This window comes from Sebastes umbrosus, chromosome 18 (assembly GCF_015220745.1).
Source record: "Sebastes umbrosus isolate fSebUmb1 chromosome 18, fSebUmb1.pri, whole genome shotgun sequence".
Classification (NCBI taxonomy): Eukaryota; Metazoa; Chordata; class Actinopteri; order Perciformes; family Sebastidae; genus Sebastes; species Sebastes umbrosus.
The window spans coordinates 3,837,057-3,980,645 of NC_051286.1; the positions used below are offsets into that span (position 1 = coordinate 3,837,057).

The 143,589-nt window shown below is 39.1% G+C and overlaps 8 protein-coding genes across 15 annotated transcripts in view; 4 read left to right on the forward strand and 4 right to left on the reverse strand.

Annotated features, from left to right (window-relative positions):
* Positions 1–7,756: 7,756 nt before the first annotated feature.
* On the reverse strand, positions 7,757–25,097 carry mideasa (mitotic deacetylase associated SANT domain protein a). 2 transcript variants are annotated; one of them, XM_037751184.1, is made up of 13 exons: positions 24,390–25,097; positions 21,238–22,999; positions 17,952–18,164; positions 15,045–15,387; positions 14,874–14,940; positions 13,523–13,665; positions 13,304–13,407; positions 12,389–12,464; positions 12,217–12,305; positions 10,628–10,771; positions 10,241–10,357; positions 9,974–10,137; positions 7,757–8,713 (listed from the first exon to the last, which is right to left on the reverse strand). In XM_037751184.1, the coding sequence occupies exons 2-13, from the start codon at positions 22,762–22,764 to the stop codon at positions 8,446–8,448; spliced, it is 3,255 nt and encodes a 1,084-aa protein (XP_037607112.1). In that variant the 5' UTR covers positions 22,765–22,999; positions 24,390–25,097; the 3' UTR covers positions 7,757–8,445. The 2 variants fall into 2 exon arrangements, with proteins under 2 accessions (XP_037607112.1, XP_037607111.1); XM_037751183.1 differs by having other exon boundaries at positions 17,952–18,167; positions 24,390–25,096.
* A 4,290-nt stretch (positions 25,098–29,387) lies between these two features.
* ttbk2b (tau tubulin kinase 2b) lies at positions 29,388–39,659 on the forward strand. Its single transcript, XM_037751432.1, has 15 exons — positions 29,388–29,584; positions 31,335–31,457; positions 31,541–31,688; positions 32,243–32,316; positions 32,402–32,542; positions 32,647–32,751; positions 34,201–34,266; positions 34,375–34,467; positions 34,556–34,681; positions 34,777–34,934; positions 35,167–35,356; positions 36,333–36,547; positions 36,761–37,217; positions 37,520–38,220; positions 38,470–39,659. Exons 2-15 carry the CDS (start codon positions 31,389–31,391, stop codon positions 38,819–38,821), a joined length of 2,895 nt encoding a protein of 964 aa, XP_037607360.1. The 5' UTR covers positions 29,388–29,584; positions 31,335–31,388; the 3' UTR covers positions 38,822–39,659.
* Positions 39,660–41,254: 1,595 nt separating this feature from the next.
* churc1 (churchill domain containing 1) lies at positions 41,255–44,006 on the reverse strand. 2 transcript variants are annotated; one of them, XM_037751435.1, is made up of 5 exons: positions 43,962–44,006; positions 43,664–43,776; positions 43,395–43,530; positions 41,738–41,808; positions 41,255–41,631 (listed from the first exon to the last, which is right to left on the reverse strand). In XM_037751435.1, exons 2-5 carry the CDS (start codon positions 43,700–43,702, stop codon positions 41,539–41,541), a joined length of 339 nt encoding a protein of 112 aa, XP_037607363.1. In that variant the 5' UTR covers positions 43,703–43,776; positions 43,962–44,006; the 3' UTR covers positions 41,255–41,538. The 2 variants fall into 2 exon arrangements, with proteins under 2 accessions (XP_037607363.1, XP_037607364.1); XM_037751436.1 differs by having other exon boundaries at positions 43,664–43,761; positions 43,955–43,973.
* A 950-nt stretch (positions 44,007–44,956) lies between these two features.
* znf106b (zinc finger protein 106b) lies at positions 44,957–57,087 on the forward strand. Of its 5 annotated transcripts, none has more exons than XM_037751427.1 (22): positions 45,055–45,101; positions 45,386–45,445; positions 46,700–46,833; positions 46,925–46,986; positions 47,586–47,789; positions 47,877–49,142; positions 49,657–50,041; positions 50,150–50,210; positions 50,678–50,832; positions 50,921–50,981; positions 51,054–51,846; positions 51,940–51,983; positions 52,076–52,224; positions 52,552–52,686; positions 52,938–53,054; positions 53,340–53,531; positions 53,832–53,894; positions 54,370–54,489; positions 55,125–55,196; positions 55,316–55,387; positions 55,609–55,755; positions 56,520–56,661. In XM_037751427.1, the coding sequence occupies exons 2-22, from the start codon at positions 45,430–45,432 to the stop codon at positions 56,574–56,576; spliced, it is 4,305 nt and encodes a 1,434-aa protein (XP_037607355.1). In that variant the 5' UTR covers positions 45,055–45,101; positions 45,386–45,429; the 3' UTR covers positions 56,577–56,661. The 5 variants fall into 5 exon arrangements, with proteins under 5 accessions (XP_037607356.1, XP_037607355.1, XP_037607354.1 ...); XM_037751426.1 differs by having other exon boundaries at positions 45,056–45,101; positions 51,937–51,983; positions 56,520–57,087; XM_037751428.1 differs by lacking the exon at positions 45,386–45,445 and having other exon boundaries at positions 44,957–45,101; positions 51,937–51,983.
* A 2,625-nt stretch (positions 57,088–59,712) lies between these two features.
* On the reverse strand, positions 59,713–76,709 carry capn3b (calpain 3b). Of its 2 annotated transcripts, XM_037751433.1 has the most exons (23): positions 76,179–76,709; positions 72,175–72,244; positions 71,100–71,218; positions 70,680–70,813; positions 69,113–69,281; positions 68,014–68,097; positions 67,836–67,927; positions 67,621–67,698; positions 66,748–66,908; positions 66,465–66,634; positions 66,364–66,375; positions 66,009–66,217; positions 65,834–65,867; positions 64,595–64,618; positions 64,337–64,423; positions 63,355–63,432; positions 63,219–63,276; positions 63,078–63,142; positions 62,140–62,208; positions 61,974–62,052; positions 61,441–61,557; positions 61,192–61,250; positions 59,713–60,290 (listed from the first exon to the last, which is right to left on the reverse strand). In XM_037751433.1, the coding sequence occupies exons 1-23, from the start codon at positions 76,491–76,493 to the stop codon at positions 60,264–60,266; spliced, it is 2,310 nt and encodes a 769-aa protein (XP_037607361.1). In that variant the 5' UTR covers positions 76,494–76,709; the 3' UTR covers positions 59,713–60,263. The 2 variants fall into 2 exon arrangements, with proteins under 2 accessions (XP_037607361.1, XP_037607362.1); XM_037751434.1 differs by lacking the exon at positions 64,595–64,618.
* Positions 76,710–79,286: 2,577 nt separating this feature from the next.
* On the forward strand, positions 79,287–88,242 carry nrbp1 (nuclear receptor binding protein 1). The gene is made up of 18 exons (XM_037750925.1): positions 79,287–79,847; positions 80,997–81,241; positions 81,544–81,666; positions 82,427–82,528; positions 82,625–82,714; positions 82,857–82,897; positions 83,159–83,253; positions 83,827–83,910; positions 84,110–84,168; positions 84,431–84,529; positions 84,620–84,752; positions 85,043–85,136; positions 85,512–85,562; positions 86,373–86,508; positions 86,685–86,738; positions 86,857–86,920; positions 87,510–87,565; positions 87,685–88,242. The coding sequence occupies exons 2-18, from the start codon at positions 81,026–81,028 to the stop codon at positions 87,778–87,780; spliced, it is 1,593 nt and encodes a 530-aa protein (XP_037606853.1). The 5' UTR covers positions 79,287–79,847; positions 80,997–81,025; the 3' UTR covers positions 87,781–88,242.
* A 13,314-nt stretch (positions 88,243–101,556) lies between these two features.
* The window catches only part of si:dkey-12h9.6 (macoilin-1), a 42,804-nt gene continuing 771 nt past the window's right edge, over positions 101,557–143,589 (reverse strand). Inside the window, exons 2-12 of the mRNA XM_037750684.1 lie at positions 116,154–116,285; positions 113,028–113,169; positions 112,788–112,914; positions 111,550–111,673; positions 111,091–111,269; positions 109,821–110,286; positions 109,579–109,737; positions 107,771–107,941; positions 106,326–106,452; positions 105,462–105,636; positions 101,557–104,302 (exon numbers count right to left, since the gene is read on the reverse strand). Coding sequence (XP_037606612.1) covers positions 104,112–104,302; positions 105,462–105,636; positions 106,326–106,452; positions 107,771–107,941; positions 109,579–109,737; positions 109,821–110,286; positions 111,091–111,269; positions 111,550–111,673; positions 112,788–112,914; positions 113,028–113,169; positions 116,154–116,230 — 1,938 coding nt within the window. The 5' untranslated portion in view covers positions 116,231–116,285 and the 3' untranslated portion in view covers positions 101,557–104,111. The remainder of the gene's footprint in view (positions 104,303–105,461; positions 105,637–106,325; positions 106,453–107,770; positions 107,942–109,578; positions 109,738–109,820; positions 110,287–111,090; positions 111,270–111,549; positions 111,674–112,787; positions 112,915–113,027; positions 113,170–116,153; positions 116,286–143,589) is intronic.
* The window catches only part of rhag (Rh associated glycoprotein), a 13,761-nt gene continuing 12,625 nt past the window's right edge, over positions 142,454–143,589 (forward strand). The window contains exon 1 of the mRNA XM_037750685.1: positions 142,454–142,661. Coding sequence (XP_037606613.1) covers positions 142,454–142,661 — 208 coding nt within the window. The remainder of the gene's footprint in view (positions 142,662–143,589) is intronic.

Genomic DNA, 143,589 nt, shown 5'->3' on the forward strand with positions numbered 1-143,589 from the left:
TTCTACTGCAAGTATACTTGTAAGTTTTCTTAAGTGAACTTATAGTACTTAGGCAAATATACTTGTACTTTTCAGTGTAAGCCAAGTATACTTGGACTTTTCTGTATACTTGCCAAGTACACTTAAACTTTTCTGAATACTTGTCGGTATAAGCCAAGTATACTTACGGACTTTTCTGTATACTTGCCAAGTACACCTAGACCTTTCTGTATACTTGTCAGTATAAGCCAAATATACTTAGACTCTTCTATATACTTGTTGGTATAAGCCAAGTACACTTAGACTTTTCTGTATACTTGTCAGTATAAGCCAAGTATACTTAGACTTTTCTGTATACTTGTTGGTATAAGCCAAGTATACTTAGACTTTTCTGTATACTTTTCAGTTTTTAGCCAAATATACTTATACTTTTCTGTATACTTGCCAAGTACACTTAGACTTCTTTGTTTACTTGTCAGTATAAGCCAAGTACACTTATACTTTTCTGTATACTCGTCGGTATAAGCCAAGTATGCTGAAGTATAGTTTTGTTAAATTTAACTCTGATAGGTAGGAAGTTTTAAAGAAGTAAACTAATAGTTCACTTGAATAAACTTCTTTTTTGTACAGGCTGGCAGCTTATTGCTCGATGATGATCCTCAAATGGAGACAGAGTGTCGAGGTAATTTATTTTTATAGCACATTTCATATATCCAGTATACTTCCCTGTGACACTGTGACACCATCTGAGGCGTCCTGATGTGGTAAATATTTAAAAGTGTACCACAAGGTCACTACTACAATGCAAATGTGATTTAGTGATGTTCTTTCCCCCAAGTTTCAAGTGAAGCAAACCAGTTTTATTGCAGCGTAAGCACTAAATAATGTCCTCCACGCTCTATAGATTGTCTTTGTGACTTACTGAGAGGCCAAAAGCTCTTGTTCTCTCATGGGAAGATTGGCAGGAGTCAGGAAATGAGGACGGGATTGAGAGCACTTACAGTGAGTGAGTGAGTGCATTTGGCAGGACTCACAGCCACCACCTCTTTCACTGCCGGATAATTTCAGATTCCAGCAAGGTGGCCACCCGAGCTGCTTATTTTGCAGAGTTATAACAAAGGAAGAGTCTCCTGTAATAAACAAAATGGACTTTATTAGGGAAGAGGACGGCCGAGTGAGCACAGCCTCCCTGATGTTGTCGCTGCAGCGGTGATTTAAAACCTTCTGTTTAAAATGTGTCTCCGTTAGATTAAGCTCTCACTCCCTCGTCCTCCACACCTGCTGGTTGCATTATGTTAAACTATAAACTATAAGGGATCTCTATATGTATATGTGTATAGTCTTTTGTATATCTCAACAACCACTCCCACGAGCTACTTCACACTTGGCGGGTGTGTTGCTGAGGACCCAAGGACGTGCATTGTTGAATTTGGTGCAGTTTGGACATAAGACATGTTCAGTAGTAATAAACAATTCATTAATAAACAACTACTCCGACATCACAGCGCTGCATTTCAAAATAACGTTGTCTTATTCATTTTTCACTTGTACACGCCATGGATGTAATAAAGAGAACGGTACACACAGTACGGTTTGCTGTACCGCCGTTTTTATCTGTTGTCATTTAAACTGGTGCATGCGTAGACGTCTGGGTCTGCGGGTCTGCAGGGCTCTTCGACTCGGCGTTTCTCCGGTGTGACCGCGAGTAAATCACAACTTGTTTTCCCCGTTAGTAAGACTATACAGTATTTCCCCGGTGTAAGACTTGATAGGCTTCTAAATTACAATGCTTATTCAGCAAAATACCTCCGCTAAGTACAGTTGTTCTCAATTGTTTACACACTAACACTGGTACTTGAGACACAATGACTACAACCTGTAACTCATGTACCAACCCACTGAACCAATTCTGCTAAAAAAAAAAACAAGCACTCATACTGCACTCCGACTGCAGGTTTAAACCACACTTTGCTTTTCAAAACACGACACAGTTCTCTATATTTGGCCCAATCTTCATGTAAACAATCTTGTGTGTTCATAAGGAACACCCTGCCATTAAAAAATGACACATGAAGCACAATTAGAGAGCAAACCCTCAGCTCAAGTCTCCAAAACACTAAACACATTTTCTGCTTTGCACCCGATTTGCGATTCAACACGGCACTTTTTGCAACACACTGCACGCGGTTCTCTACATAAGACACAGGAATCTGACATAAAGTCACTTGTTTATCATTTGCAAACACTGACATTCAAAATGACTCACCCATGAACCATTTGACCCGATACACGCACCACCTGGCCGAACACCTGATTGCCCGATTGTCGACTCATCAATCAGGATGTAAGCACTGCATAAAGACCACAGGTTGTTTACAACAACAATGGAAGCCAACATTCAGCAGCAGCGAGGGGCCTGGTTTTCAAAAACATGTATGAAGAAAACTGTAATTCAGGTTTCTTTTTTGTCTCCCTAAATGTTTTTTGCTGTGTTCATGCACTTTATCCTGTTTAGAATACGTTCTGTTCTGCTTTTCAGTGCAAAATGCAACCTTTGAAAATGCATGGATGTATTGACATAGATTTTTTGCTGTGTTGTGTTTGGTCAATATTTTCAATTACTTCAGCTGCTCTACCAATATCTGTGAAACAATCAAACCCAGACTATTGGATCATTGGAAAAGTACAAGTGTTAAAAGTGGTATAGATTGAGCACAGCAGTGTGTAACTGGCTCAAACACAATCACATCCTATGAACCATGAGTGTGTACAAAATTGTGTTTCTATAAATGTTTGTATAGTTTTGAATGAAGTGTTTCATTTTGCAAAAGATTTGAGGTGTTTTGCTACTTGTGTGTGTGTGTGGTTGTTTCAGTTTTGTATAGTGTTTTAAACGAGTGTTTTCAAAATCGAGCTTAAGCAATCGTAAAGAAACTATAAATGTCCTTTTATACAGGCGGAGGAGGAAGAGGAGGAGGAAGAGGAAGACCAAGGAAAGCCTTCATCTCTGAGGAGGTTCAGGCCATGTGGATGTCCGTTGTCTAACAATGAGTGAGACTTGGCAGAGAGTACCACCAGTAGTAGGTACGGTAAGAAACCTACTCTCATTACAGTATTGTAGTACTGCATACCAACACAGTACTCAATGATTACTGTAGTAATCAATACGGTATCCTTTGCAATGGATTTATACATTTTATTCACCTGAGACTTTCAGAGAATTCAGATAGTTTTGACTTTTTTTTCTTAGATATTGACTCAAACCCATAAATCCATTATCAAAATAGTTGGCCCTGCTCAGTTGGGGGCCTCAGGCAGTCGCCTACCTCTGCTGATGGTGAAGTCAGCCCGTGAACCAGACTGTATTTCACCAGTGTTTCTGACCACGAGTAGGGTTTATGTGACGCAACTATGTCATGGCAGGTGTATTGCTCAGGACCCGAGGAAGTGCAGTGTGTGTGTGAAGTTGTTTGTATGAGCGGTTCTCGGTTTGAACGGGCACTGCACTGGTGAAGCCCTCACTTCACATCACATTACACCACAGTGACAAATTTAAAGGGACTGTTTGTAAGAATCAGAAATTGCTTGTTAACAGCGACACCTGTGGCCGCTAAGTCAACGACAGTCAGCGTCCTGTTGCTCGTGCTTGTGCTCGCTCTACATAGACATGAACGAGCATCGGTCAACACAGTGAGGCGACACACGTCAGCTAAAACCACAATATCACTCTATATTTCAGCTGCTTGGCAGTAATGTTAGCTGAACAGACGAAGGTCTCTCCATGAATCAATGCTGATCCTAGTGTTGGCTTTTCCTGCCTCAGCCTCCCGACCGAGGAAACAGGGGAGACACCGAAGTTTTGGTCGGAGACGATAACGTTTCTCTCTGCGGAGCCCCGTCACTTCACAAGACACGGGAAACCTCTGTTGGTCTGGAGGAGCTGCAGCAGTTATTTCTGCACAAACGTCCACTGTACATTCACTAGATATTCTCAGAGCTAAACTAACTCTTCTGCAGTGTGGAGTGAGCAGCATGCACGTGAGAGTCAAGCGAAAGAGCGAGAATGAGCGCGGTGTGTGAGTGAAGGCAGGCAGAGGAGCAGAGGAGCAGAGTACAGCAGAGACTCCGGCCCTGGAGACCAAAGCTACGGTCTCCCCTGCGTCCTCTGACCGCGGCCAACACTGTTTAACAGACGGGCTTCACTAGATACAACTTTGTGGTTTTGGTGCTTCCGTGTAGTTTGTGTTGGAGTCTGAGTCTGGACAGTGCAGCCACACGTGAACGCGCATAAGACACCGACCTGCAATGATTTATACGTGTAAGAAGTTACAAACAGTCCCTTTAAAAGAACAGTTTGACATTTTAGGAAATATGCTTCTTCCCTTTCTTGCCGAGGGTTAGATGATAAGATTGATACCGCTCTGGACTCATGGGGGAGGTAATAAATATCTTTCTGCTGTCGGGTACGGAGCCTCTTCACCTTAAAGCAGGCAGTAGGTTTGTAGATTGAGGCCGTGATCTATATGTTGCATTAAAATGAGCCGCAATACAGATCTCACTAAACATGCCAGTGTCAGTCACCAGCACCTCGTATATATCTGAGGCATCACAGCCTCCTTTCACCGGAGATGAATGGACTGTGGTCCAGGGTCATTTGCATAGCAGCAGTGATAGAGTAACGCTGCTGACTCCAGCTGAATCACTGACAGATGGCTTTAATCCCATTATGTGAGCTACTGTGTAAGGATGGAGTAGCAGCTGACCCGCAGCAGAGCGCCGGTGCTCTTTTTACGTCCACTGAACCGGTAAAACGCTGGAGAGCTGTATAGGTAAAGACGGCAGAGGGATAACCAATCGAAGCGAGAGGTGTCAGGGAGGTTGAGAGGTCAGCCCGGCAGATTACATCCCTCAAGGCCGTTGACCGAACATTGAAATTGAGCTGAGTGGTTTGTCAGTTTAATGGCCGCTATACGTCGTTACGCGAGGCGGTTTCGGTTCGGCGTCAAGGACGGCTCGATTTAAGCAATGCTGGAGAGATCATACGTGTTACATACAGAGACGCAGCTTCTCTTCTATACTCTGGTGAACGAGAAGGTTTTCATGTTTAAATGCAGTAAATGTGATATTTACAAAAGGATTTTTGTAAATATTAGAAGTGGAGCAGCTCGATGACGGCAAAGATTATAATCACGATTATTTAACAAATTAAAAATAACAATAATAACAATTAATAAATGAATCAATGACTTTGGAAACGTCATGCATTTATTAAACCTTTTTTTAAATTGTCTTTTTAACAGTGGATTCTCTTTTTTGTCACTTTAGTCTTTATTGTATTTATACGTACACAAATAAAACACAAATATAACAACTTACAACTGCAGAGAGGAGGTTTAAGATTAATGATGCCGTACACAGTACTATTTGCTTATTAAAACTTTTATACAATAATTTACATTATAAAATTATACAGTACCTTTGTTTTTAGTTTTATACCTAATCCATTTTCCCATCACAAAACAGTGTATTTTCTTGACATTTGAATATAATTCAACTGAAAAACAAATAAAAAAATAAATGTATGAAAATACAGTAATATATATATTTAAATAAATAATGTATAGAAATAAATTAGATCAAAATAAATTAGATCAATGTGACGCATTTCCACAACCTATTAAAAATAAAGCTAAATATTCAATATATAAAGTAATAATAATATATAAAGACTTAGACTATACTATAAAGAATTATAAAACTAAAAAACAATTCCATCTTAACACTTACTGGAGGTTTTTTTCACAGTTTTGGTGATTGATTTACTTAATTTTTAACCCCATAAATAAAGAAAGAGCCCATATATGGTGGCTGGAGATGTGTTGTATCTATGTTCAGTCTCTTTATGAACACGCTGTATACTGCGTGGCCTCGTGTTTCTTTCTGTGTAGCCTTCGTACTGTAAGAATGACATTGACCTGCAGCTTCTCGGGGTCACTCTCGGAAAATAATCAAAGTTTTATCGCTTTTTGGCTGAACGTAAATCTTAATGTACATTTGTGCTCTGCATCAGATTTAACCTGGAGGAGAAACATTGATCTCATCATTTGTCTTCAGGACATTTAGTGACATTGATCCAGAGAGTCTTCCTCATAATGTCTTCGTCTTCTCCTCTATCCCTTAACCTGTTTTACTGTATCCATGTAGCCCGGTTTCTAATGGGGCTTTATTAGCAGGCCCACCGCTCAGGGACGACATCTGATCCTCACTCTAAACCTACAGTAAACCAACGCTTTGTCACACAAGCCCCGAGCTAAAAAGGAGGACATTGAATACACAACAGTGTTGTTATCGGTCTTCAATCATTTGACTCTTACACTCCAGCGTATAAACGTAAACTGAGACAGGAAGTAGTGCTTTCCTTTGATTTAATGCATATAGAGTTCTTTATACTATAACAGTTTTCCTAAAAATGTATATTAAAAATCCCAATATATCTCCTTGCTTACAGGATCGCAGTATATTGAATCGTAAACCCCTGTATGATGATACGGATGACAACAGATTTTTGCCAATACACAGCCCGAGTCCGCAGGATTAAAAAGATAAAAGTCCCCTGAAATTGATCTCAGTCTTTCCCAAAAACATTTCAGGGACTGTGCTAAAATTATTAGGGGATCAGAAAAGAGGGAGGGTTGTGTAATTATTCTTTTTGCAGAAGGAAAATATTATATTATCATAATAATAGTAGGGGATGGTCTTGCCATATGTAGAGGACAACAATCCTGTCTTGGATCAACTAGTAACTCATAGTAACAACATGCCAGTTGTTATGTATTTGGAAAAAGAATTAGGGCTGTCAATTGATTAAAATATTTAACCGTGATTGATTGCAAATTAATTATACATTTCTTATCTGTTCAAAATTAGCCTTAATTCGGAGCGTTATTTAGCCTCCTTCACGACGCAAGTTGCATTAATGCATTAAATAAATTAGCATTTGCGTTAACATGTTATTATCACGTTAACTTTGACAGCCCTAGTCTTTACCGATACCGTGTGAAGGGTGTTACTGTCTTTGTCTGAGTCAAGGGGAGCTGGTCTAATTACCCCACCTTCCCACGATACGCAATCATTTGTGTACAGTCCCTAAAATGTGGCCACGTTTTCCTCTTGCTCGTCTTGGCTCAGGAAGCTGTGATATAAATGAGTGTGAACTTTCTTCTCCAGCTGATTTCTGCAGTAAAAATGTTAAATGAGAGCTGACGAGGTCCAACAGGATGTGGCAGATGGGGCCATTTCGTCCTAAATGATCTCAGAGCAATATGCCTTAAAGCTCATCTCCTGAGGGGCGACGGGCTACACTTCCCTTTACTGTACTGAGAGCACGCTCTTTAAACGGCTGAGTTATGTCACCGCTGATCACTGCCAAATTTCCAGCCTTTAATCTGAAAATAATTATGTTGCCTTCATAGAATACAGTATTTGGGGTTTTATTTTATTGTGGTAAATCTTTCTTACTCAGTAGAGAGTTGTTGGTGTAAGGGCAGTGTTTTAAGCAAAATGTAAGATGCTAAGATTTAAGGAAAAAATGGTTAAATGACAAATGGATCCACAAAGAATTACAGCCAAGTTTATCTTAATTTATACTAAATGACTATTCATCTACAACCAACCATGTGTGCGAAGGAAATCCTGAACCGCTGCCTCCACCTGCTGGATCAACAAAGTCTTGCAACTATAAACTGAGCATTTAGTGAGTGAAATAAAGACACACGTCTACAGTAGAGATTTTAATAAACTTTTCAATTCACATAAGTCTTATTGCAGCTGATTAGTTTTTATATTACTAAAAAAATCATTGCAAAAAATGCAGTATCATAAATATATGGCCATCTCATATATACTTTTTTTGTACATATTAATTTCAAAAAAGGTCCCTTACGTTGTAAAAATAAGTGTGCAACCGACCTAAAAAATCTGATGGAAATCTGCAAAAGTTCAGCATTCAGTTTTTTCTTAAGAAAACGATAAATACAAGCTCTTGCTCTCTTTTATTTAAAAGGGCTGCTACTGTTAAGTGATTTGATCGTGATGTTTTATTGCTAAACAGGCATCCTGATTATCTCATGAAATATCGTGTAAGTCCACGCGATGAAAATGTGTAATATTTTGACGTATATTCAATTAAATAAAGGATATAAAAAAGGCAATATTGGCAAAAGCAGAAGCGTAAGTGCATTTACAAAAAAAATAAACTTCCTCTGAATATTTAAAAAGTACAAAATGTGTGTGACTGATGATGATGACGGTCACAAGGAAGGAGTGTGAAGATTAACAGGAAGCTCTGATTGTCTGTATTCTGCTCTCCGTGAGGCAGGACGTCTTGTTTTCATCCCGCCATCTTTTGATTTGACCTCCATCTCGACCCTCTTTTCACCCATCAGTCCATCTTCTCTCTGGTTTCTCTCAGTGCCAGTCTTCATCTTTCTCATCCTCTCCCTCAGATGACTCTTCCTGGCTGCTTCCCTCCGCGTCCTCTGTCACTCCGTTCCCATTTCCTCCCTGATTAACAGTCGCCGCCACTGCCGCCGCCGCCACTACTGCCGCCTTCCTGGCCCGAGCTTCCGCCGCCGCCTGCTCTTCCTCCTCTTTCTGACGCAGCGCTGCGGCCTTCTTCTCCTGCTCCGCGTGACTCTTCATGTGGGCGCTCCGACTCTTCACTTTATAAAACACCCTGTAGGGTACGGGAAGAAAATGATTCAACATTACACACCGGTGTTGTCACGACACTGGAATATCAAAACTTCGATACAATACCTTGAAAACCATTGAAATTTTATACCATCCTCGATACCACGATAACATTGAGGGCATAAATGTTTTGATTTTTATTGAAAGTGTAGCTGGTACCCGTCTATTGTCGCTATTTTGGACAACACTATCACACACAATAGCAGCGGTTTAGTCTACTAAACTAAACTCTACTGCAGGGAGCTACACTGCATTTGAAAAAATTCTATTTCAAAATGTCTTTTTTAATTTCACAATGCCATTTCCCCATTTTATTCATCTGTCCATCAAAACAAACGGCAGATTATTTCACAATTTCAAGTCCACGTTATAGATTTGATCTGTATTTCTTCATAATTTATTGTTTCAAAATGTCCTATTTTATCTATTATTGAAAAATTTGAGCCACATGAGGATCAACATGGTGAACCACATGAGCTACTGTAACTTAAATCTGCATCACTGGATTAGAAAAACTATGAGAAAGTACCATTAATGCAAAATGAAGACAACGTATCTCAGTCTAAAGCCTCATTTCCACTGCAGGAACTTCCCTTCAGAACTAGGAACCTTTTGAGGTACTCATTGCGTTTCGATCACAGGCACCAGAGTCTAAATTATGTTTTACCCCCAAAAAAAGCCCTGGTCGGGGGGTAGTACCTTTCTGAAAGTACAGGAACTTTTAGGGCTGGGGTTTGCAGGGATGACCGTCGCTGCTTCAACCGTACCGCTTCATTCATAAACAAGGAAGTGCTCGAGTGTCGATTTAGGACCATTTCAGGACGGGGGCAGAGCATTTCTCTTTGTTTGTTAACACTAAAAGTAAAGTTAGGTATTTCTTCCTCTGCATTTCATTACATCCAACGTGCATCAGTAAATACTATTCAGCAGAAAATGCCGTTGCAGTGAGACAAAACCTCTGAACACACTGACCTGCAGGCTGCAGAGTGTGTTTACCGCTGTGACTACCAGCAGCCCTCATCTCACGTCAATGTTGCTTTTTCATACGTCGAAGGACTAATTTGCCTGATCTTCGTAGCTCATCAGACCGCGGCGGAAACTCAAACAACAGTGAGCTTTTCAAGGAACCTTTTAGTTCCTTAATAAAGTAGTTCCTGGACTGACATTTCTAGGACTTTCTTGGTGGAAACCTGGCTTGAGTTATAAACGAAGATAAAGTAAATCTCTCATGATTCTGACGTACCTGCCACATTTCTTGCACGGAAATATTGCGTCAGGATCCGGCGGGGGCTTCGCTGGCGCTCTGCTCTTCCTCGCTGCAGGCTCGGCCGGAGGCCTGTGAGGTGCTGACGGGTGGTGAGCCTCCTTATTCACAGCCTCCTCTTTGATCACCAGCACTGTCCCGGCCTGCAGCACCAGAAAGAAGTAGATGTTAGTTTAGCTGTTGAAGGAAGGATCAACCTTCTTGACTCATATCCTTTTTTATGAAACCTGATTGTGTTATACTGACGTAGTCATGAGCCTGTAGTGACCGAGCGATCCTCGCCTGGTTGCTGTTCTCGTAAGAAACATCCCTCCTGTCGTCTCCAACCGTCTCTCCTTGATTGAATTTTGCCTGCTGTGAACTCTGTAACGAATCACACCAGAAAAATACAACTTTATGGCACAACATATTAGAACTACCTTTAAAATGTTCATTTAAACACCTTTTAAAAAGGATTATTCAGTGTCCCTTTTAAAAGATGAAATTCACACAGTTATCAAATCTTTCTCGTTACCTCACTCAATCTTTAAAACATTCTGTTTAGCAAACACACCCTGTAACATTACTGATTAACGGAGTAATGTTAATGCTTTACCGCACATCATCACTATGGTACATTTGACTGCTCTCTACCTTAACGTCCACCACGGACTCCGTGTGCTTCTCCATCGGGGAATCTGGAGGGCCGTAGGTTAAAATCCCGTTGCGGCCGATCTTGACCTGTTTCTTGAACGTGTAGTAAAACTCCACACACTGAGCCACCGTCTTCGTCTGCACCTTTAATAAAAAATATATACACATTCAGAATTTAATATCATTAATAAACCTTTTCCACTGTGATGCTGCTGTGCAGGATGCAACTTACTATTAAATGAATCATTTATGTCAGGGCTGTCAGAGTTAACACGATAATAACGCGTGTCGTAATCATGTCATACTAGCTTGTAGTGAAGGAGGTTAAATAACGCTCCAAACTTACGCTAAATCTTGGCGAGGAAAAACTGTCATGTCCATTTTCAAAGGGGTCCCTTGACCTCTGACCTTCAGATATGTGAATGTAAATGGGTTCTATTGGTACCCACGAGTCTCCCCTTTACAGACATGACCACTTTATGATAATCACATGCAGTTTGGGGCAAGTCATAGTCAAGTCAGCACACTGACACACTGACAGCTGTTGTTGCCTGTTGGGCTGCAGTTTGCCATGCTATGATTTGAGCATATTTTTTATGCTAAATGCAGTACCTGTGAGGGTTTCTGGACAATATCTGTCATTGTTTTGTGTTGTTTATTGATTTCCAGTAATAAATATATACATATATTTGCATGAAGCAGCATATTTGCCCACTCCCATGTTGATAAGAGAATTAAATACTTGACAAATCTCCCTTTAAGGTACATTTTGAACAGATAAAAATGTGCGATTAATCACGATTAACTATTTTAATCAATTGACAGCCCTAATTTATGTGCATATTAATACACAATGTGAATGAGAGCAAGCTTCAGATGAGTGGCAGCCTCATGCTAGTGGTGTTTGTTGCTGTTAATGACATGAAGACCACATTTCCGTCCTGTCACATAGGAAGACATTGTGGCGTGTTTAGTCAAATATTTCTAAAAATGTTTGGAACTCATTAACTCTGCTTGTGATGAAAGTAAAGCTGCAACTAACGATTATTTTTATCATAAATGAATCTGCTGACTATTGTTTTGATTAATCGATTCCTCTTTTGGTCTATAAAATGTCAGAAAATAGTGAAAATGTACCTCAAAGCCCAAAGTGACGTCTTTAAATGTCTTGTTTTGTCAGTCCGAAACCCAAAAGATATTCAGTAATAGGATATAAAACACAGGAAAGCAGCATCTTCTGCCATTTTTGCACGAAAAATAACTTTAATTAATTAGTTGATGATCAAAATAGTTGCTGTCGATCGACTAATCGATTAGTCTACTAATCGTTACAGCTTTAGATGAAAGAAAAGGAAACTTTACATCAGAATCTGGCCTCATATTGTAAAACGCAGACACACATAGGAGAGTAACTGCTGTACTTTGATTGTCTTGTTTGTTTAAAGCAGTTACACTAATGCCTCCTAGTGAATGTGTTAATGATTTATTGGTGTTTAAATGCTACACAGAGCACAAATTTAAATGTATTTCAGATTACTTTACAGTGATTGATAATCGTTAACGCTGTGGGGTCAAACTACGCAGCGTACCAGTTTCTGCACCATGAAGAAGTCCTTCCTGTAGGCAGAGATGCCCTTGTTGAAGTAGCGCTTCTCTTCTGCAGTCCAGCAGTCGGAGCCTGAGAGAGGATGACGGTTAGATAATCAGAGACAGGAGATTTACATTAAACAGATGTTATTCTCTCTCTCTGTAATGTCGTACCTGAGTAGTGATAACCTGCCAGGTGGTGACCTTGAGGTAAAACCGGGTCCTGAAACATCAACCGTCCCAGCGTTTCCTTAAAAGCAACAGGATTCATCACAGTGAATAATCCATTCTTTACTCAGTGTTCCTCATTTCAGTGCTTCAGCAGTACAATAACAATTCTAACAGTAACAAGTAGGAAGGTTCAGTGAAAATAAAAACATATTCAAATCATTTATTAAGATGATTATGACAAATTCTGCTGCTGTAATTTGTTTTAGGAATTTGAGGAATTCGTTTTAACGCCACTAATTTCTTTAACGCATTAACGCAATCGTTCTTCTGGAGATTGTAGCGGGCTCAATCTTGAAGCTAGAGTGAAGATACTGGCATCATATGAAACTAGAAAACCTGATGAATCCATTGGTACCAATCATGTCATACTAGCTTATAGCAAAGGAGGATAAATAACGCTCCAAACTTACGCTAAATTCTGGCGAGGAAAAACTGGCATGGCCATTTTCAAAGGGGTCCCTTGACCTCTGACCTCAAGATATGTGAATGTAGATGGGTTCTATGGGTACCCACGAGTCTCCTCTTTACAGACATGCCCACTTTATGATAATCACATGCAGTTTGGGGCAAGTCATAGTCAAGTCAGCACACTGACACACTGACAGCTGTTGTTGCCTGTTGGGCTGCAGTTTGCATGTTATGATTTGAGTATATTGTTTTATGCAAAATGCAGTACCTGTGAGGGTTTCTGGACAATATGTGTCATTGTTTTATGTTGGTAATTGATTTTTAATAACACATATATACATACATTTGCATAAAGCAGCATATTCGTCTACTCCCATGTTGATAAGAGTATTAAATACTTAACAAAACTAACTGAACTGCAGTAAGTTGATAATGAGTCACTTTACTCACCAGGAGATCACCTCCACATTCATGTAAACAGTGTAAAACCAGCTCCTGGTTGGTTCCTCCGCCCCTGAGCACACTGCAACAAGCCATGTTCATCAGATCCTCCACTACACAAAAGGAGAGTGAAAACGACGACGGTTAGAAAGAATGAGCGAGGATGATATGATGATAAAAAGCTCACACAAAGAACAGATTAGTGTTTGACTGATGCGAGATACTAACTGCTCTCTTGGTCGCCGTGTTTGAGGTGGGAGACCTCCACAGGGAGCCAGACCAGGTTCGCCTTGTGCACGTCAAACTGGGAGGAAGGTTGATCCTGTAACTCTGGGATTTCCGCCTGGTACCGTAGTCCGATGTTGATACGTCTGAACAAGTTAAGAAAAAAGGTACATTTCTGATAAAAGAAGATATTTTTTGGGTTCGACATTGAAAACCTCAGAGGCCTTTATATTCTGTTTTATTCACTCTTTTGTAAATGTGCCTTAAACACATAGTATGTAGTCTAATGGTGGGACCACAGGGATATAAGTAGGTGCTGGGAATCTGGTGTGTGAATTTATTTTATTAATTTATTTGTATTTATTTATTATTATTTATTTATTTAATTTAAATTCTGTTTTATTTTTGTTATAATTCTCATTTATTTATTTTTATTTTATTATCATTATTATAATTTAATGTATTTATATTATCATTATTACCATTTTTCTCTTCCCTTGTTTTTGAATACTTTGCTTTTCAATTTATAGTTACTATTAGGGCTGTGTATTGGCAAGAATCCAGCGATAAAATACGTATCGTGATACAGGGGTTATGATTCAATATATTGCAATATATTCTGATACTGTAAGCAACGCGATAGATTGGAATTTTTTAATCTAAATTTTGGAAAAATAGTATAAAGAACACACCACCATATGCATAAAATCTGAGTTAAAAAAGGTTTACGGGATCTACATTTGCATTCATCACAGTCCCTGTAACATCCAGCATCATAGCACGACTTTGAGAGGAGACATAAACTGAGAGGGTGCATCTCTTTACAAATGAAATCAAGTTTAAACTGAGTCAATCTTTGCATGTAAAATATTAATTAAAAATCGATACAGTATCACAAAACATAATATCGCGATATTTGATTTTTTTGATATTTTCTTACACCACTAGTTACTATCTGTTATCATATGCACATACTACTTTATTTGTTATGGTTTAGGTTGTTGTAGTTATTTTTCTTAAGGAAACAATAAGATGCATTATTCAAAAATAAAGAAAAACCTCAGAGGCCTTTATATTAGTTTTTTTTTTTTACTCTTTTGTCAACGTGCCGTAAACCCATATTATGTCGTCTATATCTGTCTTGTGTGGGTGAATCAACGTGAGAGTGGGATCATGGGGATATAAGTAGGTGCTGATAATCTGGTGTTTGAATTAATTTTATTATTTTTAAAATGTGTATTTCTTTATTATTATTATTATTATTATTATTATTATTATTTTGTATTATTTTGTATTATGTAAGATAAAAAGAAAAAAGAAAACCTCAGAAGCGTGTTTAGGCGATGGTACTTACGGTTCAAGGCTCGCAGGAGTAGCATCAGTCATTAACGGTAGAACAGGAGGTGTGATATCTGAACTCGCTGAAAACACAAAAATAAATCTCCTCTTTAGACATTATCTGAGAACGCCTCTTTACTAGAATTAGTCTGAGATCAAACTCATAGAAGCAACAACTAAGACTTACTGGAGCGCAACAGACTGCGTGATGCAGATTTGGGCGTAGGCGGGGGTGGCAGGATTTGGTTGCTCACGGCCATGTTGGTGAGGAAGGCGGAGAAGTAGAGCCCCGAGCCCTCGCGTACGGGAGACAGGATGGGTGGAGGCGTGTACGGCGGCAGGTTGAGGGGGTGTTCCGGCAGGCGGATCGGAGAGCGCAGGTTGCTCTGGTAGGAGGTGATGCTGGAGTAGAGGGATGGAGGGATGAAGGTGGAGGGTTTGTGAGGAGGGATGATGAGCGGCTCGGGACGAGGTCGGCGCTTAAATTTGGATTTTCCATCGTCGTCCGGCCCGGGATCGTCTTCCCCGTCCTAGACAGAAGAGTGAAGGTTTTATCACACATTTACTCTGGTTTCTTTGACATCAGTCTAATTTAAAAAGTAAAATTATGTACTTATAGGTGCATTTGCTGTAATTTACTTTCCCATAATCTTTTTATATCAGTTATGGAGTTCTTTGTGCTCGTTCAATGGTCATTTTTCTGCAATTTTTGACAGCAAATCTGTTGTAAATATTGCGCGGAGTAATGAAACACCGGTTCAGCTACACGTGATGCTCTGTAAGATTACTTTACTTTTCCCATTGTTGTGTGGAAAATGACTCGCTCCATGCAGAGCAAATAATCAGATGTCGAATACTATTGACTGAATTCTTTATCAAAACAAGTTGGGCTTGTTAAAGCTGTGAACTGATGGCGCGGTCGCTCTTCTGGGGAATTTCAGGGAAGTGTTTGCTGTCGCTAAGTAAACCGGGAATTTTACTAGACGGAAGATAAACATGCACTGTTCTTTGCACCATGATTATAATTATATTTTTCAGTTTTCAATTTCATTTTAGTTCAGTTTTGATGAGTTTTCAGAGTGCGTTTAAACTTAAGAGAGTGCGGTTAAACTAGAAATAGAAAGGTTTAGTTTTCGTTTTTATATATTTAGTAGGGCTGTCAATCGATTAAAATATTTAATCTTGATTAACTGCACATTTTTTATCTGTTCAAAATGTACCTTAAAGGGAGATTTGTCAAGTATTTAATCCTCTTATCAACATGGGAGTGGACAAATATGCTGCTTTATGCAAATGTATGTATATATTTATTATTGGAAATCAATTAACAACACAAAACAATGACAGATATTGTCCAGAAACCCTCACAGGTACTGCATTTAGCATAAAACAATATGCTCCTGTCAGTGTGTCAGTGTGCTGACTTGACTATGACTTGCCCCAAACTGCATGTGATTATCATAAAGTTTCAGATTCAGATTCATTAGGTTTTCTAGTTTTATATGATACCAGTAGCTTCACTCTATCTTTAAAACTGAGCCCACTATAACCTAAAAACTGCAAGTTGCGTTAATGTGTTAAAGAAATTAGTGCCGTTAACGCTTTATTATCGCGTTATCGTTAACCTAGTATTTAGTTTTAGTTTGTTTTTTGTTAGGGCCAGCTATAATGTCTCAGAAGTATGTAGCTACATGTACATACAAAATCCCTGAGACCTGAGCTGAACAGTTTGGATAAATGGCATTTGATCGACTACAAAATTTAAATTGTGTTCTTGTTATTTAATTCTACAACACTACACTGCAAGTGAGGGAGTAACTGTGAAGCGATTGCAGCGTAGCGCCGTCTCCTGGAATGTCAAATCAGTTCTATGTCTGTGGTTCAAATGTCATGAGAAGCGACGGAAATTCGTGTCGTAATAGTAGTAGTGTAGTGTGGTGTAGTAGTGATATATTACAGCTAAAAAAATAAAAATGAAATTAATTTACGTTAATTTTTATTAGTTTTTGACCAGGCCATATCGTTTCAGTTTAGTTTTTCTTAAAGAATATCGAAAATATTTTTCACTGTTTATTTTCGTTTTAGTTTCAGTTTTAGTTTTCTATAATAACCACATTATTATGCACATGGACCTTTCCCACATCTGACTGCACCAAAGCACCACTTGTTGGTCCCATTATCTTAGTTTCCAAACGGACGTACTCCAACGTTTCCTCCTAAACGACTTTCTTAATAATAACTGTGACACAGTAGTACATTGTGTTCTTGCTCAATCAGGCTTCATTGTGAACCTACACACCTGGTTTAAAAGAGCCGTTTTGGAGAGTATTTAATGAGTCACACTATAATCTGAACCACGCCACAAAAACACATGGCAGATTGGTTCCAGTGGAGGTTTGCCGGGCTGAAATCTTAAAGGCGACTCCGCTCATGAGAACTTGAACTCTGACGTTGTTTAATTCACCACAGATCTGCATCTCTACGGGGGTCTCGAGGTAGTTATGTAATGTGAGTCTGATAAACATCTATGACCACAACTTGCATAAACACTTCACTGTGGAATCTAACTGGCATCTGTCTGTAGTTTCATATTGACTATTAACTTTTCATCTGACTCAACAAGAAAACAAATTTTCAAACTATTCCTTTAAGATTTAACGTACAAACGCTACGATCAGTTTAGAAAATATGAATCCTTTTCATAGATTATTGAAAAGTACATAAAATGAGCTCCCTTTTGCACAACTACAACAATAAATTCTGCTCACACGTTAATGAATCACTAATAATATCAATAAAAATACACTCATGGGGCCATTCTGTTGCATAATAAGTATTTCTTTTGACACTTTTGCTGATAATACTTTTACTTAAAATTTTGAATGCAGGACTTTTACGTGGAACGGAGTATTTTTAAATTGTAGTATTGCAACAGATCTGATTACTTACTAATGTTGACATCTTAAAAGGCTGTTAATGTGATGACAGGTCACCCTAAATCTACCGTTTCAACACTACTACCACTGACAGAAAGGATATCAGTAATAAACCAACAATCAAAGCGATGCTAACGTCATCTCCTCTTAATACTAACCTGGCCAGAGCTCTCACTCATGTTGTTTCTGAGCGATCGCCGACGAGCCACGATGACAGACGGTTTACGATCGGAGTGTCCTGCAGGCCGCTCGCCCAGGCCATGTCGTCCGAGAATCCAGTTACCCTGAGCATCCGTATGACTCCTGTGTACGGGCACCGATACTGGGATAACCAGAGGCACCATGGTGGCCTGTCTGACGGAACCGTCTTCCTGCTGAGGCACCAAGAGGCAGAGAGATGGAAAAGAGAAAGTAACGGGGAGATTAAAAGAGGGAGATGGTGTGAGAATCAGATTCATTTTCAAACCACCTACAACTTTAAATATTTAATTAATTTAATTAATTATTTTTTTCTCCCTGAATTAAAAATATGTATGATGTATTTTATAATAAATTATATTAGGGCTGCAATTTAAAATATATTTTTTTAAATTATAGATTAATATATAATTAGAGCTGCAATGATTAATCGTCAATTCGAATTAATTCTCAACTATTAAATTAATCGTCGACAATTTTGATAACCAATTAATCGGTTTGAGTATTTTTTTAAGTAAATAAAGGTCTCTAAGTAGGAGGTCTTTAAGTAAATAAATGCTCTGATTCCAGCTTCTTAAATGTGAATATTTTCTGGTTTCTTTCCTCCTCTATGACAGTGAACTGAATATCTTTGAGTTGTGAACAAAACAAGACATTTGAGGACGTCATCTGGGGCTTTGAGAAACACTGATAAACATTTTTCATCATTTTATAGACCAAACAACTAATCAATTAATCAAGAAAATAATCGACAGATTAATCGAATGAAAATGATCGTTAGCTGCAGCCCTAAAATCAACTACAACTTTAATTTTCTTCCTGAATGAAAATATATATGTTGTATTTTATAATAAATTGGCTGCAATTTAAAATTAATTTATTATAGATTAATATATAAATATAATTTTTTTTTATTAATCGTTTAGTCTGTGAAAAGTTAAAAAAGGGAAAATTTGCCATCAAATGAATAACAATACATCTTCTACTGCCTTGTTACCCAAATATTATACATTTATAATTATATAAATTGGAGAAAAGCAGCAAATCCTAACATTTAAGACATTTGAACCAGTGAAAATGTGGCATTTTTGGTTGATTAAATGTCTGAAACAATAAATCAATTATTAAAATTGTTGCTCTTTAACTTTCTGTAATCACATAATTGATAACCAATAGCTAATTAGTGGCCTCTTTACCTTAAAAGTTGCATCTACGGAGCAAAAAAAGTTGATCTATTTTAACTACTACGGTTAAAATCTGACAATCTGCAGCGCTGCTTCTTTTTCTAAATAAATAAACAGTTGTTTTATTATTACATATTTCTGTAGTATTCGGAGCCGTGCACACACATCCCTGGTATGTCTGGTCAAGCTGATACAATTTCAGCAATCTTAAATACTTCTACTTGCAGCAGCGAAAAATATAACCCAGTTTTATGATTTATACTTCAGGCAAAGAACAAACAAACAAAGTACCAGACATTTGAATCTCCTGACCCACAAAAGTGCTGCCTGTTAACCACAAAACAGCAGCTGGGTTGAGAAGAGCAATATTAAACCTGTTTGGTGTGTGTTAGGAGTGTTGCAGGTTGACAGCCCGGCCGCTCCCTAGCTCTGCTGAATGACTGGGAAGGAGGCTGAGGAATGTGGAGGTGTGCAGACATGCAGCCGCTCCAACTGTACATCCAGCATGCATAAAAAACCTACTACAGGCCTGATAACACCCCCGAGGGGATGAGCACTAAAACGTCACCGTGCTGAGAAAAAACTCACAAAAACTGAAGTTTAACAAGGTTTAGTGCTTCGTGCGTGTTTACCGAAGATGCCTTAGAGAAAATAAAGAAGCCGGATCCACAGGGTGTGCACTTTAAACATTATAAATCCTCAATAACAACACTAAGTGTATCATCTTTCTGAGAAATGAGAGCAATCTTTCAAATGCAAAATCTTCAATAATAGCCGCTTTTCAGGTTGCACCAGTGTCTGGTGTCTGGTATAGCGTCACCGTGTTAAACAGCCTGCTGTAGCTGAGGCCCGACAGCTGTGGGAATCAAGTTTACACACCTAAGAAAAGGATTTTGTAAACCATGGGGAAGTTCTGCATAGAAACAGAGTTCTTCCTCTTTGTGCAGCTGCTCGCCAACTTTGCCAGATGAGAAAATGTGCCCTTACGTGCACCGATTAGCTGCCCTCGCCGTTCTTCCTCAACTGAACTGGGCCTAAAGCGAGTATTTAAAGCTTCAGTAGGCAGTATAGTTTTGGCATCATTGGGCGAACATTCCATAATAACCTTTCAGCATATTGCAATTCAAGTGTCCTGTGAGAAAACTACACTTCTGCACCTCCTCATGGCTCTGTTTTCAGGCTTTAGAAGATTTAGCCCATGACGGGAGACTTTGACAAATCACAGGTCATTTCAGAGAGAGAGCGTTCCTATTGGCTGTGCTCCGGCTGGTGGGCGGTGTTTAGTATTTCCTCAACTGATCTCAACATGGCTGCCGGGTCACAAACTTTCTCATTTTACAGCTAAACAGTACACTACAAGGTGTTTTGAGGAGAGAAATAGATATTACAATAACAGAATATTGATTCATATTTGATCAGCGCTTATATCGAAGTGAAAACTTGATATATTTAGGAAATTAGTTCAGTTTGAAATGCTTTTAGGTGCGCTTGTACGGAGCCCGGGAGGGAGGTGTCATGGAGGGAAATCTAATGTGTATGCTCCATTTACTGATTTAATTTCATGTTTATATATGCGCCCATAGCAACGGTCTGCTATAAAGAAATAATAGGCCGCAGAACGCCGTGATTAACCAATCAGAATCGAGTATTCAACACAGCCGTGTGATAAAAATAGAATAATGCTACGTTCCATTTACCTCGGAAGTCGGAGCTGGGAACGATGGGGTTTCCAGCCTGGGTTAGCCATTTTTAGTTTTTGTTAACAACCAACCAGTTGATAACAACACAATACTCCGGTATTTTGCGCAGACAAACACCGTAGCAACAATGTCCACAGATAGAAGTTGGACAATACTGTGTGTACGACCGTTTTTATAAAAATAATCATATTTGCTCCGTTTCTACCCAATGCTGCTTTAAAAGAAAAATTATAAAAAGAATTTACAAATGAAATATGAATCCATCAATAAATAGTTCAAATTAAAAACAAAAAAATAGCTATTTTGCTGTAAAATTGTCATAAATAAATAACTACAGCGGCGGCGTAATGAGTGATTTTAACCTTGATCATTTTAGCCGGCAGGGACTCCATTTCTGACGCCTTCTGGGCCAGAGTCTCCAGGTTGATCTCCTTAGACGCCCTCCGTCTCCTACGGATTACGCCTCCTGTTGTCACCTCCCCTCCTTTCACAGCCTGAGCGCCCGCTACTCCGTTCTGGGATGGCGGAGGATCTTTGGACGCTTGAGACCAGATGTTTGTCGAAGGGGGTCCCAGCGGGGACTGCCCGTCTCTGGAAAGGCGTCGTGAACGCCGGGGGGCAGCCAGCGTCGCATCTGAAGGCTCTGCGGGATTTGTGGCGACCTTTTCGGGGCACGGATCAGGTACGGGTGATGCATCGTGGGTTTGAGCCTCTGCCTGCTGCGGCGCCACTGACTGGACATCCTCCTTTTTAGGCGCGGCGTCCGGAGGACCCGGCTGAGGAGGACCCGGCTGAGGAGGACCCGGCTGAGGAGGCTGAAAAGCCACAATGTTTTGGGTTTGTTGCTGTTTCGGTTGCACCGGTGGTGGCGTTGCATCTTGTTGCGGCACCTTCTGTTGCTGCACTTGCTGCTGCTGTTGTTGCTGTTGTTGCATTTGCTGAATTTGTTGCTGTCGCTCCTGGATGTGCTGCTGGTGATACTGCTGCTGCATCTGCTGCATTTGCTGCTGTTGTATTTGACGCTGTTGTATTTGTTGCTGCTGCTGTTGCTGCAAATGTTGCCGCTGTTGCAGCTGGAGTTGATGCTGTTGCTGCTGCTGCTGCTGCTGCTGCAACTGCTGCTGCTGTTGCTGTTGTTGTTGCTGCTGCTGGTGATGATGATGCATCTGTTGCTGCTGCATCTGTTGAAGCATCTGTTGTTGCATTTTAGGTTGCTCGGCGTACGCCACACTTGGCATTCCCTTGTTGCCTGGAAAAACAGAGTAATAACCTGATGAAAACTGCTGCTTGCTGGGCCTAAATGTGGTCTGGAAGGGCTGCAGCATGGACCCCTGCAGAGTGTGAGGAGGCACGTGGGGCTGACCCTGGAGCTCCACGCCTTTGTGGGCGTGTTGATACGCCTGCAACTGAGCCTGGTGCATCGCGGCCGCGGCGGCGTGCTCCCACTCGAGCCCCCTTCCCTGAGCTTGAGCCTGGGTGGCATCTCTGTAAACCTCCACAGGTTGGGTTTCTCCCGCCATTGGCAGCGCGACACCCTCGTGGACCCCTTTGTGGAAGGCCATCTGACCTCTGGCGTTCACGCCACTCACATAGGGGCCAAAGTTCTGACCCCAGGCTGGAACGGGAGCTTCCTGAGACCAGCCGGGGGCCTGCACGGAGTCCTGGTGCATCCACTTTACTGGAGGCGCCTGTTGGTAGTGCAGTAGACTTTGGGGCCCTTTCTCGGGGTTGTAAACGCCAGAGCTGCTAGCAGAGTCGCTGTGGCTCGGCTCTAACACCGGAGGTCCCATACCATAATAAACGTCCCCTGAATGCTGCACAGGCTCTTTCATGGCTGCAGCCCGAAGCTTGCCGCTCTTGTCAGCATTCGCTTGAGGAGGAAGACTCATAGTAATGTTATAAAATGTAATGTTAGAGTCTCAATCTTGATCTCTGAGCGTGCAAATGCCTCTGTAGTGTGCTTTCACTGCCTGTGGTTGAGGAGTTCTGTGTGTATACACGAGGTATTTGGGAGGAAATATAAATCCCAAAGGAAAGTGCAGGGTGGGGAGCATGCAACCCTCCTTCCACAATCAAATCTGACGTTTGTTGTCCTTTCTTCTCATCCTCTTTATGGTGCCGGACCTTGAGAGAGAAAGGAGGAGTTAGACACTTTCTTTTTCCTCTGAAGACAAACAGTCACCTTCCACTCCTAAGCAGCAAAGAGGAAATTGAGGCCTACATGAGCAAATAGCCCAGTCAGTCAGTTCGATGTAAAGCCCTGGAGTATGGAGGACCATAGGAGTCACGGAAATAGTAATAAAGCATGTCATTAATTAATAACTAATTGTGCAATAAAAAAAGGCATTAATACATTTATTTACAAATTAACCTAAAAATATATATATATAAAGAATTTACAAATGAAAAATTCAAGACTGTTTAGGGACGCCAGTATGCAGAAATATTCAAATACACCATTTTAGAATAGGAAAAAAATAACACATTTATACTGCATGCAAAAAAACCTGCATGTTTTTTGCCCCAAACTGCATGTGATTATCATAAAGTGGGCATGTCTGTAAAGGGGAGACTCGTGGGTACCCATAGAATCATATGAAAATAAAAAACCTAATGAATCCATCGGTACCAACCATGTCATACTAGCTTGTTGTTAATGAGGATAAATAACGCTACGAATTTCCGCTAAACTTTGGTGAGGAAAAACCGGCATGGCCATTTTTAAAAGGGGTCCCTTGACCTCTGACCTCCAGATACCACTCCAGATATCACATACAGTTTGGGGTTAGTTGAAAATGTCCATGCCAGTTTTTCTTCGCCAAAATTTAGCCCAAATTTAGCCCAAATTTAGAGCGTTATTTAACCTCCTTCCCGACATGGTAGCATGTCATGGTTGGTACCAATGGATTCCTTAAATCTTCTAGTTTTTTTTCTAATTTTTCATATGATATCTGTAGTTTCACTCTAGTCCTAAAACTGAACCTACTAGAGCCTCTGAAAGACAGTAAAGTCAGTCGGGATCACAGGCCTCAGAGGGTTAATTGCCCATTAAAATGTCAAATGACTTTGCAATTTAGTCCATTTATTCATAGATTAATAAATGAGTTTGCATATGCATATGCATATTTTACAATTAGTTATTAATTAATTACATGCTTTATTACAATTTGCATGACTCATGTGGTCCTCCATACTGGAGATGCAAAATGTCTATGTCTATATATATATATATATATATATATATATATATGTCCATGTGCGTGCAGACAGGACGCTGGAACCTGGAGAAGTTTTGAAGGCAACAACAAGAAGGAGGCGCTGACTGTGCAGCTGCCATTTGGCATAACAAGAAATACAGGAAACGGTTGCAATCAGCCGAGCAACCGATAGATAGCCACTGATGTTATGTGAAAAATCAGCAATAAGGAAGCGACTGTTAGAGCTGTTAGGCAACACAGCAAGAACAGAACAGAACAGTAAGCATGGGTGTGTATAGATATATCTATATAACTACCTGATCAATGGCGCACGGATCTCTCCATGGCCAGCTCCATGGAGCCACTCTGGTTCCGATCAAAGTCATGCAGCTCCATGACGGGATCGTGCGCAGCAAATGTCATAACTCTGTTTGACAACTTTCCTCAACTCGAGTTTCACTGCGCACAATATGGCGAACAGGCGACTTTACAATCCCAGCAACACATAATGTATCCAAAGTCCGGAGCGGCTGGAGAGGCGCATTAAGAACGCTGCTAGATACAATGTTGCAATGTTGCAGAGTTGTGTCCATATGAAAAAAAGAATGTTACAATGTTACAATGTTGCAGAGTTGTTTCCGCAACAAAAAAAACCCAACCGTGCACTTCAGAGGAAAAAATGTCCACAACTTTCTCTCTGCAGTGAGCCACACAGAGAGAGAGAGAGAGAGAGAGAGAGAGAGAGAGAGAGAGAGAGAGAGAGAGAGAGAGAGAGAGAGAGAGGTTGGGTGTCTGTGCAGCGGCCTGCTCCGGTGGTATTTCCGCTGATGTGAGCGCGTCTCTGCGCTGCTCCTGCTCCTGCAGGTTTACCTCGCTGCGCTTTGGTTCATCCAGATTGAGTGAAAGGCTGCGAAAACTGCGCAAACACGCAGAAAAAGTTGTGCACCCCCTGAACGCACCGCCTCACCCCAAAACAGATCAACTCAACATCCTGTTATCCAATCCGATTGTCTGGCCACTCCCAGACATGTATCCGTGTGCGTTTGTTTTGCTGTCAGGGGGCCGCCCGGAGTGCGGAGTCTGAACTCATCACAGATTAGTGTGATGGACACGTTGAACAGGGCTGCAGCCAGAAATACAGAGGTCAAAAGGTCCAAGGTCCAAGCAGCCCCCTGATAGTTAGAAGACACCTTCAAATACGATAATTGTCCTTTTAATATTAAAAAAAATTCTTGTTCAATTCATTCAACTTGTCCATTATATTTTTCGGTAAAATATTTTACACACTTTAAACATTTTTTTTTAAAGTTATTCCACATTAAAAGATGAGTGATCTGTACTTTGCCAATAATAAATTCTGATAGGAATAATATTAATTATTAATAATTACGGCTGTCAATCGATTAAAATAGTTAATCGTGATTGATCAAAGATTAATCACAGATTTTTTACCTGTTCAAAATGTACCTTAAAGGGACTGTTTGTAACTTCTTACACGTATAAATCAATCCGGGTCGGTGTCCTATGCGCGCTCGCATGTGGCTACGCTGTTTAGACAAGACTCCAACACAAACTACTTAAATTACTTTGCCAATAATTAATTCTGATAATAATAATAATCAGAATCAGAATCAGAAATACATTATTGATCCCTGGGGTGAAATTGGGACTTTACAGTTGCTCTTATGTTAAAGCATGAAGAAATGTAAGAAAAAGAAATAAAGGAGTATGTAACATGTACATTTAATGTTACAATATGTAACACAATATATGTAGAGGAATATAGATAAATTAATAAAAATAAGAAATATGTACAAATATGTTTCTCAAACTCATACAATATACTGTATAACCACAGTGTAAATAAGTAAATACAAAATGCTGAGAAGTGGGATCTATGAAAGCTGCAGAGATTTCACAGACTGGAGGAAAACAACCAGTCAGAGCTGATCTGGAGTCTGTCGTCTCTGAGCAGCTGTCAATCACTCGTGCAGCTCCGATCAAACGGTCAAACTAGGCAGCGCTGATCAAATATGAATCAATATTCAGAAGTCTAGTTTTCTCTCAGAACATTTGAATTACAATATGCTGAAAGGTTATTGTGGATTTTTTGCCCAATGATGCCAAAGAATATACTGCCTACTGCAGCTTTAACACACTATACCAGGGGTCTGCAACCTAAAGCTCCGGAGCCACATGCGGCTCTTTAGCTCCTCTCCAGGGGCTCCCTGTGGATTTTTTAAAAAATGAGTGGAAATGAATAACTGTTTTTTGTTTACATTTTCATTTTTATTTATCATTGTTGTAGGTACGACAATACGACGGAGTATTAGGGCCACCTTGAGGGAAAACAAATTAATCTGAGATTTCGAGAAAAAAAAGTCGTAGTATTATGAGAATAAAGTCATAATATTATAAAGTAGAAATTTGACGTGTTATTTTTGTAAAGTTATGACTTAATTCTCGTAATATTACGACTTTTTATCTCGTAAAGTTATTACTTTATTCTCGCAACACTACGATTTTTTTTTCTCATAAAGTTATGACTTTATTCTCATAATGTTACGACTTTTTTCTCATAAAGTTCTGACTTTATTCTCGTTATATTACGACTTTTTTCTCATAAAGTTCTGACTTTATTCTCGTTATATTACGACTTTTTTCTCATAAAGTTCTGACTTTATTCTCGTAATTTTACGACTTTTTTTCACGTAAAGTCCTGACTTTATTCTCGTAATATTACGTATTTTTTTCTTGTAAAGTTATGACTTTATTTTCGTAATAGTACAGTTTTTTTTCTCGTAAAGTTATGACTATTCTCGTTATATTACGACTTTTTTCTCGTAAAGTTCTGACTTTATTCTCGTAAAGTCATGACTTTATTCTCGTAATTTTACGACTTTTTTTCACGTAAAGTCCTGACTTTATTCTCGTAATATTACGTATTTTTTTCTTGTAAAGTTATGACTTTATTTTCGTAATAGTACAGTTTTTTTTCTCGTAAAGTTATGACTATTCTCGTTATATTACGACTTTTTTCTCGTAAAGTTCTGACTTTATTCTCGTAAAGTCATGACTTTATTCTCGTAATTTTACGACTTTTTTTCACGTAAAATCCTGACTTTATTCTCGTAATATTACATATTTTTTTCTTGTAAAGTTATGACTTTATTTTCGTAATAGTAGTTTTTTTTCTCGTAAAGTTATGACTATTCTCGTAATATTACGACTTTTTTCTCGTAAAGTTATGATTTTATTCTCGTAACACTACATCTTTTTTCTCGTATAGTTATTACTTTATTCTAGTAATATTACGACTTTTTTTCTCGTACTATGACTTTATTCTGTAAATCTCAGATGTTTTTTCCCTCAATGTGGCCCTAATACTCCGCAGTACATTTGCCCTCATCGCATTAGACTTATATACTATATACTTAAACTATAAACTGTGTTACCTTCATCACAATGCTCAAATTATTCTGCGGCTCCAGACAGATTTTTTTTTTTTTTGCGATCTAAAATGTCTCTTCTGATAGTAAAGGTTGCTGACCCCTGCATTAAAGGAAAGGGGGAAAGCATAGCAGCTCCTCTTTAAAAGGTCTGAGTACTTCCTCTTGCGGTGGTGGAGGGAGCTGCGGGGGGGTGAAGGGTTATCAATATTTCATCAGGTGCACCAGAATTCCCGGCAACACCCCTTCTACTCTGATGGGTTATTTTACAACAGTAATAACAACTGATCAGTCTGAATGATGACGATCCATCTAAGTTAGTGATGCAGAGTTCAATCTCTTGTCCAGCGGACCACATGGAGTTAGTGTGAGCTTTGTATTAAATGCATGATTAAATGCAGTGTTATTGCTCCTCACAGTGTGTCTCTGGGTGTCTCAGTGTGTCTCAGGGTGTCTCAGTGTGTCTCAGGGATGCAGGACAGTGTGTCTCAGGGATGCAGGACAGCGTGTCTCAGGGATGCAGGACAGTGTGTTTCAGGGATGCAGGACAGTGTGTCTCAGGGATGCAAGATAGTGTGTCTCAGTGTGTCTCAGTGTGTCTCAGGGTGTCTCAGTGTGTCTGCAGGACAGTGTGTCTCTGGGTGTCTCAGTGTGTCTCAGGGTGTCTCAGTGTGTCTCAGAGTGTCTCAGTGTGTCTCAGGGTGTCTCAGTGTGTCTCAGTGTGTCTCAGAGTGTCTCAGTGTGTCTGCAGGACAGTGTGTCTCAGGGTGTCTCAGAGTGTCTCAGTGTGTCTGCGGGACAGAGTGTCTCAGTGTGTCTCAGTGTGTCTTAAGAGTGTCTCAGTGTGTCTGCAGGACAGAGTGTCTCAGTGTGTCTCAGAGTGTCTCAGTGTGTCTGCGGGACAGAGTGTCTCAGTGTGTCTCAGTGTGTCTTAAGAGTGTCTCAGTGTGTCTCAGGGTGTCTCAGTGTGTCTGCAGGACAGTGTGTCTCAGAGTGTCTCAGTGTGTCTGCAGGACAGAGTGTCTCAGTGTGTCTCAGTGTGTCTCAGTGTGTCTGCAGGACAGAGTGTCTCAGTGTGTCTGCAGGACAGTGTGTCTCAGTGTCTCAGAGTGTCTCAGTGTGTCTGCAGGACAGTGTGTCTCAGAGTGTCTCAGTGTCTCAGTGTGTCTCAGTGTGTCTGCAGGACAGAGTGTCTCAGTGTGTCTCAGTGTGTCTGCAGGACAGTGTGTCTCAGGGTGTCTCAGTGTGTCTCAGTGTGTCTCAGAGTGTCTCAGTGTGTCTGCAGGACAGTGTGTCTCAGGGTGTCTCAGAGTGTCTCAGTGTGTCTGCGGGACAGAGTGTCTCAGTGTGTCTCAGTGTGTCTTAAGAGTGTCTCAGTGTGTCTGCAGGACAGAGTGTCTCAGTGTGTCTCAGAGTGTCTCAGTGTGTCTGCGGGACAGAGTGTCTCAGTGTGTCTTAAGAGTGTCTCAGTGTGTCTCAGGGTGTCTCAGTGTGTCTGCAGGACAGTGTGTCTCAGAGTGTCTCAGTGTGTCTGCAGGACAGAGTGTCTCAGTGTGTCTGCAGGACAGTGTGTCTCAGTGTCTCAGAGTGTCTCAGTGTGTCTGCAGGACAGAGTGTCTCAGTGTGTCTGCAGGACAGTGTGTCTCAGTGTCTCAGAGTGTCTCAGTGTGTCTGCAGGACAGTGTGTCTCAGAGTGTCTCAGTGTCTCAGTGTGTCTCAGTGTCTCTGCAGGACAGTGTGTCTCAGTGTGTCTGCAGGACAGTGTGTCTCAGTGTCTCTGCAGGAGTCTGCGGATCAATCAGGAGGAGTCTAGCGCTGTGACGTCACACCGCGGGGGCTTCTTCATCACTCCTCTTCATCATCATCATCATCACTAGCAGGCTACATGTAGCTTAGCAGGCTAGCTGAGCTAACTGAGCCATGGTGCATCACCACTCTCATCATCAGCACCTCGTTTCTAACGTAAACACTCTGTGGATGACGGAATGAGCTGGCTACACAGCAACAGCAGACTGGGGACTGTTTGGATTTCAACTGGGATCACAATGGTGCAGCACAGCGAGGTAGGAGAGGTCATTTGTTATCCTTTTAGTAAACAGTTAGCTAGTTAGCTTGTTTACAGCCGCAGTGAACACAATCAGCAGCTAGATTATCCTCCTCTCAGATAATCTGCTCTGGTTTACGTCTCATTTATGACCCACTGAAGCTGCTGCGCTTTTCTCCTGCTTGTGTTTTGGCACAGAGTCAAACACTGGCTGCTATCTCTCCTAGCATTGGTTAGCATCTTCTATAATGAGCCTTTTAAGACGTGCTGTGCATCTTTAGCTCACATTTAAATGTGATTCTGCACATGTTTCTGTCAACAGTAACATGTGGCATGTGATATGCTTCCTCTTTCTGTGTTTTTGCACGCCCAGTAGCATGCAGTGTGTGCAGTGATTTACTGCTAAATACCCACAATAAATCAAGAATAGCTGCACAACTACCAGGTTTATATGCATTATCATGGTGTCTATGGATAGATAAGACCTCAGAGAGTTCATCAACATTGTGACTGTTACTATGCCTGAGTAAGTGCAGGACAGTGTGTCTCAGGGTGTCTCAGGGTTGCAGGACATGAGGTTAGCATCTTCTATAATGAGCCTTTGGGTGTGAGCTGCATCTGTAGCTGTTTAAATGTCATTCTCCACATGTTTCTGTCAACAATAACATGTGGCATGTAATGCTTCCTCTTTCTGTGTATTTGCATGCCCAGTTAGCATGCAGTGTGTGCAGTGATTTAAAATCAAGAATAGCTGCACAACTACCAGGTCTATATGCATGATCCTGTTCTCTATGGATAGGGATGACCTCACATTGTGACTGTTATTATGCCTGAGTAAACTGTGATGAAACAAAGGAAATATTTACATGTTTATCCTCTAGATTAGACAGTGGATAACACCATTATAGCAATGATGCCATGCACAGAGATGACACCGAATTCATTTAGCAACTCCTCAACTACAACTGTGCCAAAGCAGATATAAATAACACAAAGCACATAGCTTCTACAAAGGTTTAAGTCCACATGTTTCTGTCAACAATAACATGTGACATGTTATGCTTCCTCTTTCTGTGTTTTTGCACGCCCAGTTAGCATGCAGTGTGTGCAGTGATTTACTGACAGAAAATGGACCTCAATGTTAACCTCTTAAGCCCCTAGGCTGGTGGAAGGTCGCTTAGACAGACAGACCCAAAATCAAATCAAGAATAGCTCCACAACTAGCAGGTTTATCTGCATTATCATGGTCTCTATAGATAGATAAGACCTCAGAGAATCCATCAACATTGTGACTGTTACTATGCCTGATTAAACTGTGATGAACCAAAGGACAAATTTACATTTTTATCCTCTAGATAAGACAGTGGATAACACCATTATAGCAATGATGCCATGCACAGAGATGCCACTGAATTCATTCAGTAACTCCTTGACTACAACTGTGGCAAAGCAGATATGAATAACACAAAGCACATAGATTCATAGATTCATAGATACAAAAAACAACTAAATTGTATAATTTTGACTCCAAATGGAGTAGTTTTATTATAATAATGAAATATGATCAAGTATATAATAACAAATAAGATCACAACAACGTAAATAATAACAAAAAAGTCAAATATGTACATTCAATATTAAAACAGTCAAAAATATTATGAAGCAAAAATACAATTTTCACTAAACCTTTCACTTTTAAAGGCAGAGTTTTAACACACAGCTCAGCTCTTTTCGGGTAAAAGAGGTTCAAATGTGTTCCCTGTTTTCAGTGAGGGGCTTGCGTCACTGATGCCAGGTGCAGGCTGTAGCTGAGAGCACTCAGGATGAGTGCGGCTGTGGAGCACACTGACATCCTGTCAGTGGCAGACGTGGTCAGAGACAGATGGAAAGTGGTAAGAAAAATCACAAAGTCACGTTTAAGAAAATACAGCAATGATTTCTCCACAAACACAAATGAGAATTTGCTTCTTTCCAGGCGAGGAAGATCGGTGGAGGAGGGTTTGGGGAGATCTACGAGGTTCTGGATCAGCTGAGTCAGGCCACTGTTGCCTTAAAGGTGGAGTCTGCTCAACAACCCAAACAGGTGCTGAAGATGGAGGTGGCGGTGCTGAAGAAGCTCCAGGGTGAGTGATGCCATCCTCTTGTCAGTAACTGAAAATTCCCAAGAGAAATAACACAATTCCTCCCAAGAATGTGTTTAGCCAAGGTGGTAACCCCCCACATCGTGGTGCATTTTGTCAATCTAGTTGGTAGGTGATGGCTTAAGAATAACCAAACGTATGGCATTTACTGTGTGGAACCTCTCTGCTTTTTCCTCAAAGGTTCATGTTGTACATGTTTTTATGATATAAGCAGCAGTGATCTTGACTTCAGTCACCACAAAAGTAGTAGTAGGAAACCCTGGTGTATCAGAATCACACTGTAGAGCCTGTTAAACCATTCAGTGTCCCAACTAATGCTGAGATATTCCAGCAGTGATTACAATATATCACACAATCAGCGACATATGCAACATATAAATATCTGACATTTGTGTCTGGAACAGAATGAATACATATAAATGATGAGAAATTTAAACATATGTGGATACAGATTGTGTCTGTTGTGAAAAGCAAGGCCAGCAGGGATCAACCAGTTTACCTGTTTATATATATATATATTTATATTTCTTTGACAGGTAAAGACCACGTGTGTCGCTTTGTGGGCTGCGGCCGAAACGATCGTTTCAACTACGTGGTGATGGAACTGCAGGTAGGATGTTTTTTTTAGTGTTTTGTTTTGCTGCTGACACCAAATCACTGCGTCATAAATGTGACCACTGACTTCCTGTCTTCAGGGGAGGAATCTGGCCGATTTGCGCAGAACCATGGCCCGCGGCACCTTCTCCGTCTCCACCACTCTGAGACTTGGCAAGCAGATTTTAGAGTCCATCGAGAGCATCCACTCTGTGGGCTTCCTGCACCGAGACATTAAACCCGTAAGTTCACCTGAAACTCTGGATGGTTTTGTACATTTGTGTTTGAATGACAGTCAGTTTACTTTGAACTTGTTTGTGTTTTTCTGTGTTTGTTAAATTTGCAGTCTAACTTTGCGATGGGAAGACTCGCCAGTACCTGCAGATGCTGCTATATGCTTGATTTCGGTTTGGCCCGTCAGTTCACCAACTCCAGCCAGGAAGTCCGTCCAGTGAGTTCTCTGCGTCAACTTCCTTTAAGCATTGTTTGGACTTTTTCTATTCAATTTTTATTGTTTATTGTGATGTCATTTCTTGGGAGTATTTTCAAATGCTTCACATCCCTAGAATCTGTACAACATCAGCTAAAAGGTTATATAAGTCAATAAACCAGAATAATTTATACAAGTATTGAAATTGTGTCATAAATATAAAAAAAAATACAAAAATAATTTAAAGAAACAAACAGAACATATTGATCCAAAAGATTTCCAAATGTAGACTTCTTAACACTCCATAAGTTATTTGAACTATGCACATTTTTTAGTTATTGAGATAAGTTCATTTTTATGAGCAGATGGAGTGAAAAAGGCGCTTTAGCAGTTTTGTTATGTTCCGCATGTAACCTAATGTAATGACGTCATCACGAGCGTACAACGTGATGACGCAAAAGACTAAAGCCTCAGCTTTCTGCTGCAAAATATATGAATGAATGCTCTAGCTATTATGATTATTATTTTAGATTGATTTAAACGGGGTCATGCAGTCAATGAGGTCCGTTTTTAGAGAGTTAAAGCGTACTCTGTCAACTCTTTGAGGTTTGATCTAGCATGTTAACACAGATAAGTGTTGGATCCAAAAGAAATGACAGCACTAGGGTGACAGGATATCTAGAAACGCTAAGTTAAAGGAACACAAATGTGCACATTTCACACCAAATTCATGACAACTTTCACATGACCGCTGTGTGACCTTCATGTGACATCAGTGTGTGACCGCCCCAAAAAGGTTTAAATATCTGAGACTGGGAAATGTCTTTAAGATTAAAACAGTAAATCCAGTTTCCTTTAACATATAGATACCTCAGAATGTTATTTAGAACCTATAAACTTGATGTAAAGGACATTAACATTTCTTCCATTTTACTATATCTTCATTAGGAGTTGGAATCACCAGAGGCCACACGATACGATATTATCTAAAGTCACGATATGATCTTATTGCGATTTGAAACATTTTTTATTTGTATTGCGAAAAGGTATATTTTGCGGTTTATTACCTTTTTTTTTTTTCAACTGCAAATTATGCAGTTTGTCAACATCTGTTTTATCTAATAAGATACAGTTTTCACTCTTGAGTTTTCATTCACATATCTTGAGGTCAGAGGTCAAGGGACCTCCTTTGAAAACGGCCATGACAGTTTTTCCTCGCCAAAATTGATCGTAACTCCGGAGCGTTAGTTGCTCGGTACCAATGGATTCCTCAGGTTTTCTAGTTTCATACGATACCAGTATCTTCACTCTAGCTTTAAGATTCAAGATTGGGTTGTTAAGAGGTTAATAGTTTATATAATAAAAGGTCGATACTTGACGTCTGTGTATCATTACAATATCGCGATAATATGCTGTATGGATTTTCTTTCCCCCCCCCACCCCTAATCTTTATTATCTCTTCTCTTTCAGCCTCGTCCTGTGGCCGGCTTCAGAGGAACTGTGCGATATGCTTCAATCAATGCTCATAAGAATAAGGTGAGCATGGACCGAAAACATATTCTGCTATTTATTTATTTATTATTATTAGTTATATATATATTTTACCTTTTGAAATTACTCACATTTGTGTATCCTGATTTGTAGGAAATGGGTCGTCATGACGACCTGTGGTCCCTCTTCTACATGCTGGTTGAATTCATGGTTGGTCAGCTGCCCTGGAGGAAAATCAAAGACAAAGTATGTTCCTCTGTGTTTGAGTTAGTATAGATTTGTAATTCACATCATGTGGATCCATTCAAACTCTCATTTCTCTCTCTGCTCTCAGGAACAAGTAGGAAACCTAAAGGAGACGTATGACCACCGACTAATGCTGAAGCACCTTCCCTCAGAGTTCCCTGCTTTCCTGGATCACATCTTGACCTTGGACTACTTCACGAAGCCGGACTATCAGGTCGGCCGTCTCTTGTTTGGCGTATTTTGCACACACACTGTGTTTGTTCCCCTCCAGCTGTCAAAATGCTGACGCCTGTGACTTCTCTGTGACAGCTCCTGATGTCAGTGTTTGAGAGTGCTATGAAGAACCACAACGTGCTGGAGAACGACGCGTATGACTGGGAGAAATGTGACTCGGAGGATATGCTGACCATCAATGCCGCAACAACCACCGCTCAGCAGCTCACTCGCCTCACACCGGCCTACTTGGGGTATTTTACAGCTAAAGAACGCTCCGTCACTATCAGCCTTTTATTCTACTAATTTGTTCTTGCACTTTCACTGTTCAAACTTCCTTCACACTCTGTCGGATACGTACTCAAAGATGTAGCTGCAGCTTTTTTTAGACTCGTATTCTGCTCAGTCAGAGATCTCTGAGAAAACCGCTGCTCTAAGTTGTGCCGTTGAAATGAGCTGCAGGGTGACCTTCCTTCTCCTCCACAGCATGGCCAACGCTTCGGTGCTGCCAGGCGAGCTGCAGAGGGAGAACACCGAGGATGTCCTGCAAGGGGAGCGCCTCAGCGACGCTGACAACTGCCCCCCCATCCCCACGCCGACCACCCCTGGTGCAGACGTGTGGGAAGAGATGGATCGCAACCGCAACCTTAAACATGTCCAGCCGATGATCAGGAAGGTCAGGGAAATGTAGCTCACTCAAGTTCTTACCAACTGCTGAAATATTATTCTTATGTAACTGCTTCTCTTCGTGAGAAATTGAGATGCAGAGTTTATCTGCACTGCAGTGGATGTCATGCACTAAACTCTCCCCAAGACTACATTGACTTTGCCCAGACATATGATAATGGCTAAGCCCCGGGCTAAACAGGACGCATGAGCAGCATGTGACGGCTGCCTCGCTGAACTGCTGCGTCTCTCACGCGTGTGGTGTCCACACCGACAGCGTTGCAGCTGCTACTACAAGCCGTTTCTCTCTACATAGAGTTTGCCTTTCATAATGGGCATTTTTATTTCATTATAAATGTCATTTATATTTTTTTTAGACAGAAAAAGGTTAAAAAAAGTGTGTGCTCATTTGCAAATAATAATAGTAATAATCCACGATTAAAAGCCGGTGTACTATTCATTTATGGAGCCATGCAAGTCACTGCGTTTTCCACAACACTGTCCTGCAAATATTTCAGAATAAAAGCCTTGTGTTAACAAATTCTGTCCACAGAAAACAAAACTCTAGAGGGAGATTTGTCAAGTATTTAATACTCTCATCAACATGGGAGTGGGCAACTATGCTGCTTTATGCAAATATATGTATATATTTATTATTGGAAATCAATTAACAACACAAAACAATGACAGATATTGCTGTGAACCGTGCGGCACGCAGAAAAAATAGGCGAGACCTCGAATCTCTAGAAGAGACGCAACCGAGCCGCGCTGCTCTAACCTGTTAACATGGGCATCAAATTAAAAAGCAAGAGGTTCTGCGATGCACACATGCTGCTCACGCATCCTGTATCACTACATCTCCTCCTCCTGGGCTTGAATAGAAACCCACCACTGCAGGCCTGCCTCTCTATTTTAAAAAATGCATGTCTTGCTACAGCTTGTTGTTTCCAGGGTTGTTGAGCCGTCTTGTTGTTCGTTCCTCTCAGGTGGTGAGTGAGGATGAACACAGTCAGAACCAGGGGAACCAGAGCCCCAACACCGGCTCCATGCAGAGTTCTCCCAGACGGGTGCGATCGGAGACCATGTTCCTGGAGCGGGCGGCACCGCTGCTCCGGAGGATGAGACACAGTCAGAGCCTGGCGTTTGAAAAGAGACTCGCACCTGAACCCAAGCCCACCATCGAACGCTTCCTCGAGGCCTAGTTAGTTGTTTTATTTAATTTTATTATTATTGTGTCATGCATACATAATCTGCCCAAACAAGCTTACAAGACAACACCGTTATTTAGAAAATAAAGAAAAGAGCGTGCAGCTCTGTTCTGTATAGAGTCTGCTGTTTTACAATCTTATATATACAGCTTGCAAACATTTTATTTACAGAAACTCACCATAACACTTTCATTATCTCGTTTCAGTTTGGGTAAACAGCGCCCTGTCCTCTCTCAAGTTGGGGAGAAGTCCATTCCTGAGCGGGGACAGACGTCCTGCAACGAGGAACACTCCGGCGCAGCGACCCCCGACCAAGAGGAAGGCGCGGCGAGCAGCGGCTTCGTGGCCGTGAACCTCAGTCCCGTCCCCCAGGAGGGAGACTCTCAGGAGTGGGTGATGCTGGAGCTCGAGCAAGGCAGCGGGTCCGGAGCCACCAAGCCTCCGGGTGAGGCCCCGCGCGAGGACAAGTCCGGGACGCACACGCCCGCCGAGACCGAGAACCAGTCCTCCGAGCCGCAGGACGGCCAGTCCTCGGTGGTGCCCAGCAGTCCCGTTCTGTCGCAGATGTCCATGCCCGGCACGTGGTTGCTGGGCCACAGGAGGCTGCCAGGCATGCTGGGACAAATGCCCTCCGTCATCATGGGAAGACCTCAGATGGACCAGGTAGGGGAGACCAAGCATTTAGTCTGTCTGTTATGAACGTTCACATTGCATTGTGGGATATTTATGTCGGCGTAGTGTCCAGTGTTTGCATACTGTAATATTTCACCAGAAATAGTATGCAATTAGCGTACTACTGGTTTCATACTAAGGTTTCTGACGTACTAAAATATCTCACATACTAGCGTACTAAATAGCATGTTAGTGTGAAAAGGTCTGAGGATGGAATTTTTCAAATTATTTCAAATATTTGGTGTAACAACTTTCAAGGTCAAACCCTCTAACAATCATTTACCTCTTCTCAGTCCTCTAGCTGTGCGCTACCGTCCCCTGTTCAGGAGAAGAGCGATGCGATACCACTAGAGGCGCCATCTGTTAAATCTGTAACTCTCCCAGAGGAAATCCTAAAAGATGGAGGGAGGTTGGAGTTAGCTCCAGTGCCAAGCTCAGCTAAAGGCCCCGCTGCTCACCTGACCAACGACAGAGACCCGGAGAGCGATTCTGGTCTGCCCGATCGCTCCTCAGAGCCCAATCAGCAGCCTCAAGCCGACACGGCAGGAGGCGCTCTGGAGAGCACCGTCACCGTGTCCTCGTCTCCGCCGCCGGCTCTGCTCCGGAGAAGAGACTCCCCCTCGTCCCCGAGACTGAGTCGGATCCCGCGACGAGAACCGGGCAACCCCCTGGACTCTCCGATCAGGGACCTCAACCTGGAGAGGCGTCATCGCTGGAGCAGCCCAGTCCCCGGCTCCCCGACACACTCCCCCTCTCCGTCGCTGTCCTGCGACAACTTGCCTTGTGCTCTGCTGAGAGACCGGGCCTTCTCGGAGCGAGGATCCAGGTCCGACTGTGTGGGAGAAGACCCGCTCTCTCTGTCCTCCTCGTCGGGTAGTAAAAGTAAGATCCCACGTCCTGTGAGCGCCACCTTCATACCCGAACAACTCACTAGCAGGTTTCTGCCTCGACCACCTCCCGGGAAGCCACCCATCCGCCCGTGTGTGGACAACAGGTATGTTGATACTGAGAGCTGAACAAGTTCATCTCTCACTTTTTATTAGCTGGTAAATATTTAAAGCTTTAATCCGTTAGATTTCAGCTCTGATTGATGTGGCGACACCCGTGGTTACTTGTCACGTTAACTTTGACAGCCCTGATTATAACTTATTATATTATAACTTTCTCCTCCCAGGAAGATTTGAGGAGGAATCATCATCATCATCATCATCATCATCACATTGTCTTGTGTTCTTCTCTCCAGGCGACGGCGGTTGAGAGTGCGCGCCAGCAGCACCAGCGACGCAGACTTCCTTGCCAGTCTGACCCAGCTGATGCAGGACCGGAGCGGGATGCTCTTCAGCCCTCCCCCCCGCCCTCGCAGCTCCTCCTCCTCCCTGCAGCGCTCGCTAAGCTCCTCCCCCTCCCGCCAGGAGCTCCGGGATGGCGGGGTGCTGCAGGCACGCAGCCGCTCCCCGTCCAGCTTCTCCGGCTCGCCTCCCCCTCGCCACGCCCACCCGCACGACCGCTCCGGAGGGCAGCCTCTGTGGGTTCTTGGCTCCAGGGGACGGGGTCTGTTCCACGACGGCAAAGGCTCCGGCAAAGTGAGTCGATGACTGTAACCGACGCACAGAAGTGACTGATCCGGGACGGTAGCGAGAGGCTGTTTTCACATCCAGTCGCTGATAGCATGTGTAAATACGGTATTTACTCAAGGGAATGTACTGTATGAAATGTAAAATGTATAAATTGTATTTATTTATTTATTCATTTGTTGGATGTGTCTCTCAAAAATACTTGACGATGTGGCTTTGAAACCTGCAGTTGAAACAAAAAGGTTGAGAAAAACCTGAAGATTGCCAACTCTTACCTCTCATTTCACTCTTAACTCTCCATATAGGCCTGATGCGAGACCAAAAAGATCATGTTTAATACTCGAGGGATGTAAAAATGACGCTAACTGTAGATATGTACCATGAAGAAAATAATAGCAGACACTAATAGAAACCATGTATTCACGTTAAGAAGAGTAAATAACACCACGCAGCAGTATCGGCATTCATGTACAGAACCAGGGCATGCCGCCCCACGTTGACCTCACTCCTGTAAAAACAACCGCTAGATTAATTATTCTATGTGACGATGAATTCGGCATATCACGGTGTAGTAGTGTGCTTTTACTTTGCTAGAAAATATCTGTCATGCAAAACAAGGCATCCGCATAATTAGAATGTACCTGTAAGTGCACTCATACTTCAGTATTGTAAAAGTGCATGAGGATCATTGCATTTTGTTTTTTTATTTTATTCATTTGTACAATCCGCTTCAACATCTGTATTTTTATTGCTTCTAATCAAAGTGCATCATAAATGTAGACCAGCAACGATGTGCAATTTTATTTCTTACATCAAGTTGATGGGAAAAGGAAGATAAAAATGGAACCTGTTCATCATGTCTGATTGTTGTTGCATTTTATTTTTTATCATAATTTAAAGTATATATTAAAATAAGTAAATTCAATAAATGCCAGATCTAAAAAGAACAAAAAAAAAACTTTACTTCCTGGCTACACCTGCAGCAGTTTTCGTTGTTGATTAAAGGGTCAATGCACCTACATTTACTCATTCACTCCTAGTGGTATACAGAGAGTTGGAGTTGGAGTGTTAAGATGTCCGTCACCACCTCGATACGATTAAAGGACCAGTGTGCAACATTTAGGGGGATCTAGTGGCAGAAATGGAATAGGATATTAATAAGTATTTTTTCTGAACTGTTGTTTTGGTCATGAGTACTTTTAAACGGAATATTATGCAGCGACAAAACGACTTTTTCTGTTACGTATACGTATTCAATACGTACATTATATTGTAGTCTGAACCAAGATGGCAAACTTTATTACGCCAAATTCACACCAGGCAGCGGCAAAGTGCAGCTCGCCTCAATAATTATTTTTTTCTGCAGCCGGGAGGCGTGTTCATGTGTTTCAGGCGGGAAGAAATTCTTTGTAACATACGTCAACATGCCGTATGTTACAAATATGATATGTATTTTACATTTGTAACAGTAAAACAGGGTCTGTTTACTGATTGGCTGCGGGTCCTCTCCTCTCTGGCAGCACTTCGCCGTTAAAAGTTAAACTTTTCCCAACTATTGTTTTGACGCACTAAGCTGCAGAATCAAACGGCCGCAGCTCGCTGAGCTCCGGAGTGTCTGCCGCAGCTTATCGTAGCTCAGGATTTAGACTTTTTTCTTCTTAAAAAATGACTCAAACCGATTAATCGATTATCAAAGTAGTTGCCGATTGATTTAATAGTTGATAACTAATCGATTAATCAATGCAGCTCTGGACGGATTTTATTCTCTAGTTTCTACGGAAGAAACGGTCCAAATCTTAGCAGCACTGTCAGTGATCAGATAAATGGGGAAAGACACAATGAAAACTCTGAACGGAACGAAAACAGGATCTTAATAGATAAAACAGATGTTGACAAACTGCATAATTTTCAGTTGAAAAAAGGTAATAAATCGCAATATATGTCTTATTGCAATACTCAGCATATCGCAAAATGTTACATATCGTATCGTTGGGCCTTTGAGGATTCACAACCTAAAGTATACACCTACTAAAGTTGTTGACCAGTTGTCATTCTACAAGTTTAGGCAGTAGTTATTGTGAAGAATAACTTCTGGATAGTGTCATTTGGCCTAGTTTACACTCCCACTCCCAGTCAGTCTACATTGTATTGTACAGAACACAACTGTAGTCAAAATAGACCGTTAAACTTTGACTATACTTGCTCAAATGATGAAGTGTTTTTTCAAACTCGAGTCAAACTCAAGGCTCACGAGCTCAGACTGCAACATGTCCCCCGAGAACAATCCCTTGTCCGATTGTGTCGAAGCAGCTGTTTTCTTAGACAGATGTCCCCGTAAGCAAAGAGAGACTGCTGACAGGCCGGGGACTGAATGGGGGGGAGGCGGCTGCATGGTAGACTCCCTTATTCTGTCCTTCTGGCTTTACAACATCAGCAGTAAAATGCAGACGGTAATAAAAGTCTTAGTAAAACATGTTTATTTACAGTTCATATCATCAGTTCACATACAGAATATTGGTTGATATAAAAAAAGTGATATGTTCTGCTCAACTGATATCAGCATACAGTAGTTTATAAACAGCCGAGGACTTCAAATATACTTGATTGAAGATGTGCATAAAAATGTTGAATGGATGATTAAAAGGGGTTGGAACCCCTGAAGCCAGCAGCCAGCAACACGTCTGTGGTGGTGACACCGGATCTAAAAGGTGAGTCATGATGACCTGCAGGTTGGAGGTCTAGAAGAGAGGAGCAGACTGTCTGGGGTCGTCTGGTAACACACTGATGGAGTCCTCTGCCTTTCCACACAGCATGCACAGCATCGTGTACTCCTGGACAACACAAAACACACTTCACTGAAACACTACACAGCGGCAACAACTAAGAAGTATTATACGAATAGGTATGGTCAATAAAAGAAGTGTAGAGAAACCTTACCTGGTATTCATCAACAACGGAGAAGGTGTATTCGTGCCTGGCGATGACGTGGTCACAATTTTTGCAAACATCTGGAGGAAGAAATGAACGTTAGTGGATTCTTTATAAACATGCTGTGGCTGCTTTAAAGGTCCCATATTGTAAAAAGTGACATTTTCATATCTTTTATATTATAAAGCAGGTTTAAGTCCTATATAAATACTGTGAAAGTATTGAAACGCTCAATCCACAGAGAAATACACACAGCCCGTATTCAGAAACTGAGCTTTTGAAACAAGCTGTCAGGATTTCTGTCCATTTGTGATGTCACAAATATACAATATTTAGACCCTTTACACAGATTTAAACGTAAACATTCTTAATGTGTCCCAGTTTATTCCTGGTTGCAGTGGATGTGAATGTCATCAGCTGACAGGAAATACACATGGACCCAAGCTGTTGCCTAGCAACGCAATTCTGTTGCAATTTCGTCGCTATTCCGTCGAAATGCGCTAAAACGGACCGTTTAAGACAGAGGGTGAATACAGGCATATTCAGGCAGACAGTGTTAGTTTTTTTTTTTAACATTACAGCATGTAAACATGTTCTAGTAGAAACACAAAATACAAGTATGACCCTGAAAATGAGCACGGTATGGGACCTTTAAGATAAGGTTTGAATGCAGGACTTTTACTTGTAACAGAGTATTTCTACACTGTGGTATTAGTACTTTTACTGAAGTAAAAGATCTGAGTACTTCTTCCACCTCAGGGGGTGGAAGAAGTGCAGGAGGCCGGCCAAATTCTTCCACACAAAACTGAGAGAACATTTATGGACATGGGCATGTTGAAACAGGAAAAGCATCTTCCCCAAACTGTTGCCAAAATAGTTGGAAGCACCTTAGTGTCTAAAATATCACTGCATGCTGCAGAATTAAAGCTGAAGTAGGCGAGATTGAAGCAAAAGTTATTTTTATAAAACGGTCGCTATATGGTGACAGTAGTACATTAAACAGGTATCCTGAAAAAAATCATGTGCCTCTGCGTCCTCCGGTGCTCCTAACAACATCTGCAAGATTTCACAGACCGGAGGAAAGCAAGCAGTAAGAGCTGATCTGAGTCTCCTGGTCTGCTGTCCATCTGCCGTCTGTGAGAGCAGTCTGTCAATCACTCACAAACTCGGACCAAACGGTCAAACTAGGCAGCGCTGATCAAATATGAATCAATATTATGTTAATGCCTATTTCTCTCCTTAAATGTTTTCAGAATCATCTCGTAGTGCACGGTTTAGCTGTAAAATGAGAAATCTGGTGAAGGAACGCCAAGTTCTGGTCACATGACCGGAGCACAGCCAATAGGAACGCTCTCTCAGTGAAATGACCTGTGATTGGTCAAAGTCTCCCGTCACCGGCTAGATGTTTTAAAGCCTGAAAACAGAGCCATGAGGAGGTGGAAGTCTAGTTTTCTCTCAGAACACTTGAATTACAATATGCTGAAAGGTTATTATGGAATTTGTGTCAAATGATGCCAAAAATATCCTGCCTACTGCAGCTTTAAGATGTACCTCAGATTGAACTAAGGGACCTGGATCAAACCTGAAAAACAGCTCCAGAAGTGCATAAACATCATAATCATAATAACATCATGATGATCCTGAGGTTGGTATAAAGGTGACTAACGGTCATAGGTGACTATCTCCTCTCCATCCTCCTCCTCGGTGGTTTTATTGCTGATCAGCACGAAGTCTCTCTGATGGCAGCTGGCACAGCTCTGGTAGTTCATCAGGTAGGATCCGTTCTCCAGACAGGTGTTACCCTGAGAACCAAGAACCAGCACATTACAGAGTTATTAACCTTTAACTTCACATTCATGTACAGGTAAGCTAACTGTCTCTATAAATGCACTATAACGTGTCTTAGTTAACGTTAGATCTAGTTAGGTAACTCACCCTGTCCGGGTATTCTTTCTGCACACAACCGTTACACATTTTAACTCGATAAGATTCAGTCAGTTGTCGGTAAAACACCGTAAAGAGCTCAGACTGCTGCTCTGCTCTGCTCTGCTCTGCTCTGCTCTGCTCTGCTCTGCTCTGCTCTGCTCTGCTCTGCTCTGCTCTGCTCTGCTCTGCTCTGCTCTGCTCTGCTCTGCTCTGCTCTGCTCTGCTCTGCTCTGCTCTGCTCTGCTCTGCTCTGCTCTGCTCTGCTCTGCTCTGCTCTGCTCTGCTCTGCTCTGCTCTGCTCTGCTCTTGTTTTGGGGGCTGACTGAACGCTTCTCCCCGCGGCTACACAAAACATGTGACTGAGGGTTGCCAGATCTGATCGCCAGTTTCCAGCCTAATCATAACTTAAAACCTTTTCAATTAAAAACAGACCAAATCATTTTGTTTTAACAATATTTTCAAAACCCCGCTAAGTATTATAATAATAATAATAACAATAAATTTATTTATATTGTAATTCTCAAACCAGATGTTACAAAGTGCTTCACAAGACAATAAAATCAGATAAATAAAGTAAAAGATATGGAAACTGCTAAAACAGAACATCACAGAACATATTAATAATAATAAAAGTGGTAAAATGGTAGGACAAGTTGATAAAATAAATATACAGTGTATATACATATAAATGTGTATAAATGTACACATGCGTCCAGAAACGGATGTATACATATATATATTTATAAGATAAGATAAGATAAGATGAACCTTTAAGGGAAATTAAGGTGTCAAAGCAGCAACATCAGCAAACAGAGAGAAACACAGGAGAGGTAAAGGTATACAAAAATGATAAATACAATAATAGAGATGTAAAAGATATTGAATGGGTGAACATAGTGTGAACAGTCAATAAATAAATGTAGTATGTGCAATAAATAAATGTAATATGTACAGTCTATCTACTTATTGGAATGCTATCCTAAAAAAAATGTTTTCAAAGGTTTTTTAAAAGTGGATACAGAGTTAGATGATGGTATCTCTATAGGAAGTGCACTCCAGAGTTTGGGAGCCCTGACAGCAAACGCCTGATCACCTCTTGTCACAAAACTGGAGCTGGGAACAGCAAGAAGTAGCTGATCAGATGATCTCAGACCACATACAGGCGTGTAGGGTGTTAATAGATCCATTTTGTATTCTGGGGTCAGATTTGTACTGACAAAAGCAGCCTAAATTGAATCTATTAGCCCATCTCTATTTATCCCAAGCCAATTAAATCAAAAGTAGCCCAATTAGGCGGAAACCAGCGCAACCTGGCAACCCCACCAACCGCCCACTACCAAAACTTCCGGTCTCATCTCCCGCCGCTGATTGGTCAGCGTCATCATTACGTAACCAAACATGGCGGCCGAGCTGCAGTAGAGTTGTGTTTCCATGTGAAATGTTTCTGGTAATTATGATTTATTTACTATTTAAACTTCATATTTGTTCAGTATAACGCGTTAATAATGAACCTAACATGTCGTTAACTTCTCCCGACATCTCCTGAGTGTTGTAACGGTTTATATTTAGTCACATTTAGACGTTAACGAGGCGAGTTTTCACTAAACTACCACGTTTAGCTGCTGTTATGAGTTATTACACTCTGCTTGTTCTGTTATTGGTTGTTCTGTTATTGTTTGTTGTTATTGTTGCTTATTAACTGTCAAGAATCCACCTTAATGCTGATATAAGGTTACACCACCAACCAGGGATGAAATGATCACCTGCCAGGCTACATGCTGGCTGTGGCAGGTGAAAGCATCAGGTCACCTGTCACCATGGAGACAGGCTTTCTTCATATTAAGACATATCATTTTTAAAAAGCAATATAAATGAAATATATTATAACACTTCATCTTACAGGTCTGAAAATTGCATGGTAATTAGGTGAAGTATTTGACATTTCTTTGGAATTACTGCCAAATTACCCCAAATATTTACCTCATAATGTATTAATATTACTTTATTATAAACATTATTTAATAATAATACTGTTTCTCAAATAGCTGGTAATTAATTTAATACATTTCTAGGAAAAATACAAAGTTAATTGATATGCTTTATTTCCATGTCTGCTGATAAATAGATAATAATTAGCAGATAACTTCCCTATTTTAACCATTAGATGCTATTTTAGTATAGAATTATTAAATAATGTTGATAATGAAGTAAGACTTTATTTATATAGCACATTTCATACAGGAGTTGCAGTTCAAAGTGCTTTACATAAAATCAATAAAAACCAAGCAGCAAGAGCAGTGCATGGAGTCAACAATGATAAAAGTAATAAAACATTTTAGAACAGTAGAAATAGTCAAATATAAATAGTGCAGGATAAAATTCGTAGTGCAAGTTACAGAGAAAATGCTCTGGTAAAAAGATAGGTTTTAAGATGTCTTTTGAAAATGTCTAGCGTGTTTGCTTCTCTAATATTTATGGGTAGTGCGTTCCATAATTTTGGGGCATAGTTGACAAAGGCCGCATCACCAATCTTCTTACGACTGCTTCTGGTGACCTCTAATAGACCTACTAATGAAGTCATTTTCAATAAATTGAGGTAAATATTGGGGTAATTTGGCAGTAATTCCAAAGAGATTTCAAATAGGTAACTTGCTAATTATCACCTAATTAGCATGAAATTTGCAGACCTGTAAAATGAAGTGTTACATAATATAGTCATGGATTAATGTTTCATGATATATTCCATAATTCTACAGTCTGGTACCACTGACTGACTCAGTGCTACAATTTTAAAGCGTTCTACTTAGATTTCAGAAGTGGCAGACAAAAAAAATGAGTGGCCGGTAGAAATGTTGAGTGACCTGCCACAGTGGCAGGAGAAGGAAAAGGTTCATTTCACACCCTGCCACCAACAGTGTATAACCTATAGGCTGTAGGCTGTCTTCTGTGATGCTAGTGAGATGCTGCAGTTGAGCTTTATTTACCACATATTTAATGCTAATACAAAGCTAATTATTTCACATATGTGCTGTTATATGTTCTCAGAAATGGCAAAGGTTCAAACCCCGCAGGATAAGTTGGGTAAGACCCCTGTGAAGAAGAAGAACAACAACGCAAAACTCTCCCAGAAGGCCAAAAAAGTCTACTGTGATTTGTGTCGCAAGTCTTATTTAAAACATGTAAGTGACAGTTACATGAGTAGCAGTGTTTGCCAGTATGTTTTTCCCCCTAATAATCTATAATCTTGACATTATGTCTCTTAAACTACAGGAAGCTCAAGAGCATGTGCATGGTATGCTGCACCACAGAGAGCTGGAGACGGTGCTGGGCAAGTGAGTGATATCTGTCAGATATACAAATGTCTACCTGATTTCCCATATTATAAAATAAGTGAGATTTTCATGTTTCTTTTATTATAAAGCTGGCTTAAGTTCTATATAAATACTGTGAAAGTATCGAAACACTCAATCCACAGGGAAATACACACAGCCCGTATTCAGAAACTCTGCATTTGAAACAAGCTGTCAGGATTTCTGTCCATTTGTGATGTCACAAATATACAATATTTAGACCCTTTACACAGTTTTAAATGTAAACATTCTAAATGTGTCCCAGTGTATTTACTGGTTGCAGTGTATGTGAATGTCATCAGCTGACAGGAAGTAAACATGGACCCAAGCTGTTGCTTAGCGACACAATTCTGTTACATTTCGTCAAAATGCGCTAAAACGGAGCGTTTCAGACAGAGGTTAAATATAGGTATATTCAGGCCCATAGTATAAGGAACACAAAGGGTTTTTTTAACGTTACAGCATGTAAACATGTTCTAATAGAAACACAAAATACAAGTATGAACCTGAAAATGAACACAATATGGGACCTTTAATCACTTTTTATGAGTGAAATGTTGTTTATGTTCTTCCATTCACAGGGATTCATTCCATGAATGTCAGGCGTGTAAGGCCTCCTCCATGGGATTAGATGAGTATGCTCAGCACATCTCCACCGCTCAACACAAAGTCAAGCTGAAGATCCTGATGAATAGAAAGATAAAGCCCCTCGCTCTGTGTAAAACTCTGAGCACAGACACCATGGATCGGATCAGAGAGAGAAACAAGACACTGAAAAAAGAGGAGTAATATTTTCACCTGTTTATCTGATTGCATTTTATTCTCTCTGTGAGGTCACATGTTTGTATAACTTTTTTTAATTTCCATTGCAGGAAGAAAGCAGTGAGAAAGAGAAGAAAGAAACTGAAGCAGGCAGCTGGTCAGCAGCGTGGAGATATGCGACAGGGAGGCAGCAGAAACCTCCCGGTGGTGTCCACGGTGGTGAAACAAGTGAACATGAGGAGGACACTGCAACAGGAGACCTACCAGCAAGGAATAAACAATGCTGTTGTTCAAAACAAAGAGAATAAAGTGTTCAGTCTGCAGAGGCCTCTTCAATCAACCCTGCAGAATCAAAGTGGAAGATTGGCGTGTTTGCCAGGAGATCCAGCCGCTCGTTACCCTTCTGTCCGAGACCAGTTCACACAGTCTGCTCAGCAGCTGACGTACGACGTTACTGTCAAAATTGAGGGCTCCCAAACAGTTAGAAGAACGTACAGCACCCAAGGAGGCGCCGCTAACAAGCCAAAACGAACCGCACGACCTGCCGTCTGCCAAAATGACTATTACAACAAGCAGTACGACGGAGAATTCACCAGTGATCACCTTCCTCACAACGGAGCCATCATCTTCGATCAAGGCCAGAATGAGAGTGCGGAATCTTCGGGACAAGAAGGTTCAGCTCAACCCGCTCCAGCGAACGGATCCGCCGCCAACGCAGTTCCCATACGGGACGTCGACGTCAGCGCGATGCTGCGGCAAATCAGAAGAGCGCTTGGCGTGAGGGAGCCGTGTAGAGCTGACCGTGAAGCCCGGAAGCAGAGCAGCGAGGTGGGCGTCCGTAAAGCCGATCGTACCACCGCGCGACAAGCTGGAGCTGAGAAAGAGAAGCCGGCAAGTGGCTCCTTAAGAAACTACGCCAAGGAGGCTGCTGCAGCTACATCTGTGCAATCCTCGCAGGTCAACAGCTCTGCTCCTGCATCCCCCTCTGGTGTCGGTCCCTCCGGTATAGCTCCTCCTAAACCGAAGCAGAGAACATTCAAAATGACACAAGTTATGACTCTGCAATGTGAGAAGAGCTCAATGTTGGCAAGTGACTCAAATGGACCATCAAACAGCGGGGAGAGAATACCTCCCCGCGACATCCAGTCCTCCCTCAGCAGATGTTCGACCGCACCCTCCGAGCCCAATGTGAACGCCGCCCCCAAGGTTCGAATCGCCCACAAATCAGCCACAGTTCAGGGGGGGAAAGAGGCTGCGCTTAAACCAACCCTGAATAAACTGCTCAGCTTATCAGGAGCCAAGAGTCGGACCAGCTGGAGGGAGATATATGAGGAGAACAAGAGGAAGAAGCAGGGGAGGGCCAGAGGCTTGCCCAGGTAAACCTCCTCTTGTCTTTTAACCTCTTAAGCCTCTTTAGGGTGCTGGAAGGTGTGGTTCACCTAGACAGACATACCCAAAATAAATCAAGAATAGCTCCACAACTACCAGGTCTATATGCATGATCCTGGTCTCTATGGATAGGTAAGACCTCAGAGAATTCATGAGTAAACTGTGATGAACCAAAGGAAACATATACATTTTTATCCTCGCTTAAAATGTTTTCTAGATTAGACAGTGGATAACACCAATCATTCAGCAACTCGTTGACTACAACTGTGCCAAAGCAGATATAAATAACACAAAGCACATAGATTCTACAAAGGTTTTAGTCAGGATAGGACCAGGCCGACTTTGGATAAGACCACCACAGCATTTTATGAAGTTTTTAAAGGCAGTGTTTTAACACACAGCTCAGCCGAACCAGGTATCATAAAAGAGGTTAAGCTGTATCTGTTTTGTTTGCCAAACACAAGTTTTTTTATCTGTTGTTTTAATTCTGTGTGGTAACAGGTTTGGGATTGACCTGGCGAACCGTCGGTCTGACAAAGAAAGCAGCTCAGCACAAGCTTGGACAATAGACAACAGCCAGACTCTGTCAGAAGGCTTCCACTGGGAGTCGGTCCCAGAACGTCCTTCAGGTGCACATTGCACCGGACTTCCTCCTCCTCCTCCTCCGCCTCAGAACACAACACATAATGACTCTCGCACAGAAACACAGTCAAGTTCTCAGACGCAGGAGCCTTCAGAGCCGCCTTCGGAGCCGCCCGGTGCAGCGCAGGAAGGCTGCAGCAGTCAGCCGCTCGACGCCGTCTCTGTGAAGGTGGAGCCACGCTTGGAGGATGAGAACGGGGATTCAAGAGGCGACAGCAGCACCAGCAAGAGGAAACACAACGTGGTGAGTAGTATACAGTGTTGTTAAGGGACAGTGTGTAGGATTTGGCGGCATCTAGTGGTGTTGATACATTTGTTATTATTTGAATTTAATTATGGTGTGTTGTTACAGTACGACGGCGTTTCTGATCAGGAGCCAAGTGGAAAAAAGAAGAAAACAAAGTCAAACAAAGGTAATTTCTGATATTTTGAGTGCTTTATTTTTCCAAGTTCCGTAATGTGTAATTTTAACATACAGTGAAACTTTTTCAGACTTTATCATTTTTAGGGCAAGGAAATTCTTACTGTGCTAACACTAATCGATTAGTTGATTTAATCGACAGATCTGTAAAACTGAGTTTCTCCACAAAGACTCACATAAAATCTGTTTTTTACCAGAGATGAGCTCAGGAGTTTGTTGGGAAATAAGTCATTCAGCATGAAAAAATCATAAAATCGACTAAACGACTAAAGAAGTCTTAGTCGACTGAGACCAAAACAACCAATTAGTCGAGTAATTGACTAAGAGGGGGTGTAACGCTGCACTGACTCTGAACCACAGATTTATTTAGATGGATGACGTTTTGTCAGGTCGTCGGATAAAAAAAAAAAAGAAGTCAAATCTCAGTGTGTTTTCTTCTCTTGTGTTCCTCCCTAACAGACCAGGGCCCGATGGACCAGCTGCTGGCCGTGTCTCTGAGGGAGGACGAGCTCAGCCACTCACTGCAGGATTTGGACAAGTCTCTGGTCCAGGTCCGCAACGCCCTGCAGGCTGCCTACACAGAAGTCCAAAGACTGCTGCTTCTGAGACAGCAGGTACCTCCACTAATGAAGACACACACATCCTTTTATAACCGTTTCTTTAAGATGTCACATTATTAAATTGTTCTTCCTGCTGTTATAGTTCACTGCTGAGGTCAACAGTCTGAGAGCGCAGCGCATTGAAATCCTGCAAGGGATGCAAGGTACAGCAGATTTACCCTTTTCTTTAAACGGCTTCATACGCAACAAGACGTTTACCTCTTTCCTTCTTTCAGGAGGATACGTCGGAGCAGAGAGACCCTCCACCTCATCAGCTGCTGCAGTGCAGCCCAGACTCTCTCCCCTTCCTTCCTCTATTGCCTTCCCCTCCTCCTGCTCCTCCTCCTCTAGCCAGCAATCATCTCCCACTATCCCAGCATCCTCCATCAGCCCCCTTGCCCTGCCACCAACCATGCAAGTAAAGCAAGAAATCTTCCAACCACCCACAGCTGGACAGGCCGGTCAGTTTGTCAAAACGGTCTCCTGTAACTCTGATACACTTCAGCAGGTTCCCGTGAACCAGCCTGCGCCCTTGTTTCCTTCTGATTTGCTCCCTTCACTGCTGCTTCCGTCACCACACTTAGCTGCTCCTACAGCTGCTGTTACCGCCGTCAAACAACTCAAAACAGAGCACCCTACTTCACCAGATACTAATGATGTCCCTGAATCGTCGGCCAGGCAGCAGACAGTGACGTTAGCGAGAGAAGAAGCACAGTCGGTTGACAGTGATTCTGAGGAAGAGGAGGGAGGGAATCTCTGCATAGAAGAAGTTAAAGAAAAAGAGCCAGCAGCAGCAGAGAAGCCAGTCGCTGCTGCTGCTGTAGCTCCAGACGACGACGACGGAGGGAACGAGAGCGACGCCTCCGTCAAAATGATGGAGCCCTCCAACCTGGTGGTCATCGACATCGAGGAATCGGACAATGAGGAAGCGCCAGATGTTCCAGTCCACCAAGAGCCTCCTCAGAAGTCCGTCAGCGTGAAGTTTAATTCTTCGAGCACGCAGATGTTTCAGAAGAATGATGCTGAGAGGTGAGAACACGTCTGGTGTTGAATCCTGAATACGTTACTTTACTTGTGTACGTATGAAATGTGACCGACTTTTCTCTCTTGACCTCTCAGAAGAGTTCAGCCTGTTGTGCCAGTGAAAGACGCCAGTGTTGCTCCAGGTGAGTGTCGTCTCTCCTGCTGGCATTAAGTGTCACGGGACATGTTTAGATGCAAAGATAATCACCGTAATCACTGTGTGTTGTTTTTTCAGAGTGTGTTGAAGTGGTCGAGCTCGAGGACGAGGAGCCGTCCGTTGGAGATTTCGCGAATCACACGGGCCCCGTCCACGGCCTCCATATTCACGAGGGCCGGTTGTACACGTGTTCAGGGGACAACACAGCGCGGGCCTACAGTCTGACGGTATGCTGATCTCCATCTAAAATAGGGCTGTCGCAATAACCGCAATATTGACAAGCCAACCGCAGGGCATGTTCATGTTTATATTCATGTGTTCACTGTATCCTTCAGACAATAAGCAAATATAATCAAACCAAAACAATCCCTCTGCTTCACGCAGACTGTTCATTTTCTGCTTTTTACACCATGAAAAATAACTAATCAGTTTTCAACATTTATCTTGAATTTATTATACAAACATTTTATAATTATTTTGACATACCAAGAACACTGATCCATTAAATTATAATCTGTGAGATAATAAGCAGTATATTTTGTCTGTGTATCCAGACGAGGGAGTGCCAAGCGGTGTTTGAGGGTCACACAAACAAAGTCAACTGTCTGCGGGTGTCGTCCCTCCCCAACATGCCGGCGCTCCTCTACACCGGCTCCAGCGACCAGACCATCCGCTGTTACAGCATAAAGGTACTAAACATCTGGACTCCTTTTCAACCCTCATTAGACAGGGAATCGTTTCAGCTGTTGATGTTATTACACATCCAGGTTTTTGTTCAAGAAAGAGCAGCTTTACTGACGCAGGTAGAGTTTCAGTGTGATACCCAGGAGTTATAGTTTACTTGTTGAATTGCTGATGTGTTTAAATTACACTCCCCCTGCCTCCTATCTTCCAGTTTGTTTTAATTTCTTTTTACTTGGTGATTTTTTTTCTCCTCTAGACCACGAAGTGTCTGTCTCAGATCTCTGTGTCAGACAGAGTGTTGTGTTTGCACGTTGCCTGGAACATCTTGTACGCTGGACTCGCCAACGGATCAGTGGCGAGCCACGACTTAAAGGTGAGTGAGATTATTGTAACACTGGACATTAAGAATCACTCATATGCTGTAACTTGAGTAAGACAACCGTTGAAACTGGCTATTTGAATGACCAGGCTAAAGAAAATCTCCATATCTGTAAATGATTTAGCAGCGTTGTTCAGAGCATCGGTCTTATTTTTAACTTTGTCTGCCAGATTAATGTTCAGACAGATCCTTAAAACCGTCAGTATCCTCGTTAACTCTCCCTCCTGCTCTCATATTTTTCTTCATCCTCATCCTGATCTCTCTCTCTCTCTCCGTTAGACTCTGAAGAACTTGGATGTGTTCGAGTGCCACGGCCCGCGAGGCGTGAGCTGTCTGGGTACGGCGCAGGAGGGCGCCCGCCGAGTGCTGCTGGTCGGCTCCTACGACAGCAGCATCAGCGTACGAGACGCCAAGAACGGCCTGCTGCTGCGCACACTGGAGGGTCACACCAAAACTGTACTCTGCATGAAGGTGAGGACATAAACCCACTGAAAACTGATTTTTGTCCAGATAAGGAGGCAAAATAATTGTAAATTCAGATGTTGACACCTGCAGATGCTTCTCAAAAGTGACTAAACATCACATTCACATCTTCTTAAAGCTGGAAATACTTTGTTCCTTTTAAATGCTGCTATAAATTGCTGTATTTTGACTGTAGTTTGGTTTAAAAAGGTCAGTTCTCCTGTTACTTGTAGCTGACTTGTGGATCATCAAATAGATTATTACTGGTATATCAGGTGTACTGAATCATATTTCCTTTGTTGTTTCCAGGTGGTGAACGACCTGGTGTTCAGCGGCTCCAGTGACACGTCTGTTCACGCCCACAACATCCACGTAAGTGTTAAAGATTCACAGGAGTTTAAATTATCTATGAGTATCGATGGACAGGCACCGCCCACAAAATCTCATGAACCCACATGGACCGGCAGCTCTGTCCCCTCTCCCTACTTGCTTCAGCCTTCCCTTCATCCTGAGCAAGCTCTCTACTTTGTGCCGACATGATTACTTCCGCGGATATTCCGTATCATAGCAACCAGATGCAACTAAAGCGTCCTAGCTGAAAAAACGCTGCGCCTCCAAATTGCTCTCGCAGCTGAGCGTTTCTCAGAAGTGCCTCTGCGCTTGTGTCTTGAAATTTGACCACAGATTTAGTTTCTGAGGTTAGTTAGGTTTAGTTACCAACATAACAGTTAAAAGGTTGAGATTATTTGGATTCATAATCTTGTAATATGTAAATGTTAATTTATGCCGAGTGTCTGTCTGGGTTTGTTTCAACTACGTTCACTGTCACGTCCATCTTTATTTGCAGACGGGTGAGCTGGTTCGTATCTACAAGGGTCACGATCACGCCGTCACATCGATCGTCATCTTGGGGAAAGTGATGGTGACGGCCTGTCTGGATAAACTGGTCCGAGTTTATGAGCTACAGGTACAGTATTTATGATGCAATCTTACAATAATGTGTTGTTCGAGAAGGCGAGACCGGCCGGCCGTTTCACACTGATTTCTGAATGAGTGGTTCCTGTCAAATGTTGATGAAATACGAAAGAGAAGGCTTTGAATTTTCTCAATTTAAGACCTCAAATCAAAAGAAAAAGCAAATATTAGCATGTCAATCACTTTCATTCAGTTCATATTGCTTTACCAGCCATTGTAGAATACTTGAAACTAATTTATTTTCCTTTACTAATTACTAATTGACTTCTCAGTTTCCATGTGCAGCGTTAGAAGTGAGGTACAATCAGGCCACCATTTGAAAAGAGATCTTAAAGGTTCTCTATGAAGGAATGAGTCCTAAAACACAGAAATGAGTCAGCATTTTAGCACTTCCTGTTCCCTCGTCTGGAAGTCAATGTGTTTTTAGTTAGATGGCTGAAATAAGGTCTGTGGTTAACACAAGCTGAAGAGATTTTAACGTGAATTTTGAAGCCTTTATGTGTCTTAAAAAAGATATGGTATAGGGAACCTTTAAATTTGACTTCTTGAAGATATCTTGTGGAATATATTACAACAAAATCTTGTGAATCAGGTGACTCATCTTTATCCATCTTTTTGTCTTTCCAGTCCCATGACCGCCTGCAGGTGTACGGGGGTCACAGTGACATGGTGATGTGCATGGCCGTACATAAGAGTGTGGTACGTGGACTAAAACTGGCCCGGCCATCATTTTTAAATTTGCATGACAAAGATTAATTTTGGAAAAAGATGGATGGATATTGTTCAACTATGTATCTACCGTTGTTTGTCCCACTCAGGTCTATACGGGCTGTTATGATGGCAGCGTTCAAGCTGTGAAGCTCAACTTGATGAAGAACTACCGCTGCTGGGTAACGACTCAACGTCTTTATACACAGAGGGAATCATAAAGGGATATTTAAATATTTTAAGTATATTATATATATATGATTTAGATCAATATAATCAGTGCCTTCACACAGAAAACTATCCAACATTCTTCTTCTTAAAGATATTAAATGTTAACACGATTTGTCGATATTTTCTGATTCATCTCAACGTGCGTCCTCGTGACCTTCGCCCTCTTGTTCAGTGGCAGAGTTGCGCTATGATCTTCGGCATGGCGGAGCATCTTCTGCAGCACCTCGTCAGAGATCACAGCAACCCCAACCTGCAAGCGGTCAAATGTCGCTGGAGAAGCTGCAGCACTTTCTTTGGCACACAGCAGTCAGTTCAGCAGGTAATGAAGCGACGCCGTCTTCACACCGTACACAGCTTCCACTTTTCATCCCAGGTGTTTTGTTGTTAAATCATAAATCAGTTTTAAAGCTAGAGTGAAGATACTGGCATCATATGAAACTAGAAAACCTGATGAATCCTTTGGTACCAACCATGTCATACTAGCTTGTTGTGAAGGAGGTTAAATAACGCTCCAAACTTACGCTAAATTTTGACGAGGAAAAATTGGCATGGTCATTTTTAAAGGGGTCCCTTGACCTCTGACCTCCAGATCAGTGAATGTAAATGGGTTCTATGGGTACCCACGAGTCTCCCCTTTACAGACATGCCCACTTTATGATAATCACATGCAGTTTGGGGCAAGTCATAGTCAAGTCAGCACACTGACACACTGACAGCTGTTGTTGCCTGTTGGGCTGCAGTTTGCCATGTTATGATTGGAGCTTATTGTTTTATGCTAAATGCAGTACCTGTGAGGGTTTCTGGATCAATATCTGTCATTGTTTTGTGTTGTTAATTGATTTACAATAATAAATATATACATACATTTGCATAAAGCAGCATATTTGTCCACTCCCATGTTGATAAGAGTATTAAATACTTGACTAATCTCCCTTTAAGGTACATTTTGAACAGATAAAAAATGTGTGATTAATTGCGATTAACTATTTTAATTGATTGACGGCACTAATATATATAATAATATGTGCAGCTTTCAGGATGAGAACAGTTCCTCAGTCTTGTCTTTGTGTATTTTTCCTGCAGACGCTGCCTGAACACATGCAGAGCCACGTGGAGAACGACAGTAAAGTGCAGCCTTGACGGCGGCGGTGTTGGTGGCGGCGGCGGCGGTGAAGCGATGCAGCAGATAAGGTTGTTCTTTTCAGGATTTTTGGTTTTATTTTCCATTAATTTCCAGTGGGAGGTAATTCTTTTTTCCTGTTATTTTCTAGCTTCTGATGTGTTGATCACGTCTCTTTGGTCTTGTGCACAGTTGTATGTTAGACGGAACCCTTGTTATTGATCCCTGAAGCCGTTGTGTGACCGTATTATTGAGACGTTCACTCTCTAACAATCAACCCTGCTGTTAAAATAACTATTGTCAGGTATTTACTTCATCACTTATCTGGAGTTATCAGTAATTACTCTATTTTTTTGGAAGTTTTTTGTTGTCACTGTGAACTCATGACGTGGATTTGTTCACCGTAAATATATATCGTACAGTGAGCCTCTTCAGATATGTGTCATTAGTATATGTGAAGCAATTATTCAGAACATTTCTACAGCTATGCAGCACTGGCATAAAACACCTCCGAGGAGCTTTTGCAAAGCAGCTTTGTAGTTGTGAACTTTTAATATTGTCTGAATCTGTTGATGAACAGCGAAGCAGAAACTGTCTGAACCTGAACAGAATACATCACATATCAACACCCGGTTTGTGACTCCGTCTGTCTGCACGCTCACAGGAGTTATCTTAAAGGAGTATTCCACCAAAAAAAGGATGAAAATCGATGCAGCAGAACCAGAGATGATTATCTTTATTCCATTCTTGTCTTCCTCGTTAAAAACCTGGAGCCTAAAATACCCACAATGCACCTCGAACCGAGTGATTCGGGTGTGTTTGCTAGTGCTGGCTAATGTAGCCTCGAGCAGAGATGAAGAGCGAGCTACAGATCTGTCTGGTAAGCTCACTTCTTTCTAACTCCACACCTCCACAGCTGACATCACTTGAGGCACTTTATCGGATTCCATGCAGCTCTCTGGAGCCACTAAACAACTTTATTCACATATACAGTCGCACTCCCCAAGACCTGAAACAGACTGTTATTTAAAGAGGATTTACTACTTACTACTAAGATCATTTATTAAGTGTCTGTGATGCCTTTTTTTCCCCACAACCTCAGACCTTAAAGGGTTAGGGTTGACGATGTTCTCGTCAATTAGATATTTTCATTTTCACTCATAAGTTAGATCACAATTCTGACTGTATACAACAGGTCTTACTCACCCAAAGTCTGTTCAAATGATGCATTTTCTCAGATGGATATCATCCACAAAATGCACATGTATTTGAAGGATTTCAATATGCAACATTTTGGGAAATTTCTGCCACAATTACACTTCAGTTATGCAAGAACCCATAACTGAGCTGCTGTGATGCAACCGACCTGACAGCCGTGGCATCAGTTAAGCTGAAGTTAAAGAGCGTCGTGCTCCACACACTTTGATGTCACAACCTCACACCTCGTTCTTGTAGTTTTAGGAAGGGTCAGGGCTCTGAGTATTGTCACGAGGATTTTCAAATCCTTTCCTAAAGTTTTTCAAAACTTAAGTCCTGAGATTGTCGTCACTCCGGTGTGGAGGGGACCAGCGTACATAGACGATAAACAGGCTTAACATGCTGTTATATTGTATTATTTATAGAAGGTGCAGTTTGGGAAATAACTCCGGAGTTTAAAATCCAATATTTAGCCTGCTGTACTTTCTGTATAAAGAATAAAACCAGCCTGCTTTGAAGTCAGATTTTGAATCAGAAAGTTGTTATTGTTCCTGACATTCAAGACAATGAATCCTTAATTAATCCTTTCACACTTGATATCTTTAAAATGACTGAGAGGTTTGATCATACATCATGACATATATAAACCATCTATTCATTTCCCAAAGAGTTATTCCAGGCAATGTGCTCGTCCCCTACAGTGTATCACTTTATATGACACACATTTGTGTTTTGGGCAAATGGAAGGAGTCGTATTGAAAGTTGTCAGACCGAACGGTCCAGAGAGGAAATGCTGTTTTAAAGTCACGCCTTCGTTTTTGTATGTTATACTGTACAGTGTGTATTTGATTTGTGTTTAATACCTACTGTATGTGTACAGCAATAAAAGTACAAATATCATCTACAGTGTCCACCTCTCCATCCTTTCCACGCTTCCCATTCATTTATGGAAGCAGCCGTGCAATGCAATCTGGTTGCGTGGCGGCGCAATTCAAGAGACGGGGCGTCACGTTGTCCGCTCTTCATTTGCATAAAGTTGAGGTCTTTATGCAAATCAGGAAACTCTAGAGAATCTTTTAAACTAAGCGGTGTCGATCCAAAATAAAGACAGAGTCAGCAACTTATTTGCAATTTATTTCTCGCATAAAATGTTTTCAAAAATACATTTCGTGAACTATTTTTATGATACAAGAGAAGAAAGTTTCTAAACAAGCCGCCATGTTGTTTGCAGTTTTAAAGCTGGGAGCAGCATCCCACAAGGGAAAGCGTTCGTCCAATCAGGTGCCGAGTGCCTTTAGTGTCTAGTGCCAGCCCATCAAGCGTCCAATGCTGGGAAGCGATGCGATCCCTCGCCATAAAAAACGCCCCTGTGGACACGACATGATACTTCTAGCTTTGCATTACTAACCAAATATTCTTCACAACTTAGGAACTTTAGCAGCAACCAGGACCCTATTTCTCATGTTTGTGTGTCCAACTGACTAATAAGGACAACACAGGCTGCAATACGGTGCTATTGGGGCAAGCTGGAACCATTTACGTCCACTAAAAATGCTTTTAAATATGTTTGATGACAGGCTCTGATTGTTATTATTAAGTGTCTGACATTATGGAAAGAGTCCCGAATTGCAAGATGTACTGTAGGTCCCAGAGAGAAAACAGCAATGCACTAAACCGTCCCTAGTCTGCAGGAAAAAAAAGAAGAAGAAGAAGGAGATGTCTCGTTCTGAGATCTCATGTGTTGCCGGAAGTCAACGGTGAAATAGAGGAATACATCCATGGAGGAAACGTGAGTGCCAGCCGGGCAGAGTTTGTTGTGTTGGAGAACAGAGAGAGTAGCTTAGTCATGGCTGAATATTTAGATGATTTCCACCATGTGGACGAGGTGTTTTCTTCTTCACAACCAGACTTGTCCTTGATGAGCAGGACTTGGTCACAATAACAAACAGAAGGACCAAGCCAAAGGTAAGAAAAAGGTTTTATTTCTCTGCAGGGTTGATCAGAAAGACGTGCAAGTGGTTATTGTACTGACTCTTTGCACATGTGCCAAAACATGTGCAATTTGCTTGAATGAATGAGAAATTAAAATCTGTTGTGAACAACAAACTAACTGTTTAGAGGTTTGAATTTATTGTTTTGAAAAAAAAAAAAATGTAATTCAAGAATTGAGCCAAAGCGATAGAGAAAAACTGTAAAAAGTTGTTGACACTTAGACACAAAAACATGGGGAAATAGAGTCCAGGTTAAAAATACCAAAGATACCCTTTATGTCAGTCACATAAAAATAAGATAAAATAGAATTGATCTAAACCATCACAGTCTGAGTGATGAAATCTAAATTTGACATAAAAACTAGAGAAGTCTTCAAACGTCTGATTTGTGAACACAAGACTTTGTTGTAATCCCAAAATCTGTGCAAAAATAAAAACATTTAGAGGCCGTCCAGGAGAGCTGAGTGATGAACATGATCTCCAACCGTCTGCGGCTACATCAGCGGTCAAGATGTTGATTTATGAATACATGGTGAGCTGAAGCCACTGCAGAGAGACAAAGAAACACTTTATGAGCATAAACGGTTTCATTCTGAAAGTATACCAACAGTACACACTGAGTGACCAGAAAACTACAACACACACTACGTAGTAATATAATGCAGGGACATTTTTGAGGTCATAGTTTCTGATATTTGATTAGATTTTGGTCATGTATACTGTTTATGAATATTAAGTTGAAAAAAATAAGAAACACCTATTAGTGTAACGTAATCCAACAAGGCAGTACCTCAAAGTGCAATCACAAAAAAGGAAAATGGAAAATAATTAAGTAAGGTAGTATTTACTGAAAGGCAACATGTGTTTATCTTTTTCTGGTTACTCAGCATGTTTGAAGCTCTGGAAAAACTAAGTAAGTTGACCTTAAATTGGGAGCATTTAGCCAAAATACAACTTTTATACTCTCATACTTTCTAATTTTAAGAATGAACTTTGATGATCTTCATCACAAGCCTGTCTTAATTAGAGCTATAAAATAATAATTTTATTTTCATTGTTGATTAATCTGTTGATTGTTTTCTTGATTAATTGATTAGTTGTTTGGTTTATAAAATGGTGAAAAATAATGATCAGTGTTTCTAAAAGCCCAAGATGACGTCCTCAAATGTCTTGTTTTGTCCACAACTCAAAGATATTCAGTTTACTGTCATAGAGGAGGAAAGAAACCAGAGAATATTCACATTTAAGAAGCTGGAACCAGAGGATTTAGACTTGGGTTTTTTTCTGATTAATCGATTATATAAAATGTTAGGGATTAATTGAATAGTTGACAATTAATCGATTAATCGTTGCAGCTCTAGTCTCAATAGTCTTATCACAAAGAAAATAACATATAAATGTGAAAAGGTTCAGATTTAGAATATAATGTTGTGAATAACAGGTGTACCTCCAGGACGTTGAGCTTGATTATTCCGTCTCCGTCTTTATCAAAAGCATTAAAAGCTCCTGCAAGAAACACAACAAATCAGTCTTCATTCATCTATCTATAAATCTTAAACTGAAGCAGGACGAGGCTGCAATTATTGGGTCCTATAAGTTAGATTTGGCCGTGCAAAGATTCATAAAAAGTGTAAAATATTCTGTATTTTAAGACCTCAGATAAAGGATAAAAAGCTCAGGTGTGGTTTATACTTACTGAACATTCCCTCTAGTCTCACAAAGCAGCAGATGTAACTGTCAAAGTCGATGTTGAGGTGTTCGTCTGCGTAGCGCATCGCTATGATGTCGTAAAGCTGCTTGTTGAGGTGAAACCCTTCATGTGGAGAAGACACAGATCAGGTTTATATCATGTTACAGGTTTCTAATGAGAGGCTGTGACTTCTGAGAAAAGTTAGGACAAAACTGTGAGGTTAACCCTTAAACAGTTGTATTATAATATTATATTGTTAACTTATAATTCAAGTTTCATTTATGCTTTATTCCAATTTAAATGTAGATTATCAGCTCTGGAAATGCATGGAATCCAAAATTGGAAATATACAGTATGTTAGGGCTGAGCAATATATCGATATTATATCGATATCGTGATATGAGACCAGATATCGTCTTAGGTTTTGGATATTGTAATATGGCGTCAGTGTTGTCTTTTCCTGGTTTTAAAGGCTGCGTTACAGTAAAGTGATGTGATTTTCTGAACTCACCGTATGCATAAAGAAACGTGCTGCTCACCTGCATCATTAACAGCGTTCCTCATCTCAAAACTGCTGATGGAGCCAGATTTGTCGTTATCGTATCGTTTGAAGATCAGCTGGAGACACATCAGGAGGAGATGGACGGTCAGTCAGATGTTAGTTAAACATGAGCAGCAGCTTTAGATCGGTTACGACGGTCCTACCTGCCACTCCTTGATCTTTTTCCACAAGTGTTTGAACTCCTGCAGGTTCAGTTTCCCTGTCCCGTCAGTCTGAGAGAGAGTCACTTATAGGAAAACCAATATGGAGCCAATTTTAAAGGTGCATTTGATTCTTTTTTTTGTAGTACTGGTACTTTCCTTTTGTGCTTTTGTCATCAACAATAAATTATTAAAGATTAGGGCTGTCAAAGTTACTGTGTTAACCGTGTCATACTAGCTTGTCACGAAGGAGGTTAAATAACGCTCCAAACTTGCGCTAAACTGTCATGGCCTTTTTCAAAGGGGTCCCTTGACCTCTGACCTCCAGATCAGTGAGTGTAAATGGGTTCTATGGGTACCCACGAGTCTCCCCTTTACAGACATGCCCACTTTATGATAATCACATGCAGTTTTGTGGCAAATCATAGTCAAGTCAGCACACTGACACACTGACAGCTGTTGTTGCCTGTTGGGCTGCAGTTTGCCATGTTATGATTTGAGCATATTGTTTTATGCTAAATGCAGTACCTGTGAGGGTTTCTAGACAATATCTGTCATTGTTTTGTGTTGTTAATTGACTTCCAATGATAAATATATACATACATTTGCATAAAGCAGCATATTTGTCCACTCCCATGTTGATAAGAGGATTAAATACTTGACTAATCTCCCTTTAAGGTACATTTTGAGCAGATAAAAAATGTGTGATTAATTTACGATTAATCGTGATTAAATATTTGAAACAACTGACAGCCCTGCTGATAAGTAAAAGATGTGTTACCCCTTAAACTTTGGCTGTGCTTTGAGTATTTAGGAAAAGTAGTTTGCCTGTTGGGGTCTCCACTGAGTAACTGAGGATGTACAGTTCTGCCCATTCACTAGCCTCAGTCAGTAGAGGGATTCAAACCAACAACCTGCTGAAGCCACAACTGAAAGGATACATCCATCAAGGCGATCATACTGCGACACGTCTCCAGGCTGAAACCGTCTGTCTTTACGTCATTATCTGTGGAAGAGGACAGCTCAGTAGATTGATCATAACAACTATATAATCATGATCTTAACGTTTCCAGTGAACTCACGTTTGGAGAGTACGTTCTTCATGATCATCTTGAGTTCGTTGGCACAGATCTGCATGTCCTGAATGAGGGAGGAATAATGTGTTATAGTATATCACCTCTCCTCTCTCCTCTCTCCTCTCTGAGTAACGTTACTCACCTCACCAGCTATCTGCTGGTAAATTGCTCTGAACTGTTTTTCCTCTTCGGTCTCCTCCTCAGGTTCCTGTTGTTTTCGCTGATAAGGGACAAATAAGAGAGAAATAATTTATAAAGGAAGTTATTGGTAGCAAAAATAAAAACTGTGTGATCGCTTTATAAGTTGTAAAACCTTGATTTGATGTCTTTTAGGAGGATTATCGTATGTTTGGATGTAAGTTAAATGGACTCTAAACTTGGCTAGATTTTTTTCTGTTTATTTTTTTCTCCATTATTATATTATATTGTTATAATAATCTGATGATAGCATAATGTATAATCATAGTTATAAGCACTCATAAAGATCCTTAATGCTTTAAAGCATTTTTATAATGATTAATAAGGTCAAGTATCATAATATTTCATAATTGCTGGACACTCATTGACATTTTTTTTGCAATGATCATAGTTTATTATAGTTCCCATAATTGTAATTCATTATAAACACTGTTATAATGCAGTATAATGTGATTATACGTTACTCTAAGTGGTCTTTGTTTACTTTAAGATAAGTACAAATATATTTGACAACGTTTTGTGATGTTCTTGCATAGATTTAATTATATTTTTTCACTTTACTTAAAGCAAAAGTACTCAAACTAACTTATAAACACATTATAATGCATTATAATAATAACAGTAAATAATGTAGTGATTGATGTGTTTCCTCTGTCGGCTTTAGGAGAGCAGCACATCAGAGAGACGTAAACATCTCAGCCTGTATACTCGGAGGTCTTACAGGGAAACAGGTGCAGCTGAGCCACTGGAGATCAGTTGGCCTCAATTGTTTTATTCCCAGCGGTGATATTTGACCTGGTCAAGATTACATTTCAGAGCCGTCAGTCTCTATAAGTTACGACAGGTCAAAGGTCACTGTGTGAGCTATGTGCTGCGTGGCTGCAGGGTCAAAGTTTTGGCTCCCGCAGCGAGGAGGGAGGTTATACCTTCGGTTTCTTCTTCTTCTCCCCACGAATGCCGTCGTGCTCGATTTCTTTGTTGGCTCGCGCTCTGTCTGACACAAATACAATAGGCTGGTGACGGTGGCGGTTAGTCGGAGGAGAGACGGGTTATAGAAGACAAACAGAAACAGAAGAGAGAGGTTTAATTTATAGATATAATATAATCTACAACAGCTGATGTATGATGGAGAAGCAGCAGCAGCAGCGGAGGAAGCAGAGTTTAACAGCCACATGCATCTTTACCTTTTCTTTCTTTATCTGGTCTTGCTGAAGGCCAATAAGACAAAGAAGGACAGAAGGATGAAATGAGATGAAAAAGGAGGAAAACACTTTTTAAGTCTGTTAGTTAAAGTTGTTGGAAAAACACAATGAGTAAATCAGAATGAATAAGGACGAGACAAAGAGACTTCAAGAACAAGGTTGATGAAATATGTATGTGACACAATAGGGGTTTAGAAAATATCAAATTCAAACTGATACTGCAGTGTGGAAGTGTGTAGCAAACAGTAGGCATCTGCACAATTTTGGTATTCATCTCAATATATTCAGCCTCTTTTAGAGGAAGCAGGAAGCTTAATGTCAAGGATAATTGTATTAATGTCTCATTTCTCTCTGTATTTTGGAGATGTGCCAATGTGCAAAACCGAGTATATATCTGGATCGTGTACTGTCTGTGAATTTGTGGCTAAATTGTTCCACAAATAGTCAGTGGTCATGATGGTCATGGTCACCTATAATGTTGAATCCAGCGGGACATGTCTACCAGGTCTGGCAAAGATACTAGAGGACGTGCTGCTCCACTCGACTGGCCGTTCAAGCTGTGACGTATCCTATCTTATTACACAGCTTTGTTGATTACTCGATTCTGATTGGTCAATCACACCGTTGCTATGGGCGCAGTTGTGATGTCGGACTCTGGAGGACCGTATTTGTGTCAAATTATTGATTTCTTTAGTAAGTAGTCGTGTAATAAGCGGGATAATGTACAGCTAGCGGATCATTGTTGTGAAATAAACCCCTTCAGGGCGACGTCAAATCCCAGCTTTAGAGAAACAGCCCCACTATGGACTCTTTCATAGACATTTTCAACTATTTCTCTTAGCATTCTGCTTAATTATTTTCAATATTAGCGGGTAACAGCACCTTAATCTTGCTTCTGAAAGCTTGTGAAAAATGAATTAATAAATTGAAAACCCTATTTCTGTCCTAAAGTTTTTTGTTCTGCATCCCAGTCTCTCTGTTTAATTCAAAATATGTATTAAAGTTTTAAAAAAAAAAGTGTTTTGCAACAGAAAGCAGCCTTTTAAATATACTGGACAACGTCTTATACTCAGCTGGCCGCTGAAAGTGATTCAAACCATGTTAGAAATAACTGAATAGACATAAAAAGTAAGCCTACTCTTCTGTTTTAGTCATTTCACCACTGAAGTATCAGTCAGAGTTATCTAAACATATTTCAACCCCTTCAATCACGTTGCAAACCTGCAGGTCAGAGTTGATCGTGTTCTCCGCCTCCCTGCAAGTAAAAAAAACAGACACATTAGATTCCTGTTACTCAATGATACAGGTCTTCATTTGTTATATTTTTGCTGTCAACAATCCCCAAAATAGCTTCAGCTGCACCACCAAATACGTCCCCTCAGTGATCCTCACTTACTCGGACGTGTTCTTCTTCTCAGAGAAGACCCTGAGAATGAACTCTCCCTCTTGATGGGGTTGAAAGGTCGTGGGGATGATGACATACTCCCCGGGGGGCAGATGGATCCGCTCCGTCACCTCCCGCAGGTTAATGTACGTCTTACATTTAGCTTTGGAGGCCGTGTAGAGGAAGAAGTCCTTCTGCAGGTGTTGGTTCTGTCCACACATCTACGGATGGAAAGAAATCAGCTGGAAAGTAGTCCATACAGAAGAAGTACTGAAAATTATTCAAAATAACAGTTTAAAATTGGGACTTTCTTGCTGAGATTTAGACGGAAAGATTGATACCACTCTCCTCAGAGTAAGGTACATACCTCCTTCGACACCTGCAGAGACAAAGAAGAAGTTAAAGCAGAAGTTCAACTGAATGTACATCATCTTATCCAGTGATTTAAGGGTTCATGTGATCAACGACCTCGTAGAGGGAGAATCCAATAGTGAGGAATTTGGCCCCTTGATGGCGCTGCATCCTTCGACCTTTCTGCATCAGAGCCACGACGACGGTGCATTCCATCTTCCCGTCCTCCGGGTCGTCGTCCTCCTCGTACAGCTGCAGCCGGTACTGAGGGTTCGTCCAGAACGTTTCTGTCAAACACAAAAAGGTTAATCTGCAACAACACGATAGCAGCGTAGAGTAAAGACACTTAAAGGCTTCTAGAGGAATAAAAGCTGATATTAATAACATAAGCAGGTCCTACGTGGGAAGTTCCTGCAGCCGCCAGCAGAGCTGCCTCTGACCCAGCGACCCTCGTTGACCGACACCGTCCAGCTGTGCCTTTCGTCACCCTGCAGGGTGTCGGGGGTCAAGTTACACATCTCCAGCTTTGTGAAGTTCTTCTTGAAGTCATCGAAAGACATCCTGGAGGAGAACATGAAAGAGGAAGTTAATTCTTTATAGTTCAATTTGGTGAAAAATGGGAAAAACTTTGCTATGGCTGACCCAAATGCTTCCAAGCTTCCAAGCTTTGACCGTTGCCATGGTAATCAACCTCCAAATCAGTATTCCAATGTAGTAATTAACATTTACTGTATGAGTACAGCTATGATGCCACCTAGAGCTGCAACGATTAATCGATTAGTTGTCAACTATTAAATTAATCGCCAACTATTTTTCGATAATCGATTAATCGGTTTGAGTAATTTCTTATGAAAAAAAGGTCAAATTTCTCTGATTCCAGCTTCTTAAATGTGAATATTTTCTGGTTTCTTTACTCCTCTATGACAGTAAACTGAATTATCCTTGAGTTGTGCACAAGACAAGACATTTGAGGACGTCATCTTGGGCTTTTTCTGACATTTTATAGACCAAACAACTAATCGATTAAATCGAGAAAATAATCAACAGATTAATCGTCAATGAAAATAATTGATAGTTGCGACCTTTTGCTTGAATCAAGTCACGTTTTGTGCAGCACCACAATTTTGTGCCAGTGTACTCTCAAGTTCACCGTCATAATAAACTAAACAAAAGCAAAAACAGCTATAAAACTGGTGAAAATATTAAATTAATATTTTATTTTATGAATGATCCAAAACTAAAGATGTGATGAAGTCACGGTGGTTTTACTCACCAGAACTCACTCGTCTCCACCGTCTGTTTTTTTAGGTTGTCCTTGTCTGCGGTGGAAATGGTCGACCACTCCTTTGAGCTATGGAAATCATATTAATACACATTAGTAAGAAAGAATTAGCCGTAGTACAGCACCTGGGTCATATAAGCAGAATTATATCTTATAATAATATAAAAGGCCAAATTAAAGTTTCTATGTCTCAGATCAGATCTTACTTTGGACTCCACGGTCCCTTCCACAGCACAAAGCCCCAGGGGTTACGCAAGCGAATCAGGCGAATCCTGGTATCCTTTGCAACCTCGTCACACTGGAAACAACAACATCACTTTAACAGGCCTTCTTCTCTTATAAAGAATACACCAAATCTGCATTTGTAGAAACATTTTACTGCACCTCCGCCAGCCCGATGATGGAGTAGGCGTGACCTCTGACCAGCCCCTGGTCAGTCCGACTCTCCAGTTCAGCCGCTGAAAAAATCTGACAGATGCAACACGAGTCAGAGCAAAACACAAACAAATACATCATTTTAATTCAGCCATTTATTCTGGATTTACTGGCTAAAATCTAGTTTTCCTAAAAATAAAGTTAAAGATGCAAAAGGAGGGATAATAAAATCAAACTTTACACTTCAATTCAGCTTCCTATATTGTGACAAAATTGTTGAAATTGTTGGATTTGCATGAGGAAAAGAAATGTATCTGCTGTTTATTGATGGTATTTATTACCGTGTCCCTAATATCCACCTCCTCCTTACAGTTGAATTTAAATTTGACTTTCATATTTCAGTCAGTTGTGTTGCTGCTAGGGCTGTCAATCAATTCAAATATTTAATTGTTTTTCATCTGTTCAAAATGTACCCTAAAAGGAGATTTATCAAGTATTTAATACTCTTATCAACATTGGAATGGGTAAATATGCTTAATTTATGCAAATGTATGTATATATTTATTATTCTAAATCAATTAACAACACAAAACAATGACAAATATTGTCCAGAAACCCTCACAGGTACTGCATTTAGCATAAAATATATGCTCAAACTGCAGCCCAACAGGCAACAACAGCTGTCAGTGTGTCAGTGTGCTGACTTGACTATGACTTGCCCCAAACTGCATGTGATTATCATAAAGTGGGCATGTCTGTAAAGGGGAGACTCGTGGGTACCCATAGAACCCATTTACATTCACATATCTTGAGGTCAGAGGTCAAGAGACCCCTTTGAAAAAGGCCATGACAGTTTTTCCTCGCCAAGATTTAGTGTAAGTTTGGAGCTTTAAAACTGAGCCCACTACAACCTCCGAAAGTTGTGTTAATGCGTTAAAGAAATTAGTGGCGTTAAAACTAATTTGCGTTCACACGTTATTATCGCGTTAAACTTTGACAGCCTTAGTTGCTGCATGTCTTATCTAATGATGTCTTGCTTTTTGTCCCTGTAAAGTGACTTTTCTCTGTTTTCTGTGCACTTCAATTCAAATCTTTCATCACCGCTCACATCTATGGAGCAGCCCATCAGCGAGCCTCGCTCCAGCGCCTTCCTCATGATGCTGTAGAGCTCTTTGGGCGCCTCGGCCAACTCGAAGAACTCGGTAACTCCTCCCGTGAAATCCTCCATGGCCTCCAGAGTGTTGCCCCCTTTAAGTGCCTCATAAGAGCCGTGCAACCTGAGAGAGAGAGAGAGGTCAATCATCCTGCTCAATGCGCTGACATGTCTGTTCTCTCCGAGGCTTGGGTTTTTCACAGCGTCTGCAGTCAGTTTGGGAAACATGAGGACGGAGGAGTGGCGTGTCTCGTTAGTGTCGCTACACAGCAGCAAATATACACAGCTTAATACGACATTTACACGTGTTGTTTCACTTTAAATAAGTTTAACTATGCCAGCGAGGTGGGCGGTCGGTGGTTTCAGGTGTCAATCGTCTTTTTTGACATCCATCCATCCATCCATCCATTATTATCTGTACCCACTTATCCTATTCAGGGTGGCGGGAGAGCTGGAGCCGTTCTCAGCTGACAGAAGGGATACATCCTGGACAGGTCGCCAGACTATCACAGGGCTGACACATAGAGACAGACAACCATTCACGCCCACATTCACACCTATGGGACATTTAGAGTCAACAATTAACCTGCACGTCTTTGGACTGTGGGAGGAAACCTGAGAACCCGGAGTAAACCCACGCGAACACGGGGAGAACCTGCAAACTCCACACAGAAGGACCCAAAGTCGTGTTTGAACCTGCGACCCTCTTGCTGTGAGGCGACAGTGATAACTTCTCACATACTGACTCTTTGTCAGACCCCTTGGCGTCAGTTTCGGTCGCAGTAAAGACGTTCTTAATGTTGTGAATTAAATAAAAACACTTGCTGAGGTTTTGGCAACAAAACCACTCAGTTAGGTTTAGGAAAAAGTACATGGTTGGCCTTCAGATTGCTATGTTTGTAAAGTGAAAATGAGACTTAAAGTTGCGAACGCGGAACACAAACAAACAGCTGATTGTAACGTGAAAGTGAAACTTAACGCACCGGACACAAACGGCGGTCTCCTGGATGAAAGCCTTGTGTTTGTTGGACCCATCCACTGCGCCTGCCCCCATCCTATGTGTGTTTTCTCACGCTTTAAACTATGTCACCACACTCCCCAACCACTTTCTCTGAGTGTTTACTGTTGCAGCAGATGGGTTTACATTATAGTTATTGGAAAGCCTGGTGTGTCTCATACCGGCGCTAAGGGGTGCTTTGTGCGGAGGCATCACACGCCGATGGGCGTGACAAAGCGTCGGTATTTTACGCCCTGGGAATGAGGACTGAACAGGCTGCATTATGTTGATGCCATTTGAGTAATTTTCACTTTTTCTCAATACTGTCACTGATACTGATTAAACATTAAAAATAAAAAATAAACTTTATCAAAATTGCATTTAAAACTTAACTTTTCTTCAGCAAGGAAACAAGAACTGAAAACTAAATGATGAACTTTTTCAGTGGACAGACAGTCAATCTGAACTCTACTGAATGAATTATCATCCTGGAGGTGACAGTGAACATTAATAGACTGAGCTCACTTGGCGTAAGCTTTTTCCAGAAGAGCGCTCCAGTACTCGTTCTTCCTGAACGATTTGGTGAAAACCAGCTTGTTGTTGCAGGTCGGGATGCGATCGTCCACGACCACGTCGATCCATTCGCCATAACGCCAGAACTGAGGGTGAGAAGACAGTACATATTTAAAACAGGAAGTCGGCGATGAGACAGAGAAGAATCATTTATCACCGTGCAAAGAAAATAATCTTTTAGATTATTATTTGATTCATATGTTTAGGGCTGACTGAGTGAGTGATTATACACAAAAGAAAACATACTTATTAATGTTATATTCCAAATGTTCCACACTGTTCCTTTAAGAGTCACTACAACAAAGTGTATTTCTCAGAACATTAAAGTTCAGTAGTTTACTGCACAAAGTGCCAAACATCCATTCAATGAACCTGGAAGTGGAAGATGCCGGCGTAGTTGTCCGTGAAACTCTGATCCGGAGGAATCACTCTGTACAGCAGCTTCTCGTTCACCGTCAGACAGGCGATGGCGGCGAGCAGCCAGCAGTCACCTGCCAACAGCAGATTTATGAGCCATGAAAGCACTTGATCTAAACATCCCACTCCATAAAGCCGTTGTCACAGATTAAAGCCGCATCGCTGCAGGTGTCAGTCGTCGACATCAGTTAGGTAACTAAGTTAGGGCCGATTCTCACACGGTCATTTCAGCTGCCTGGCGTGTTCCCGGCTCTGGTTTCCACCCCACATGTCCTGGCTGTGCTCTACGTTGTTACAGGTATTTAATTTTCTTGCCATGTCTCGGTTAGCACAGAAGGTACAAGCTGTCTTCAGCTGAGACACATTAGACTTTTTGCACCATTAAAACTTTAAAGAGGACCTATTATGTTTTTGTGCTTACCCCTTTTCGTTTAGTGTGTTATATAGTTTTTTGTGCATGTAAACGTTCTGCAAAGTTACAAAGTCCAAAGTCCAGGCCAAAGGGAGTTACTCTCCCCTACAGAAACACGGCTCGCTTGAAGTCTCGCCTTTTCTTCCGTAACGTGGTGATGTCACCAAGTAACACATTTTGCCTCAAACAGAGCGTTTCAGACAGAGGGTGAAAAGAGGTGCTACAGCACAGCCGGTATGAGAAAAATAAAGCGTTTTTTGAACATTAAAGCATGTAAAAATGTTCTATAGAATCCCAAAATACAAGTATGAAGCTGAAAATTAGCACAATAGGTCCTCTTTAACTGCACAACTTTTTGTTTAACATCCATCTGGCACCAAAAGCAGCTGAATATGTTATTTATTTCTACACTTTTCCATGCTCTTGCTATTATACTCTTCTTTTTAAATTCTAATATTATGAACATGCAGGCTTTAGTAAGACAAAAAATGGTTATGTCTTGACAACAAAGGGATCTTTTGTGTGTACCATAAGACACCAAATCCTACTCTACGTTCCCCGGCAGCATGGTGGACTTTTGAACCACTTATTTGAAAGCAGAAACAGTTTATTTGTTACCCAATTCTCCTTGACAGATGTCTGTCCTGTTGGCTCCGTCTATGATGAACTTGGGGTTTTCACAAATTTCCTGTCATTGAAAAAAAAGAAAAAGATTTCTGAGCATGTTGTGAAATATCAGCGCCAAAAAAAAAAATCTTAAGGTGAAATGGTACATGCATTAGCTGTAAAAACACAATTTTAAATATATTTATTATGACTGTCAAAGTTAACGCAATAATAACCCTTTAATGCAAATTTGTTGTTGCCTGTTGGGCTGCAGTTTGCCATGTTATGATTTGAGCATATTGTTTTATGCTAAATGCAGTACCTGTGAGGGTTTCTGGACAATATCTGTCATTGTTTTGTGTTGTTAATTGATTTCTAATAATAAATATATACATACATTTGCATAAAGCAGCATATTTGTCCACTCCCATGAAGATAAGAGGATTAAATACTTGACTAATCTCCCTTTAAGGTACAATTTGAACAGATAAAAAATGCATAATTAATTTGCGATTAATCGTGATTAAATATTTTAATTGATTGACAGACCTAAAAACAACATATTTATAATAAAAATAATTATATTATAATAATAATAAAATAATATAATTAAAGTAAGATATTATGAAAGTAGCATTTTTATATTATTGGTCCATATTTCAACACCACAACAATTTAAAATCTTGCATTTTACAACTCTACGCCTGACATGATTGACAATATGAGGATTTGACCCTGAAACTGAAAGCGAGTTGGAGAAATGTCTCCGGCTGCATTCGCTGCATATTTACGAGAAAGCAGCTGTTGGGGGTCCTGCAGGTCGCGACCTTTTAGTGCTCTGAACAAGAGATAACGCTGCGCTGAATGCAGAGAAGCCCTCACCTCATAACTATCTTGTATCTTGTGGTGAGTCAGAGTGATTGACTGTCTGTGGTCTTACGGGAAATAACCAACTGATCATCCATTTATATTTTATTATATATTCAGACACTTATTAAAGGGATTTTATAGTTCATTCCTCTCAACATTTGAATCAGAATCAGAAATACTTTATTGAACCCAGAGGGGAAATTGGGGCGTTGCAGTTGCTCTTAAAGAAATGTAAGAAAATAGAATTAAAATAGTATGTAACATGTATATTATGTACATTATGCTACAATATATAACACAGTATATGTAAAGAAATATAATTAAATACTAAAAATAAGAATAAGAAATGAGAATATAAGAACAAATATTTGCATTAAACATGCAATATATAACCACAGAGCAAATAAGTAATTAGTAAGTAGTGTGTTAAATATAAATAAAAAAATGAAATAGAAATGTACAGCATAAAGTATTAATGCATATGTTTATGCTCATATTGTGGAACATTTTGGAGCACTGAGGAGGTCATAAAATGATTGAATGAATAAGAATAAAAACACATTTTCTGTTCCATAAATTCTTTTCTGACTTTTCTCTAATTTTTTGTGCCTTTCTTCTTCTGAAGTATTGGATACTTTCACCTTTTTAGGCCTCTACGAATTCTTCAAATGAAGCAATCAGAGATAAAAACAGTCATGCACACAACATGTGATTACCATAAAGTGGGCATGTCTGTAAAGGGAAGACTCGTGGGTACCCATAGAACCCATTTACATTCACATATCTGGAGGTCAGAGGTCAAGGGACCCCTTTGAAAATGGCCATGACAGTTTTTCCTCGCCAAAATTCAGCGCGAGTGTGGAGCGTTATTTAACCTCCTCTTCCGACAAGCTAGTATGACATGGTTGGTACCGATGGGTTCATTAGGTTTTCTAGTGTCATAGCCCGCCACAACCTCCGAAAGATCGATAGCTTTAACATTGACAGCCCTATCAATGCATATATCTCATATTGTGGAACATTATTTTGGAGCAAATATTGCATGGTCTTCTATAAAAGTGGTTTCCTGCGTGTGGAGTTGGACCCCTCAAAGGGCCACAAGATAAATCTGCTTATTTCTTCTGAATTTTTTTTGCCTTTTTCTTGTGAAATATTGGATAAAATTTCACCTCTTCAGCCCTCTACAAATACTTCAAATGAAGCAATCAGAGAAGAATAAAAACAATCATTCACGCAAAAAACAACACAGCATTTTCTAATTCCTGAAATATCCAGAACGTAGAGTTTTCAGGGGTTAGAAAAGAGGATAACGAAAGGATAAAGATGAGGGGGGGATTCACAGCAGTGACTCTGTTACCCTCATCACATGACTGACCATAACTAAGGCTGTTAAAATGCAGTCTCATGTTCTGAATTTAGAGCGAGCTCCACCGCTGACCCCCCGGATGGAATTCACGTATCACTAAACTCAGCTGGCATTCATCATCAGCTATTAAGCAGCGATCAAGCTGCAGAGTCATGTTACGCTGGATGTTGTTAACGAAGCTGACATAAAATCATTAAATGGAAAAATAGATTTAATGTTGTGGGAATGCATTGTCTTTTCTTTAAGTATAAGGGATAATGTACAGCGAGCAGGTCGTTGTTGTGAAAGAAACCCAGACAGGGCGATGCTACACTCTCATCACCCTGAAGGTGTTATATAATGATCATAAAGTGGGCATGTCTGTAAAGGGGAGACTCGTGGGTACCCATAGAGGCCATTTACATTCACATATCTGGAGGTCAGAGGTCAAGGGACCCCTTTGAAAATGGCCATGACAGTTTTTCCTCGCCAAAATTCTGTATAAGTTTGGAGCGTTATTTAACAACACCGTCTCACGGCAGTTCGTCAAATAGTCACAAAATGTATTGTATTTGATTCGTGTACTTAGACACAAATTTCCGTTTTTTTTTCGTGACGCTCAGCGCGACATTTGACAGCGTATTTTTTTTTCTGCTCCAGTTTTTTCAAAATAAAATTACTTGGTTAGGTTTAAGAGTAGATTGACTTAGTTAGGTTTAGGCAACAAAACTACTTGGTTAGGTTTAAGAAGAGATCGTGGTTTGGGTTAAAATAACTACGAAAGTGGCGTAACTTAAGTACGGAAGTTATGTGACAAATAAATCAATAGATTGACTGGTTTCACACAGGACACGAACACCAGTCTCCTGGGTGACAGTCCAGTGTTTTTTGAGCCACCTATCCAGCCCGACCTCCTACCTAGGTGGCAGTCACCGCTATTTATATTTCCCGGTTCACAATTATGTGGATTACATATGAATTGATTTTATGCTGACCATCACGAAAGAAATTTTAAAATTTGTGTCTATGTACACGAATCAATTCATTAATTTTAAAATTAAAGTGCTGTGCGACTGGGCTGATATTTAACCTCCTTCACTACAAGCTAGTATGACATGGTTGGTACCAATGGATTCATTTGGTTTTCTAGTTTTATATGATACCAGTATCAAAAAATTGCAAGTTGCACTAATGTGTTAAAGAAATTAGTGGTGTTAAAACAAATTTACGTTATTATCTTGTTAACTTTGACAGCCCTAGTTATTCTGCATTAAAAGAACTCTTATTTTTGATATTTACATTTTGCTGATAACACTTCTGTACTTAAATTGGAAAGATTTTGAATGCAGGACTTTAAACTGTAACAGAGTATTTTTACATGGTAGTATGGCTATATAAGTGTTGGGTCTGAGGTAAACATGTGTGTCATCAGTGTTAAGATCTCTGCCGGTGTGTTGGCAGGTACTGAGAGTCAAGGACATGTTTACTTTTGGCAAAAGATATCAAGCTTAACTATTGTTGGAAGACTATCAAACCCTCTTGCATATCAGAAAGATATAAAGCCAACACTGAGTCGCCACCATGCGTCCCAGCGTGTCAGATGGCGTCCTCCGGTGCGAGAGTCAGCTGTCTGTGATTGTAGAAGGCGATAACTCCGAGTGATGCATCCACAACCACGCAGCCACTTGACACCCAGGCCATGTGTTGTGGTGTAAGTAATGAGATTCACAGGAGCTTTTAGAGGAGAGCTTCTCTAACATGTTAGAGTGCACTTTTACATTTAGAGTAACTGAAGACTCACCGATGGACGTTTCCACTCAAACTTCATGGGCGGTTTGTGACTGTAGAAGAGCGAGGAGTCGTCAGCAGGGAACAGGGGGTCTTCGAACACGACCTTCTTCTTCACGTACTTGTCTCGCAGCTCCAAGAAAGTCTTGAGACGCTTTGCATCCTTGATGGCCTCGTTTCGGCTTAGAATGGCAGAGTAGATGGAGTTGGTTCCAGCTGGAGGGTAATTTGCTTTGTCGTCGGGCCCGTTTGATGCTTCAGTTTCATAAAGAACTCTCACCTTTGTGTTTTCAACAACATGAGCAACTTTATGTTTCTTGTCCCCCATCTTTTATCAGTGAACGCCTCAGGCTTTCGTGTTCCTGTTTCAGAGTCAGTTTCTTATTTGCAGAAACGGCATGAACTTGCAAAACAGCCCAAAGAAACTTCCCGTGTCCTCCCTTACGCTGATGATCACTTCTAGTTCCTCTATTTTGCTGCTCTTAGACCGTCTTCCAGCCAACAGCCTCTCACACCAGCGCCCACTGTTGTGTCCCTGCTGCTGCATGGCTGCACCTAAATATAGGCCTCTTCAGAGGAGGGGAGGAGACTCCGCCGAGAGAAATCCTGACCCTGATGCAACATTTACAGGTCACAGTGAGTTGATCAGAATCTGCACATCTGACTGAGGATATGGCGGATTATTACCGGAGGGAATACATCTAGGTCAGGTCATGTACCCGGTGGCATGAGCCCTCTGCACTGTGATACCCCCTTTAAATGTATGTGAAGTCCTGCACTAAAAGCCCTATGGAATATAAAGCCTATAGTTGGCAGTGATGGAATAAATACTCCGAGTAGTAATTACCACAGTGTAAAAATATTCCGTTGCAAGTAAAAGTCCTGCATTCAAAATGTTACTTAACTTAAGCCCTATAGGGTGCTGGAAGGTGTGGTTCGTTCACTATTTTTTTTGGGCTTCGAAGCTTCGGAGAGAATTATTCGAAGGTATTCGATTTATACTTTATTATTACATACTTATATTTAAAAGAAAAAACAAAAATAAAGCATTGGAATACAATTTTTTTCTATTAACTTTCTTATTTAATTTATTATTATTACTTTATTTTCTTTGTATTAATATTATTATTTTTTTATTATTTTTTTATTATTCTATTCTTTTTACTATTATTATTATTATTATTATTATTATTATTATTATTATTATTATTATTATTATTATAACTATTATAATTTTTTTCTTTTCTTAATTTTATTTCAATTTTGAATGCTGAAGTTGTTTTTCCTAGTGTACTTATTGTGTTCGTCTCTAAGATCAACTACTTAAAAAAATTGGTTTATAAACTATTTTAATTACAAACTGTAAATTGCATATATGAAAACAACCTCGAAAAAAGTGAAAAAATAAAGTATGAAATACTCATTCGGAGGTCTATTACCATGGCAACGGTCGAAGCTTCGAAGCTAGTAACTAATATTGTCAAATAAGTCTAGTAGAGTAAAAAGTAAAATATTTCCCTCTGAGATGTAGTGGAGTAGAAGTATTAAGTTACATAAAATGGAAATACTCAAGAAAGTACAAGCAGCTACCTCCAAATTCTGCTTTAGTTCTTTATTTATTTATGCATATAATAAAATAAAACAAAAGAGTGGAGATTTACAATAACATCAATAAATGCACAGGTGGTTGAAAAAGATCTCGTAAAAGGAACATTGAAATTAAAAATGGCTGTATTACAATTTACAAACAGACATAATATACGTCTTATATTTATATTATATAATAATATTTTTTAAATATCCAAAAGAAAGAAAAAAATATTATTTCCAAACAAGAAATGCTTTTTTTGCTATTATTATTATTATTATTATTATTATTATTATTATTATTATTATTATATTATTATTATTATTATTATTATTATTATTATTATTATTATTCTGTATGTGGGGTTGGTATGTTTGTGAGTCTGTCTGTAGATGTTACTTATTTTTTTTTATAATTTATAATATCAGTTATATTGACACCTAGTGGTACAATAAACGCCTTCCTTGTCAATGGTCTGTTTGTGTCTGAATATTAAACCAGCTGTTCATCATCAGTCAGTCTCCAGTTGGTCTGATTCTCTGTCAGTCCAGACTCATATCAAATGAGCTGCTGAATGCAGGGTTGCCAGGTTGGAGAGAAACTTGCGTTTTTGTTTCCGTATAAATAGACTGTATATAAAGATGGATTTTATCAACTTGTCCTACCATTTTATCACCTCTATTATTATTGATATGTTCTGTGATGTTCTGTTTTAGCAGTTACCATATTTGTTTTACTCTATCTGCTTTTATTATCTGATGTTCTGTTTTAGCAGTTACCATATCTTTTACTTTATTTATCTGCTTTTATTGTCGTGTGAAGCACTTTGTAACATCTGTTTTGAGAAGTGCTATATAAATAAATGTATTATTATTATTATTATTATTATTATTATTATCATTATTATTATTATTATTATTATTATGACAGCTCCCCAAAAGTGAAGCCTAAAACATCTGGATTTATGTGAAAATATTCTGTGAAAATCACAGTTGCATCACAAAGAGGACAAAGTTGCTGCAGGGATTTGCAGAAGGGAGATGGGACAAATCTTTAAAAAAAAATTTTAAAAAATTGTGTTTTTTTACACAAATCAATACATTAAATTTCTGTACTTTTATTTAAATTAGAAAGTATTTAAGAGTATTTTTACAAGGTAGTATGGCTATGTAAGTGTTGGGTCTGAGGTAAAGATGTGTGTCATCAATGTTAAGATCTCTGCCAGTGTGTTGGCAGGTACTGAGAGTCAAGGACATGTTTACATGTAAAAGTAGCCCAGATAGCAGGACTTCTGGCAAAAGATATCAAGCTTAACCATTGTTGGAAGACTATCAAACCCCATATAATACCAGTATCTTCACTCTAGCTTTAAAACTGAGCCAAAAAAATTGCCAAGTTGCGTTAATGCATTAAAGAAATTAGTTGCAACAAATTTGCATTATTATAGAAAATATTCTGTGAAAATCACAGTTGCATCACTGGGGACAAAGTAGCTGCAGGGATTTGCAGAAGGGGGATGGTGACAAACATTATCTGGCAACCTTACTACGGCTGTGACGTAAGCAGCTCGTCAGTCAGTGTGCATCTGGAAGTCGTCGCCATCCTGCTGAACTAACTGCTGAGCTAACTAGCTGCTAGCAGCTAATCAGCTGATTAATGAGCTCATTAACTTCTCTTCTATTGTTCTGTAGAGTATCTGTGAACTGTTGTGATGTTTATTAACCAGTAGAGCGAGAACTGGACTGTGTGTTTGTTATATTGTGTAGTTTATGTCACATTAGCAGCGGCTAGCTAACAGAGCTAACAGCAGCTAGCTGTTAGCTAGTTAGCTCTAGCTAGCTGCCACCAAGTCAAGCGTTAACGTCAAAGTGAAGGAAGTGAACAGCTGTGGAGGTTGTTAGAGACTCCAGAGTCTGGCTCATGGTGAGTTAGTGACGGACTGGAGCAGAGGAGCTAGCAGCGTCACAGGGCTAGCTGCTACTGGAGGATCTTTAGTAACAGAGCTAACAACATAAGGAGCTGTGACGGTGGCAGTCTGCTGAACTGGAGCTGCTGAACTGGAGCTGGCATCATCACATCGCTCCTCTTTAAACAGTTTGTGCTACTTCTACTCATCTGTGTGGTTTATTATGACCGTAACTGTTTATTCTATTGTCCTGCGTTAACTAGGATATCTTGTAAACAAGCTTAGTAATAGTGATTCAACTCAAACCTGATTTAGTTTAAGTTTTAGAGGGTATGATTTAAATTGTTTCATATTTATCCTCATTAATTATCTACCCATGATCTTCCTCTTTGTCAGAGTTTTGGTTCATTTTGTAAAAAGAAATGTAATGAAATCTTAAGTAAAGGGGTAAAAGTGAAACACCAAAGTATGGTTTACATTTTGTACTACCTTGTCATTTGGAAGTGCCTTCATCATTTCAAGTGTTAATTGTAAAAAATAAACCAGGTGAGTCCCATTGAGATCAAAGATCTCAGTTATTGTGAAAGAAGTAACACAACGCATAAATTAACATTAAAACTTGCTCATACAAAACACTTGACACACACACACAACCTGGACTGCAGTGATTTCACCAGAGCTTTAAACTCATTCAAGGTCACTAAGTTTTGAAGTTGAGGTTGAAACCTAAAAGCTTTCTTTCCCAATTCCTGTGTAATGTTAAATAAGCTAACTTCTTGTGCAAAGTCTCAACAGTTCTTATTCATCTGCTGCAACCATGTTAGCCAGCTATAACCACCATACTATTGCTGATAAGATGGTTTTTAAATGTGATATAATTGGCATGTTTTGTATTTTCATTGCCCAGTTATGTTAACTTTTTAAAAAAGTTCTTTCTTTATTTTTTATTTTTATTTTTATTTATTTATTTATTTATTTTTCTTTCTTTAATTTATTTTTCTCCATTTTGTTTTATACATATTTCATTTTATGTTATTTTGTTATGAGGAAAAGGAAGAAAAAGGAAAAATATATATATTTATATATATAAAACAAAACTCCTCAACTGGCCGGGCATGGGCCATGATGCCTCAGCACCAACTGGGCTCCTCCTCCATCTCTTCTATCTCTTCTCTCCTCCATCCAACGTTTCCTTTGGATAGAAAAGGGCATAAGCCCTGAGCTATCAAACCAGGCTCACGAATTTACGATACAATTTTACTTTCTCAACAGTCAGTTTAATAGACTATGATGCTGATATTAATGTTATTGTGTTTTTCTGTGTGTGTCTCTCACAGCTGGCTGTTGGGCCTGACAATCAAAGAAGATGTCTGAGGGAGAGAACAAGCAGGCCTCGGACAATGCCCAGGAAGTGAAGGCAGAGTCCACAGGTCAAGCAGTGTCATCAGTGTCTCCTCCCGTCTCCATGGTGACCCAGCCTCCAGCGACTGCTGCCACAGAGGATGAGGAAGAGGAGAGCGAGGATGAGTCAGAGATTTTGGAGGAAAGCCCGTGTGGACGCTGGCAGAAACGCAGAGAAGAGGTAAGGGGGATATGCATACTTGGCCAACCTTGAGACTTTAAAAATAGAAAGGGAGGATTTTGTCCCCCAGAATAATTGCCGTCTCAGAGACTTTGTTTCCTTCATTCTGGTGACTTTAAAAAGAGAGAAATACAGGAGAATTGTGACCCCGGGAGGAAGCCGGGAATTGTAATTGTAGATATACAGGCTAGTTAAGCTTAGCTATTAAATGTTTAAAGGGCTTGCCATATTGGAGGAGTCAAGTTTACCTTTACTAAGGTATAAATAAAGCCTCATGCATTATTTTGTTTTTCTTCCTGAAGGTGAATCAGCGCAACGTCCCCGGGATCGATAATGCTTACTTGGCCATGGACACTGAGGAAGGAGTTGAGGTGGTGTGGAATGAGGTCATGTTCTCAGAGAGGAAGAATTTCAAACTACAGGAGGTGGGTGCAATGTTAGGTTGAAGCAGTTATGTGCACTGCTGATAATAATGATCATTGTAATGATTACGTCAGTAAGACAACAGCGTTTATACCCGCAAGGAATGAAATGTTTGACAAGGTTTTAACCCCCTGAGACCTGCGATCCCGACCGACTTTACTGTCTTTCAGAGGCTCTAGCAGGTTAATTTTTAGAGCTAGAGTGACGGTCCAGATATCCAAAGCAGTCTGGAAGCTTGTCGGGAAGGAGGTTAACTAAGGATTGTGTTTTTTGTGTTAGGTTGCATTCTTTACTGTGATCTCAATAACAATGTAGACGCCTACTGGTTCTCCTTTTTCCCCCCTTTGGCTTTAAGCTCCTTAGGCGAGTGGTCAGACTTGTTGCTGCCAGCATCACAGCAAAGCACACAATGTACCTGAGTAGTCGCAGAAACAATTTTTTGAAGGGGAGGGAGTAAGCAGACCAGAAGAAGTCGGATTTAAGACTCTTGTTTGTTTAAGCCTATTGGCATTTTTGGTGGTGTTGCATCAATCTGATGTGGTTTCTGTTTTCTGTTCTCTTATCTTGGCTGCAGAAATGGCATCAGATCCAGTCTGTTGCTTACTTTTTCAAATTAATACATGAGAATTTATTTGAAAAACACTAACTTAAATTTGACATTGGTGGAAGATTTAAGATTCAGTAATATGCTACTGTTAAACGTATGTGAGTAACCTGGTGTATGCATTAAAATTGAATCTTTTCTGTTTGTTTTCTCCACAGGAAAAAGTCAAAGCAGTTTTTGATAATTTGATCCAGCTGGAGCATTTGAACATCGTGAAGTTCCACAAGTACTGGGCGGATGTCAAAGAGAACAGAGCGAGGGTAGGAGATCATCTCAAAAATCACCTGTTTATCAAGTCATATTAAAAGTGGTGAGTCTAACAGTTTTTATGTTGCATTTCTTTTTTTTGTCTGCAGGTCATTTTCATCACTGAGTACATGTCTTCAGGAAGTCTCAAACAGTTTTTGAAAAAGACAAAGAAAAACCACAAGACCATGAATGAAAAGGTGAGAAAGCTCTGCTGTAACTCGTCAACAGATTTTGAAATGAAGTTACTTGTAAATGACGCTAACGAGATGAGAACCGTTGATAAAAGAAACCTGCTCAGTCTGTTTTAAATTAACTTTTATTTTCTGTCACCTCTGACAGGCCTGGAAGCGCTGGTGCACACAAATACTCTCTGCTCTCAGGTAAGTGGAACAAAAAGGTTCATTTCTGCAAGCTACTTAGTGTTAAAGAATAAATTGTGTTAGGGGGCTTTGACACAATCCACAATCCAAATGCCACGATATTTTTTTACTACAACTGCTGACAATCAGCTCTGATACATAGGTTCATTCAGTTTAAAAAATCATATTTGTCTTGAAACTGACTGCAAACAAAAACGTTATTTGTTCCCTGGTGTGGCAGCAGTTGTTTTATTGACTTTACCTTTGTTCTGTTGTTTCCAGCTACCTGCACTCTTGTGAACCTCCCATCATTCATGGCAACTTGACCTGTGACACCATCTTCATCCAGCACAACGGCCTCATCAAGATTGGCTCAGGTAGAGATCACTGTACCGCCACCAGGGGGCGTTCAGAGACTGGCTTTCTGATTGGCTGCTGTTTGTGATCGATAACGCAACGTTTTAATGTCAAATTTCTAACTGTTGCATTTGTTTAACACCCATTAATATAATTTATAATCACATGGCCTTTTTATGCTCCCTGGGAAACTAATGATAATGATATTCAAACTGTCCAGTTTAATCAAATCTGTTATTGGGCATTCAATGACATGCTTTTTTAATGATATAACATAGAATAATAATCAACATTAATATTCAGGGGAGAAAATTAGCATATATTTTGATTGATGGAGGGTGTTAAGTGACCCAGAAAGGTTGAGAACCACCGATTTAAAGCAACAGAGTTCTTTCAGAAGATCAGATCAGGACAGTGTAAAGCCAGTGTTTTGGCCCTCTTTTGCAGAATATTTGGTTTCAATGCTACAGATGCCCTCACACTTATTTTTCCGTGGCCGGAGGTATTATGTTTTCGGGTTGGACATGGATGTAATCTGCAGTTTCATACAACTGCGAGGCGGTAATTCTTAATACTTTTCTCCACTTTTCCAGTTGCCCCAGACACCATCAATAACCACGTGAAAACCTGTCGGGAAGAGCAGAAGAGCCTTCACTTCTTTGCTCCAGAATATGGAGGTAAGATCTTATCATTTTGTCATCAAAAGTCCTGTAACTGTAACTTAATTACATGTCATGCCCATCTCTCTTGTTTCCAGTCTGCCTCTAACTTTAATCTGTCCAATAAAGGCTTAAAAAAAATCCCATAATTTGTCTCAGATATCATTGCGTTGTGCGGTAGTCTCTGTGATATTGATCATCTTATTTCTGCTTTCAGCTGTTGCCAATGTTACCACAGCCGTGGATATCTATTCCTTTGGAATGTGCGCCTTAGAGGTGAGAGGATACCTCGTTCTGCTTAATTGGTGATGCACTGACGGCTTATGTATCAATGCGTTCTTAACAAAACTGTCAAGAAAGACAAGACAAGAAATGTGGAAATACTTTTTTTAATCATTCAGGCTTTTGTGTAAAAGACACCATCAGGTCTGCAGTGATCTTCAAAATGTGTTATGTAACATGAGAGTGGCTGCTGTTGATGTTTGTATTTATAAATCACTTCCAATCAACACCCGTCTTTGTCCGATCACTTCCTCAGATGGCTGTGTTGGAAATCCAGAGTAATGGAGATTCGTCTTATGTGTCCCAAGAAGCCATAAACAGTGCCATTCAGTCCCTGGAGGACCCGCTGCAACGAGTGAGTGAGGAAGAGGAAGAGGCAACCATTTAAAGCCTGAATGGCTGTTTGGAAGAGAAACCCATAACCTGAAGTTGTTTTTCATCTCAGGAATTTATCCAGAAGTGTCTGGAGGTGGACCCCAGTAAGCGACCCACAGCTAAGGAGCTGTTGTTCCACCAGGCCTTGTTTGAGGTGCCCTTACTCAAGCTGCTGGCTGCACACTGCATCGTCAGCCACCAACGTGAGTGGAAGTACACACACACACACAATCAAAATGATTTATCAGTTTAAAGATGATGAACACACATGTAGGCGGTGAACACAGCATGAGACTGGAACTTCATCAGTCAGCCGAAAATTAAGTGTTTTCTTATAAAGCTCAAATTGGCCATTTTTCATTTACCAAAGAATGATTTCTTTTATTTCTTTTACTTAAAGCCCAAAACCCAACACAAACAGTAACAAAAAAATCAAACAAAAAGTCATTGGTGATGCTCTTATCTGATTTCTATCTTCTGTGTTTACCTGCAGATATGATTCCAGAAAATGCTTTAGAAGAGATGACGAAGAACATGGACCCCAACTTGGTGATTGTTGAGGTCGCCAAGGAGGGAGCTCAGATGAAGTAAGTCTGAGTTAAACCACATTACTCTGACGTTAAGAGATAATTGTCAGAGTTCTGTAGTATTCTGTCTTCATATTGTCATGCTTAAACAGAATATTTTTATTTAAATATGTATATATTTCATATCCCAATACACTGGCAAGATTTTATTATTTTTTTATTTTTGTCATTCAAATAATTCTGATGTAGTTTTAATGGTATCTTTTCCTGATACTAAAGTTTGCATTACAGTTAAATGATACAACACCTGAATGAAGTGTTGTCCATGTCTCCCAGCTCAGCCTTTTACTTTTTAATTGAGTTGAAGTTTTAGTCACACTTTGGTCCTGATTGGTTGAATATTCAGTATGAGTAACGGTTCTTCTTCTGCTTCAGGCTCTCTCAGTTTCCTGCCCTCGAGCTGGACAAGTTCCTGGAAGATGTAAGGTAAGAAAACATTTATGCTACAGCTGGGAGAATACCTCCATACTTAGAAATCTGCTCTTGATTTGCCTTTTATTTGATCATTCTGGCTCGGATGCCTCTCAAGGTTATCATAGTTTTAAATATTCAATTAGTTTTTTTTATTGTAGTTTTGACTTTTCGATTTCATTTTAGTGTAGTTTTAGTTAATTTTCAGAGTGTGTTTGCTAGTTTTAGTTTTTATATATTTAGTTTGTTTTTGCACTACTTTAGTGTCCAATGTGAAGCAGTTGTGGCATAGCACCATGTCCTGGAATTTCTGTGGTTCAATGTCACGCGAGTTGACGGAAATTCATGCTGTCTCCTTTTTTACGGTAGTGATATATTATAGCTAAAACAATTAAATTAATTTATTTTTTCATTCTTTTTTTTTAACCAAGAACTATAATTTCAGTTTAGTTTTTCTTAAAGAACATATTTTTATTTAATTTCAGTTTATTAAAAATATTCTTCACTGCTTATTTTTAGTTTTAGTTTACTATAATAACCCCGGCCTGTATCTGCTAGTAAAATGAGGTGTGGAAAATGAAATGAGAATTGGTCACCCTTCACTGAAACACCTGATTGAGGTAAAAAATTGGAAATTGTTGTTGTATTGCAGTTCAATATGTGCGAAGCCTGAAGTAGGGCCTTGTTTGTACATTATCTACATGCATGGTCAGCAAAACCTGAGTTTTAAAGATGTCCTCCGGTGTTCAGGGCACAACTGCACAGCATGAAATCATTTGCAGTTGTCCTGAAGTAATGCCTCTTCTTTTCCTTTTGATGTACCAGGAATGGGATCTATCCTCTGACTGCGTTTGGGGTACCGTGTCCACAACAACCTCAGCAGGAGGCGGTGAAGTCGCCCATAGTGCCGCCGTCAGTAAAGACCCCGACTCCTGAACCTGCAGAGCTCGAGACCAGGAAGGTAAGAACTGAAACGCAGGAGCGCACAGAAACTAGATCTCTGTCCCTTTAAGGTACATTTTGAACAGATAAATAATTTGATTAATTTGCGATTCCTCGTGATTTAAATCAGGAAATTCTTCATTTGTGTACCACCTCATAATTTTCTGATCATAGTCGATGTGTTTTCCTTCACAGGTCCTTCAGATGCAGTGCAATATTGAGCCTGTTGATGAGGGCACCAAGCATCATGTAAGTTTCAATGCTGCCCGTCTGATGAGTGATAAACTGTTTCTGCTTCAAAGTGTTATATGTCATATGTGTTAAGTGCTTTGTTTTTCTGAAATTAATTGTTTTATTCTCCTTCCAGCTGACCTTGCTGTTGAAACTGGAGGATAAACTGAACAGGCACTTAAGCTGTGATTTGTTACCAAGTAAGTCTTTATTTCTTGCCACGTGCACACATCACTCCAACATCAACATGTTATTATAAAATACTCTCACCCTCAGTTATAATCAACAGCCTTTATCTGACAGTTTAAATTAGAGAGATGTTTTAATAATCACATGCACTTTAACATTTGAAAACTAAATAACAAGTAACTTTAGGAGGGTTCATTGTATATCACATCACTCCTTTGCTTGTGTATTGCATTTGTGTGCAAGCTGATAATTTCTATGTGGATGCTGGTAAAACATACAGTGCACATAATATGGGAAACTTTGCTTGACAAAACTCCACGTTGCACCTTTAATCACCTTTGAGTAACAGACTTAAAGGATAACTTTGGTATTTGTCAACCAGGGTCCAAACTTCCTAAGTCTGAAATCCTATCTTATCTCAGTTTAGGATGTCATTTAGGATTTTTTTGTTTCTTAACTGTATTTAAGAAAAAAAATCCTATCCTATCTTAGGATGGAAATTTAGCTATTACAGAACCGTCCTAACTTAGCCAAGTTGTGAATCCTAATTTAGGATTCACCCTGCAACCGTGATTCTGACCGCCTTGTATTTCTGTTCAGATGAGAACGTGCAGGAGCTGGCTGTGGAGCTCGTTCAGCTGGGATTCATCAGTGAGGTAAGCGGAGTTCATCACCATCTGTAGGGGTGTAAGAAAATATTGAAGAACACTCCTACCATTAGCAGTATAACCACAACCTGTAAGACATTTTTAACCTTGCTGTCTTTACATTTCAGGGCGATCAGCCGCGACTCGCATCCGTTCTTGAAGAGGCCTTTTCAAAGTTCTACAGCCGGAATGGTTCTCTCAATCCGGTGACTGTTTCCTCGTAGCGGAGGACTCGCTAGGCCTTCTTTCAGCCCTCCTCATCCTCTACAACAGGACTAGCTTCTTTTGCTCCACCTCTGAGTTGCAGGAAAGCTTTGCGAGGACAGAGGAGGAAGCCTTTGGTCTGGTTGCAGATCCTGCAGCCTGTCATCTTCTGGTGGGAAGAAGCTGCCACTAAGTGGTTGTTGCTTTCTATCTTTTCTTTTTTTTTTCTCCTCCCTCCCACCCAATACAGCCATCTGCTTCTCTTTTAAAAGAGGAAATCCTAGTCGGCAACTTCAAGGAAAATACAAATGTTTTCACTTTTTTGGCTTATTTCATTCAAGTAGTGAAGAAAGAGGTAAGAAACATCAAACTGGAGTACAGAAGTATTTTCCTTAAGTCAGTATTAAAACTGTATTTTAAACATTTTTACTTAAAACTGTTTAATAGTTGTCTGTATAAAGAAACCCCTCTTTGTCCCGGCATACTGAAGTGTATGTGTTAATGGTGTTGTAAGGTTAATAAGTCCGGTGCTTTAAACTCTCTTGAGCAGCGAGCGAGGCATCTTCCTAACTTGTATCGGCTTTCGAAGACTCTCAAATGCATCAAGCTAGTAATGCAACGTCACTTTTACTTCAAAATTTCTGTAATTATACGACTTAGTCATGAACCATGCAGCTGCAACGCAATCTGAAGAGCTGCAGCTTAAATATCAAAAAAGATCAAACTATTTATTTGTGTATTTTTCTTGAGTGTGTACTGTTGTTCACTTCCAGCACTAAGCCCGGTGGTTGTTTGAATGTACGCTTTTAGTTGCCATCGTTTCTTTAAATCACGCTGTTCATTTTCTATGAAAAGAGAGTGTCGTCACACGACTGTGGTCCAACTACTTCTGTTTTCCACGTGCAGCACTTATCAATTAGGTTTAGGTCAGGGGTCTCCAACCTGTTTTCCGGCCGAGTAGCGCCACCAAGTCGCCAATAGCGGACATAATTTCTGTCTTACTTTCCTGGTCCTTTAATAACATTGCAGCCACCGCTGCTGTTTTGTGTCGTTAGGATGTGCGCCACTTTAAACGAAGCCTCTGCTGCAGCGTTGGTCTTCTTCTTCGTTAGTTTGTTAACAGAAACTTCGTCGTCTTTTAAGCGTTGTTTTCAGCTCCTTCACCTTCTCCGTTCGCAAACTGTTACCAGCCGGAAAGTCCCGTGGACTTTGGTGAAGCAGCGCTTGATGTTGCATCTTTTACCGACTGACCAGCTCGCTATACTATTAAAATAGTATGTTTTTTTGCTTTTTATCGACCTGGCTATTTTCTGCGGTCATTGTCAAATCTGTCGCTAACATCGCCTAATGTTACTGCGTCGCTGATGTCAGGAAATTTGAAAGTAGCGCAACTCGTTTAATTGACGGCCGATTGGCGAATGATCATTTTGTGTCAGAAGGGGGCGCAGTGTCTGTGAATTTGATTTGATAGACATTTAAACCGGTTAACAATGTGACTTTGTGTTGTCAGATTAATGTCCATATTCTTGTAGCACTTCGGTGAGCCACTCGGACACAGGTAGCGAGCTACTGGTAGCTCTTGTTGGAGACCCCTTGACCTCGAGGTCCATAAAAAGTTGTCTTTAGGTGACATTTTACACCGGAGAGGTTGGTTAGGTTCATCTGAAGTTGTCATCCGGTTCTGATGAATGCATGTAAAGCTTTTCTATGTCTAAATGGAAACTGATGCATGCAACAAGCTTGCTTGTGGAGTTCTCATTTTAACAGCAATAGTGATAGTTAAGTCGTTTATCATGCAGAGGAAGTTTTGTCAGTTTAGGCGTTTCAACATTTAGATTTTGTGACTGAATCATTAGTTTTCTTCATGGCTGAAGTATTCTGCGTGACCCCAGTGCTATACCTTCGCCCTCGCCATGTAGACGTTCACTTATTGGCTCAGACCACCCTTATATGTTAACTGTTTGGGGATCTCTCTGTTAGTTTGTACACTTTTTCTATCCTGTTGGAAATATCCCGTGGCCTCTGGCTTCTTCGCAACAACAGGAGGAGGAACTTAGATGAATTGGAAATGTCGACATTATAAATGTCAGTGATCCAGTTGACTCTGCGCTGTCACTAAACCTTCTGACAGGGTCTGTAGATACTTTGAGATACAAGTGTGGAACTGCCTGGCATGCTTGTAACCATCTTGTACACTGTATGCTGGACACCGTGCTCTGTTTCTGCAATGCATTTACCCCCTTTTTTCACTTCCTGAATAAATATTTACACTATCAGCACTTAAGGTTTTGTTTGGTGTCGTTAACTTTCATGATTAAAGGGAAGTAAATGTGGAAGATTTAAGCCTTGAGAGCATATTTGTGCTGTTTGGACCTAATATTTGTATTTTAATCTTAAATTTCAAAGGAAGTCCATAAACACAACTAGGGTTTGGGGATAATTCTATTTTGTCATTTATCATCTCTATATTCATATTGATGAAGCCTTGTGATGGAAAAAACATTCTAGAAATAATGACTTAGTACCTCAAAATAATGAGAAGCTTTCTTAATGTTTCTAATTATTTTTTGATACTAACTCATTTTGCGATACTGTCACCGTGTTGAGATACTAGGTGATTATGTTAAGATGCTGAGTCATTATTTTGCGATACTAATAGTTTCAGACGCTTAGTCATTATTTTGCGATACCGTCATTGTGTTGAGATACAAGGTCATTATTTTGCAATGCTGAGTCAGCCTTTTTTCGAGGTACTATACTATTAACTTTTTTATAAATTTTCGACACTAATACTATGACTTTTCTATGACTTTATTCGATATACTATGCTATGACTTTTTTTCCGACATACTATTCTTTGACTTTTTTCAACTTTTCGCTCTTGGCTTTTTACTATTCTATTATTATGTTGAGATGCTAAGTCAGACTTTTTTTCGACATACTATCCTATGACCTTTTTCGAGATACTATACTATACGACATTTTCTTCGATATATTACCATAACTTTTTTCACTTTCTTTCGACATACTATAAGATTACTTTTTTTAACCGTTTTTTTCCCACAGACTATACTCTGACTTTTTTTCGACCATTCCTATAACCTTTTTCAAAATACTATACTTTGACATTTTCTTTGATATATTATACCATAACTTTTTTCACTTTCTTTTGACAAACTATACTACGACTTTTTTTAACTATTTTTTTCGACATGTCCTATGACTTTTTTGACATACTATACTATGAAGTTTTTTTCGTGAAATTTTGATACTATGACTTTTTTTCATGAAATTATTCGACGTATGACATATGCCTTTTTCATGAAATTTTTCGACATGACTTTTTTCATGAAAGTTTCAACATGACTTTTTTTCATGAAATTTTTTGACATGACTTTTTTTTCGTGAACATTTTCGACACTACTTTTTTTTCATGAAAAGTTCGAAATTACTTTTTTTCATGAAATTTTTCGACATGACTTTTTTTTCATGAAATTTTTCGACGACTTTTTTCATGAAAGTTTCGACATCACTTTTTTCATGAAATTTTGACGACTTTTTTTTCATGACATTTTTCGACATCACTTTTTTTCATGAAAAGTTTCGACATCACTTTTTTTCATGAAATTTTCGACATGACTTTTTTTCATGAAATTTTTCGACATCACTTTTTTCCATGAAATTTTTCGACATGACTTTTTTTCATGAAATTTTTCGACATGACTTTTTTTTCATGAAATTTTTCAACATGACTTTTTTTCATGAAATTTTTCGACATGACTTTTCATGAAATTTTTCGACATGACTTTTTCATGAAATTTTTTGACGACTTTTTTTTCATGACAATTTTTCGACATGACTTTTTTTTCATGAAATTTTTCAACATGACTTTTTTTCATGAAATTTTTCGACATGACTTTTCATGAAATTTTTCGACATGACTTTTTTTTCATGAAATTTTTCGACATGACTTTTTCATGAAATTTTTTGACGACTTTTTTTTCATGACAATTTTCGACATGACTTTTTTTCATGAAATTTTCGACATGACTTTCATGAAATTTTCGACATGACTTTTTTTCATGAAATTTTTCGACATCACTTTTTTCCATGAAATTTTTCGACATGACTTTTTTTCATGAAATTTTTCGACATGACTTTTTTTTCATGAAATTTTTCAACATGACTTTTTTTCATGAAATTTTTCGACATGACTTTTCATGAAATTTTTCGACATGACTTTTTTTTCATGAAATTTTTCGACATGACTTTTTCATGAAATTTTTTGACGACTTTTTTTTCATGACAATTTTCGACATGACTTTTTTTCATGAAATTTTCGACATGACTTTCATGAAATTTTTCGACATAACTTTTTTTTCATGAAATTTTTCGACATGACTTTTTTCATGAAATTTTTCGACGACTTTTTTTCATGAAATTTTTCGACATGACTTCATGAAATTTTTCGACGTGGACTTTTTTCATGAAATTTTTCGACATTACTTTTTTCATGAAAAGCTCGAAATTACTTTTTTTCATGAAATTTTTCGACATGACTTTTTTTTCATGAAATTTTTCGACATGACTTTTTTTCATGAAATTTTTCGACATTACTTTTTTCATGAAATTTTTCGACATGACTTTTTTTCATGAAATTTTTCGACATGACTTTTTTTCATGAAATTTTTCGACATGACTTTTTTTTCATGAAATTTTTCGACATGACTTTTTCATGAAATTTTTCGACATGACTTTTTTCATGAAATTTTTCGACATGACTTTTTTCATGAAAAGTTTCGACATGACTTTTTTTCATGAAATTTTCGACATGACTTTTTCATGAAATTTTTCGACATGACTTTTTTTCATGAAATATTTTGACATGACTTTTTTTTCATGAAATTTTTCGACATGACTTTTTTTTCATGAAAGTTTCGACATGACTTTTTTTCATGACATTTTTTGACATGACTTTTTTTTCATGAAATTTTCGACTTTTTTTCATGAAATTTTTCGACGACTTTTTTTTCATGAAATTTTTCGACATGACTTTTTTTCATGAAATTTTTCGACATGACTTTTTTTCATGAAATTTTTCGACATGACTTTTTTTTCATGAAATTTTTCGACATGACTTTTTTTCATGAAATTTTACGACATGACTTTTTTCATGAAATTTTTCGACATGACTTTTTCATGAAATTTTTTGACGACTTTTTTTTCATGACATTTTTCGACATGACTTTTTTTTCATGAAGTTTCGACATGACTTTTTTTCATGAAATTTTCGACATGACTTTTTTTTCATGACATTTTTTGACATGACTTTTTTTCATGACATTTTTTTTTTACTTTTTTGTGACATATTTTACTATGACTTTTTTTTAATTTTTTTTTTATACTTTTTTTTCGACATACTATACTGTGACTTTTTTTTTTTTTTAAACTTTTGTGACATTTTACTATGACTTTTTTTAAATTTTTTTTTATACTTTTTTTTCGACATACTATACTGTGACTTTTTTTTTTTTTACTTTTTTTGTGACATATTTTACTATGACTTTTTTTATTTTTACTTTTTTGTGACATATTTTACTATGACTTTTTTTTTTTTTTTACTTTTTTGTGACAGTTTACTGTGACTTTTTTTTTTTACTTTTACTTTTTTGTGACATACTTTACTGACTTTTTTTTTTTAAACTTTTGTGACATACTTTACTGTGACTTTTTTTTTTCGACATACTATACTGTGACTTTTTTTTAACTTTTATTTCAACATACTATAGTGACTTTTTTTTTTTTTTACTTTTTTGTGATATACTATACTGTGACTTTTTTTTTTTTTTTTTACTTTTTTTGTGAAATACTTTACTGTGACTTTTTTTTTTCGACATACTATACTGTGACTTTTTTTTTTTTTTACTTTTTTGTGAAATACTTTACTGACTTTTTTTTTTAACTTTTTTGTGACATACTTTACTGTGATTTTTTTTTCTTTTTTTCGACATACTATACTGTGACTTTTTTTTTTTTTTTACTTTTTTGTGATATAATATACTGTGACTTTTTTTTTTTTTTAAACTTTTTTGTGACATATTTTACTATGACTTTTTTTTAATTTTTTTTTTATACTTTTTTTTCGACATACTATACTGTGACTTTTTTTTTTTTTACTTTTTTTGTGACATATTTTACTATGACTTTTTTTTTTTTTACTTTTTTGTGACATATTTTACTGACTTTTTTTTTTTTTTACTTTTTTGTGACATATTTTACTATGACTTTTTTTTTTTTTTACTTTTTTGTGACATATTTTACTATGACTTTTTTTTAATTTTTTTTTTTACTTTTTTGTGACATATTTTACTATGACTTTTTTTTTTTTTTACTTTTTTTGTTGACATATTTTACTATGACTTTTTTTTCATGACATTTTTCGACATGACTTTTTTTCATGAAGTTTCGACATGACTTTTTTTCATGAAATTTTCGACATGACTTTTTTTGACATGACTTTTTTTCATGAAATTTTCAACGACTTTTTTTCATGAAATTTTTCGACATGACTTTTTTTTCATGAAAAGTTTCGACATGACTTTTTTTCATGAAATTTTCGACATGACTTTTTCATGAAATTTTTCGACATGACTTTTTTCATGAAATATTTTGACATGACTTTTTTTCATGACATTTTTCGACATGACTTTTTTTCATGACATTTTTCGACATGACTTTTTTTTCATGAAAGTTTCGACATGACTTTTTTTCATGACATTTTTTGACATGACTTTTTTTTCATGAAATTTTTCGACATGACTTTTTCATGAAGTTTCGACATGACTTTTTTTTAATGAAATTTTTCGACATGACTTTTTTCATGAAATATTTTGACATGACTTTTTTTCATGACATTTTTCGACAAGACTTTTTTTCATGACATTTTTCGACATGACTTTTTCATGAAATTTTTCGACATGACTTTTTTTCATGACATTTTTTGACATGACTTTTTTTTCATGAAATTTTTCGACATGACTTTTTCATGAAGTTTCGACATGACTTTTTTTTAATGAAATTTTTCGACATGACTTTTTTCATGAAATATTTTGACATGACTTTTTTTCATGACATTTTTCGACAAGACTTTTTTCATGACATTTTTCGACATGACTTTTTCATGAAATTTTTCGACATGACTTTTTTTCATGAAATTTTTTGACATGACTTTTTTTCATGAAATTTTTCGACATGAATTTTTTTCATGAAATTTTTTGACATGACTTTTTTTCATGAAATTTTTCGACATGACTTTTTTCATGACATTTTTCGACATGACTTTTTTCATGAAAGTTTCGACATGACTTAATTTCATGAAATTTTTTGACATGACTTTTTTTTCATGACATTTTTCGACATGACTTTTTTCATGAAAGTTTCGACATGACTTTTTTTCATGACATTTTTTGACATGACTTTTTTTTCATGAAATTTTTCGACATGACTTTTTTCATGAAAAGTTTCGACATGACTTTTTTTTAATGAAATTTTTCGACATGATTTTTTTCATGAAATATTTTGACATGACTTTTTTTCATGACATTTTTCGACAAGACTTTTTTTCATGACATTTTTCGACATGACTTTTTTTTCATGAAATTTTTCGACATGACTTTTTTTCATGACATTTTTTGACATGACTTTTTTTTCATGAAATTTTCGACGACTTTTTTTCATGAAATTTTCGACGACTTTTTTTCATGAAATTTTTCGACGACTTTTTTTTCATGAAATTTTTCGACATGACTTTTTTTCATGAAATTTTTCGACGACTTTTTCATGAAATTTTTCGACATGACTTTTTTCATGAAATTTTTCGACATGACTTTTTTTTAATGAAATTTTTCGACATGACTTTTTTCATGAAATATTTTGACATGACTTTTTTTCATGACATTTTTCGACATGACTTTTTTTCATGACATTTTTCGACATGACTTTTTTTCATGAAATTTTTCGACATTACTTTTTTTTCATGAAAGTTTCGACATGACTTTTTTTCATGACATTTTTTGACATGACTTTTTTTTCATGAAATTTTTCGACATGACTTTTCATGAAAAGTTTCGACATGACTTTTTTTTAATGAAATTTTTCGACATGACTTTTTTCATGAAATATTTTGACATGACTTTTTTTCATGACATTTTTCGACAAGACTTTTTTTCATGACATTTTTCGACATGACTTTTTTTTCATGAAATTTTTCGACATGAATTTTTTTCATGACATTTTTTGACATGACTTTTTTTTCATGAAATTTTCGACGACTTTTTTTCATGAAATTTTCGACGACTTTTTTTCATGAAATTTTTCGACGACTTTTTTTTCATGAAATTTTTCGACGACTTTTTTTCATGAAATTTTTCGACGACTTTTTTTCATGAAATTTTTCGACATGACTTTTTTTCATGAAATTTTTCGACATGACTTTTTTTCATGAAATTTTTCGACATGACTTTTTTCATGAAATTTTTCGACATGACTTTTTCATGAAATTTTTTGACGACTTTTTTTTCATGACATTTTTCGACATGACTTTTTTTCATGAAATTTTTCGACATGACTTTTTTTTCATGAGTTTCGACATGACTTTTTTTCATGAAATTTTTCGACATGACTTTTTTCATGAAATTTTTCGACATGACTTTTTCATGAAATTTTTTGACGACTTTTTTTTCATGACATTTTTTGACATGACTTTTTTTTCATGAAATATTTTGACATGACTTTTTTTTCATGACATTTTTCGACATGACTTTTTTTCATGAAATTTTTTGACATGACTTTTTTTTCATGAAATTTTTCGACATGACTTTTTTTTCATGAAATTTTTCGACATGACTTTTTTTTCATGAAATTTTTTGACATGACTTTTTTTCATGAAATTTTTCGACATGACTTTTTTCATGAAATCTTTCGACATGACTTTTTCATGAAATTTTTTGACGACTTTTTTTTCATGACATTTTTCGACATGACTTTTTTTTCATGAAATATTTTGACATGACTTTTTTTTCATGACATTTTTCGACATGACTTAATTTCATGAAATTTTTTGACATGACTTTTTTTTCATGACATTTTTCGACATGACTTTTTTCATGAAAGTTTCGACATGACTTTTTTTCATGACATTTTTTGACATGACTTTTTTTTCATGAAATTTTTCGACATGACTTTTTTCATGAAGTTTCGACATGACTTTTTTTTAATGAAATTTTTCGACATGATTTTTTTCATGAAATATTTTGACATGACTTTTTTTTCATGAAATTTTTCGACATGACTTTTTTTCATGACATTTTTTGACATGACTTTTTTTTCATGAAATTTTTCGACATTTTTTTCATGAAATATTTTGACATGACTTTTTTTTCATGACATTTTTCGACAAGACTTTTTTTCATGACATTTTTCGACATGACTTTTTTTTCATGAAATTTTTCGACATGACTTTTTTTCATGACATTTTTTGACATGACTTTTTTTTCATGAAATTTTCGACGACTTTTTTTCATGAAATTTTCGACGACTTTTTTTCATGAAATTTTTCGACGACTTTTTTTTCATGAAATTTTTCGACATGACTTTTTTTCATGAAATTTTTCGACGACTTTTTCATGAAATTTTTCGACATGACTTTTTTCATGAAATTTTTCGACATGACTTTTTTTTAATGAAATTTTTCGACATGACTTTTTTCATGAAATATTTTGACATGACTTTTTTTCATGACATTTTTCGACATGACTTTTTTTCATGACATTTTTCGACATGACTTTTTTTTCATGAAATTTTTCGACATTACTTTTTTTTCATGAAAGTTTCGACATGACTTTTTTTCATGACATTTTTTGACATGACTTTTTTTTCATGAAATTTTTCGACATGACTTTTTTCATGAAAAGTTTCGACATGACTTTTTTTTAATGAAATTTTTCGACATGACTTTTTTCATGAAATATTTTGACATGACTTTTTTTCATGACATTTTTCGACAAGACTTTTTTTCATGACATTTTTCGACATGACTTTTTTTTCATGAAATTTTTCGACATGACTTTTTTTCATGACATTTTTTGACATGACTTTTTTTTCATGAAATTTTCGACGACTTTTTTTCATGAAATTTTCGACGACTTTTTTTCATGAAATTTTTCGACGACTTTTTTTTCATGAAATTTTTCGACGACTTTTTTTCATGAAATTTTTCGACGACTTTTTTTCATGAAATTTTTCGACATGACTTTTTTTCATGAAATTTTTCGACATGACTTTTTTTCATGAAATTTTTCGACATGACTTTTTTCATGAAATTTTTCGACATGACTTTTTCATGAAATTTTTTGACGACTTTTTTTTCATGACAGTTTTCGACATGACTTTTTTTCATGAAATTTTTCGACATGACTTTTTTTTCATGAGTTTCGACATGACTTTTTTTTCATGAAAGTTTCGACATGACTTTTTTTCATGACATTTTTTGACATGACTTTTTTTTCATGAAATTTTCGACGACTTTTTTTCATGAAATTTTTCGACATGACTTTTTTCATGAAATTTTTCGACATGACTTTTTTCATGAAATTTTTTTTTTCATGAAAAGTTTCGACATGACTTTTTTTCATGAAATTTTCGACATGACTTTTTCATGAAATTTTTCGACGACTTTTTTCATGAAATATTTTGACATGACTTTTTTTCATGACATTTTTCGACATGACTTTTTTTCATGACATTTTTTGACATGACTTTTTTTTCATGAAATTTTTCGACATGACTTTTTTCATGAAAAGTTTCGACATGACTTTTTTTTCATGAAATTTTTAGACTACTTTTTTCAACACATTTCTCGACATACTAAATTGAGACTTTTTCCATGAAAGTTTTTGACATACTATACTAAGACTTTTTTTTATTTTTGGATATACTATACTTTCTATATGAATTATTTTGACATACTATGACATTTTTTACTAATTTCGACATAATATACTATGACTTTTTTCTTGATGTTTTTCGACAGTCATATTATAGTATGTCATAAAAAGTCATAGTTTAGACAAGAGCCCCTGAATGTAAGTGCCTGAGCCCCCTATCAGCTACCCTCCATAACTGGTCGCTAACTTATGTTTATGCTGTTTTAGCCCTGTATTGGCCTCCCTTCCTTTTCTGTTCCTAGTCACCTTATCTATAAACGCGATAAAATAAAAATCACAGAATAGTATGTTGAAAAAAGTTATAGTATAGTATTTCTAAAAAAGTAAAAAATGATGTAAAAAAAAAGTTATAAAAGTGTCATTGTATAATATGTTGAAAACATTCATAAAAAGTCATAGTATAGCATGTCAAAAAAAGTTAAGAAAAAAAGTAATATAGTATTTCATATAGTCATTATGTTTATAGTATGCCAAAAAAAGTAATAAAAGTGTCACAGTATAGTATGTTGAAAATAGTTTTTAAAAAAGTCATAGCATAGTATGTTGAAAAAACGCATACATTTCATAATATAGTGCATCGAAGAATGTAAAAAAACAAAAAAGTCATAAAAAAGTTCAAGCCTGTCAAAAAGTCTTAGAAAGTCATAGTCATAGTGTAGTATGTTGAAAAAAAATCGTAAAAAGTCATAGTATAGTACGTTGAATACTCAAAGTTCATATGTTGAAAAAAATCATAAAAAGTCATAGTATAGCATGTCGAAAAAAGTTTAGAAAAAAAGTCATATTATAATATTTCGTATTAAGTCATTATGTTTATAGTATGCCAAAAAAAAGTCATAAGTGTCATAGTATAGTATTTTGAAAACAGTCATAAAAAAATGTCAAAAAAGTTATTAAAAAGTCATAGTATAGTATGTCGAAAAAGGTCATAGTATGTTGAAAAAAGTTGTAAAAAAAAGTCATAGTTCAGTAGGTTGAAAAAAGTCAAAATTCATATTGTGTATCAAAAAAACTCATCAATTTCATTATAGTGCATTGAAAAATGTAAAGAAAAAAAGTCATAGTATAGTGTCGAAAAAAGTAATAAAGTTCATAGTATAGTATGTCAAAAAAGTAACAAAATGTAATAGTATATAGTATGTCAAATAAGTCATAGTGTAGTATGACAGGCAGCTGGAAAATAGATATGACAGCCTTCACTTGCCTTCCCTCCTTTGGCTGGTAAATCCAGGCCTCCTCCTCCTCCATCTCTCCTGCTGGTCACAGCTCACTGTCACCTCTGACCGCAGCGTGGGTCGTTTTAGCCGCGCTCTTTAGCTTCCATACCTGGCTACAATTAACCTGAACAGCCACAAAGTAGCTTTAATTGATACTTTTAACCTCTTCCGAAACCGCCCGGTCTTCTTCTGACGTGATGACGGCATCCACCTCAAAGATCTTGGCTCTCGCATTTTAACTGATAACTTATTATAAATCTAGAACTTTCCCTCTAAAGTTACATGACTGATCCTCCATCGCGAGGACGTGTCCTCACGTCTTCCTCACCTGTTTCAGGTGACTTCCGGTCTCCACTAGCACGCCTCTCCGTCCTACCATTCACACTATCGCCCCCTAGAGGTTAAAAAGGTCTACTACCACTTCCCTTAGTATAAACACCAGAGTATACAAGCAAAGAGATCAATCTCTAAGAATAGTCATAACTTGGGCGCCTGGGTTAGCTCAGTTGGTAGAGCGGGCGTCCATGTATTAAGGCTTGGTCCTGACCGGGTTCGAATCCGGCCTGTGGCCCTTTCCGCATCCACTCTCTCTCTCCCCCCTTTCAAGACTCTATCCACTGTCCTGTCATAAAAATGGAAAATGCCCCCAAAAAAAAATAACTTTAAAAGAATAGTCATAACTTTACGAGAAGAAAAGTCGTAACTTTACGAGAAGAAAAGTCGTAACTTTACGAGAAGAAAAGTCGTAATATTACGAGAATAAAGTCATAACTTTAAGAGAAGTTGTAATTTTACGAGAATAAAGTCATAACTTAACGAGAAAAAAAGTCGTAATATTACGAGAATAAAGTCATAACTTTACGAAAAAAAAGTCGTAATATTACCAGAATAAAGTCATAAAAGTTAACGAGAAAAAAAGTCGTAATATTACGAGATTAAAGTCATAACTTTACGAAAAAAAAGTCATAATATTACCAGAATAAAGTCATAAAAGTTAACGAGAAAAAAAGTCGTAATATTACGAGATTAAAGTCATAACTTAACGAGAAAAAAGTCGTAATATTACGAGATTAAAGTCATAACTTAATGAGAAAAAAGTTGTAATATTACGAGATTAAAGTCATAACTTAACGAGAAAAAAGTCATATTACGAGATTAAAGTCATAACTTAACGAGAAAAAAGTCGTAGTATTACGAGATTAAAGTCATAACTTAACGAGAAAAAAGTCGTAGTATTACGAGATTAAAGTCATAACTTAACGAGAAAAAAGTCGTAGTATTACGAGATTAAAGTCATAATTTACCGAGAAAAAAGTCGTAGTATTACGAGATTAAAGTCATAACTTAACGAGAAAAAAGTCGTAATATTACGAGATTAAAGTCATAACTTAACGAGAAAAAAGTCATAATATTACTAGAATAAAGTCATAAAAGTTAACGAGAAAAAAAGTCATAACCTTTCGAGAAAAAAGTTAGCAATAAAGAAATGACCGTAGAACGCCGTGATTGACCAATCAGAATCGAGTATTCAACAAAGCCGTGTAATAAAAGTAAAATAATGTACACAGACACACAATTGAGACAAAATTCCATTGTTTAAATTATTTATACAAAACAACCCATCCTGGTGTATCAGGATCGTGATCTCCACCCTCAGAGCATCACCGTTTCAATTCATTATTTGTTCAAAATGTTAAGAAACTGTAGCCCTTGTACAAGTATATCCATGTACATACTTAAAGTCACAATGTGTGCTCGAATAACAGTTGAATAAAACACATTTCATGCTGACAAACACATTTGCCGTACAAAATTACAGCAGTATAATAAAAGTACAGCGAGACTAAAAAATACTTTTGATATAAAACACCCTAGAAACACACTCTAAAATAAAAAGCTACCAAAATGGCGACATCCAGTTCATGAGTGTTTATCAGCCGTATTTTAAATTCTGTACATTGTGAGTAAAAAAAAAGAAGAAAAAAAAAACTACAAAAAACAGTACATAGCACTTCAAAAGTCAAACACATTACTGGTTCACATTAAATTTGTGTTTTTTACTTCCCAGTTTGAAAGTAAAGCTGCCTTCACATGATAAGAAATGTGCCCTTCGCTCACCGCGAGGTAGAGCGCAGAGCCTCGCAGAGGCAAAGCGCAGCGCAGGTATAATAGGCCATCAGAAAGTGCGCAAAGAACGCCATTCACTGTTTCTAGGCAACAACAACAGCTGTTATCTCTGGTTGCGCTTTGAAAGGGCTGCGGCAACCAAGGTCAAAGTTGAAAGAATTTAAACTTTCAGTGCGGCGCTCGGTGGCGATTTCGAGTGCCACGCCGAGAGTAGCGCTCTCCCCGCAAGAAAACAATGGTACAGCCGGCGCAGAGCGGCTGATCATGTGTGGGCGGCTTAATGTATATAGGCACAGTAATTAAATTCATGAACCATGTTTGGTCATTCCTTGTTATTCACAACTCCACTTTAACTCACGGACGAAATCCGATTCTGGCAAACAAAGTGGAAACTACTCAGTTCACTTTTTCACACTTTCTCTAGTTTCCAGAGTTTTGCCATCGTGAAGCCGAGAGCTGCCAAATGTAGCCGTCAGTTGAAACAAAGAGATAATCGCTGCTAACACTTCTCCTCAACTTTATCTGGTCACTCCGACAATCAAACAACGCTGCTCGTTGTTCACAATGAACTCCCAGATTGCAGCCGAGGAAGCTTCACATGAAAACGACACCCGTCTCTCTGAAGGGTCTCATTCCAAAACACATTTTAGATTTTAAAAAGTGTTAATTTGATCTTAATTTCAGCACAATTCAAATGATCTTAATCCACTATTTACAGGCACAGACATACTTTCCTTAAACATTTAGCATATGTTGATGTTGTCGGTTAATAATCATATTTAGGCTTTGAGAAAATTGTAAATAGAATATTGTTTGGACGTAATATTTGTATTATATTGTCACTTTCTCAAAATAATGAGAAACTTTCTCAAAATTATGAGAAACCTTCTCAAAAAAATGACTTAGTATCTCAAAATGAAACTTTCTCAAAATAATGTATAATATCTCAAAATAATGAGAAACTTTCTCAAAATAATGAGAAACATTCTCATAATAATGAGAAACTTTCTCGAAATAATGAGGAACTTTCTCAAATAATGAGTTAGTATCTTAAAATAATGACTAAATATCTCAAAATAATGAGAAACTTTCCCAAATAAATGACTTAGTATCTCAAAATGAAACTTTCTCAAAATAATGTATAATATCTCAAAATAATGAGAAACTTTCTCAAAATTATGAGAAACTTTCTCAAATAATGAGTTAGTATCTTAAAATAATGATTAATATCTCAAAATAATGAGAAACTTGCTCAAATAAATGACTTAGTATCTCATAATTTTGAGATAATGACTTACAGGATCTTTTTTTTCATCATTTTGGCGGAAATGGGCTTCCATACTTATTAGATCATTTTGTATAATCATTTGTCTCAAAGGGATAAACAAGATTATAAAATTCTATCATGTTATTTTGAATTCTTTAGTCGACATCCCTGCAGATCAAGATCATTCTGTATCATTAAAACAGGTTATTAACTCTTGTAACTTTGTAAGTATAATGCTTTTGATAAGGACATAAATAATAATGAGAGTGTAGTTTTATCAGTAGTTAATGTCATATTGTACAGAGTTGATTAGTCTTCTAAAGCTACAGTAGGTAAGTAAGTTAGTGGATCTGCAGGGTAACGAGATTTATCTACTTATTTATCCAGAAATCACTAATTTATTCAGATTCAACTTCAATAAATGTTGTGCTGTTTTCTCTGTTGCATCCCGACGAGATGGTTTATGTCGTATCTTTAAATAAAACTTGTGCCTAGAGCAGCTCTGTATATCAGATTTCTTATTTTGGAGTGAAACACTTCAACCCAGCGTAAAGTTAGCACCGTCAGTGCAGCGAAAGGCATTCGACTTGTGGAGAGGTTCATTCTGGTTCCACTCATGGCTGGAAGTAGATGACTTCATGGTGTCATTTAGCTCTGTAATAAAGTCCGTTAGCCCCTTGCCCTCGTGTTTTACGATGGAGGGGTCTGAGGATCAGAGAAAGGGTCGATGGCCTCCTTTATTTCTTCAGACACTGGTACATCAGCGCTCGTGGATTCAGCATGTAGCGCTCAGAGTTGAGTAACTTGGTGAGATACTGCGGCACCGGAGGCCGAGGAGCCATGTAGGATACGCCGGGACTGACGGCCATCACCTCCGCTATCTTCTGCTTCATCTCCTTGATCTCCCGGTCCTGCCTCATCACTTTATCTGTCAGATAAACAAAGGTAATAATACATGAGGGCGTGGATACTGTAGGATGTAGCAAACCATAATATTTACAGTTTGTTAACTATAATGTGTGAAAAGCTGGATTCTTGATTATCCTCTTAACCTCAAGTTTTGTAATAGTATTCTTTCTTCTTTTAGATATTTAATAAATATTTATGCCTGTTTGTCTATTGTAATACAGCTGTCTTTAAATGCAATGTTAGGTGGGTTCCTTTTACAAGCCTTCAGTGCATTTTTTCATGTGATTGTATATCTCTTTTCTTTTATTATATGCACAAATAAAGAACTAAAGAACAAAAACACATCAGTAAATATCCCACTCGTGTGGATTTTAAAGATTTTACGTGTCTTAAAAAAGGCGGTTGCTAACAAGTAGCTAACTGAGACTACTAAACGTCATCACGCCCAAAACTTGTGCACCTTAAGATTAGTGGTTAGTGATGACATGAAGAGTCATGCAACCGTGGTGTAGTTTGTTTATAGGTAACGTTAGCTTTTTACTTCTGCCGATTGCATTTACGCTTCAAAAATCAGAAAATTGACTGAATTATGTTTATTGTGTTGGTGTACCATAACATTTTGCAGAATGTACTGGAGTTGATATGTGCATATTTACACAATGTGTTCAATAGTTACGACAGTTAATGTGAAACAGGCCTCACTTACAAGACTTTGGCAATCAGTTAGAGAATAATAATATAGCAAATTAAAAAAAAGATTAGTAAATGTGTCATCCAAACACATTATGAGTCATGTCTGGTGAAGTCTGGAATACATTTTAATTGCAGAAAAAGTGTTTTCTAAAATCTGTGCAGTTTATGCTAAAAAAAAACGTTCTTATTTTACCAATTTAGGGGGCAAAAAAATCATTGTACGCCTAATGAGAGTATTTTATAGCCACATGGTGCAACTGGATCCAGATTACCACCTAAAACTCACTTAAATCCTTCATTTATGGTCAACTTTCCCTCAAAATAACCTCTAATCTGATACCAATTTTTGAGATATCCTGTTAACAGACACATGAACAAACAGGACTTTTAGTGGAGCAGTAAGTTGAGGCACTAAGAATACACACAAATTTAAAACAAAGTTGCATACAAGGAGAAAAAACAAACAAAGAGAAAGAGCGGAGGACCTTGAGCGATTTCCAGCTGTCGGCGGGCGTCTCCCAGGGCCGAGAACAGGTCCAGTTTGATGCGAGTCTCTGCGCTCAGGTTGTACTCCAGATGTTGAGCTTTCTCCTGCATGGCCGACAGAGTGGACAGCAGCATGTCCGTCTCTTTCTCCACACAGCGGTACTTCCCCAGAGCCTGAGTCCAAAAACACATCGACGGTAAGAACACGTGTAAAACGTCGAAACATCAATCAACCGTGGACCACCTGAGGGATTCAGTGCTTTGGTTTCTGAAGTATTTTTGCCTTTACTAATATATTCTGTGGCCTTCAGGTTACTTAAGAAACCAATACACCACAGAGAGAAAACAATGTCCATGATGAACTGGCCGGCCATTCAAAAAACATAAAAGCTGCACATTATATTAGATATTAGATGATTCTTTCTGTGTCAACATTGACTTATAACATTGACTTTGAGGGAGGTGACCCGTTCTCTGAAACTTCTTATCAAAGCAGTGCAATGTTTTTATGAAAGACCTGGCTTTTGTTTCAGCATGCTTCATGGAGAGAGTATGTCACTAAAATGAAATCAAATACCACACAGTACAACAACAACCTGATGTCAAGACAACAAAAACAACATTACTGCATACTCGTATGATGACAAAGTGCAATACTGCAGGCCAAAAGTAAAAGAGATTAAATGGTCCCAATGAACGACTCTATTAGGTTTTAACAAACACAAAGAAGTACAGACATTCAAATCAGAACTCAAACAGCAAAACGACTACATGACCAAACTGAAGACAACCAAGTACTGGACCACTGGAGACTCACAAGACACTCACAAGTTCATTCCCAAATAGTGTAAAAGAAAAGATACCTCAACATCACTCTCTAGATCTACCACTCGACTCTCTTTCACTTGACACTCCAGCTGCAGTTGTTTGTACTCTGTCTCTAGATCTTTTACTCTTTTCCTTAACATTTGGGTCTCACAGTGTTCCTGCCTGGTGTAGGAGACGGAGAAAATAACAGTTTTGAGCGGAAGACCAGTTTACACAGAGAGAAACATGACATTTTCATTTGCATCGGTCTTGTTTTTTTAATATTCTACACATGTTATGAAGATGGTTACATAAAATGCAAGGGCTGTCAAAGTTAACGTGCATCAACGCAACTTTAGGGTGTAGCGGGCTCAAGCTAGAGTGAAGATACTGGTATCATATGAAACTACAAAACCTAATGATTCCATTGGTACCAACCATGTCATACTAGCTTGTCATGAAGGAGGTTGAATAACGCTCCAAACTTGCGCTAAACTTTGGCGAGGAAAAACTGTCATGGCCATTTTCAAAGGGGTCCCTTGACCTCTGACCTCCAGATCAGTGAATGTAAATGGGATCTATGGGTACCCACGAGTCTCCCCTTTACAGACATGCCCACTTTATGATAATCACATGCAGTTTGGGGCAAGTCATAGTCAAATCAGCACACTGACACACTGACAGCTGTTGTTGCCTGTTGGGCTGCAGTTTGACATGTTATGATTGGAGCATATTGTTTTATGCTAAATGCAGTACCTGTGAGGGTTTCTGGATCAATATCTGTCATTGTTTTGTGTTGTTTATTGATTTCCAGTAATACATATACATACATTTGCGTAAAGCAGCATATTTGTCCACTCCCATGTTGATAAGAGGATTAAATACTTGACAAATCTCCCTTTAAGGTACATTTAGAACAGATACAAAATATGCGATTAATCGCGATTAAATATTTGAATCAATTGACAGCCCTAGAAATCATATATCGCGATACTGTGATACACAATTACATCATCTAAATTGATAATAACAAGCACATACTAATTCAAATTTCTCAGAAAATCGGATCAAACTCAGTTGAATCTATTGAAACTATTGTCTTAATCTGATCCCTCTGTATTTGTGTTTGTGCATGTCAACATAGTCAATGTATAGCTGGAAATATTCATTTTCTCTATAATTTCACTTGAAACGGTTATGTTCATTTTGCACTAAAGTTCTTAATTAGAAATTAGAAAATACTTCTCATTTGTCAAGTATTTAATTTACACAGGAGTATACAAAAATAGGCTTTACCACGTGGTTATTTCATATAGACTATTTATTTATTTAACTACCAGAAAACATGCTACATGGTGATATATATTATTATTGAGATAGAAGATTTTGACCATATCGCCCAGCCCTAACTAGCACACAAATGCAGATCCATTTTTTATTTTCCCGGCACGAACCCACTTCAGTAACGAGGTATTTCAAAGGTGTGATAGGTGTGATTTACCTGTTTGTTAGAGTCCGTGCTGTGCTGGCTGCTTCCTCCAGTTTCTGAGCCTGAAGCTCGGCCAACTGCTTCTCAACGGAGAGTCTGGCCTCCGTCTCGGCTCTGGTCTTCTTCTCCAGCATCGCACTGCTCTGTTTGTCCCTCTGCTTGGTTTTAGTCAGACACAGAATCCTGAAGGGAAAATCTCACTTTACATGATGCCAAAAAATAAGAGCATAGATATATATGTGGGTTACTGACACATCCTAATGGACTTGTTAGAAAAACAGACAGAATCCTTGTAGTTTGCTGGAGAGCACTTTGCTTTATAAAACTGGAGCATCAGAAGTGGTGGCGCTGATCAAAGCTGAGCACAACACGCTCATCTCAGACGAGATTTAAAGCCTCTGGCTGGTGGATGTTGGTTTGATGTGGTAAATGTGTTGCTAGCTCATCTGTGATTGGATGGACAACTTAATGAAGTCAACAGTTTTTTCAGTTTGCAGTGTACTAAGAGGTATTAATCTGTTTTTCAGATAAAACTGTGTCACATTTTTACTATTTTGTAAACAAGAGAAATACACTAATAGACCCTTCGCCAAGTTCCGCCCCTCGAACGCAGACTGTCCAATCATAGCATAGCATCAGCCAGCTTCGACCAGGGTCCGACAACTACAGTATATGTCTCTGCTTCATAAACTGTCCTGCAATCGCTTCAAATTTTAATTTTTGTGCTGTTTTTGTGGAATACTGAGCTAGTCATGGTTAAACGTTGTGCCTGGGGCTCATGTAATAGTGATACTCGTTACCCGGAGAGTTTGGAAGAGATATATGTTTCTAAAACTTTACGTTTCAACGTAAAAACCTGTGGAGCTAACATTAGCAGAGTGCGTTAGCACATCATTAACTAGGGCTAGCACTAGGGATGTTCCGAATACCATTTTTTGGGCTTCGAAGCTTCGGTGAGAAATATTCAAAGGTATTCAAAGCCTCGCGGTGCAGCAGGCTGACGTGTTCTTCTGTCTGTCCGTCTCCATCTCCCCCGTTTCAGTGCCCAGGACCGACAACCCACAGCGACATCCGTCTGAGAATAACTATCCATCCATCCATTATCTGTAACCACTTATCCTATTCAGGGTCGCGGGGGGGCTGGAGCCGATCCCAGCTGTCATTGGGTGAACACGGGGTACACCCTGGACAGGTTGCCAGACTATCACAGGCTGACACATAGAGACAGACAACAATTCACGCCCACATTCACACCTACGGGCAATTTAGAGTCAACAATTAACCTGCATGTCTTTAGACTGTGGGAGGAAGCCGGAGAACCCGGAGAAAACCCACGCTAACACTGGAAGAACATGCAAACTCCACACAGAAGGACCCCAAGCTGGATTCAAACCCTCTTGCTGTGAGGCGACAGTGCTAAACCCTGCACCACCGTGCAGCACAGATTGTGTTTTAGTAGCCCCAAACCAAATAAATTAAAAAATAAAATATTCTCATGAATTTAAGATCACATGCTGTGAAAGATTTCGGTAAGATTCAGGTAGTTATAATTAATTTTATGGATGAGAATTACGGATGAGAATAGTGAGCCACAATCCCTCAACATGAAATATGACTTTATATGATATTAATAAAGAGATCCATCTATCGTTTTGAGGTCCACAAACGGTTTGCTTTCACACAGATAACCAGAGTCCTGGCAGTATTTCTGCATGCATTCATCCCCGTCTCACTATTTATTTATAGACGGGTGTAATGTGTAAAACGGCCCACAGAAGGAGCCAAAGAGCTTTCAGCGGTGGATGTGGTGGATGACTCACTTGCTCTGGAGCAGCATGTTGGACTGTCGGAGCAGGGACACCTCCGGTCTCAGGCTCCTCTCGCTGTTGGTCAAGTTGCAGATGTGACTCCGCAGCTCCTGCTCGCTCTGCCGGCTCACCTGCAGCTCGCCCTTCAGCCTCCTCAGCTCCTGCTCCAGCCTGGGAGATAATGAAGGAAGAGTTAACAGGAGCTCTGATTTCACCTTCACGTGCCTGATTACTTGAAGTTAACGGTGGTGTACTTGTTCATCTGTTCAGCGTGGTGATTGTGGGCTGCTGTGGCACTCTTCTCTGTGGCGTCCCGGTTGGGGCTGACTGTTTTAGAGCTGGACCTCTGCTTCTTCTCAGTCCTCCCTGCAGGCGGCGAAGGAGTGTTTGTGCTGCCTCTGCGGGCTTTTGGCGAGGAGCTTTTAGCCGCCCGCGTGGCTTTGCTTCCTTGCTCATCTTGAGGTAGATTTTCCGGGGTTGTTGTGGAGGACTCTGGTCCTCCTGCCCCACAGTGGAGCACGTCTCTGGACTCACCAGGTTTGGATGCCAACGGCCGCCGGTTTGATTCAGCCGTCCTCACCTCCGGCGTCGCTTTCTCTGTCGCTCTCTCCTCGCTGCGGATCTGGAGGCAGTCCACAGTGTGCACCTCATCGTGGGCCACTACAGCGCCGTTCTGACACTGATACTGAGTCGACTCAGGCTTTATTTTCCACTTTGAGCCTGCAAGTAAAAGCAGAAACAGAAAACGGTCAATTTCATCTCTCTAATATGATCTCAATTCTGCAGCCGGGATATGAAGCGTGCAAAGACATTTGCAGTCTGCTGTCAACAACAGTGGAGAAAGTTCAGTTTGTTGCATTTAGGTAGAAATATTTGCTGCAGCCAAAAGGATTCCTCTAAGCAGGATGGACTCATCTGTACTCCTTTCCTACCTGACCTGCTCTCATATTTATAACAGAAAACAATGTATAAAAAATAGGGCTGTCAAGTTAACGCAATAATAATGTATTAGCGCAAATATGTTTTAACGCCACTAATTTCTTAACGCAATCAATCTTTCAGAGGTAGCAAGTTGTAGCGGGCTCAGTTTTAAAGCTAGAGTGAAGATACTATCATTTGAAACTAGAAAACCTAAGGAATGCATTGGTACCAACTATGTCACACTAGTTTATTGAGAAGGAGGTTAAATAGCTCAATTCTTGCGAGAAAAACTGTCATGGCCATTTTCAAAGGGGTCCCTTGACCTCTGACCTCAAACCAATTAACTAATTATCAAAACAGTTAATTAGATTAATTAATTTAATAGGAGACAACTCATCGATTAATCAGCTCTTTTCTTAACACCCAGTTTCTGGTCTTTCTCACGGTTAATTTGTAATAAACATTTAAGGACTGAGTGGCAACTTTGAGTTATCACACAAACAAAAGAGTCCCAACTCTCTGATCTCATAAATTAGGAACATCCTGCAGGTTGTAAGAATGGCAGATAGAAGTGCGTATTAATAGACGGTGCAGAAGACTCACTGCTGCCTCCATCTGTGCTGGTCTTGGGGTAAACCTGCAGGCCTGGAGGGAGCGAGTGCTGCAGCAGGTGCATGTGGAAGTCGTTCTCGCTCTGCACCGCTTTCTGTATGCGCAGCTTGAAGATGTTGGTGAAGTAGCAGGTGGCATCAAACCCCAGATACACTACAGGATATCCAATGCTGAATGAGAAAACAAAAGGGGGGGAAAAACACATTAAAAAGAAATCTTGGCCAACAGACTTCTATTATTAAATGTGAGTCTATTCGTAGATTTATGCATACTTCTTTCATTTGTTACTTGATTGATCCTTCAACATATGGTGCACAAACATCCAGGCAGATTCATAATATCATCATAAAAGTCTAATACTAATGCTTTTTTATTACAGCTCAGTTCATTTTATGTAAGAAATCTCAGTTCTCGAGGGCAGAAACGCTGATTTATGTTAACTCTACATACCAGTGTGCCGCAAAAAGATGAGACAGGTTGGCATGAGAGGTTTTAAGGTCTTTAAGTCGAAGTGAAGCCTCTGTGTAAACCAGCAGGATCCACAGGGACACCGTCGATATACAGATGCCTTTCTCTGCAGGAAAAATAGGAAATAATCAGATGTGAAGAGGTGGAAAGAGTACTACTGCTAATGCAATTAAAGGACCAGTGTGTAACAATCAGGGGGATTTATTGGCAGAAATGAAATATAATAAGCATGTTTTCTTTAGTGTATAATCACCTGACAATAAGAATTGTTGTGTTTTCGTTAGCTTAGAATGAGCCGTTTATATCTATATCGGGTCATCTTCACAGAGTCCACCATGTTTCTACAGTAGCCCAGAACGGACAAACCAAACTGTGTTAACTTTTCCTGCTTTGGCCAGAGTCGATAACGTTACTCGCTCCCGTCGCCGCCGCCGCCGCCGCTCTCTCTCTCTTGCTTCACCACTCACTTCCCACATACACACACACGCTACACTCTGCTCCAAATGACATACGCTGCTCTTACAACAACTGGCTCTAGAGAGGGCCATTCACGTTTTAGCGTCGGCCACCGTAGCTCTCCAACACGCTTGGCACACGGGAGAGGCTTTTCGTTGGTTGTGATCTCCTCACCTCACCACTAGATACCGCCAGATCCTACACACTGGACCTTTAAATTGCGAGTAACTCACTTAAAGGTCCCATATCGTGCTCATGTTCAGGTTCATACTTGTATTTTGTGTTTCTACTAGAACATGTTTACATGTTGTAATGTTAAAGAAAACCTTTATTTTCCTCATACTGTCTGCCTGAATATACCTGTATTTACCCTCTGTCTGAAACGCTCCGTTTTAGTGCATTTCAACGGAATTGCGTTGCTAGGCAACAGTTTGGGTCCATGTTTACTTCCTGTCAGCTGATGTTATTTACATACACTGCAACAGGAAATAAACTGGGACACGTTTAGAATGTTTATGTTTAAAACTGTGTAATGATCTATATATTGTGTATTTGTGACATCACAAATGGGCAGAAATCCTAACAGCTTGTTTCAAATGCACAATTTCTGAATACGGGCTTTGTGTATTTCTCTGTTAATTGAGCGTTTTGATAGTTTATCAGTATTTATATAGCACTTAAACCTGCTTTATAATATAAAAGACATGAAAATTTCACTTTTTGCAATACGGGACCTTTAAAAAAAGGTGCATGTCCTTACTCACCTGTGTGCCATATGTAGTTGAATAACACATAGGTGCTTGCCACAAAGAAGAGCCAGTGCAAAGGCACAAAAATTAAACAAAAGATGTCCAGAGTGAAGGCAGCACAAACAAAAACAACACAAATAATCTGCAAACAAACAAAGAAAAAAAAACCCATTAATTTCAGTATCACCATTTTATGGGATTATCATCATCATCCGGGCCCACACAATATGAAGTCACACAGTGAGGGGTTCTCACCAGCCCGTGGCAGTGGAACGTGGTGTATACACTCCCAAAGAAGAGCCAGCACGGCCACAAGTACTCCAGTCTGAACTCAAGGATGAAATCTGCCAGCAGCACCAGCGTCCACATCATCATAAACTTCAGGAAGGTGTACGCACTGCAAACACACACAAGAACACAGGTTATTATTAGGGGGTGGGATGGGTGCAATTTTTAAATTGATTTTTTAAAGCCAGAGTCGATATATTTGCTTCATTTGAGTCTACGCGGATGTAGAAGGAAGTTACCGCTTTTATTGTTGTAGTCTGAGTAATGTGACGTCATATCCGTTCCGTATCCGTCAACCAAAACAAACCGCAGCGAGCCGCAACGAAAAAGTAGAAAACGGCGGAGGGTCTGCGTGGATACGACCTGCACCCTCACATGTTAAATCCAGCGTGGTAAACACTACACATCCAGTAAAGTATGGAAACACTTTGGGTTTCGCACATTGACAGGAAAAGCAGAGCTAGACATCACGGATAAAGCTGCATGCTAACTCTGTCACAGACAGGAAACGTTATCGTATCGCGGTAACGTGCGGTCGAGCCGGACGTGGCTCTCATCTCCGTGGTCAAATTGGCCGACACTTCAACTGTAGAGCACCCATATACTGACATTTATGTTAAATGGATGGAGCTGACCATGGATGTATAAGGAGAACGCAGCTGACGGGAGAGCTAGAGACCACCTTGGAGAAGTTAGAGGAAGAATAGACGTTTTTCAAAATAAGGTGTTAACAAAGGGAACTGTATATACAAAATACATATATGGAAATACGATTGATTGGATTATATTCACCTCTAATTTATGAGGGGAATGTCTTTATTCTTTGATTTTTGGGTTGCTGGAAAAAATGTAATAATTAATTCCAGACAATGATCCTGATATATTTGACTTCAGGACATCTCTGACTACATACATGCTGAAAATCAAACATTCTTACTGTATTAATTTAGATATTTTTTCCAAAGTAAAAGTCCCTAGAAGTGTATGATTGAACTTTTTCCCATGGTTTAGTGTTAAAAAAGTAAAAAAAAAAAAAAAAAATCGCAATATCGAATTGCAATACTTAAAAATCGCAATACATATCAAATCTGCACCCATGTATAGTAATAAAATTGAATCAGGAGAAGGTGAATCATCCCAGCCCTCGTTGTTATTATTATACATAAATCATCAGCATGGGGGTGTGTTCAATCTGGACGAATGAGAAACTAATTTGTATTCTGATTCTAGTAAATAAAGACATTTCTATCACAGCAAAGCCTCTTAAGCCAAAGCATTAAAAAAACACACACACACACACACAGAAGCCAAAACAAGACAATGCAAATCGGACGCTAAACCTATAATTGAGCAGCTGCATCTTAAAATTGCAGTCGGTCCTCTTAAGTAGAGGCACTACAGAACAATGACTGCTCCCCTCATTCATTTTATCAGGCGACCGCGAGCCAAACAGGAGCCGTGGTTTGCTCCTTTGTTCTGCTCGTCCACAGACTGCTATCACATCACCCCTTCTTTGTTTGGTAACCATGGCGATATTTCATCTGGAGGAGAGAGAGAGAGGGAGCACCACAGCATCCTATTGCACATGCTGGTTATAAATCTCCCTTTTTAATGTTACGGAAATAAAATGTATTTCAATTTATCTCACAGGTATTTTAAAATAACTAAAATACTAAATATGCAAAAATAAAATAAAGAGTGAGAAGAGACAGCAGCTTAAAATCTTCATATAAATTCAAATTAGCTTTATAATGTTACTGAGAGAGTGTATTTTAATTTATCTCACTTTTATTTGAGATATAACTGCCAAAAATGCATATTATTCCACAACAAAAAAGCAATATTTAATCTTTAATAGTAGGTAGTAGTAAGGATAGAGTACTACAGCATCTTAAATTCTTCAAATATATTGTGTACTATTGCCATCAGAGAGTATTTTAATCTTTTTTACAGGTATTTTATACTACTAAATATGCAACAAAAAAGCAGTATTTAATCTATAATAGTTAGGAGAGATCATCTTATCTTAAATTCTTCAAAAATATTGTGTAATATTGCCAATAGAGAGTATTTATTATATATTTTACAGGTATTTTATACTACTAAATATGCAATAATAAAAGGTTACATCTTATGTGAAAGAGTGAGAAGGGACAGCATCTTATTAAATTAGCCTTATAATGTTACTTGAAGATATTTTAAAGTCGATAATGCAAGTTATTCCACAACAAAAAGAGCAATATGTAACCTTTAATAGTTAGAATGGATCATCTCATCTTAAATTCTTCAAATATATTGTGTAATATTGCCAATAGAGAGTTTTTTTTATTTATCTTACAGGTATTTTAAATGTAACTGCTAAATATGTAAGTAATTCCACAACAAAAAAAGCAATATTTTTTTATTTAATCAAAGTTATTCCCAAATAAAAGGTGCAATAATTGTATATTTGTCTAGCAAATTCATTAAAACATAAGAAGCCAGCATTTTTAAAATATAATTTAGCTATTATTAAACTGCTTTTTTAATCTACTGTCTTGCTCATGTGAAACAATGCACAATTAAATTAGCTTCTTTCTCCTGAGGCTGTCTTTTCTTGTCTGGACTTGTCCAGACAAGCTTCTAAATTATGTTTTTAATGTGCATAATGAGCTATTTTCCTTTTCCTTAATAGGAAATACAGTTAATGCAAACATAATGCATTCATTGTGTGCATTATTGTCCCTAACAGAGGCAGTCAGAGCAGCTGTAAGGAGCCTGGAGGAGCAGCAGGCCGACGGTGAGTTACAGCTGCTGGCTTCTGTCTGTTTCTGTAAACAATGAGGGATGAAGTGAGGCGCTCAGCGGTTGAAACCGTTATAAACCGTTATAACCGTTATGAGCCGTTATGAGCCGTTATTAGAGCTGCAGACTGGTTGATGTAGATGACACTAGAGGAGGTGATGAGAGGAGAGACAGGTGAGCAGCAGGACGACGGCAGAGAGCGACACAAAGACGAGACGAGGCACCACAACAAAAGCATCCTCCTCCACCAGGCTGACGGTTAACGGGTAACGGTTAACGGGTAACGGGTAACGGGTAACGGGTAGCTACCTCTCAGACAGCTTCTCCGTTATCTTCAGCTTCTTCATCTTCCGTAGCCTGCTCGCGTCCACGTAACGTTTCTTCATCGTATGGCTTCTCCTCCTCCTCCTCCTCCGTCAGCAGCAGCAGCAGCAGCAGAGACTGATGATAGAAGAAGAAGAAGAAGATGAAGATGATGTCTCGTTGTGAAGAAGAAGAGCAGCTCAACCTGTGATGATGATGAAGATGAAGATGATGATGATGTCTGGGAACAAGATACAGGCTAACAACGAGTCTGCGCATGCGCAGTGGAGGCTGTACCTACAAGTGTTCATCACAGGAGGGGAGCACAACACACTGTACCTAATATATATATAAATATATATATATATATATATATATATATTACTACAACACACTGTACCTAATATATATATAAATATATATATATATATATATATATATATATATTACTACAACACACTGTACCTAATATATATATAAATATATATATATATATATATATATATATTACTACAACACACTGTACCTAATATATATATAAATATATATATATATATATATATTACTACAACACACTGTACCTAATATATATATAAATATATATATATATATATATATTACTACAACACACTGTACCTAATATATATATAAATATATATATATATATATATATATATTACTACAACACACTGTACCTAATATATATATAAATATATATATATATATATATATTACTACAACACACTGTACCTAATATATATATAAATATATATATATATATATATATATTACTACAACACACTGTAGTACACACTGTACCTAATATATATATAAATATATATACATATATATTTATATATATATATATTACTACAACACACTGTAGTACACACTGTACCTAATATATATATAAATATATATATATATATATATATATATTACTACAACACACTGTAGTACACACTGTACCTAATATATATATAAATATATATACATATATATTTATATATATATATTACTACAACACACTGTAGTACACACTGTACCTAATATATATATAAATATATATATATATATATATATTACTACAACACACTGTAGTACACACTGTACCTAATATATATATAAATATATATATATATATATATATTACTACAACACACTGTAGTACACACTGTACCTAATATATATATAAATATATATATATATATATATTACTACAACACACTGTACCTAATATATATATAAATATATATATATATATATTACTACAACACACTGTAGTACACACTGTACCTAATATATATATAAATATATATATATATATTACTACAACACATTGTAGTACACACTGTACCTAATATATATATATATATATATATATATATATATATATATATATATTACTACAACACATTGTAGTACACACTGTACCTAATATATATATAAATATATACCCGGCCCAGTGGTGGAGAATGGATGGCCTATGGGACTAACTAGCTTACTGCTACTTCCGTTACCTCGGCGGAGGTTACGCCCATAATCATTTCTACAGTAACGCCTCCTGAGAATAAGGTGGATAGATCGATTTCTTTAAAGATAGAGTGATCATCCAGCTTCCAGATATTAGCTACCTCCAGTTTTACTTTGTCTTTTCCCCGGATCTCAATGTAATGAACAAGACAAGAAAACTTTCTTTGACTCCAACCAGCGAGATCATTTCTGACTTCCGAACATCTTAAAGAAGTTGTAGGACTCCAATCTGAATTTCTGAGCTCTCTCTGTTTTTTTTTAATTAATGCATCTATTCTCCTTTTCCTCTGTCTCTTGCAGCCAACCCCTGTTCCTACATCGATGAGGTACCCAACTGTGTTGAACTGACCAGAGAGTGGGGCTGCCAACGAAAGGAAACAAAGCATGTGTGTCGCGCCTCCTGCCAGTGCCAGGATAAGATTTATTAAACGCCACATGTCCACATGGGCTCTGATTCATCAGTCAGTTTCAATAAAAGATACTTATCTTTGAATCCTTGAAGCTTGTGTCCTTCAGCTGATTACTGAACAGGTCAAATAGCATGAAATATTTAACCAGAGATTAGGAAGGAAATTTACTTTGGCAGGGCATCTCTCTGGACGTACAGTGAAAGGTGACCCTTTGACTGTATGTAAGGTGTAAACTCACAAAGAGGAAGGAGAAGACATTTGACAGGGTGGATTTGGCAGAAGTGGGGAGGAAAAGTAATTTCACATTGATTTCCTACAGCTGAGCCAAGAAACAACCACAGTCTGCGACCACATAAACACGCACATAAACACGTAGTAAACACGTAGCTAAGACAGCTGACGTCGTGACCTAATATTACACGAATGTCAGTAGTAATATCCTACATATTCGTGAATTCGGGGACCTCCGCGCCACCGACACCGCGGCCTTTGCCAGGCAACAGCTACTTACTTAAGAAATCAATAATTTCACACAAAAACGGTCCGCCAGAGTCCAACATCAGCACCTCGCCCATAGAAACGGTCTGTTATACATAGCAACGGTCTGTTATACATAGCAACGGTCTGTTATATATAACAACGGTCTGTTATACATAGCAACGGTCTGTTATACATAGCAACGGTCTGTTATATATAACAACGGTCTGTTATACATAGCAACGGTCTGTTATATATAACAACGGTCTGTTATACATAGCAACGGTCTGTTATACATAGCAACGGTCTGTTATATATAACAACGGTCTGTTATACATAGCAACGGTGTGTTATACATAACAACGGTCTGTTATACATAGCAACGGTCTGTTATACATAGCAACGGTCTGTTATACATAACAACGGTCTGTTATTCATAGCAACGGTCTGTTATACATAGCAACGGTGTATTATACATAACAACGGTCTGTTATACATAGCAACGGTCTGTAATACATAGCAACGGTCTGTTATACATAGCAACGGTCTGTTATACATAGCAACGGTTTGTTACACATAGCAACGGTCTGTTAGACATAGCAACGGTCTGTTACACATAGCAACGGTCTGTTATACATAACAACGGTCTGTTATACATAGCAATGGTCTGTTATACATAGCAACGGTCTGTTATATGTAGCAATGGTCTGCTATAAAGAAATAACAGACTGCAGAACGCCGTGATTGACCAATCAGAATGGAGTATTCAACAAAGCCGTGTAATAATCACAATTAAATATTTTATTCCATTGACAGTGCTACTAATAATGTTTTAAGAAGAAATAACATTTTGCTATGACGGGTGTTTCTTACACTAGTTTATTCTCGGGGTCCCCAGTCTTTGTCTGTTAAATAATAATTAACATTAGGACTAATGAGAACACTCATTTATTTTATCATAACACTGTCTAACTACATGTTGGGAGGGCTTCCTGTGGAATCCAGGCTGCATGAATTCCACAGGAAGCTGAAAAGGTAACTTCCTGTTAGATAAGATGCCGACCTGACTTTAAATCACATCGCTTCCCATTTCAAAGGAAGTGTTGAGAAACACCTAAATTCCAAATGATGGAATGTAACTATTCATTCTGTAGACAGTATTTCCAATTTAAACGACATCCTATATTCTACTCTACTACATTTCAGAGGGAAATATTGTACATTTCATTCTACTAGATTATTAGTTATATTTTGCAGATAATTATTTTTAGTCTGAAATTGGGTCCTAAAGTTTAATTTTTTTTTTCAGTGTAGTAACAATATTTCAAGCTGTTTTTAACACAAATCAACTAATTTTGAGAATGTTCTAAAGTCATATTTTTCATTATTTTATTGGAGTGATGGTGCCTTTTTTTTTTTAAAAAAACAGGTTGAAATATTTAGATTGCACTGCAGAATAAAGTTTTTAGGACTCAATTATTGACAGAAACACTTTATAAAATAGTTAAAATCAGCTGCACCTCCTATAATACATAGAACACTATGAAAGAAGCCATTTGGGATAAAAAGTACTTTTGTTACTTTGAGTATATTTTGCTGATAATACTTCTGTACTTTTACTTAAAGGTGCTAAATGCGAGATTGGGAGCATTTCTATTGCCTCCGCACGGCTCTCAACATGGCGACGGTGGCTAACGGTGCTAACAGTGCTAACAGTGAAAACAATGTCAACAGTGCTGACAGAGCTAACAGTGTTTACTTGGGGGGGAACCGGAGGGTGGGTGCTACGCTTCTGCAGCGGTGCCGTCGGTCGTGAAATTTGAAGCATTTATGTGTCTTAAAAAAGGCGGTTGCTAACAAGTTGCTAAATGAGACTACAAAAACGTGATCACAGTGACTCGTCCGCCTTCACAGCCTCGTTGTTTATACTGGCGTTCATGCATCGTAGTGTAGGTTGTTTATAGCCCAACGTTAGCTTTTTACTTTTGGCTATTGCATTCACACTTCAAAAATCTAAATGTGGTGTTCATTTGTGAAGATTATCTTGCTGAATAATAGGTGTAAAATTCACAAACATTTGTTTCCCACAGAGTTTATTTTCTGCAATAATCCAAAACCCAATGGAAAAATCCCATTGGCTTGTTGTCGAGGGAACCAGAGCGATGCTATCTTCCTGGTTGGCTTGCAAAAATATGTCATCCTTGGAACTCTCAATTGGTGGCAGAATGAGCCCTCCGTGACCAGTAGGATGTCCTTAGTGAAGTCAGGCTGCAACTTTTCATTCCAAATGCTTGCTTTTACTTTGTCAGCTCATTTGAAAGAAGAGATGCTCCTACTTACCCACATCTAGGGCTGAGACAGTGAGCCTCTCCTCAGGGGTCCACCACACATGTTCTGGCTACACAGCAGGCTCCCGGTTCAAATAAGGCTGTGTTTATATGAGTTAGACTCATGCAGTGAGAAGCACCGGCTCAGCTGGTTGGAATTCATCCAGACTGGATCTGCTTAGAGTTTTTCTTTTCTTCTGTTGTGAGTCTGGGTTTCCACTCTGCACTTACAGAGGAGGTTGTTTTCCTTTAGGCTCATTAAATAATCCGCTCTAAGTTCAACATTAGATTTCCTATCGCCACATTGTCACACGCACTGCTATTGTGTTGAAATTAACTCCCTTTCATGTGATGGCAAACTTCTTTCATTGAAAATAAACACTTTCTAGAATCTCGTCTGTATGCCAAAAGAGCCTCGCTCTTCATACCACAGCATGAAGGCACCCGCTTCGACTGATATCAGGCTATTAAATAGGCGTTATCAGTCACTATAAGCACCATAGATGTGGGTCAATAGGGGCCTACTATGTTGTAAAAGTGAAAGTGAAACTTAAAAGCAACACGTTATAACACGTTGTAAATGAAACAACACTTTTTGAACACAAACAAACTTCTTTAGGTTTAGGCAACAAAACTACAACATTTTTAGGTTTAGGCAACAAAACTACAACTTCTTTAGGTTTAGGAAACAAAACTACAACTTCTTTAGGTTTAAGCAATAAAACTACAACTTCTTTATGTTTAGGCAATAAAACTACAACTTCTTTAGGTTTAGGCAATAAAACTTCAACTTCTTTATGTTTAGGCAACAAAATCAGTTAGGTTTAGGCAACAAAACTACAACTTCTTTAGGTTTAGGCAATAAAACTACAACTTCTTTAGGTTTAAGCAACAAAACTACAACATTTTTAGGTTTAGGCAACAAAACTTCAACTTCTTTAGGTTTAGGCATCAAAAACAGTTAGGTTTAGGCAATAAAACTACAACCTCTTTAGGTTTAGGCAAAAAAAAACAGTTAGGTTTAGGCAATAAAACTACAACCTCTTTAAATTTAGGTAAAAAAAACAGTTAAGTTTAAGGAAAAACATGTTTTGTGTCCCATCCATTGTCCCCAACCTAAACCTCCGTCCCTTGTAGAGTTTCACACTGTCTATGCTACAGAGCCTGACTTCTGCTTTTGTCATAATTACTACGGTCACTAGAGGATGCCATTGTGTTCTTTTATACCTTCTTTCGGTCATCTACCATGTGAGTAGATGATAAAACCTACTAGTGTGTGTAGCAGGCACCTATTGACGCTTTTTTAATAGCCTGACAACAGTCTAATTGGCTGATAAAGGAGTCATAAGAAGGTCTGAGCCTCTCGTTTCTGCTCCGTCACTGCAATCCCCACGAGGTCAACTACAGACGAGGGCACCACCTGAAATGAGCAGACAGGGGAGCTGGAAGGAGTGTTATTCCCCCAGCAGAGGGGAGATAAGGTTTTTTTTTTTCCTCTGCCAGTGCGTCCAGCGATAGCAGAGGTCTTCTGGCTTGGCCGAGCTCGATAAGCCCGGCCGTGCCATCCTGTGGGGCTTATCAACTCCAGCATTGAGTCTCAACAGTTGGTCCCGGGGCCAGAAAATGTTTATGACTTTGGCGTCAGTTTGTCTTCCTGAACAGTAGCTTGTTTAATATAGGGGAAAATAATTACTATGCACATGTTCTGCATTGTTGTAGATTTTATATAAATCAAATCACCAATGACACCTGTTGAATCCTTCAGGTTTCAGCAGCAAAGATTGTCCTGCAGTTACCTCATCTTAACAGTTAAAATCAGATATGTTAACACTACTACAGCTCCGCCAGACAGCTCTCTGCATGTCTAGTGATCAAGTGCAGAGGATACATTTCCCCTTGCTCTTTCTTTTAATGAAATAGTGTTAGACGAGAAGGAGATAAGTGTGAAAAAAAGAAGAGAGAAGGAGGGAAGTAAGTTGGCAGAAACACATAAAGACATTTTCATAGGCAGGAAGACACTGGGAGATCAGTTACATCAGTCTGTCCAAACTGAAGACAGTTCATTTAGTCTGAGCTGTTATCTCATCACATCACAGTCCCGCTGGATTAGAAACAGGATGCTGGGAAAAAAAACAGAGCTCACTCCATTTGGATCTGACCAAAGATCTCAGGGCTCAGTGCAGCACACTGAATGTGATTTACTGCGTTCAACTGACTTTAAAACCAAGATTAAATACTCCATGACACTGGGACAGCTGGCCTTTGAAAATAATTTGTTTTAAACTGCTTGTAGAGCTTAATGGGAGGGTTCTGCCCTGTACAAATCAGAAAGTGTTTCTATCGCTTGCCACACCAAACCTAAAAAACCTGTGACTTAGTGTCACGTCCGGGGTCATGGTGGTCTGAAACACTTAAATTAGATTTTTCCTGTCCTTTTCATTGGCCTTCTTTTATTACCTGTTTCCCTTCTTTGTCTATCTTTCTTTAGCACTTTGAAACTTTATTTTTAAAAGCCCCGTAAAAATAAATTGATATTGGACGTAATCCATGGTTTTGCAGAATCGTCCAACGTTGATTTTCTTGTCTGTTCTGATAGGAGTTGGGTTAAAATGTATATTCCAGCTACCCCTGCCAGCACAGCACACAGAGTTCCCAACTTCCCCAGTTGATTATGTACATTAAGACAATTATTTTTTGCATTGCAAATGAGGCATTATCATAATAAATTTGTGCTTATTTGCACAAATTTCCAGAACAGAAATCCGAACATTGGATAACGCCATTGTTCAAAATTAGAGCTGTCGCAATAACCGCAATATTGCAATACAGCGTTAATGACAAGCAAACCACAGGGGATGGCAAGCAACCACCACAACCGCTACGTACCTCAGTAAAAACCTTCAGAGTATAGAGAGGAATGAAACTGCAAAGTCTGGAGAATTTAACTGAAGGGGAGATTTCTGGCTTCGGAGTCTGAGAGAAACCTCATCTTGAGAAAATGGCCTTTAAAGATACGGATTGTAAAATAGTTACTAGGGGTGTAAGAAAAAAAAATGATGCACGAGTATCAGGATATTATGTGTTGTGATACTGGAATGATTCTCCAAAACACTGTATAGATTTTGAATTAACCTCGCCTGCCGTCGGGCCGAAGCCACTATTCGATCTTTCAGAGGTTGTAACGGCTCAGTTTTAAAGTCAAAGGGAAGATACTCGCATCATATGAAACTAGAATACCTAAGGAATCCATTGGTACCAACCATGTCATACTAGCTCCAGACTCCAAGCTTAAATATTTGTCATTGTTTTGTGTTATTAATTGATTTCCAATAATAAATATATACATATGTTTGCATAAAGCAGCATGTTTGGCCACTCCCATGTTGATAAGAGTATTAAATACTTGACAAATCTCCCATTTTGAACAGATAATGTGTGATTAATTTGTGATTAATCGCGATTAACTATTGACAATCATGCAATTAATTGCGATTCAATATTTTAATCGATTAAAATTAACACCTACTTTAACAAACCCTTGATTGTATCATCACACCTCTGTTGTCCTAAAAAGGAAACAGATTGGGTCAACACTTTAACTACTTCTTGAGTCCGTTCTCACTCCTGATTTTATTTTCTTCACAGTTGTAATCGTGTGTGAACGAATGTTTTGCGCTACATTGTGTTTGGGATACGCCCACACCCACTTTAACCATTTCCTCCACGGCTGCCTTGGGACCCCTCTCCCAGTGTTTGTTGAATGTACGTCTGCTGGAGGACCATTGAGTGAGAATAGCTATCAAACAGGCAGCGGCTCGGAGAAAGAACAACACCCGTCTGCTGATGGCTGACGTGATCCAGGCCTGTTTTACTTAGCTGGGAGAGCTCAGTCTTTGGCCACTGGTTGAACTCGTCGCCATCACGCTAGCTCATGAAACAATAACCACACTAACAGGCACTGGAGGAAGCACCGGGCACACAAAAGACCCATGCTGTGCACCCAGTCCACAGGTTATTAACTTCTCAGGACAATATAGGGAAGTATGCGGTAACTATAGAACCAGCTACCACACAGATTAGAAATGAAGTGTTTTCCATGGCTACAATCCTCCTTCCTTCAGGCCTTTATCCATGAAAGTGATCCGTCAGTGCTTTGGTATGTGTCAGAGATCTGTTTTCAGAGGGCTTTGGTTTGACGGTGGTCCTGCGATGTTCTTGTACTTGTTCTTGTGATGAAAGCTTAAGAGGCGAGCTGACGAGCCTGTTAGCAAGTTTTGTTGTGCTGCATCTCAAAGCACTCAATGAAAGGAAGGAAGCTGCACAACGACAGCGCTCTGCTCTCATTAGAGGGAGGTCTGAATGTGCATGTAGCACTCAGTGGGCTGGAGATCACTTCCCACAGGTAACACTTCAATACAGCGTGGAGAATGGGATCTATAGTCCTTCTTGACAAGCTAGTATGACATGGTTGGTACCAATGGATTCCTTAGTATTTAATGTACATATGAGTCAGAATTGATCAGATTTAGTTGATGTTTCAATCTATTTTCCAGCAGTAGAATGTATATTGTCACATTGATTGATCGTTTGATTAGTTATTTGTAAATATATACAGCAATTTTAGTTGATATGCTCCCTTCACGTGAATGCACGCTGTAAATTTAGTTCTAAATATAGTAGTTTAGTACATTTTTAAAATGAAATACTATACTTTCCTTGTTGCTCAGAACACTACTACATGATTTTGAAGCTAAAACATGAATGTAAAGCTTTTGTCACGTACATACTTCTAGTATTTAGATGTGCAGTTTGTCATATAGCAAGATAAAGCTAAAGCTGTGTTATACGCTGGGGTCCTCAGTGACATGAGGTTTGACACACTATAAAACATAGAAAAAACTTCAATAGCTGCATTACAAATAGGGCTAACTAATATTGATGAAGTCAAGCAACATTAATTTGCAGGGTTAGGGTTAGGGTTATTAACTGTATTATCCAAACGGAAATTTTAACTGATTTGCACTAGAAAACAACACAAGCGACAAAGCAGCCGCAATACTACATGAGCACAGTAGCAGCTGTAGAGAGACTAAACATTCAACATGCAGACTAACGTTGGCAGAAATGCATGTGGGCACCTGCTCCCCAGCATGCAAAGATGTATGTGTGTTATTAACTGAATGGCAGATGGGAGTAAAGAGTTCCTGGCTCTGTTACTTCTGAAACTGGAGGCCATATTCACTTTATCGCAGAAATACCAACCAAATCAAATCAGATCAGGAGAGACATATAGCTCTTTCACATATAGTTAGAAACTAACATTACATTTATAGCAAATTACTGTTTGACAATAATGTTATCTGAACTCTCCTGTGCGTAGTAAAGTCTCATGTGCAGTATTGTGATTTTTGGGGGGCAATATTACCGTTACCATGCCAACAAAGGAAGCACACACCCACATTTTTGTATCACATTATATGATATGTTCTTATGGCGCCTTCAAATGAAACACGTGAGCTTGTGTTTACAACACGGGAAGTCGTGTACACAATATGCTTCAAAGTGGTTAAGTCGTGAGAACACCGCTGCTAAGCACCGGCAATATTAACAATACTGTCGGCGTCTAGAAGCCACAGAGGCTAACGATTAAGCAAGCTATCCAGCGGTTATCGTAATGCAGTAAATGTAAAGGCATAATGACAGAGGAAGAAGATGAAGTCTTTGGAATATCAACATTTTCCTCAGAGATATTATACAATTATGAAGAATTACAACTAAAATTACGATATATTCACCTATGTACCGAAAAATGAACTTCCATGACCTCCGTTATTTTTGACAACATCAACAAACACGTCACAACTCGTGAAGCTTTCAGAAACTTTCCCCTTACGAGGTTGTGAATACCACAAGAGGGGGGAGTTCATATGAACACGGTAAACACGACAAGTCACCATTACACTCCTACAGGAGAGGATGCATGTCATTCTTCAACATACTGCAACTTCAAAGGCCTTTTCAAACTTCGCTGTCAACTTTCATATGCATTATTTCCGTATGAAAAATACATTAAGTGTCTATCCGCCCTGGTGTATTATCACACGAGAGAGGCCCAACGTCCTGACAAATATTGCATGAGAGAGAGGGTTACTTTCTCCAGAGCGCCGTTCTCACTGCAGCGCTTTTTTCTACACCTTAATAATAAATAAGCCCCACGGGTCTTTACATCTGCTTATCGCTGCTGCCACAGTAATCTGACACAGACGTTTTGCCGTGCCTGACATTTACACAGAAGACGGGGAGAGCATTCCTTGTTCTCATCCCGGTAAATCTGTTTGCCATTAGCCGTGTCAGACAGATGCAGGGACTAAATCCATAAGCTTCACTCAGGAATGGTTTGGTCATGCAAGGGTCAGTCGCTCACGGTTCATTATTTCAGTGGCAGCCAATGCATTTGAGGTACAGCAGTTCTGTGACGTGAGAAGATGTTTGAAAGGTCAAAGGTCAGGACTGGCTCGCACCAGCTATTTGTAAATCCTAAAGTTTGCGTGCAAAGTTCTTACTAACTATATTAGCTAGTTTCAAACTAGTAGTTCACTAAATCGGGTTGCACCAGTAAAACTTAAGGATAGTAAAGATTTTAGTAATGTGTAAATCAGTTGCTCTTATCAACATGGGAGTGGACAAATATGCTGCTTTATGCTAATGTATGTATATATTTATTATTGGATATCAGTTAACAACACAAAACAATGACAAATATTGTCCAGAAACCCTCACAGGTACTGCACTTAGCATAAAAAATATGCTCAAATCATAACATGGCAAACTGCAGCCCAACAGGCAACAACAGCTGTGAAATAGGCCGTGACACTTTTAGTTTTAGTTAGCTTGCATGTTTTTATCTGTAGCCTATGATGCTCACCTTTCTCTGGTTATGTTGTCTAATGCCAGCGATATAATCAAAATGATATCACTGTAAAGTGACAACAGCTGGGGGGGAAAGTGAGCATATTTGCCGACGGTAGATACATATGTGGATATAATGTAAATGCAATATAACTTTGTTTTTGTTTTTCTCCTAACGTTATAAATAGAATAGAGCCCATGGGAGTGAACTTTCTTGGCTCTATGTTGTAAAGCAGCAGCCACCGCCACCGCCACCGCCACCGCCACCGCTACAGTCTACACCAACCACCGCTTGCAAACAAAAACTTCCTGATGCTGGCCTCGAGTCAAGAGATATCATGTCAGTGACGGAGCATAAATGTGAATCCTACCTACAACCAATAAACATCTCGTATGCCATCTTACGGTATACAAAATCTAAGACGATATCGAGTCTCATATCACAATATCGGTATAATTATTGATATATTGCCCAGCCCTAGCTTGGTGCGTGTTCGGCCTTTAAAACAATAACTTCATTTGGGCGTTTATTGCTCAATTTCATCAGAGCTGCTATCAGATCCAAACCGATTCATTCCTACGAATTCCTCATGTGTTTTCTGTTATTTTGTTATGTGGATAAACATCTGCATGTGGTTGAGGGAGACAATATCAATTTTCAAATTTTTTTTGACAGGCCAAACTTTATGAGGGAATAGAAATGACTGAGCTGGAGAGAGATTTATAGATCTTAATTACATCCATAGTTGCATAATCAAAGGTCTCTGAATGCTTTACATTCAGAAACAACAGGGTGCACTGAGCTCCGTAAACATATTTGTAATGAAGTGTTGACATAATCTTCTAATTTACGGTTCTGTCGTAACCAACTACATATTTTACTGCAGACATGTGAAGTATTTTCATTGTTCTCTCTCTAGAGGAATGTGTATAATTTAAAAGGGTTGGCTCACCCAAATTACTAAACATGAGTTTATCTCTTGCAGTTTACAGCCACGCAGATAGTTTTGGTTTAAAGACAAGAACGTCAATGCTGGAGGATGCTGCAAAATCCCAGAGTCATTGACAACATTATTTATGTCTAGTGACAATGTTTTTGAAATGATTTCTTTCTACAATACACAACAGGAAAAGAGCTTTTTACGAAGCTTTTGACCACATCTCACAGCCTTTTTTGACAAACAGAAGTTGCGAAAGTGACATCTTGTGACTTTAGTACTGAAATCTTGGTCACAACATTGACTGGGAAAGTGTTAAAGTCATCAAGCACGAGTTAGTGGACGGCCGTAAAAAGAAAAAGGAGGCCTTCGGTAATAAACAACTGAGACAAGTTCCATCCATCAAACACAGATATTTGTTTGCTCCATGCTCAAGTTTGTTTAATTTGCCTACTGAAATAAAAAAGTCTAATGTAATTAATGCTGTAATCATTATAAACACTGCATCGTTTGTGTTTCATTTAGCCTAACTTTGGAGCATTATTTAGTGCTTCCTGACAAGCTAACGATTCCTTAGGTTTCCAGTTTCCAGTGTATCTTCTAGCTTTAAGACTGAGCTACAACATCTGAAGACAGAATAGTGGCTGAGCCTGCTAGCGTTAAGGTTAACAGTTTATATAATAAAAGATAGATACTTGACGTCCGTGTATCAATACAATATTGCCACGCAAAATATTGCGATACTCTCCATCAATTTTTTTCCCCCACCCCTATTATTTATTTATTTTTATTTATTTAACTTTTTTGAGGGGGTACAACGCAGGAAGTCACAAGAATAAGCATTACTACAAAACATTAATAAATACTGTTGAAATAAAGGGCACATACATACACAAACAAGTGGGAGATCTAGGCAACAATCAAATTAAATAAAAAGAAAAACTTCACAGGTAGTAGAAAATATGTTAGTATAATATAGGGAGGTCACAAATTGTCACAAAAAACGTGACGCACCACGGCTCGAGATTAACGGCGTCCCGTCATCCCGGGGACGATAGAAAATGTGTTTGGGACGCAGTAAACTCACTATCAACGCGTCCAGGGTTTCCCCCTGATAATGCTTCATTGCAAACAACAAATCTGTTTTGAAAGCAACAGGACGAGCGCTAGTTAACGTTAGCTTTTAGCTCCGTGCAGGACTGTGCTGTTACGTTAACTAGCTCTCGCCCTGCCGATTTCATTACATTTCATACATTATGATGCATTCAGGCTCTATTCAGTAAAATGAGTATGGGGTGAAGGTAAATTCCTAACGTTATCATGATGTGTTCAAATGTAATCTTGTAAAATATAGCTTTTGGCGTGAAACTTGAATAAATCCAGTTGTTTGAAGGAGATGTTTTCAGAGCAATATAAAATAGATATTAGAAAATTATAACCTGTTTAACTTTCAAACAAAAACCAGCATGCAAACGGTAATAAAGGAGTGGATGTTGGAGTAAATGTGATTTATTGTTATACTTTTGTTTTATACTATTTGTGGTATCGTGTGATATCACTGGTATTGGTATCGACGACTAAATTTCTGGTGTCGTGACATCCCTAGTGTAATATAGTTATATAATTTGCCTCCCTGTGACCTTAACAGTGAACTTAAACCAACATTGCATGCACACACATACTGTATACAAATGCATACTTTCCAGGAAAACTGCAATAACCACATCCAGCTGTTTGTACAACCCAAACACAGCTTGTTACATTAGAAGTTAACCATGTCCTTCCAAAGTTATGGTGTTTCTCTCACTGATTTAGCTCGAGGTGTTAAACTGTCATGAGAAAAGCTCAAGAGGACAAACATACGCTCTCCCATGTACAGTAAATGGACCCTATACTTTACATCTGTTATGTAATTAACATGCCTCCTTTAATAACTAACATGTGGGGAAACATTTAAACAGCTGGATCGTCATTAAAAAAAGACATATTCAACATATATTCTGTTTCATGTGGAAATTCTTTCATATAATCAGTTAATTGCTTTAAATCAATATTTTCAGGAGGGATTTCATTTCACAGCTGAAACTCGCACGACTGCTCTGTGTTTCCACTGGATGCCAAGCACTTCTCGTTGTGTAAATGTTTTAAATACTGCAGTCATTAATTATATCGTATATACACACAGCTCCTCCCAGCTGTGCGTTTGCGTGACAAGTCATTTTCTCTTCTTCCCCTCCCTTTTCTACTTCATGCCTCAAACCACCAATCTCTCTACATCCTGTGCACTGAAAGCTCGCTCCGCATGTTGTTTGAGCCAGGATGTTTTTTCTTTTTTCCAGTTGCTTTTTTACCCCTCCCTCCTTCGTTTTCCTTTTCTTTCTATGGGAAGTCCTGGGTTGTGGTCCAATCATTTTAGTTTTTATTAAGATGCAGCGATAACGCGGCAGGTTGATTGCCGCGTGGAGCCACATGAGGAAAGGGTGCGGCGAAAGGCCCCTCAATTAGACGTCATTTAAAGAAGCCTGCGCTAGATAAAGCAATTACAGCATGCACAGCGGGGAGGCTCTGTGCTTAAAAGGCGGCATGACATCAGGATGTACTACTGAGGAAGCTGCAGCGCTGACTACCAAGAGGCTTTCATCCAACAATAATATGATAGGCAATTCCTTTCAGGCTGGGTGGATTTAAAAGAGTAAGACTGTGGGAAATCAAACGCATGAAAACAACATTACATGTCCTTTAACGCATCTCCACTCAGGGTGTTATTTTGCATACAATTATCTTGACGTTTAAAACTGAAAAGGAAAATCTGTCGCCCTGTTTCAATGCATTTCTTGCCACTTTCTCTACCATAAGAAATGTCTAAATTAATAGAGCGTTATCATACATGTCGTACTTGCGGTGGCCTGGGACTTCGTGTTATCTTTATAATTGAGGAAACTAGAAAGTAAAGCAAAGATTTATCTCTGTGTGCGAGCAAATGGATGAAGTCCCACGACACTCTAAAGTAACTAAACTACACCCCCGCCCCCTGCAAATAGGCCGCATACTGTATCTGTAAACAGTAAGCATGGGTTGAGATGTATTTGTAGACGTAATAGGTCTTCATGGAGTCAAACGTAATGCCATCAAAGTATTACGTAATTCTAATTATTATTCAGTGAATCTGTTCTGCTTAAAATCTTTCAAAATGTGATACCATACTGCTGAAAGTTTTATGCTAAAGGGGTTTATTTCACAACAATGACCCGCTAGCTGTACATTATTCCGCTAATGACACGACTACTTAAAGGGACTATTTGTAACTTTCAGAAATGCTTCTTAACAGCGACACCTGTGGCCGTGAAATCAACGAAAGTCAGCTTGCTCGCTCTAAATATACCTGAACCAGCATCACTCAAAACAGTGAGGCGACACACGTCAGCTAAAACCACAATATCACTCTATATTTCAGCTGCTTGGCAGTAATGTTAGCTGACCAGACGAAGGTCTTTCCATGAACATGATTTAGATCTGATCCTAGTGTTGGCTTTCCCTGCCTAAGTGCAGGCTGAGGCAGCGGGGCTCTCCAGCGTGTCTCCCTGCTCTCTCCTCCCGCAGCCGGAGAGAGCAGGGAGACACCGGCACCCGGTCGGTAACGAGAAGACAACGTAAATCTCTGTAGAGCTCCGTCACTTCACAAGACACGGGAAACCTCTGTTGGTCTGGAGGAGCTGCAGCAGTTATTTCTGCCCAAATGTCCACTCTACATTCACTAGATATTCTCAGAGCTAAACTAACTCTTCTGCAGTGAGGAGTGAGCGCGCATTCACGTCTAGAGGTGGAGCGAGCTGAGCTGTCTGAGTGAAGGCGAGCAGGCAGAGGAGGAGGGTACAGCGGCTACACGCGAACATGCGAGCGTGCATGTGTGACGACCCGCTACATTTATGTGCGTACAAAGTTACAAATAGTCCCTTTAAGAATCACACAAAAATGGTCCTCCAGAGTCTGTTATACATACAGTAGCAGCGGTCTGCTATAAAGAAATAACAGACCGTAGAACGCTGCAAAAAGCCGTGTAATAAAGCTCATATTCAGTGGTGGAAGAGGACTTCAGATCCTTGATCCTTAATCTTGGATAATCATGCGATTAATCAGAATTAAATATTTGAATTGATTGACAACCCTACTATTTAACACTACAGGATTTAAACTAGCAACCATCCACTAAGAACCACGCTTCTTTAAAAAGCATGAACAGGCTTCAGAGGATCAGTTGCTGTACATCTTCCTGCTGTCACCAAAAAAAAACCAACGCATAACTGCAATTTCTCTGTATCACGTTTTGCACATGTGGTTTCAGTCCCACAGCGTCCGTACTATACTCACGCTCCTCTGTCTGCACTCTGTTGTGACTGATGCCTGTTGCACATCCCACGGTAACTCGATCGGCACGGCGCTAAAGCCTCCAAACACCTGTTAAGCATCGGAGAGCTCTCAGGCTTCTTCAAACAGAGCTGCATATCAGCATCTGCAGTTGTATGCAAAGCCTTTTAAGTACATACAGTAGGTAAGGTGCTGGCTGTAAGAGGAAATGTTATAAAGATGCAACGCTTGACTGACAGAAAGGTATTTCTAAAACCTTATCTGACAGTTTATTCAAGGTCTACTTGTTGTTATAGTTTCTTTACGTCTCACCTTAAAACGACAGATTCCACCAGATGTGTGCTCTCTTAACGGTGTGACGTGAAACACTATAGGATGCTACACAATTGGCCTTCACTTAAATAGCATAAAAGGGACACCGCAACATAAACATGATGATAGCTTGTGATTGTTCTTGATTGCTAGCATCCAACATGCTGATTACCCGCCTGCAGAGGCTTCCCTCTGAGCGAGCTTATCAGGGTGTGCAACTGTTCCCCGCAGCCCCAGCGACAGGAAACGAGGGGTGGGGTACGTTCAGGGTGGGGGGGGGTCTGTGGTGAGAGAGGACGTCTATGCTATATCATCCTTTCCTCTCCAGTTCACACCCCCATGATGCATTATGGTTAGGAGTTACATGGAGAGGCCAAAATAAATCTTGAGGTACTGGTAGCGATTAGGAACGTCACGGTGAGGAGACTTTCCCACCGGTTGAGCCGGGCATACTCTGTACGATTTTAGAAATGTTGTTTAACTCCTACTCATACTGTACGAGTAGATTGTTTGCGATGTAAAGTCAAAGCTCCCGATTTATGTGCTCACACTGTACGGTCCGATCGTCTGCAACATGTAAAATAGAAAAAAAAACACGGCCTGTCAGCTCCTGCGAGTCGTTCTGGCTTTTGTCAACATACTTGCCAAATTTAAGACCTTTAAAAAAAGGGAGGATTTCAAAACCAAAGCAGTTTGGTTGGGTTGAGGGGTCCTCCCTCAGAAACATTTTAGTTTCAGAGACTTTGTTTGCTGCTTTCTGGTGACTTGAAAAGAGTGAAAATAACAAGATAATAAGTACACTGCAACAGCAATTTTATGTTAAACTTTTGATTTTAACTTTAAGTCCCAGGATAGAAAACAGAAAAATTCGCCCCTCTGGTGTGAATCTCCGGCATAAACTAATATTCATCTGTTTTTATTTATTTTTGCTCCTGCTTGAGTATTTCTTTCTCTTAGTACTCTCCATTTCTCTCTCCGTCTCTCACTCACTGAACGTCCTTTCAGACACAACGCGACAACGCCACAACTGCGCTCTGAAATGCATTATTTCCAACGGCTGGCGCAACGCCACGACAGCTTTTCGCTGCATCAAGCAAAGACCAACTTTAGGCGCTGCACACTGTGGCGAGCGCAGCTCAAACATGAGCTCAAACTGCGCTGTGTCGCGAGCTTAGACTGCTCTCTTCTGCCAGGAAACTATAGTTTTGGTGTAGCTCTAATGTCGTCCGGGTGGAAACAGTAGGGATTATACACGCTGTTCAGTTCCAGAAACAGGCTAAGATAACGAAAAAGGGAAAAAAAAGTGTGAAAATTTGCCATAAATCGGGAGAAATACGGGAGAATTGTGACCCCGGGAGGAAACCGGGAGAGGGCGATGAAAAACGGGAGTCTCCCAGGGAAAATCGGGAAGGTTGGCAAGTATGGTTGACAGTTGTCATTAAAGATTTATTTGAAAGCTCCGAGGCAGGTAGGCTGCCTTGATCATCTGTGTGAAACGTCTATAAAAAAAAAGGCACCGGCATGCATGGACTCGCAGGTGGCTAGGAAGACGTGGACAGTAGAGAATTGGAGGTAAGCTAGCTACGTTCTACTATATCTATTGTACATTTTTATCTTGATAGCTACGCTCTGATTACTGTTAAAAAAAAGTAAAAATAAGGCACTGACGTTGGGGAATTGGCTCGTGTCTCTGCTTTAACTGTTCCCCGAGCCTGGTCTGTTTTCTTCTGAAGAAAGAATCCTTTCTCCTCACCGCCATGCTTCTCATTTTTAGCTTCAACAGCAGTCACCCGCTGAGCGACTGAAGTGGACTACTTCTTTGACCCACGCGAGCGTTCTGACCCCTGCTCCTGCTGTCACATTACACCGGGCTTAAAAGGCTGCCGGTGCACATACTGCAGAGATAATGACACATATAGTGCAGGAAAGAAAACGACTTGGTCTCAAAGCAAACCGCCCAAAGTTTCTTGGTAATATTAACTCATTACTTTTCTTCGCAAGAGTTTCAACACCCTTCAGTGAAATGCCTGCTGGATCAGAGAACAGAGAAGACAAGAATACTGCAGCTGTGGATGTGAATGATGTAGCGCACATGTCAATACGATCCCATCTGTGTTTAATCCCAACATATGTGTTCATTTTGCTCGTCTCTCAGGTGAAATACTTGAGAGGAGAGCGGTATCTAGACTTCAGTGATTCACTACAGTGGAGACGGACGCTGTTTCTGTTTGATCACAGTGAGAGGCGACACGTTCACACCTGTCAAAGTGTCCTTGAGGAAAACACTGAACTTTATCTGCTCTATGAACCCAGCTGGACCTGTCCTCTGTGGTGACACGCAGACAGGAGTTTCAACCAGGAGACCGGTGTTCAAGATTGGTGAGTTTTTTAGTGACATTTGTGACGTGTTTTCCGTACTTATGTTACGTTGTTTCCGTACGTATTTTACTTAGTTTAGTACTTATTTTAAGCCCAACCATGACGTTTTTCCTAACTAAGTGGTTTGTTGCCTCAACCTAACTGTGGATGTTACTATAGTTTTGTTGCGTGCTGTACAAATGACACGCAAAAACAGAGACGCTGGTACCAATAGAACCACTCCATTTTTGGTACCACCTCGATCGAGGTTCCAAGTGAGCTGAGTTAAAACACTACAGACCACTGATTGGTCAGAGAGAATCACAGGACGTCCTGCACAAACCGGCACAAACACGCGAGCCGTACCATGCAGTGGAAACACGGTTTATGATCCAGGAGGAGATATTAGCTCAGTTCTCTTATCATTAAAGACTTTAGAAATAAATGTTTTGGCCTTCAGTTTTTTATCCAATTTGCCTGTAAACTCACAGCTACAGCTCCATAGTCTCTGGTTACTTTTACAGATACACATACTGTATATGTTATTCAAACATGCAGTATTACTTCCAGCTTTCTGAGCTCTGCAGGCAGGACAAACCTGCAGCTCTGCTCTGAAGCTACAACCGAGGTCATCCTTTATTCACTCGAGGAACTCTCTGGTGCTTTTATTTATCAGGCCTCATAAATCAGACGGGATTACTGAAGATATTGCACATGCAAAGCTCTCTAGAGCTCACGCACATTCATGTCGAAAGCCGTACGTGATGTTACCCCACCCAACAAAAGACTGATTGCTTTATAGCTTTGATTAATGAGGAAAAAAGACCTGGGTTTTGTCTGTCACACCAACTGGCCTCTGTTTCCAATCAGCCTCATACATATCTCTATATGGAAGAATCCTCCAAACTGAGGAATGTGCTGTTGATCCCCTGAGTATCCAACAAGAGGCGTGTGCGTTTAGCTTCACAGGAAAGTCTGTATCATGTAGTGTAAAAGGAGGACTCCTTGTGAGGACATAATGGTTCTCATTACCAGTGATAAGAAGTGGAGTTGGGGCACGATGCATGTCGAGTTGACCTTTGCATGAGGAAGAGCTGAACAAACAAACACACAGAGGAATGTCCAAAATATCAGCTGCGAGGTGGTGCATCCCACACGAGACAAGAGTCAAAACACGGAGTGAATGCACTGAGAAAAATGGTATTTGATAGATTTAAATGAATGAATATCCCAAATCTCTAACCACTGTATGACTTTTCAATAAATAAACAGAACTTTTTCATCATAAAAACGGATTTTTCTATAAATCTAGTAGGGGTTTACGATTTTTAAATTGATTTTTTAATGCCAGAATCGATATATTTGCTTCATTTGAGTCAATGTGGAGGTAGAAGGAAGTTAACGCTTTTATTGTTGTAGTCTGAGTAACGTGACGTCATATCATTTCCGTATCCGTCAACCAAAACAAACCACAGCGAGCCGAAACGAGAAAGTAGGAAACAGCGGAGGGTCTGCGTGGATACGACCTGCACCCTCACATATTAAATCCAGCATGGTAAACACTACACATCCAGTAAAGTATAGAAACACTTTGGGTTTCACACATTGCAGGAAAAGCAGAGCTAGACATCACGGATAAAGCTGCATGCTAACTCTGTCACGGACAGGAAATGTTATCGTATCACGGTAACTTGCGGTCAAGCCGGCCGTCGCTCTCATCTCCGTGGTCAAATGGGCCGACGCTACAACCATGGATGGATAAAGAGAACGGAGCTGACGGGAGAGCTAGAGACGGACTTGGAGAAGTTAGAGGAAGTATACACGTGGGACTACGTCCGATTTTCAAAATAAGGTGTTAACAAAGGGAACTGTATATACAAAATACATATATGGAAATAAAATAGATTGGATTATATTCACCAAAAGTATAAAACATTACATGTCCCTTACAGATTAAAAAGAAAATACCACTAATTTGTGAGAGAAATGTCTTTATTCTTTGATTTTTGGGTTGCTGGAACAATTAAAATAAATAATTCCTGACAATGACTGATATATTTGACTTCAGGACATCTCTGACTATATACATGCTGAAAATCAAACATTTTTACGGTATTAATTTAGATATTTTCCAAAGTAAAAGTCCCTAGAAGTGTATGATTCAACTCTTTCCCCCATGGTCTAGTGTTAAAAAAGTTGGCACCAAAGTATTGGGACAGTATTGAATCGGGAGATAGGTGAATCGTCCCAGTCCTAAAATCTGTTCTTACTGCTCAGATAAAACTAAAGGTTTTCCTGGATGTTTCATCAAAAAGCAATTATCAGAGCAATATATGAAGCAATGAACCTCAGTTTGACCTTTACATGCGGCAGACTAAAGCCTCTCCAGGAATGTCCTGAGGTTGAAAACTATAGTCGGCGTCCATCATCCATCTCCTTCGCTCTTTGATCCCTCACACTCACCGAGTCGTCTTGCCATTACAGCGAGACTCACCGTCTGTGACAGATGGACCGAGTGATCGCAGTATCAACTGTACAGTCGGTGTGGTTTCAAAGCGGCGCGGGACATCAGAGAGGTCGGTGTAGTCATGTGTGTTGCGTAACGGCACGTGGGGACGCCAGACAAAAGGATGGAGCACATTTAAGGCCTGATGGCTTGTTTATTTTCCACAAATCTGCGCTTTACGGTGGAGTTGTGAGTGAGCGGAGATAAATCGCTTAATGGTTTTCCTGGAATGTTCCTGGAAGTTCACAGGGAGGTTAGATTAAAACTGATCTGAGCTGATAAACTAATTGGCTGTTTAGCTTTGCATCTTTTTTTCTCTGCTTGGTTGCTTTAATGTTCAAAGTTTCTCAGATTCTGCCAACCTAAACAAGCCAACACTTTTATTTCCAGCAGCAATAAAAAGGGATTGTTTGATGAAATTATTCCTTTAAGACTGACGGAGCCGCAGAATGGAAAAGGAGCCAGAATTTGACGTAATACAACATCGCAGGCTCAGTAATAAACTCCCATCTCGGAACTCCCTAAACTACAAAGGGAGTTCAAAAGTCAAACTAAGCAGGCATTTATTCAGACTACTCAATTGGCTAGCTCCTCAATAATTATAGCTAGCAAGCTAATAACAATAGTTTTCTAAGCTTTTTTCTATTTCCTCTGCTCAGTGCCATTTACTGTACCTCTCCCAGCAGTTTGTGCATCATTTCAATCAGTAAAGAGTAATTAAAGACAGACAGGGGGGCTTTCCAAGCAAGCTAACTTGCTAACTGTCAAATAGCATGAGCATGGTCACTAACACACAGGGTGACCATAGTTTCAAAAGCCCAAACCGGGACCCTTAAAGGGACTATTTGTAACTTTCAGAATTGCTTGTTAACAGCGACACCTGTGGCCGTTAAGACAGTTTGGGAGTCCCGTAGAGAGTTTTCCTGGTCTGGGACTACGGGAATTATGTTTCAACTTTAGTTTTGAACCCAAACAATCTCTATCACATCATGTTGCTCGCCACAGCCACACATCTACCTGTAGGTGATTCAAAATCAAAAATGTGGAGCTCAGATAACATTTTGGCCAGGACGGAGACACCGGGTGAAAGACTGACAGGAACGGACGGTCCTAGGGGAGTTATAAGAGGAGCGAAGAGGTTTAAGTGATTCACAATGTTTTGCCTACACGTCTGTTGATGCACAGAAGGAACTGTGTAGAATAGTTGAAAAACTGTATTTTTTAAAAATGATTTGTCTACATAAAAATGTTATTAATATAACCTTTAAGCAGACTGAACAGTTTCCAATGATATCCCTTGGTCATTATCCATTTAGTAAATCAGCTTAACTTGGTTGAACGCTTCATTTCCACTTTAACACACATCTTCTTATCAAGCTTCTCATCTTATTCTTGGAAAGAAAGTGTATTTTCCCAAACTTATTTTCCATTCCTGCAGAAGTTCCTGTTTACTAGTGACATTCAGCAGATTAAAGCACATCTGTCAACGTCCAATGAAGGCACTAAATCAAGCGTATTCCAAGGTTAGAGAAGAAATGCTGACAAAAGCAACAACCTAAGAGCACTGGTACCTCGGGGATACCCGGCTGAGAAATGTGAGACTTTACTGTTACTGAACGGTCTTGACTAAACAAACAGTTCTCATGCTCTCTGTCAGAAGACTCTGACAGATTACAGCTGAGCAGAGAAAAGCTGAAAACTACCGACGTAATAATTGGTTCAATAATTGCGAATTGGAGTTTCACCATTATACAAACATTTCTCAGGGTTAGAGCTTCTCTGGAGGCAAGAATCAGTTTAATGTGAGGAGTCAAACAGTCACAGTTTGTTTTAGACTGAAATCTAATAAAAAAAGAGTTAAAATAATGATACTAATATGAGGGAGTATCTGTGACTGTCATGAACGAATCACTGTGACAGTTGGACCACAAATCCTCCCATGCTGTTCAAGTTCACCGGTTAGCTCACTCGTCTGTTAAAAAAACAACAATGTGGCTCCGCCCAATGACAAAGCCTCCGCTGCCTGCCAAATATTAGAACAAAACGTCGTCAAGCACATGCTCGGCTCGAGTAGATTAGTCCGAGGAGTGCTGCGGAGTTTTTGATATCTCTCAACATTTGGAAGTAATTTCCCAAAGGGTCTGGGAAAAAAGCCTCACCGCTCCAAGACAAACAGAAATGTGTTGCTGGCAGTGATTAACTACTCTGCTCATTCATAAAGCTCTTGGACCCAAATGAAGGGCCTCTGGCCTCGAGGTAATTTGGCGAGAGGCCTCAGTTTGTCACCATACTCACTGTGGGAGCCACTTACTGTACTGGATCAGAACCTACAAGCCAATCAGCTGGGAGGGTTTCCAGTGGGAAAGGAAGCACAGGCATGTACTGTATGTTACAGTTGATTGTAAAGGACTTGAACTATGAAGTAACCTGATCACAGTTACACAGACTGTCTGTAGGGGTCACGACTGGAGCGACAATGTGCAGCATTTGTTAAAGCAACATGAGACAACTAAGAGGCCACAAGTGCTTCGACGGGATTCAGTGGTGGGAAGCTGAAATTCTGTACTTAAAGTTACTACAAGGAACTTTTAACTGGTTCTGAAACCATCTCAGTTTAACACTGATGCCTCTATATGACCTATATAAGTAAACGAGACCATCAGCGAGAAGATTAGCTACTTCTATATACCGGTAGTTATTTTTAAAGCTTCAGTAGGAAACTTTTTTTTTGGCATCATTGGGCTAAATTTTCATTATAACCTTTCAGCATTTTGTAATTCAAGTGTTCTGAGAGAAAACTACACTTCTGCACCTCCTCATGGCTCTGTTTTCAGGCTTTAGAAAATCTAGCCCGTGACGGGAGACTTTGATCAATCACAGGTCATTTCAGAGAGAGAGAGAGCGTTCCTATTGGCTGTGCTCCGGTTGGTGGGCGGTGCTTGGTATTTCCTCAACTTGATCTCAACATAGCTGCCGGGTTACAAACTTTCTCTCACCTCAAAACAACCACACACTAAAACGCTGCTTGTACATGAATGTAGCGTTTTATAATTTTTTTTTATACTTATTTTATTTATCATCATCATTTTAGTGTTTATTTTACTCTTTCGTTTAATCAATATTTTAATGCTGATCATTATTATCACTTTTATTTTATTAACATTTCATTATTTTTAATACAATCTGCTTATTTTGTGTAGTTTCATAATTTTTATTTATTTAATTTTTATTGTTATTTTTTTTCCTTGTATTTTATTTATCTTTTATTATCTTAAATACCCATCTTTTATTGCTTTCTTATTCAATTAACTTTTATCTTGGTTGTTTTGGTATCGTCTGTCCAGCACTTTGAATTGCATTTGACTTGTTTGAAAGGTGCCATACAAATAAAGTTTGATTGATTGATTGATTGATTGATTGATTGATTGGATTAGTTATAATGGGTCCATTTACTATAACAAAGTACTTTTATTTTTGATACTTAAAGTACATTTTGCTGCCACTTCTGTATACTTTTATCTGTATAAGAAACTTAAAATGCCGGACTTTCACATGTAATTTAGTATTATTTTACAGTGCTGTATTGCTGCTTTTATTTAAGTAGTGTGTCTGAAACAGCAGGTGCATGAAAAAAACTGAGAAAGGGTTTTAATATCAAGGGAATAGTGTGTAAAGTCTTCTGCACTAAGAAAGAGGAACAGTGTTCAGTAGAGCGGATAAAAGAGGAATCTCAAAAACACTCTAATTGTGTGAAAGCTACTGTATATTTTCTTGAGAATATCTCTTTATAGAAACATTTCTTCTTCTAATGTAAGACATTAAAGATATGCACCAGTCCCAACATGAAGTCAACAAGTCAACAAACAAAAGTCTGACAGTGAAAAATGGGTGGGAAGGAGGCGTCATTAAGTCTTTCTCTCACGTCCGCTCACTGGCCGAGTGTCATTACGTTTGTGTTTTGCTCCAACGTCCAGAGAGAGGAAACCCATCCCCGTGAGCAAAGTGCATGAGGGGGGGTGTTCAGTTTTCTGCCCTGTCATTGGTCACCACGAAACCTGCATCAGTTTAAAACCAGACACCACTTTCTTCCCTCCCTTCACACAGCACAAACCCTAAAATAAGACAGATAGAGTGAGTGTGTCAGTCACTGTGAGAGATAACCAGTCTCAGGATGCCTGCGTACGCCACCAACATGAGGATGAAGTTCCCCATCGTGGCCTTGGTTTTGGAGATTATCACCATCATCCTGTTCGCTGTGTTTGTGGTCTATGATGATGGGAAAAGTCACGGGCATGACGGGCATGACGGGCATGACGGGCACGACGCGCAATCCAACGACACGCACACTGAGGAGAAATCACCCATGGATCTCTACCCCAGTAAGTCTGCGTGGTCTACGTTGCTTGTCGAGGGATGCTCTGCTGAGGAGGTTAAAAATGATGAAATTTGCATCTGATGGTTCGAACACATCACCTTTGTTGCAGGTTGCATGTTAACAGAGAAAAAAAGGTCCTTGTTCTGCTGACTCAGGGTGATTTTCAGTAGGATATGACAAAATAGTGTAAGAGAAAATGCTGAAATTAAGCTTATATCTATTTATAAAAAAGGAATAAATCTACACATCTTCCATTTTTCCAAGCTTTGGTTGTCTAGTCTTAAACTTTATACTTGACATTGGTATAATGTCAATTTAGTTTATTTATAGGGCTGTGTATTGGCAAGAATCTGCCGATACGAATCACGATACAGGGGTTACGATTCAATATATTGCAATTTTTTAAGCCTAATTTTAGGAAAACTGTCACAGTATAAAGAACACATCCATATTCATACAATCTGAGTTTAAAAAAAGTTTACTTTTTCATGCAATCTGAACACGAGGATCTGCATTTGCATTCATCACAGTCTCTGTAACATCAACTATCATAGCACAACTTTGAGAAGGCACTTACACTGAGAGGCTGCATCTCTTTACAAATGAAATAAAGTATTGTCTTAGTTAATCTTAATATCTTAATCTTAATATTGCGATATTCAATATTTTCTTTTAAGTGTGTCATTTTCCAATTACTTGCAAACAGAAACGGAAGAATGTGGAGTCTGTTTTCCAGAGCAGGTCTGCTGAATGCAATAAGAGGAGTCACGGGGGTCACATTCTCATCCTCTCACAGAGTCTATTCATACACATGCAGCTGAGGAGTCTCCTGCAGGCCTCATACAGAGGAGGTCAACATAAATCAATGTGTCTAGCACACATAGAGATAATAAAGAACAATGGTAGACGGTAGATAGGGCAGAGAAAATGCC

Excerpts from the sequence above, each read along its gene's own strand:
- nrbp1 (XM_037750925.1), top strand. The coding sequence starts at position 81,026 with ATGTCTGAGGGAGAGAACAAGCAGGCCTCGGACAATGCCCAGGAAGTG. Across the intron at positions 81,667-82,426 it reads AGAATTTCAAACTACAGGAG|GAAAAAGTCAAAGCAGTTTT; the intron begins GTGGGTGCAATG and ends TTTTCTCCACAG. Across the intron at positions 86,509-86,684 it reads CAGAGCTCGAGACCAGGAAG|GTCCTTCAGATGCAGTGCAA; the intron begins GTAAGAACTGAA and ends TTTCCTTCACAG.
- churc1 (XM_037751435.1), bottom strand. The coding sequence starts at position 43,702 with ATGTGTAACGGTTGTGTGCAGAAAGAATACCCGGACAGG. Across the intron at positions 43,531-43,663 it reads AGAAAGAATACCCGGACAGG|GGTAACACCTGTCTGGAGAA; the intron begins GTGAGTTACCTA and ends CTTGGTTCTCAG. Across the intron at positions 41,809-43,394 it reads GGAGATAGTCACCTATGACC|ATGTTTGCAAAAATTGTGAC; the intron begins GTTAGTCACCTT and ends TTCTTCCTCCAG.
- znf106b (XM_037751426.1), top strand. Across the intron at positions 50,833-50,920 it reads TGCTGCTTCTGAGACAGCAG|TTCACTGCTGAGGTCAACAG; the intron begins GTACCTCCACTA and ends CTGCTGTTATAG. Across the intron at positions 55,197-55,315 it reads TGGCCGTACATAAGAGTGTG|GTCTATACGGGCTGTTATGA; the intron begins GTACGTGGACTA and ends TGTCCCACTCAG.
- ttbk2b (XM_037751432.1), top strand. The coding sequence starts at position 31,389 with ATGAGTGCGGCTGTGGAGCACACTGACATCCTGTCAGTGGCAGACGTG. Across the intron at positions 31,689-32,242 it reads GGTGCTGAAGAAGCTCCAGG|GTAAAGACCACGTGTGTCGC; the intron begins GTGAGTGATGCC and ends TTTCTTTGACAG. Across the intron at positions 34,935-35,166 it reads CTCACACCGGCCTACTTGGG|CATGGCCAACGCTTCGGTGC; the intron begins GTATTTTACAGC and ends TCTCCTCCACAG.
- capn3b (XM_037751433.1), bottom strand. The coding sequence starts at position 76,493 with ATGGGGGACAAGAAACATAAAGTTGCTCATGTTGTTGAAAACACAAAG. Across the intron at positions 66,635-66,747 it reads CGGCTGCAGGAACTTCCCAC|AAACGTTCTGGACGAACCCT; the intron begins GTAGGACCTGCT and ends TGTGTTTGACAG. Across the intron at positions 64,619-65,833 it reads CGATCAACTCTGACCTGCAG|CAAGACCAGATAAAGAAAGA; the intron begins GTTTGCAACGTG and ends ATTGGCCTTCAG.
- mideasa (XM_037751183.1), bottom strand. The coding sequence starts at position 22,764 with ATGAGTCTTCCTCCTCAAGCGAATGCTGACAAGAGCGGCAAGCTTCGG. Across the intron at positions 18,168-21,237 it reads TGCCGGCTAAAATGATCAAG|CAGGAAGACGGTTCCGTCAG; the intron begins GTTAAAATCACT and ends TTGGTGCCTCAG. Across the intron at positions 10,138-10,240 it reads CACTACAGGCTCATGACTAC|GCCGGGACAGTGCTGGTGAT; the intron begins GTCAGTATAACA and ends CTGGTGCTGCAG.